The 112,678-nt window shown below is 40.6% G+C and overlaps 1 protein-coding gene and 1 long non-coding RNA gene across 15 annotated transcripts; one reads left to right on the forward strand and one right to left on the reverse strand.

The window, feature by feature from the left end:
• Positions 1 to 3,274: 3,274 nt before the first annotated feature.
• Positions 3,275 to 77,477, reverse strand: dock10 (dedicator of cytokinesis 10). Of its 14 annotated transcripts, none has more exons than XM_037775061.1 (57): positions 77,017 to 77,477; positions 44,582 to 44,701; positions 39,871 to 39,960; positions 38,724 to 38,806; positions 36,801 to 36,873; positions 36,378 to 36,512; positions 35,650 to 35,784; positions 34,124 to 34,310; positions 33,127 to 33,215; positions 31,923 to 32,006; positions 31,527 to 31,685; positions 31,149 to 31,397; positions 30,937 to 31,059; positions 30,348 to 30,430; positions 30,112 to 30,234; positions 29,617 to 29,696; positions 29,289 to 29,476; positions 29,086 to 29,151; positions 28,857 to 28,949; positions 28,588 to 28,711; positions 28,365 to 28,486; positions 28,087 to 28,170; positions 26,034 to 26,126; positions 25,705 to 25,823; positions 25,394 to 25,463; positions 23,529 to 23,642; positions 23,236 to 23,307; positions 22,942 to 23,088; positions 21,977 to 22,060; positions 21,780 to 21,888; positions 21,615 to 21,647; positions 21,204 to 21,382; positions 19,780 to 19,896; positions 18,935 to 19,061; positions 18,667 to 18,788; positions 17,667 to 17,781; positions 16,750 to 16,816; positions 16,303 to 16,350; positions 13,130 to 13,231; positions 12,523 to 12,635; positions 12,318 to 12,433; positions 11,155 to 11,292; positions 10,874 to 11,056; positions 10,671 to 10,781; positions 10,336 to 10,551; positions 10,174 to 10,231; positions 9,412 to 9,513; positions 8,333 to 8,439; positions 8,021 to 8,143; positions 7,824 to 7,937; positions 6,478 to 6,624; positions 6,137 to 6,347; positions 5,834 to 6,024; positions 5,653 to 5,753; positions 4,620 to 4,758; positions 4,355 to 4,427; positions 3,275 to 4,182 (listed from the first exon to the last, which is right to left on the reverse strand). In XM_037775061.1, exons 1-57 carry the CDS (start codon positions 77,122 to 77,124, stop codon positions 4,124 to 4,126), a joined length of 6,618 nt encoding a protein of 2,205 aa, XP_037630989.1. In that variant the 5' UTR covers positions 77,125 to 77,477; the 3' UTR covers positions 3,275 to 4,123. The 14 variants fall into 14 exon arrangements, with proteins under 14 accessions (XP_037630989.1, XP_037630988.1, XP_037630984.1 ...); XM_037775060.1 differs by having other exon boundaries at positions 44,576 to 44,701; XM_037775056.1 differs by lacking the exon at positions 77,017 to 77,477 and adding an exon at positions 54,204 to 54,636.
• LOC119491255 lies at positions 23,666 to 39,077 on the forward strand. The gene is made up of 3 exons (XR_005207571.1): positions 23,666 to 24,260; positions 30,088 to 30,090; positions 39,066 to 39,077. It is a non-coding gene; the product is annotated as an uncharacterized LOC119491255 (long non-coding RNA).
• Positions 77,478 to 112,678: the final 35,201 nt, after the last annotated feature.

Consider the following 112,678-nt stretch of genomic DNA (forward strand, 5'->3'; position numbering starts at 1 on the left):
TGGGATTGTTTGTGGTCAGGTGCTGCAGTGGACCCATTATGAATAGAGCAGACAGTCTCTGAACGCACCTGTAGCTGGTCTGACTCCAACATGAGAAGAGGAGCCCACATACTTTAAAATAATATCAATTAAATCTGAAATATTGCCAGAAGAGCCACCAGGTAGCAGGTTTGAGACTTTTTGTGACCTGGACTGAGTGTTGCTGGCTCACAGCAACCTGACCCCGCCAGAGTCTAGGCCACTGGGAGGGAGACAGTCTGTAGAGGAGAGAAACCCAATCGGCCCCCTCTTTCTGGTTCACAAAATAGGCCTCAGAGAGGGAGGGAGGGAGGGAGGCGAGAGAGGAGAGGAGAATTACTGATCGGCTGGAAGGAAAGGAGTTTGTGAAGAAGAGGTAGGAGGTCAGTGAAACTCAATCTGCTGCACCTCAGGTGTGCGACCACAGAGGGGAGAGTGAAGAGACAGACACATAGAAATGTGTCAGCTGTCTTGTCAGGCAGAGATAAAAACAGACGAGTGAGACATTTTTACGACCGGCTGCATGTTCAGGGCCACTTAACCTCTTTTTATGCACAGCAGCCCGACCCCCAGGCTTAGCATCAATAAATAAACAACCACTCTGCTGCTCGCTCTCTGCATGGTCAGTAATTATACCCAACTATTGGAAAAAACGGACACCAGACCCCATGGAAAAGTGCTCTCTGTCAGTCATTTCACTTTCAATGAAACCTCAACCACAAAATGTATATGTGGTGCCTTCTCACAATACATTTTATCATAACGTTTCTTTCTACTTTCAAATACTCAGACTGGAAGATGCCTATTTGATGAAAGATGACATCTATAAATCAACACTTTACTGTAACTCGTTAATGCTGCAGCACTGTCTTTAAGTATGAAGTGACTTATGGATACCCCAGTAACAAGCTGCTTTACCCTGGACCCACAGATGTTACACTTTGCAATTACAGAAAGGCAAACAGACCATAACACTGCAGACAAAGCTCCAACACACTACACCAAGGGTCATTTAAGAACAGGCTAGCAGTGACACACAAAATACTGTATGTAATATATAGTGTCAAAAATATGGTTAGTTGAGTTATCATTATTTATATATATATATATATATATATATATATATTTATTTATTATTCTATTTAATTTTCTTTTTCTAAATTAATGTTTTCTTTTAAATTATGCAATTCTTTGGGTTAATAATATCCAATGTATAACTTTGATCACAAAAATATGGCTAATTTGCAAAAAATATCTGAATTATAATATGGTATATTAAAGTTTCATATTAAACCATACTTACAACAAAGTCTACCAGAGGGAAAATATACAACATTTTGCAAATAAGTTAATTAAGTGAATGAAAAGAAGCACAGATAGTTATTTTTTTCCTCCCTGCTATCAATTAAAACCAAAATCATTGTTTTTACAATTTCTTATCTCCAGATGGCATCTCAGCTGCTCACACACTACAGTAATATCCTGTTGTCAGTTATGGTTCTAGTGAAATACAGTCGACAATGAAGATGTGCAACACAAAGGAAACCAGAGCTCCAGGGTAAACGGAACAGAGACAGTCTGAAACAGAGAGACCAAAACAACAGACAGACACATAGCCGTGATGACGTGAGCCTCCCGGCTCCACCACATCAAAACAAACTGACTCACATTTGGATTCATTTGGGTGCTGAATTTGTTCTGACCCCCCTGACTTTGAAATAGAAATCAATGATCCAAAACAAAAGGATTGTTGCTTTTTCAAATTCATTTAAGGCAGGATTACTGTGCAGCAACAATAATCCTGCCTTTCCGAGTAGTTTCCACACTACATTTGTTTAGAAAACATATTTTTCGGTTGTTTGCCTCACACTAATTCTGGCTTCAGGACCCATCATTGTACCTTATACAGCATGCAGAGGTTATAACATTGGTTCATTTTAGTCTATATGATCATCTCTGGCAAATTTCCTACTTACTTAAGCCGGAAGTTTGTATTTCTCTAAAACAGTTATAATATTAGGTCACATAAATGGCTTCAGTTTAAAGTGCCTTCTATCAGTGCAGAAGCACAAAACAAAACAAAGTCAAACACATGACCAACACGCTGCCCTGTTAATGCACTTTATGATGTAATGTAGTTTGTCGTACCTATTGTTGCTGTCGTGATTCAATGTTGTTGTCTTGTTATGTGTTGGATGCTGCTCTTTGACCCTGTCTTGGCTAGGTCTAACTTGTAAAAGAGGTTTTAATCTCAATGTGACTTTCTAGTTAAATATAGGTTATATATTATAACCATCCACAACTTTACAAAATGCATGCACTTGTCTAACAATGAATATGCCTCGTGAACACAGCAGCACAGGCCCTGTGACATTGATGGTGTAGTGAGATGACATGACAGGTTGACATAAAACCAAATGCCTTTTTTTTCTTGTCAAAAAACAACCCTGACCTCTTTTATCTGGATGCTTTGATGCAGCAGAGCCTTTTCATCTTTTTTGGCACTGAGCTTTTTCAGCTACCGATGCATATAAAAAGTTACTTTAGTGACATTTACTCCTTGAAGAAAATGTGAAAACAGACAACACAGAGTACAACTGCAGGATGACTATATGAAAGGGGAACATTTACAGCTTCACACATGACAAATGGTGGTTCAACCTTTACTACCTCTATGTGTTAAAATTGGAAACAATATAATTGGTATCTGGAGCTGATGGATTTAAAGATTTACAAAGCCGCTGTCCATTATGTGATGTGCACCATGGACCAAGGCAAAAAGTGATTTTCTTCTTTGTTTCAGTGTGACTTTGCTATTTCACACATTCCCATCTGTTGTCCAGGTGAAGGACCTCACAATTATCTATAATTAGCTGCTGCTGCCTGGTCTCTGACTCAGTCAATAGACAGGATATGAGGGGCTGCTGTGCACAGCTGCAGCCAAGGCACTATTTCATTTTAGAAAGCTATTTTACCCCATTCAAAGCTGGATTTACAGACTGAGCAACATGAGATACAGTGAGAGGAAAGGTGCAATGTATGAAAGAGTAGAAGACACATGATTGTAGCAAAACTGAGACCAGGACAATGAATGAAGTGGAAAATGACTTAAGTATAATCCTGAATTTTGGACATTAACAAAATTTTATTTTAAATGTTATACATAAAACTTTAGTTTTTTGTTCCTTTTTTTTAAAATTCAGCTAAACAAATATTTATATATTGTATATTTTATAAAAAGAAAACATTTCAAACGTTTTTAAATATTAATATTTCTTATTTACAATTCAAAACAGTACAGGAAATAATAACAGTAACAATGCAATTTCAATCATAAAAATGTTACAAAACATATTTTTTTTTGTTTCCGTTTGAAAATCGGCAAGCTGATATTTCCAGAACGTTAGCGAGGGTACAAAGAAGCAATGTGGAGCTGCTCTACATTCAAACAGGAACGGAGGTGCGTTCAACTCTTCGGATGCTTCGTTAGTTTAAAAAAAACTGTAATCCAATTTTTTTTTCACATTAGTCATCTTACAAGATCTCGTGAGATACTTTTAACTGATATTCCAAGGGAAAAAAAATTGTAAAAACATCATCAAAATGCACCAGAGAGCTACAGTATATGTTATGTATATAGCTGAACGCACCTCGAGCTCAGTAAGGTCACTGTTCTCTAAAGGGACTGGGTTGTGGAGAGAAGGCTGTGTGCATGTGAACATATGCACTGTGTGTATTTGTTTGTGAGTGTGTCTGTCAGTATGTAAGCACGGCGGGGGGATCCATACGACACATGGATCGAGTCTCTAAAAACCAAAACAAACAGTAGCTAACAGTCCAGCTGAGCAGCCTGGCCTCTACTGCAGATAGTCAACGTTCAACGACAGGACTACAGACTATCACGACCACAGTCTACACACTTCTTCCCTTGTTTTCTCTACACTCACCGTCAGTCACAGTTCCACTAACCTGCTGCTCCTTGCAGCAGGAAACAACTACAGTCAGAAACAAGCAAAATGAGCCACTTTTTTTAGGCTCAAACTGGAACTCCAAAGCCATTTATGGGAAAAAAAATGTCCTCCCTGGCACAAAGGATTTCTTGAGTCTATTGGCCGTTCAGTAGGCGCTGTGTCGTTCCGTTCCTGGTTGTCTTGTGTGAGGAATCTGGACAAGAGCAAGAATAAAAAAAGCTTGCATTGGAACAGGAAAATTGAAAAGGAGATCTAGCATCGAGACTTCGGCTCTTGGATAGATTGGCTGACATATGGGAGAAACATGAAGCAAGTAGCGAGGTGACAAGATGTCTTTTATGAGGGAATATGACGACATGACATACCGGTCTTAGAAAGAGTGGATAGAAAGCTGTTAGAGAGAGATGAGGTACCGGCAGCAAGAACACGTTTTTGTAGCTGTAATGAGAGGAAAAGTTGGAAAAGATGTAGAGGAAGTAAAAACAGAAGCTGCTGTGACATGAAAATGCCTCATGAAAACAATGCATAGGAAGAGATGATGCTCATTATGCCATGCAAATGAATAGAAAATAAAATAAAATGTGGTATTAACATAAGTCTGGACACTCATTGGTCCGTTCATAGCGAGACCTGTTCATTCATGATGCCGGACAGCTCAGTCAGCATGTCCCGGTAGTGAGCTCTCATCTCCTCTTGGTACTCCAGCTGGTCCTCCTTGATCAGACGCTCATTCACATCCAAAGCCTGACCGCATGCTTCTGCAAACTGCCTGCAGGGGGCAAACACATGTTTCACTGATTATTAATCATGCCATTGAACCTGACCTTTAATGACCTGGGTGAGGATTTTTTTCCAAGAAACCTGTCAAAAACTATTTACATCATTTTCTTAATAATCATAAACAGGTTTGATGGGTGTTTTTTATACTTTGAAGAAGATTGTTACATTTATAAATCCTAGTGTGCAATAGGACCAAAAATCAAATAGGAACTGAACTTTATGAAAGTTTTCCTGTTTTTTATGAATGTTTTTTGTTTTACTTTTAACTATTTTTGACAAAGTTTGACTTACTGGAAGATTAGTCACTATTACACCCTTCACCTTGACCTTTAATCATCTGGGTAGAATCTTTATCTTAAACATTGTGAAAATGTATTAAGCTGTAACAATTATTGGTGTTGATTTGTGTTTATTCACAATTAAAATAGATTTAGCTCTAAAACAAGCATTTAAGACTATATAAATTGGGCATGATGGGTGTGAGCAATTAAACACTGGCATAATGTTGCTTTTTAATGATTCACAACTGCACTTTTGAACAAGATAACAGTTTTTCTGATTTGTTTCACTATTTCCTTTCCTTTAATTTCTTATTAGATTTAATTTTATTGAAATTTTGATTTCCTGGTTGCTTTTTAAAAAAAAACATTATTTGTATTCACATTGTGTGGTATGTTTTTATAAAATATGCTGTTTTATCAGCAGGGTTTCCGATGCAACTTGACCTAGGGAACTACAGATGTGTTGAACTGTATTTCCCATGTGCAATAACATGACATATAATAACATTTTTGAGTCTTGTTATAAGGTGTTGAATTTTATTATTGTTGTTCATAGACACTGTAATGCTAGGAAACAAACTGAACTGTGCATTGAATCCTACCTGAAGATCTCCTTGAGCAGTTTGACCTGGTTGTCGGGGTATTTCTTGGCATTCTTCTCCTCTAAAAATGCCCTGGCGTAGGCCATGGGCCCTGCATTCACCTGGAGAAGGGACGATCAGGTGAGACAAAACAAAGCACACAAATTCACCCAGAAATCTGTACTTTGGAGGGAATCCCCACCTTGACACTGACGCTGCCCTGCAGCTTCAGCTGCAGTCGGATCATGTCCACCTCCTCCATGTTGCACAGCTGGTTGAGCTCGGAGACTTTGCGCGACATCTCGTCGATGGCTACCTCAATCGGGTTCATTTCTGTGCTCTGCTGCTCCACCACCTGGATACGCTTCTTTAGGTACGGGAAGTTGGAAGTTGCTGAAGAGAGAGAAATAAAAAAAACACCAGTAAGACCAACTCTACGTTAAAGTTTCCTGTAAGGTGTTTTTTTTTTCTTCACTGTGGGGAAAAGTGGTGAACAAATACTTACTGGTCAATATAGTGCGTCTCTTGCACTGCTCCTCCACGTCTCCATGTTTCTTTCCAGACAGAGTGAACGGCGTCTCGAACACAAAGCGGTTGATGTTGTGATGTCTCTCGAAATCCGTCCTTTTGTCCTGTTGCTCTTTCTCGTCAAAGTAGGGCACCACGTACGTCACCTGAACGTAGGCGAACTTGGGGTCCAGGTCTTTATGATTTACCTGTTTTCAAAGAATGTTAAAATAAGAAATAGTGAAATTATGTCCACAAATTCACCAATAACTTCGAAGCAAATCATTCAGTTTTAATGTCTTAAAAAGTAACTTAAATAGGCCAAATTCTGTCACCTACCTTATTGGAGTCCTGGATCATCTTGACATTATCGGCTCCAAACTTGTCCGAGTAGAGTTTGAGTAATCTCTGGGAGATTTCCGACAGCCCCGTCAGCTTTGGCTCTTTGTAGATGAACTCTTTGCTTTCCTCCTCCTCAAAGAAACCCTACCAGAACACACACACACGCACATGCACACACTAATTAGCGAAGCCGATTACATGCATGTGTGGTAGTTTGTGTGTATGCAATGCAAGTTTAATATTTAGATGTTGCTTTTCCAAACTGTATCCATGTCAGTGTTATTATATGTTGCCCTCTGGTGGATTCTTGAGTCACTGGTTGTACACACAGGCCATAACACGTGTTAAGTTCCCTAAGCGTTAAGTTCTGGATGGGAGAGTTTGGAGGTCATATTCAAAGCAGCATTGGAGGCAAATGTCAAAAGGTGAATGAGGTAAGGTTTATTAAACAGTTATCTTCCTGTCCACTGTGGCTGTTTGACACCAGCTCTTCTTAATGTTTAGAGGGGAAACAACTTCATCATTGGAGATTACGGGAAGTAAAATGGACCACAGCAAGCTTGACACAAACCCTTCAAAAGTGTGAGGGCAGCAGATGTTAATCGTGGTAGAAGGAGGAGAAGAGAGGTAAAAGTGATTAGCACTGAGGAAAATGGAAAATCAAAGACATACACAACTTACCGCAATCTTGATATAGAATATAATAAAAAAAGGAAGAAAAGAGCAGACAGTGAAATTAAGGACACTGACTCAGTAAAATAAATCTGGTGTCGTTATCTTTCCGTGCCTCACTGATGAGACATTGCGTCTCTCTCCTCCTTTTATAACAATAGTGAGAAGATTTCATATTCTCATTATCGGCTTCTCAAATCCTTTCCTCACTTCAGCAGAGCTCTGAAATCCCTGCGTGGAAATATGATCCCCTCATTAGCAAATAGGAAACTGTGTCAAGGATCCAGGTTCTTAAAAAACAAGCCCGATCTGCTCAGCTTCTTCTTCACACAGACAAAGCCAGGGATCCAAAGATAATTCACCTGTTATATCAAATATGCTTTCACCATTTCAAAAGAATTAGTTCACCTAAAGTACAAGAAACATTTTCCGCAATTACCCTCGGTGGCATCTAGCAATGCAAATAGTTTTGTTTGTTTTGTTTTGCAGAGACACAGAGATCTTTTTTGTCTTCCTACTGGACCAGTACATTTATTTGTTTGGTATACAGAAACACTGAATACTAAATTCTGTCTGTCAAATCTGTTGCTCTGCTGCGGCATAAGCAATGTGCGTGTACATACGTTCCCATGTAAGAGTGTGCTGTCTGCAGTACTGAAGTGGTGGCTCACCTGTCCATAGAAAGCTACACGGTAGTAGCGACCGAAGAGCCGCTTCTCCGAGTTCACCACCTCAGTGACCTTCAGGTAGGAGCGATGGATGTCGTAGTACAGCTCTGACAGCCTCTGTGGTCACACACCAACACGCATGTAAGGTCAAACTGAGCTCAATATGCACACACACAAAGAGTGGAGGGGTTAACAGGTACCTTAAAATCCCTTCTCTTTTCAAAGACAGCAATCACAGGTTTGTTGATGTCAGCGATGAGCTCGTATCTCTCTGATTTCCACAGGTAGTCCACACACAGCTCCAGCTGCTCCACCAGAGTGTCCTACACACACACACACACAGCACAGCAAGAAGCATGTTAGAGAGAAAGACCGCAATGGGACATTAATAAACTGAACAGGGATCTTCTGAAACTTGCAATAATGGTTATGATCATGAAATGCTACTTTGTTTCATTTGTGAAGCTCTTGTTTACCACGCTGTTCAGTCAGAATCAAAGGCTAACACTGACCTCAGTATAGGGCGTGTCTTGTGTACCAGCGTCTTCCTTCATGGCTCCCTCCTCCTTGACGTTTGGGCTGATGCACATAAACGCTGCCCAGCCCATAGAGAACGACGCTGGGGTTTCAAACAAGTGAAAGTGACACATCAAGACAGGTTAGCAAGTAAAAAAAAGATATCAACTTACCCTACGGTTATGTTCAGCTTGTTAACATACAGACACACAAACATTCTTGTATCAAAATACAAGATGTAAGGCACGTCAGCATTCCTCACACGTCGTGCCATTTTTGCAGACTAAATCAAAAACGTGTTCAAATTGTGAGCGTGCTTCATATCAAACCTCAGTGACACTGAACATCTCATCCAGTGAGACTTGAGTGAAGGACAGTGAGGGTCAAACAGGGACAGTAAGTCAGTTAAGGGATAATGCCTGACGAGGTGTTTTTACTAGCAGGATTCAAAGTCAATAACTTTGCATACGGTTGAAAAACAGTAAATATAACTGACCGTATGTTTAACAACAAGACTAGCTATCTATCTAGCCATGTCATTGTCCCCAGATCAGTATCAAAAGTTTCACGAACAAATGAGAGGTCATGTGAACTGTCAGCCTATTGTTATACTCTGTTGTAAATAAGATTCAGATGTTTTTTTTGTAGCCAGCGCATTCATTTAGAACGGTGAACAGACAGTTTCACTGGAACTACTTAGTAGGTGTACATTATCAGGAATTAATGGACACCCTGCAGCCAATCAGAATCGAGTATTCACCCACACCATGGTATAATTAGTGATAACCTGACATGATCTCATATCGTTAAGGCAAGAACAGAGGTCATCAAAATATTTAACTGCAGAATATAATACACAGTAGAGAAACCTTATCCAACACCGGAGTGGTGAGGATTTGAACTGGCGACCTGACGACCTTCAATCCAAACCATGTCCACCTGTCAACACCGTCCACTCAGTTGTTTTAAACATGTCAGTGCACACCCACTCCCTCCCACACTCCCTCGTCTCTCCATCCATATTTTGTGAACTTCCAACCCCACCACCCAGCGGGCCCCAGGCGCACACACTCACTGTCTTGATCTCGGGAGGTAGTTAGTAAGGAGCTACAGTTAAAGACAGGGCTTTCTTCAGGGGACACACTGGACATCCTGGCCTTGTCAGCTCTCCAGTAGCCTGTTTGGTAGGAGGGGAGGAGGAGGAGGAGGAGGAGGACGAGGTTTACAAAATCCAACTTGCTTTTGCCTTTTATGCTCAAGGACAAAGCTCACGAATCAGCTGAGCTGCTTGCATGCTGTGCTAGCTATCAGCACACAGGCTCAGTGCATTAGAAAAGATGCCTGACAGCGAAAGATAGACACATGCTGCAGTCTGAATGAGGAAGCACACGTAAGAACAAAAAGCTTTGCAGATAGAGGGACATGCAGCACAGCGAAATGCGTAGACATCAATCTCTATTCCTACTAGAAGTCGTGAATGGGAAGGGTATCTGGATGCAAAGACAAATCTATACAACTAGTTGGCAATCCATCTTTATTCACCCATAAGTTCCTAATTAATCTCCCCCACACAAAGACACACTCCAGCGTGCTCACTTTCAAGCATACACATCAACCCCCATGATGAGATGAAGGACTGATGCCTGAAAGTTTAAGTAGTAATTTGCAGAGAGTTGCGACGACCATGTTAGCAGAGAGAAAGAGAGGTTGGCTGATTGACGGAAAGGTGGCTGTGATCGGACAATCCACATCTGCAAAGATGCACACCTTAGCAGCAATACGTGAACACACGCAAACCATGCTGCAAAGTCAAAAGCAGCAGCATTTGTGCACTGACCTCTCCTCTTCAGCGATTCAGCAATCAGGGCTGAGATGTGGATGTAGCACATGGCGGCCTGATGGGAAAGTTAAGACACATTACCATCAAATTTAATTCATACTTCATTTAAAAAAAAAAGAAAAAAAGGCATTTTTTTGAAGTTTCTGAAACATTTATAACCTCTGAGAGATCGCCGTTGCGGACGTGAACCTTAGCCATGCTCTCCAGCCAGGTGCACCGAAGCTCGGGGGTGCTGGCGTAGGAGTTGGCCAGACTGTACTGAAGATCCACCAGCATCTCTGGATCCTTCTCGTGCTCCTTCATTTGGGCTGTGGCCATCAGGACTGTCCGGATCCGTTTGGTCAGGTCCTTCACCTCAGCAGGGAATGGAGTGTTCTGCAGAAACAGTATTATGAACATTCATTATCTGAAGTACAAAAGTATAATTAACTACTACTATACATCCTACTCGATGATAATAAAGCTGTGATATATAACCTTAGAACCTGCTCTACCTTGAGTGGTGCATCTCCGTTGGCAAAGTTATTGATGATAGCCAGGGACTGCTGAAACCTCGAGCCTCCGATGCCAGCGTCTGCTATTAACTGGCTCACGGCCTTGATAACCTGAAATGGAAGGAGTAGTAAAGGGTGAGGACAATGTCATGAATCGACCAACCGTGATTCACAATACTAAAATGATATCTGGTCTCACTGACCTGCAGGTGCGAGCGGACTATTGACTTGCCCTTGGTGAACTCAAAGTTTTTTCTCATGAAGAAATACAGCAGGGCAGCTGCCTCCGTTTGGGTGGAGCTGGAGCGATGGTTACAGCACTTGAGGATCTCGTAGCACAGACAGCCACACAGGTCTGCCTTACCCTGGAAGAATGCATTGGGGAACTACATGTACAGAGAGAGATAAAGATGAAACCACACATGAAGAGAAACAATTTGAATCCTCACTTAGACATTGTATGTTTACATGGAGCTCGCTGGACCTTTTGTACAAAGAGCCTGAGTCCAGCGAAGATGTGCCGTAGAGTGGCAGTTGATTGGTTGATCTGAAAGAAGAGCAAGTAGGTGTCCAGCACCTTCTTCATCAGTACATTTTGTCCTTCGTCCAGCAACAGCTGCTTCTGTGTGGATGGATGAGAGAAGAAAAGCACATTTTACTGTCAAAGTTTCAACAGGCAGCTTTTTTTTTCTAAATGAAAGGCAGTTTTCTTCGCCACCAGGTGGCAGTAGAGTAGCACTGGCTTTTACAATGTGCAATAAATATGTGCTTGATTTATATTGCAATTAATTCTGGAGCCTACTCATCCACGAAAATTTTATTTGGACAAAAAAGTTTGTAGATTTTATTTTGTTCACCAGAATAATGGTGGCAGATATGACAATTAATTTTTTGTTTATGTTTTTGAAGAAACAGAAATAAAAATCTGATTTGAAAACTCCCTGTTCAGTTTTATAGTAACAAAAGCCAAAATGTAACATTATTATTTGATTTTTGACAAGGAGTGTATTACGGAGAAATAGAGCCAGAGGAATAGGAAATAAGTGTGATTATACAACCTTTAAAAATGGTGCAAAAGCCACACATTTAAACAGATTTGTACGCATTTACATGCAATTTTCAAATCCAAAAACTGAGCCCAGAGCTCAGATTTAACCTCATAATATTAATGAAACATTATTTTATAAGCATTTATACTGTCATTTTCAAGAAATATTTGTATTTAATTCATATTTATACTATAATTGCATTTATATTTAACACACTTAATAGATCCCACTTCTCAGCATTTTGTATTTACTTATTTGCACTGTGGTTATATGTTATATATTGTTTGTCTTTAATGCACACATTTTTACATATTTTCTTATAATCTCATTTCATAGTCTATCATTTACTTATATTTCTCTACATATATTGTGTTATATATTGTAGAATTATGTACAGAATTTTCATGTTACTTACTCCTTTATTTCTATTTTCTTACATTTCTTTATGTTTATATAAGAGCAACTGCAACGTCCCAATTTCCCCCCCCCCCCCCCGGGCTCAATAAAGTATTCTGATTTTGAGTGAAATAGATTCCCCTTAAGAAAAGAAAATAGATGACACACTAGTAAGTGAGTGATGTGAACTGCAGTTTCAGACCTTGTGATGGTGAACAAAGAGCTCCAGTACGTCCAGCACAGTGAGGGACACCTCTGTGGACAAGTTTGCCTCGATGTCTGTAGGACTCAGGGTGTCCCCATCCTGAATATTCCCATCTGGAAACACAATCAGATATGATTAACTCAAATCCATCTCAGTAACTTTACATTCATCTCAGCCAAAATGTGTGTGTGTGTTACAGTACCTGTCTCCATCATCTGCAGCAGCTTGGGGTTGGTGAGAGCATTCTTGCCCCTGATGATGGGCATGGTTTGGGAGCGAGCGTGCCGGTGACCTTCCCCTCCAGATGACGCCATCCTGGAGGCAACAGCAGGGATCAGCAGTTGGTGTCAATAACACATTTTATCTGATACTTGTTTAAATTACACTGCAGTAAATGTACTACTAAACCGTAGGTCAAACCTCTATATAGATTTTGCACATTTTTAGTAGGCAGGTAAATATAAATGGCGTCCATGTCCCGAGGACATGCTGTTATTGGGAGTCTATTAATAACACATGGGAGTACAGAGACAAATTACACCAAACACCGCGGGTATGAGGAGGGGCATGCTGAGAACACAGTTACAGTTACAGTACATGGAAACACACGGTGGTCACATCAATGATGAATATACACAGGACAAGAATGTATTTAACTAAAGTGTTGTTGTAGGTTGTATTCAAATAGTCTGGAGTTTCTTGCTATTGAACCAATCACCAGACATCTTTTAGCATTAAAAGAACAATGTCAGTAACCAAAGACTCTTTAAATAGTTTTACTCAGTGTTTTCCTGGTGGAGGGTGGTTACCATTGTGGGAAGAGGCTTGAGGACTGGGAGGGGTGGTTAGAGCCCTTCAGGGTGCCATTGGCCTGGGTGGACTGGGCCAGCTTTACTGCCGCTGCTAGCTTCCTGTTCACGAGCCAATCACATCAAAGCTAGCATTAGTTAGTTTAGTTGAGACCGTCATTGTTTAGTGTCCATCATTAGTCAGTTATATTACCTATAATGTGTGACATGCTAATAGTTGAGCATGCCTGCAATCAATAAAGAAAATGGACATTATAGTGTAAATGTAAACACTTTGCAATACTATATTAGTGACCATGTTGTATGTATTTTAGCAACTAGGTCACATTGTATTCCTGTAAGGCTGAAAGCATACAGGATCTCCAATTTGACCTTGGCGTGATGAGAGCGGCTAAAGTCAGAGAGAAAGATCATAAAGAGGGAGGTCAGCCAGATGGAAAGGTTAGTGGCGTAGCAGAGTCAATGGTTTTAGTTTGCCATTAGTACACTATCGTGTAAATGTTATATCAACTCTTGGGAGAGTGTTAGTGGAGAGTATAGAGGCTGGAGCACAGCGTTAACAGTGGACAGCGAGGAGACAAGGATGTGTAGATGTGATGAAACGAATAGACAGTTAAGCTGCGCCGCAAATCAGCTTAGTTGCAAACAGATGTTTAACGTATCATGTTCTCATGATGCTTAAATGAAGCTCGAATCGGCCAGTCTACACAGAGCACATGGTGCCTCGGCCATCCAAAAGAAAGAGGACACAACTACTGTGTAAGCCAATCAACGCAGCTGCCTCGGAGCTCATTATAAGCAGCAGGTGGAGTCCAGCCAGTCATGAAGCAGCAGGGCGTGGAGGGATAGAGGGCTACGAGGTCGACATGCAACATCAATGAGGCAAATGTTTTTACAGGATGTAAAGAGCAAAACAAAACTAACATGCATGAATAATACAGCATAATACAGAGAGGGTTACTTGATGCAACAGAACATCAATAAATGTGCAGTCACACTGACAGCTGCAGCATGCACAGAGGGGGAGGGGCACTGTGGTGGAGAGACTACAACAGCAAGGTCGAACATGGAGAAAACATAACAGTTCATCGTCATTGGTTTGTGTCATGTAGTGTATGTTGTGCGTGTGCATGAGTGTGTGTTTGTATCTTAGCTAAAGTCTAAAATGTGGCTTAAATAAAGGAAGTGAGGCTCCCTGCACAAACACAGACAGAAACAGGATAAATTAAAGGAATTTCTGAGATTAAACTGCAGCACTGGCTACCTTAAAGGCCCTGACAACCTATTTTCTCAATCAGCTTCTGAGTGTTGGAACCATACAAGAGCAACAGACTGTCTATAAAGATGGACGACATGACAGCTCCCCCAAAAGTGAAGCCAAAACATCTCAATCGCCCCCTGGTGGCTGGCTGCAGTATAGGTCATAAATCCCGCCCCCTCCATGTTAGCGGATGGGACATGGGCCAAACTAAAAAAATTAAAGTACACATCAAATAATTTTTTTTCACAAAGATGGTTTCTGTCATTTTAGGATGTTTTTATCACGCTGATGTTTGTTCAAGTGTTCATTTCTTCTGATAAGTTTGGTTTTAATTAGTTATTTGATGCTATAAAAAGGGGCTGAGACGTCATGATTGACAGCTGTGATTGACAGCTGCTCAAAGTAGTTGCGGCGCCGAAGGCTCGGGAATTGAACGAGAGAGGAGATGTAACTTTAACTTTCCATAACTGTCACAAGTCTGTGTAACAGAACATGATCATGAATGTAGTCTAGTTGTATCTTTCTAGCAAAACAGCTACCATGATGCTAACGTAGCAGCTAGGTGGATCACACTAGCAAACTGCGGCTCTGCTCGGCTCGTGATTGCCTCGGGCGGGTATCTGGACGGGACCTTGATACCAGCACCCTCCAGCACTACTGCACAGACTCTGGCTCCAAATGATGTCAAAATCTCATGATGGCCGCTCCCCTACACGGGATATTTTGGCTTCACTTTTGTACGGTGGGAGGAAGTGGAGCCATCTTTATGTACAGACTATGAACACACGACTTTCTTCAACATTTGGAACAGTTTTGGTTATTTGACATTATAGGTTTCTGTAAAACGGTGATGTCACATACTACATCCATGCACCAATCAGGATTTAGCAACATTTGAACCAAACTGATGACAGGTGTGGAGTTGTTTGCTTATGTTGCCAGGCTACTGTCAATGAAATTTGATAATACCTAAGGCTGTTTCTTTTTTCTGACTGGAAAGTTTTCAGCAGGGGCTTCAATGACTGATTGTAGCCGGATAGGCTGGCTGACTGACTGTCCTCCTATAGCTTGCTGGCTGGCTACACACTGCTAGTGTAATTCATCTCTCCTGAACTTCAATGGGTGCCCACACTGACTCAGCCAGGCATCAAAGAGCTAACAGAGAGAGAGACACTGAGACAGACACAGGCGTAAGACTGTGAATCCCCCCATGGCCTGGTATTACAGACGAATGTTAAGTAGCTAGAAGCCCCAGACGGGCTCGACTGCGTCTGAGAGCGCTAGCGAGGCTTCCAGCTATCTTTATTCTGTTAATGCCTCCACACACAGTAAAGCAGTGTGCTCTCCCAGCCTTTTGTTGGCTTACATCTCAGCATCTTATTGCTGAAAGGAAAAAGAGAGCTAATTTAATTAGCTGGGAGGAACCAGAAGATGGAGGAGTCTGGCGGTGCCAATGGCTCAGCTCCAGTAAGCGCACACACACACACACACACATGATAACAACCCCCATCCTGTGCTGGCCAACTACTACAGTACAATATCCAGCAGTGCTTTTCTCTCAACAAGCGAGATCCAGGAGTTCCCCCTCCCCCTCTCTTCCTCTTCTTCCCCCCCTTTACCTCTTCCCCTCTTGAAGCTCATCCCTGAGCGTGCACATGCATACAGAACACATATTAGTATTTCTGCCTGACTGTGTCTGATTCATTTATTTGTGTGTGTTCGCACCCATGTCTGTGTGTGCGTGGCGACATTGTGCATTTGTGTGTGTGTGTGTGCATGATTATATGTATTCTGCGGGTGGGGGTGTTACAACCTTTGGCTGCGGAATGTATGTTGAGTTAATAAGCTGTTTCCATATACGCAGCATTGTAATAAATGCATGTGGACCTGGCAGCGAGGAGCGTGCACTCACCTGGCTATGTGGCGTTTTCCGAGGAACCTGAAGTGCTGAAGACACAGCCTAAGGAAAGGGAAAAATGCAATAATATCTTGGGTGAAGGTTTGCTTGTTTTTATGTGTTTTGTAAGTTAAGAACACAGGACAAACGAAGTGCATGTGATCAAACTGAGTTGCAGCAGCAAAGTCTAGATGCTGACACAAACAGGAAACAGGCAGTTAATTAACTGCACTGTTCGGTGGAGAGGGAGCTCTCGTTGGAATTACAGTCTGTTTTTCTTCTCTCTCTCTCTCTCTCTCTTGCTGTGTCATTACTTTCATCTGTTCCCTTCTGGCTACATTATTCTCCTCTCATTCTCCTGTCCCCCATCCCCTGTCTGTTTCTCTCTGTGCACAGTATCACTAGTCAGCCTAAAAGGAGACGTGGTAATACTCATGCCATGAAAAAAAGAAGAGCACTTACTCCAGGATGTTAAAGAAGTCTGAGATCTCCTGGTGAATGGCCCGGTGCCAGTAGGACACCAGCACATCTGGAAACAGGAAGCAAAAGACATCATATCACATATCAAGGCATATTACCAGACAAGAGCCAAAGCAAATTTTCATAAAGTCAGTATTGTTATGCTGAAGTTGTATTGGAGTGATTGAAACAGGCAAGGGTCAAAAAGTTACTAATAAATCATGTTTTAAAGGTGCTAAATGCGAGATTGGGAGCATTTCTATTGCCTCCACATGGCTCTCAACATGGCGACAGCTAAGCTAGTGGCTTATAGCTAACAGTGCTAACAGTGAAATTAACGGCAACAGTGCTGACAGAGCTAACAGTGTTAACCTCGGGGGGGGGACAAGAGGGTGGGCGCTACGCTTCGGCAAGGGCGCCACTGGTTGGGACGGCGTTATTAGCTGTAACAGCCGTATGAGAGCAGTGCAGAGTGGTGGCTGTGAGCTAACCAGTGGGGCACGCTCACATGTAAGAACATGCACTAAAAGCAAGCACGGCCAGCCCGGCGATGTCAACAAAGCACGGAGAAGCTCGGATTACAACACACACAGAGGGAGAGCGACTTCATTCTCTGCTCAGGTAGATATTACTCCTTTATATCTTTACATAGTTGTTTGATGCTCTATTAATGCTCTGGATATCGAATAAAGCGCCTTTAAACTACAAAAAAAATGCAGATATATTGTGTTCGCTGTAATAGAATAATTCAATAAAGGGAAAAACAAAACTATTGTCTAAATCTTCTGGGCCTCAGTTGATCACATGTAGTATAATAGTAAATATAATAACCCATAACATAGCATTTACAAACACAATTCAACAAAGCTCTGGACTGGACTGTGTGAATCCTCTGTATACATGTTTGTATCATTTCTTACCCTCAGATATGGTTTTCATTATGTGCAAAAAGCACATGAGGAGACTGCGGGTCTCCGCCTGGTCCAGTTTGTCACAGCGAGAACCGTAGCCGATGAGGGACTGCGGCCGTGCAAACTGAGGAGAAACATCCAGAAGGAATACAGTCAGAGATATACTGTTAGTGTTGTGGACACTGAGGTCGTTTCCTCAGTGTTTTCTTATGCGAATATGTGGCTTTTAGCAACCTGGAGGGAAACTTGAGATATAATGGGTATTTTACAAGCTGATGTTGTATTTTCAGATTCAATTGTACAACTTTCAGGCCAACATGAATAAAGGTTTCAGCAGGTCCCTGCCAAAATTTTATTTTTATAGGATATGTGGAGACAGTTTGGAAACATAATTTATACCTTCATGTTCGGGAACTAAATTTACAGAGTATATGACCAGACAGTTCACTTTGTAAATGAAATACGAGAAATATAATTCTTTATTTTAATTAACTTTTTTGGTGTCTAGCCAGAATGATCTCAGGGTGGTGGTAGTGGGGGCTGCAGTATTTCTTCTTTTTAAGTATTATTTGGCCATTTCTTTGCCTTTATTACATAGATAGTATAAAGAAATGACAGGAAGTGAGGAGAGAGAGAGACGGGGGACAACGTACAACAAAGGTCCAAGACCAGCAGGACGCCCCAAGTTCAGCTTCTTTAGCTGATATTAGAGTAGTGTACTGAGTCCACTTGTTCACCATCAGTGGTCTAAAATAGAAGCCAATGGACGTTTGTTTTCTGCATACTCCTCTTTCAGAAATCCATATATAATGTAGACTTTATCATGAATGACTCACAACGAGGAAGATGCACAGTATATATCAAACACACACAATAAATGTATCTAAACGATTTAAGTTCTTTCGACAGATCTGCTTGCCACTCCTCTGTCAGAGTCAAAAATACAGACCATAAAGGGACGTGTCATAACACAGGAGGTGATGTCTGTTTGACTCTTCTCTTCTCTCACCTTCTCACATCCGTCCATCTTCTCACTGTTCCTGTCACTGTTGCTAGGGTTGGAGTCCACGCTGATCAGAGAACCCCGAGAGTCGGCCTGGTTACCCGTGGCAACTGCCAAAGATGAGAAGGCTGGTGGAGGGGGAGGGAGGGGAGGGGGGGGGGGGGGGGGGGGGGGGGGGGGGGGGGTGTCAGCATCAATGTCCTCATTCACACCTTTTTATACAGACACTGGAAATAGACAGACAGCTACATACAAGCATGTGATGCCCTTTTACCTGTGATGGAGTTCAGCACTTCTTTGGAAAAGGAGGCATCTACAGAGTTGCCATGGCGAGTAACAGGAATCACCCCTCCGACCCCTCCCGCCACTACTCCTCCTACACTGAGGTCGTCACGAGAGCCCTGGTGGGGGTGCAGACAGGGGAGAAGACACATTTAAACCATCTGAGTCTTATTCATTTATAATCCAGGCTATTATTTCTATAAATTATAAGAATTAGAATTGCAAAGATTTCAGACGCAACTTTATAACAGCATCCATGAAGGCAAGCAACACAAGTTTCATGCAGTTTTCTTACCAAAAAGATTAACTAATTAATATTTAACTGAAATAATCCAATTTACTTATTTCATAATGAAAGTAAACACTCAAAGTTTCACATTAAGTTATATAATATTAATGTTTTCATATAATCGTCTGTACTTCCAGCTCAACTTGCAGGATGATTCATGTACAGTATCCATGACAAATTTGTTTACAGTTTGGTGGAAATCAAATGGAAGAGGACAGACAGAGACAGAAAGGCAACATGTACAGTATCCAGCAATACTTTATGTAGTATTCCTGCAGTCACTATCTGTAAACCTATAAAATCTAAGGATGAGAGCCTCTGCTGCAAAGAATGGTAAAACATTTGTCCAGCTGAAGAAGAAGTAAAGTAAGCTGGTGTCAAATTGTGTTTAGAAGAATCTACATCCCTGAAATCATTGAGATTCAGCAGGTAACATGTTGTCATAACCTATGAAAATAAGACCAATGTTATGTACCTTCAAACACTGCAGTAATGTATGACATTGCACACAGCCAATCAATCATTTCATCTTTCATCTGGACTCTTACTTGGTCACTAGAAGTGAAGTAGATGGGGAAGAGGTCCCTGAGGAAGAATCGGGGCATGTTGTCCAGGATCAGGCCATACAGAGGCAGGTAGAGAGATGCAATTCTGGCCTGCTTTTCCTGGAAGGGCAGCCAATGAAAGGGGGTATCGCATTTAAAAGATTTGTGCATGTTGTTCTACATCCAGTGGCATCTAACTATAAAGCAAGGAATCACTGTCTGCCTGTGGGTTATATGCATATCTCAAGAACCATTCATTCGATCGACTTCACACTTAGCGAGTGTATTGCGGGGGACCCAAGGACGTGCAGTGTCGAATTTATTCTTAATATTAATAAACTTTGAATAAACAAGCACACAGACAGCACTTCGTACAGCAGCGGGGGCGGCGGGGCTTCAGGGCGCTCTGAACGGGCACGAGCCCCCGACAACGCTGCAAACAGCAATACCAGGAGGCTACCGGTAGCCGAGCAGTCAGCCCGTTCCGAATGGGCACGAGCTCCAAACGGCAGTGGCTCATTGATGGCAGTTGACTTTACAACCAAAAACTTCCCTGGAGTCGGATAGCCAACTGGAAGCAAAATCGGGAATCGGGAGTGGTGTGTCTTTCCGCCAAAAAACGTTACCGCCAGCAAAATACTGTACCTCGGCTACATAAATCCATGCTCTACATTAAAAATGGCAGTGATTATGTCAAAGCAGGCGACTAATACACCTATATGGAAATTACTTCCGCTAAGTGTATTTCACTAATGTTTCTGACCGTGACTAGCGGCGACTTGGGTGTGTGACGCAACTATGTCACGGCAGGTGTATTGCTCAGGACCGAAGGAAGCGCAGTGTCGAGTGTGAAGTTGTTTGGATGAGCGGTTCTTGAGAAAGATGCAAGCAGCAACATCACAGGCCAAGCATCCAGCCCGTTCTGAACAGGCATATGTTTTCAACGGGTACTACTCTAGTTATCTTGTAATACCCCAACAAATCAACATGCTGTTTTATGTAGAAAGCTAGAAATGATACATTTAATATGTTTTGCAAAGTCCTCTTACATCCTGGCAAAACTTATGATAAAAATCTCAACAGTCTATTACATAACATTTAATATGTCCTGCCAAGTGGCCTTTTATGAAACATGATTTTCCTTTTATTTGGCACACATTTGCTTTTTGTCTTGACTACAGCCCTGCTGTTGTGATGTGGTTGGCGGTATTTGGTTCTGTTTAACAGAGAGCAGATTACTGACTCCATCTGATCTGGACACCTCCCAGCATCCATTAGAACATCGTCTCTGCTGCTCGCAGCTGCTACGAACAATCCCATGTCAGTGTGTATGTGTGAGTCACACAAGAAGAATTTCTACTGTGAGCTTGTGACTCATTAGTTCATGCTTTTTAGTGTCCTCCCATGTAAACATGTGTTGTGGCTACCTTGGTGGCGTAGCGTGCATCCAGAGAGTGTTTAGCCATCAGAGTCTTCAGGGTGGCCAAGGCTAGGTGTCTCAGGTCCTGCTCGTCCTGGAGCGCCAGTCCCAGTTCCCGTAGCAACAAGCCGGTCAGGAAGTGCTTCCTGCAGAACTCTCCGGTCAGGTTGTACTCGGGCACGGACGCTGAGGAGAGAGCATAAAAGATTCACACTTTAAAGCTGAGCTGCACATGATTTAAATAATGCTTGTACCAATATTTACTTTCCATCAGGGAGTTAATTAATCCTTTTCTGAATAAAAATCTGGTTACAGTGAGCAAATAATGTGACAAGCCAGTTTCCCATGAATTTCATTATCATCATACCACTGTAGCACACACACACAACATTACAAAGGAATGAGTTAACATATTTACCATGAGTGCTTTGTGGCTCTGGGGATGAATGGTCTGATATGGACAAACAGTCAGAGGGAATGACAGGAAGAGAAAGAGAGAAAGACAGAGTGTTAATAGACAAATGAGAGTGAGAGCTACTCGATGTATGATAGTTACCACACTGAACTACAGGGTACGACTCACTCGGGCTCTTACCTGCGATGCGAGCTGAGGGTAACGGCAGGCTGAGAGGAATGTAGTGCTCGTGGTTGCACACCTCTCTCAAGAATTCAAATTTCCGCTCACACAAGACCTATCAGACACAAAAACAAGATATTATTGCATTGTGTATACGTGTCTAGTTGCACATGGAACCTGCATTTAATTCCAGTTATTGTTACCTTGCTGTCAGTAGCAGTGATCATGTTTATGTAGTTGCTAATCAGTTTGAATGTGAAGCCTCGGTCCATGAGAGTAAAGCAACGCTGCAGAGAGACAGACAGAGACATCAGCTAATAAAACAGTGAGAGACACATCGGTTTTGCAGACTGTTATTACAGTTTTAATACAGTTTACACACTTTATGTTAAACATTATACTTTAAATCCATGAGTCAACACATATTGCTCCCACCTTGACATAGATCCCAACAAATGTGGGACAAAGACTATGTTTGTGTGGGACAATGTGGGACACATTACCGTGGCTGAGAGGTAGTCTACAATTTTGATATAATGTCTATCTAACTTAAATAATAAACATTTCTATTCTGCCCCTTATCTTGTAACATCTCTATGCTTTGCCCAAATGCATCCATAGATTGGGACATCTCTTTTTGAGCCGCAAGTTTCTTGTGAGACTCACATGAACTGTGTCGCTTCATGTTGTATTCCTCCCTGTGTGAAATTGAAAAAAAAACTGGCAAATTTCCCAAAAAACTCTGAGAATTGCCTTCCACCATAATATAAATACTTATAAGTAGTTTCACAGTCTTTGTTGTAGCTGCTTTTCCTTTTCTTTGTGGTAGTTTCCATCATATTCCGCCTAAATCTGCATAGTTTCTGATTTTGCGGTGACTCCCAATTTTCTCCGTTGGGCATGGCGTAGTAAAGACGTTGAAATGTTAACCTGCACTTGACCCATGTGTGCGCAGTTTGACATCAAACACAGCCCTGTGATGACAGCCTTCCCTATTTTCTTCACAGCTATTGGATAAAAGCCAGATTTTAAAAAAGCGTCTGTCCTGCAGTGGTTTGACTTTTGAAAACTAAAGCCAATGAAAATGTGGGACATCATCTCAATATGTGGGACAAGGGATACAAATGCTGTGCAGTCCCTCGTAAAGTGGGACAAATGGTCATCCTACCTTGACAAAAGCTGCCACAGCTAAGTTGGCACAGCGCGTCTCTTCTGCCAGGTCTTTGTTTTTCCAGAAGATGTGTTCGGACACCGTCTCCACCAGCGTCTCCAAGCGGTTCAGGTAGGATGAGGGGAAACGCTGGGGCCTCGGAAGCTGTGGGGACACGGAGCCAGCATAACAGAATCATGCACTGTGTCCCAGGTCATATTATACAAATGCAAAGGAGCTATACTGAACCGAGAATAAGAAGAGGCTAAACAACTTGATGTATGGGAGACGAGTGGGAGTGTGCCTCCTTACCTTTACTTTGTCAGCGTCGACCAGATGTTGGGCCATGGATTTGACAATCAGCTCAAAGAAGAACCAGGAGAACTGAAATGAGGAGACGTCAAAGCAAGGTCAATCTCGCTCCAATATTTATCCGTCTAATCCAGCATGGAAACAGCGGATGCACACATGATTTTGTTTTAGAGTTTTGCACTGATTTACTTTCCTTTAGGACCTTAGAGGCATAAACAACAGTTTCCATAATTAAAAATAATAAGTTTATAGAATAAATAAACATAAGAGTGGAAATGAGGAGAGAGACAAACCTTCAGGACATTCCTGACAGCTGCTTGCTCATTGCTCTTCAGATCAAAGGTCATCCCCTTAGCCAGCTCCTCGTGAACTGTCCTGAAGCCGTGGGCCTCTGACTTAAACACAAACTACACACAGGGAGAAGGGAAAAGGAGTCGGTCAAAAGCTGAATACTAACAATTCTTTTCATTATCGATTCAACAGAGATCCCCGCCCAGATGCCAGGTGTGTTGCAGTTCATGTTCTTAACTAGAGCTGCAACGATTAGTCGATTAATTGATTGATAAATCCAGTGAAAGAAACTTGATTGGCAACTGTTTTGATAAACTTTAAAGTCACTTTTCAAGCAAAAATGCCCCAAAAATCTGATATTTCCTGGTTCTCAAATGAGAGAATTTGCTGCTTTTCTTTGTTTTACATTACAGTAAATTTCATATTTTGGGGTTTTGGACGGTTTGTAAAGACATTTAATGTCTGCTGGAGAATATTGTGATGAACATTTTTCACTGTTTTTGGATGTTTCATAGAGCAGAGGATTAACTGATTTATCGAGAAAGTATAGAGCAGATTTAGTGATAATGGAAATAATTAGAGCTGCAACGATTAATCGATTAGTCAGTAACTATTTTGATAATTGATTAATTGGTTTGAGTATTTTTCTAAGAAAAGAAAAATCAGAAATCCCTGATTCTAACTTCTTAAATGTGAATATATTCTGGTTTCTCTACTCCTCTAGGACAGTAAACGTACTGTCTTTATGTTGTGGACAAAACAAGACATTTTAGGACGTCATCTTGGGATTTAGGAAACACTGATCAACATTTTTCACCATTTACTGATATTTTATGGACCAAATCTGCCCAATCTGCTGATTATTTTCTTGATTAATTGATTCATCAATGGTCTATAAAATGTTTAAATGTGACCTACACAATTTCCTACAGCCCAAGGTGATGTCTTAACATGTTGTTTTGTGTGCGACCAACAAACCAAAACCCAAAACCATTCAGGTTATAATGGAAAGCAGCAAATCCTCACAATTGGGGAGCTGGAACTAGAGAATGTAAAGCTTAAACAACTAATGGATTACCAAAATACTTGTATCACAAATACATAGATGCATATGGACAAAAACACTTGAAAGAAAGGAAATCAAATATTTTCCGTTTGGACGTGTAAGGTTTGATTCATATTATATTCCTGCATACTACTCAATTCATGCTACAGTGAATTGAACCTCCTCTCTTTCCTCTCCTCATTGAACACACACACACACACACACACACACTCAGCAGTTTAAATTGGGCACCACTACTACTGAGTATCATGCCAATCTGTTACTATGGCAACCCTGGTTCCATTAGCCGTGCGGGTCCTCTCCTCTCTTCCCCTCCCATCGTTCGTCTTTGCCACTGCCTCTCCAGGCGCTGCAGTTTTCCTTCACTGTGGCCAACATGAAACAGGTCTTGTGGTTTCTCCTGCTCTCTTCTCTAATTCTCTCACTGATTTCGCCCCTTTCAACAAACGCGCCTTGTGTTTCTGATTGAGCCGGCTGAATGTCCCAGTTTGCCTCCTGCTCAATCACCCTTTCTTCTTCTCCTTCGTCTTCTCTCCCTACTTCTCTGTTTGTGTTTGCACAGTTTTCTGGGCACGCGGCCCTAGCCACACTCCTGCTGGCCCAAACACACACAAACATATACACATACAGCCTCAGAAATTAAATAGTCTGTGCAGAGATTCCCGTCCTTCGTGGAAAACAACAGCCTTCATAATTATCATATGATCACCCTGCATACAAACACACTCCATTCCAAGGATTTCTAACAGCACACCAAACACACACCATCGTATTGCTGGTTTACTGTATATGTTATTATACCTTGATATAGGAGTGCAGGTAGTGATCCAGGTTTTCTTCATGGCACTTTGCAACAATGTGGACCAGCACCCTGCAGACGCAGAGCAACAAAGAGTTTGAATTATTACAGCCTTTATCATTAAATAAAACATACATTTCCTCCTCATTCTTTCTCTTCAATAGCAGGACTTTTATGATACACGATTCATCAAACAATAAAACTGAGAGATGGTGTTTTAAACACTGCCCTCACTGTGTGCTTTACCACATCCACTGAGCCCCCACCCTGATGTCAACCCAGCTGTTGTGGACGTTGTAGTACTGCTGCCTACCTGGTGGTGGCGGTAGTGACATCGTCGTCGTCATTCTGAGTCAGGACCTTGAACAGCTGGTTGAAGAGCACTGGCAGGAATCGGATGATCACTGGGATCCTCTCCATACTGAGAAGACCCTGGAGGACGGTGGAAAAAAAAGGCGTAGGAGGAGGAAGAGGTGGAGAAGGGTGGAAATAAATAAGAAACCGTAAAAAAGGCAAAAAACTGTCTGGCATACAGTACAGTAGTGTTGCACTGATTAGACATGTGTTCAGCAGCCAAGGCTTGGGTTTTTGTCTCGGTCACATTAAATGAAAACTGAGGGGATTTAGTCCCTTTTCTCTGACCTTCAAGCAGTTCTGGAAGTCGGAGGTAGGAGGTAGCGAGAGGTCCAGCTCTCTCTTCTGGCACTGCTGGAAGAATCGGTTCAGGTGGGGGTCCTGGCACAGAGAGAAGAAACCATGAATCAGCACAAAGCATCTGCAATAACACTTAGTGGGCCGGTTCCTTTTAAAGTATCAGTTAATCCTAAAATGTGAACTTCAGCACCTCACTATGTCATTTTTCAGTTTCACTGTCTCAACCTTGTCACAAACAAGTGAAGTATTTTTAATAGTTTCAAAAAGGACATAAAATAACCACCAAGTTCATTGTGATGTTTTTTTTTTTTTTAAAGTTATTTTTTTGGGGGCATTTTTCCATTTTTATGACAGGACAGTGGATAGAGTCTTGAAAGGGGGGAGAGAGAGAGTGGATGCGGAAAGGGCCACAGGCCGGATTCGAACCCGGGCCACTGCAGTCAGGACCAAGCCTTAATACATGGACGCCTGCTCTACCAACTGAGCTAACCCAGGCCCCCATTGTGATGTTTTTTTAGGCTGATGATTGTACTATGGAGGCCAACACACTATAGAGTAAATTTTGTTGTTCTGTGTAGTTTAAAGGGTCCGTTTTACTGACTGTTGACAGTCGTTCTAAGAAGAGATTCATATCTATTGAATATCCATTGATATTTTTGAGAATCATCTTAAGACCTGTTTTCTCTTTATCTTTGTGACATGTTATTATGATACATGACTTCATATTCTATCTTACTTTTTAAATTGTCCTTTTTTAAATGTATTTATGCTATTCCTAACTTGTCTGTACAAGTAATTCTAAATGTCCTTTATAATCTACTTGATTTCAGTTGCCTTTTATAATTGCAAGTATTGCAAGTGAAACTAAGACAGGTTCTATCTGGACCCGTGACCAATTTCTGATACATTTCTGAGAATAAATAATAGGCTTAATCTTCAAGGAGCGTTGTGGACCGCGGGCATAGCTAATCCAGTTAATACGGCAATAGATTCACTCAATTGCGCCGATCGAATCGATGTTTGTTGTGCGTTGACAGCTCGCCTGACAGAACAACAGCATGAGAGAGATGACGGCATGAGAGCAATGCCCTGCTACTCTCTGGCTACAGACTGTGTCTGAGACTTGGATGGACTTACAGCTGTGAGTCAGCTTTCTCCGCTATGAACATTATTAAAACCAAGTACCAATGAGCATCTACACATGTGCATGAGAATGATGGCACTACCTCCATTTAAGCCAAGACTCAAACCACTGGGAGGGCAGTCACAGGCCCATTTCTCTCTCTAAGACAGGAAGTTGAACAAAAATGTAAAATAAAAAATAAAGTGAAAAGGGGCTGCTCAAAGCTCTCTTTGCATTTTTTTCTAAAAGAGGCACTTTTTAATAATTTAATTTAGAAGATTCTTTCTTGTTTTCTTTTACTTGAAATGTAGGCATAACTTAATTGTGCTAATACTAATTTTATTTATAGTAAAAGATATTTGTTTCCCATTCCAGTGCCATACAAGTTCAATGATGATGATATTTGATAGGCTAGGCAATAGGTAACGTAATCTAGATAGTATGAGATTCGGATCTTTACTGGGAGGAGATTCTAGTAACTGGACCTCTTTGAATTTGAATTGAATACCCCTGACTTTTACCATCCATTAATCCTCTAATTTGTTTAGGGACATCTAATGGTCATTTTATGTCCATTTTGCTATTCCACACAAGCAGACACCATTCATTTTAATTCTGCTGGAGAAAGCTGAGATCGAACAGCTACAAAAATGGCCAATTACCTAATTCTGGGATTAAGCGTTGAGTGTTTCTTTGAGGCTAAGACCTTGACAGTGCATGTCCTCATTCTGGCTCATTTTAACAAGGATGTAGTGGCTGAAACAATAGGTAGAAAGCCAGCAATCCATCGATTTTCTATACCACTTATCCTGTTCAGGTGCATGTGGGGCTGTAATCTATCATACCTTGGACACATCAAGTATCAGTAAGCCAGTAAAAACGAAAGAGAGACAGCAGAAACCCAGATGATGGTCTCACCTGAGTGTAAACTGTGGAGACGACGTTGGTGGACACTTTGAAGATAGCTTTTCCTCCATCGACCCATTTCACATCTGCTCCATTCTGCAAAATGGAGAAAGTGAGGATGCCACCGACCCATGTTCACTCTCTTCAAACACTCCCATTTATCACATGCTGCGATGATTAATACCCTTCTTCTCGCAGAAATTAATGTTTTTATTATTCATCACAATTTCTAATATTCATACACTCCTGTATCTGTCCTCCTCCTCTTCCCTTTCCTTCCTCCTTCTCACCTTGGTGTTGCTGGCCTCCTTGATGGCCAGGTATCCAGGCAGCAGGTTACAAGAGACGGGGACGCTGAACTCCTGGGATGACAGACGGCCTTCTTTGAGGAGAGGCAGCCAAGAATACCCCACTAAAAATACAAAACACAGAGTACTGAATGGTGGACAAGACCAACCACAAGATAACCCGCTGCATAATAAAAGTTTCACTCCAGATCGAGCACCAGCTCACCTGGTGTCTCCAGGGTTTCTTTCCTCTTAGCATTCGTCTTGGCGTTGATGTCACAGGTGACGTGGTAAAAGGAGAAAAGGAGGTGGTGCTTTTCATGAAGTTGAGTAGGAAGCTCAATCTTCACCTGGGGACACAACAGCATGTAGTGGGTTATATTATGGGATGCTGCAGATTGGTGAGGTATCTGTAAACATGTTCTTGACTGCTAAAGCTAAAGTCAATCCACTTCCAGGTTGTAATGATATGAAATGTGATGGTTCTTCAATTACCTCATCGTAGAAGTCGGGGCTCTGGGAGTGATGCAGGACTGTGGAGCAGGCTGCTGTGGTGAGGACTGGACCTCCCGGCTTGCCGTAGATGCACTGGAAAAACAGCAACCACAGAAAAAGGGGCAAAATAAAGTTAGTTTCTCATGACAGACAGCGTTTCACTGGAGAAAACGGAGCCGTATAAATGCCAGTAAATGTCCCATCAGCATGTTTTTGGATAGCGATCTACCTTTAAAGGTTTGGCAACTTCTTCGTCTGAGCTGCGGAACTCCACGTAGACGGAAAGGTTACGAGCCTGCGAACAAGAGGACCATTGTATCTAACCATTAAAACTGTGAATAATAAAAGTATATGAAGTATGTAAAAAACAAGAGGCGTGTTGTTTGTGATTTTTGGATCTAAGGCTACACTCAAATGATGCTTTTAAGTTACCTTGGCGAAGCTCTTCTGGCTGTCATATTTGAGGTGTTTAGGGTAGACGTAGATGTGGTTCCTGTAGACGCGGTGCGGCTGCGTGAACTTGGTGGTGTCCTGGACAAACTCCTCCACCTCCACAGTAGGCTGGTGTTTGCTCAGCTCTTCGAATGGCTTCACCGGTATACAGGAGGATGTCACACAGTCTGAAAGCACAGAAAAGAGAGAGTTTCAAACACATCGCAGAGTAGAGAAGTGGAGGGGAAGGAGGAGGCAGACAGACAGCAGAGTGAGAACATGAATTAACGTAGATTGAGGAGAGGTGTTGCCTAGAAAGCGGACATACTAGGATGCTCCAATGGAACGTGGTCGACTGCGATTTCCAGCGCCCCGGGAATAGTCTGCAGTTTGCTGGTCTTCTCAGCCCTGCACACACAAAAATTTGAATTAAGGCTACAGGTGAATTGGGTAAAAAATGTAACTAATAGATATCACCATGAAAGTTTCCCAGTAGATTACTTACATTAAGACAATTTGTATTACCAGTTTTCTGAGATTTTATGTTCAAATATACAAATGAAGCATTATCTAATGGTAACTTTTGTTGAATTTAGGAGAAATCTACAGATGCAAATAGATAAAGTGAAGTAAAATAAACACCTAAATGTGTGTTTTGGGTTTTTTCTTTATACTGGTCTGAAAGAAGACATGTTATGGAAGCAAAATAGCCCAAAATCTCCAAATTGATGTTTTTGCCTGGGGTGTCTCGCCTTAGATTGTCGTAAGAACTGTTTATCTTGCCTGGGATGCGCCTAAGTGAGTTACAGTAAGTATACTTTACCTCCTGTATTCAGATACCAGCTTAATCAAGTCATCTGTGGAAATCTTGTTGCTCTCCTGTTTGAAGAGAGGCGAGAATCGAGCCTCTCTGTCCAGTGCCCCGTGGTTGTCCTTAAACACTGACCTATAATACATCGAAAGAGACATACTGTTAAAGAGTAGATCCTGCGGAGAGAACATGGTAAGTATATTTGAAAATGTTTACAACAACCGAGCCTCCAACCGGGATGCACTGACCTGACGGACCAGGCAAACGGCATACGGTACTTTCCCAGTTTACTACAGAACTGTTTGTTGGATTTCATAATCTTCTGAACAATCTGTACGAGACACAAGCACAGAGAGAAGGACAGTTAGCAAGACACCGCAGCGGATCATTTTAAACACAATGGGGTGTGATCAGCCCTAAATTCTAGTTGACCTAGACAGAGTGACAGACTAAATCAGGAGGTTGTCTGATACAGGCAGCAGGTTGAATGTCTGGTGATTCACTTAGTCATTTAAACAAGGACCACATGGAGCACAGCCAGCAGGGAAGCCAGGAAATGTCTTGGATAGGATGTCGGAAAAAACCTCATTTCTAAACTATCTGGAGCGGACTGGCATTCAGCGATGAAGATAAACTCTGGCCTTACAGGAAAACCATTTTGTAAATGTCATGCATTTAAACTGTTTGAGTGGATTAAGCCATTTCCCGGAGAATAAACGCCCTAAACAGCATGTTTCATGAGCCATTTTTCCCAGCTTCCTTCAAGAGATTAGACAATATAAAAGGTTGAGCAAAGAGAGAAAGAGCAAAGCAATGATGAACAAATGACTTTCTGACCTTGCTGGAGTCTGTATTCTTGATATATGGTTCTGTCCCACAAGCAATATTTCCCATCAGCACCTTTTCCACTCTTGCCACCATCACTATGTCTGTGTGGGGGTTGGTGACTGAGAAAATGGCCTGCATGGAGAGCATTGGAAAGAGTCATTCTACATGTTAAATGCATTTCTCCTTCTATAAAACATACTGTAGGAGTAACATCTCTGTACCTGTTTGGGGAAGCATAGCCAGTGCTCCAGGTCCAGGCTGAGGCTACAGTCTCCTGGCTTCTTCTCAGCAGGAGAGCACAGGCCGTTTTCCTGACCTACGACCCCCGTCGCTGGACTGCCCGTCCCGTTACAGCAGCCTCCGAGCATCTGACGCACGGCCTCGTGGTTGAGGTCTATGTGAAAGTCTGCAGACACCTTCCTCCCTTCTCGTACGTCCAGCAGAGCCAGCGACACGAAGAAGGGTTCAATCTAGTGGAGCAGATTTAGCTCAGTCAGTCTCAGTTCCATTATTTATATATGCATTACCATTTATTTCAGTGAAATATGAATGCAAAAGTAATTTTTTTTAAGCATGTTTGACATGTTTCTAGTCCTCACATTAGTGACCGGCCCAGTTTCACTCTCGTTGATGCAGCCCTGCAGCATGAGGTTGAGTGATCGGCAATTTATCATGAACCTTCTGCCCAGTTTCTCCTCAAACGGACGCACTGGTGCGCTCTCAACTGACGAATGTTCAATCCGTGGGCTCCTCAGAACCTGTGGTTTGTGAAATATAGTTTGCTTTACTTTATTTTATTTTTACCAAGCTGGAATCATTGACGAGAATTACAAGAAATGTACTCGTGAGATCTGGTTAAAAACTGCAGCATTGTGACATTAACATCCGATTCATGTCATAAAGTACAACAATGCATGAAGTCAAAACATTATGTAAGTCATGTAAAGATAAAACACTGTATAAAATAGAAAAATACAAAAACAATGAACACATACAGGAGTATCCGGGTCCAGTGAGAACAGATTCAACCTCTCTTCTCTCCTGGCAGAGCGAATTCCTTCATCTGTCTCAGAGATATACTGTTGGGGAAGAGATGGTGAGAAAGACAGTCAAAGATACTTGATGCAAATAATAAATTGTGAATTATGATATCTCTCTATTATTTTTTCCTGTCTTTTGCTGACGCATTATTAAGTTTTTACCATTACCAACTGTTGATCAATAGAAAAAACACTTCATAATAACCATCATTAATAAATGGTAAATTCATAGTTAATTAAACTTTAGTTAATAGTTATTTTACTGTACAAACAATAACATGATAATTAATAAAGATTACTAATTATTAGTAATGCAATAGATTTATGTTATTTTAACAGTTTATTGTTGCACACATTATAACATTTTATATAATATATTATAAGTATTTGGTAAGGATTACCGAATGATTTTTAAACCAAAATCGTTTGCAAAACCATCACATAGATATTAACACTTTGTTAATGCTTAATAATTAGTTTGAAAACAGTTTATAAACATTATTTTGATGGCTATTATAAATTTGCAACTGATGATTATAATAACTTGTTAAATGGTTAAAAATACTTTGTAAAACATCTATAAACATTATGTAGATAGATAGTTAATACTTTGTCAATAGCTAATAATTGGTTATCGGTACTTCTATATATCTAATGTCTATAGATGTTTTACAAATAATGTATTAAAGGTTTAAAAATCATTTGGTAATTAGTAACAAATACTTAATATAGCATATAAAATGTTATAATGTGTGCAAAAATGAACTGTTAATAGTTTACTAATGTAATCGTCTCTTATCAGCTATGATACAATCTATAATTTATAAACTAATTATTACATATTACACAACCTAATGATAAAATAACATAAATTATAGCATTACTAATAATTAGTAAACATTAAAATACCTATTAACTGAATTATAATTAACTATCACTTTAACATTTATTAATGATGGTAGGAATGTGTATCGCTTGTGTGCCTCCTCATGCTAAATATCGCTCATTAGCGCCACCAATGGTCAAAACCTCCAAAGGGTACCTTTAAATAGACTCTGACAGCTGTGCTCTGCATGCATGTACAGTTATTAATAATAGTGGTAACTGCAGGCAGTAGCAGCAGAGGTATATTATTATTGTTTGAAAGAGAAGAGCTGACCTTTGCTAGCTCTGGATTGATGCCGTTCTCTGTAGTCGTATCTTCATTTTCCTGCAAACAGCAGTCAGTCAACGACAGGTCGAACACATCTGGAGGGAGAACAAACACAATCAGAGGGACTTCGGTTTATGAGTGACGACACTGAGTGGATGAGAATGTTTATCTAAGCGGTCCATTTTCCCCAAAAGGTTAAAGGCCATATATCATTTTCTAAAATAGGTTCAGCAGTACACTAAATACACACCAACCAGAGACAGCGGACATATATCCATCTCAGAATAAAATATGACTCCATTTGTGGTATTCACGGGTAATAAGGCAGGCGGGCTTCTGCAGAAATCTAACCGTCATGTGCCTGGAGCAATTCTTCCCAAAGGCCATGCAGAACAGAATGGCTCATTAATGGTAGGTCGCCGCACGCTCGCGGCCTGATTTAGAGGCACGCTAACAGACCGCAGAGCCATGACGGCGGAGGCGATTACATCATTCCACCACTTTTCACCGGGCCAAGTCTCAAAGCTCTCTGTCGGTGTGTGTTATGTTACAGGCCGTGGTCCCGTGCCCGAGCTCTCACAGAGCTGGCACATACGGTCGAGTTTTATGAATTATGATTCCATGTAACGTTTTTTAATAACAAGGTATGATGGGAGTCACTGGTTGGCCTCATTTCCTGTTAGTGATGTTATGGATTGACCCCTAACCTGGCTGAAATTCACAATTAAGGTGATGGCAAGACGGTGGATATTATTTAGTTATAGAGAGACGAAGGAGGAGGTTACATTTTTGCTGAGTATAAAATCTTCCTCTCTTTAGGGCGCCATGATTTATACATGTGATGGAATTATGCTAAAATTTCCAATCCTTAAATACCCCTTTCGCCACTAAATTACCATTTATGCTTCCATCCCCTTCGCTCGTTCCAACTATTTTTCAGTTCCCTCTCCCTACATCCATCGCTTTGTGTATTACTAAATACAAAAACAGAAACCGGTCTCACCCTGCCGATGGTCGGTGAGGTCCAGACTCTTGCGGTCAGGAGCCGGGCCGTCGTGAGGACTGATCTGCAAAATGCGGGTCAACGTGCTGATCCACTCCTCCATGTCCTGCTCGCTCTCCGCGGCCAGCACGAAGTACGTAACCTCGTTCATCTTCAGCTCAAAGGCGTGTTTCCTCAGGCGGTTATTCTGTAGGGGGACGAGTGGAAGGATGGATAGCTTAATGTGGTTACACAACAAAACCAAAGCTTGGTGCTGTTTTTGGAAAATGTGACTCTTTCTTTCTTCCACACGCATGTTTTTGAAGATACTGTCTGCTGAGTTATAAACGTAGCCTTGCTTAGCTTAGTGTAATGTCATCCATCCTACTGTAGCCTTACAGATAGATGGATTTATTTGACAATAATAAAGGTAAATACAAGACTGCATACACATACAATTAAACTGCCAAGGATACCACACATAAACACAATAAAATTAAAAGCCCATTTCCATTGCGGTCCTCCTAAGAGACAAGAAGCTGCAATTCCCAAAACCCACATACACTACATCCAGCAATTATTGTAAATTAAACTGAACAACTGTCTTTAAACAGCACGCAGAGACATAACAATGGCACCCATGAGGATGTCAGTCACTGTGTAAGTAAATATAAAGGTTAGAAGCTTGGAAGCAACACAATAACATCTTGACATGGGCTAGTAGTGTCATCATGTCGTACATTATCATTCTACGAGCCACATTTTACAGCCATTTAACGCCTCATAAAAGAGAATAAGTGCTCGGTTTAAGTTAAATGTCACTTCTTTTTACGCTATCTTGCTACTGAGTTTTGTTTATAGAGGGATGCTGTAATGAAGGTCATTGTGAATTCAGTAGATAAAATATTTGATGCAATGGAATTAAGTGTTTAGATGTATTTTCTTTGCAGCTTTTTGCATCCAGCACATTCTTGTTTTTATTTGGGAGGAAAGGGAGCCTGAAAAAGCCTCAATATCTTACTCTAAATACACAAGTCTTTATACCGTATGAACAATCTCGGAACCCATCGTCTATCGGTCTGACACCAGATAGGCCTCTGTGGGCAAGGGGCTATATTTATGGGGTTCTGATGTAGCCGACTAGCAACTTGAGACGCGAGACTGGATTTGGAGTTGAGAGATGACGTGTACGACCGAATTGTTTCATAAGTAGCTAGTTTACAAGCTAACTATAAAAAAAATAAAAAGCTAAATCATCTTCAGACAATAGCCAGTTTGTATTTCGGCCAATACGTTCCGCCTCTTTTGTTCTCCACACAGACTGGTCCACCAACTGCATTCAACCAAAGCCTGCCCAAACGTGATTGGTCAATACTTCTCGGATTACAAACAGAAACCAGAACGCTTCAAAATCTTGTCCCGTTGCCTACAGATTCTACATGTGAAAACAGAATCTGTTTATAGGGGTGATTAATATACACTATATATGATATACTGTAGTATATATTGTGTTGTGCTCTTACTTATATGAATGCTTTAAAACGCACCTGTACCACACCAGTGCACGAGTCAAGGAAGATGCACCCTTTGGGTTCCTTGGAGATCTTTTCATCTTTGTAGAAGTTCATGATGTAGGAGTTATCCGTCAACTGGGTGAGCTGGAAATATCTCCTCTTGAATGACTGTACAGATAGAAGATACATACCTTAAGATAAATACATTAATCTGGTTTAAGGACAAAGTCATATTAGGCAACTAACTAAACAAAGTGGGGTCTGGGGACCCCAAAGGGTTCCTTGAAGGGGTTCCAGGGGATCCCCAGCAAACTATAATAATCAATAAGTAACACAATGACAGAATGTATGACTATTTTGGTCATGGGTTTCATAAACTTTCTGTAATAAAACATCTAAAAGCAAAAAAACTGGGGACACAGCCGGGACAAAATCTTATCCGGGCGGTCCTGGTCTAAGTTGTGTCAGTTTAGCCTTAATGTGAAAAAGTTTGGGAACCACTGGTTTAGACGAAGTACTAAAAATTACACAAAAACATAAAAAGTGGTTGCGAAATATCTCTTAACCTACGAACAGTAATGTAGATGTTGATATATTGATACTACTTCACCCTTACAAACGCATCCTGGGTAAAAACATGTCATCAACAGGAGTCACAATTCAAGTTCAAACTACGTTTACCAGGTCAGACAGTGAGGTAAAACATTTCAGCTGGGAGACATCTGAGCATGAAAAGTGAGAGCATCACTTCATTTCCTCACCCGAACAGTGATGCTATTGTTGACGGTGCTGTTAAAGTTCCCCTTGTAGAGCCAGCCTGACCGAAACACACCGATTCCTCCTCCACTGCCACCACCTCCCCCTCCTCCTTTGGACGAGGACAGGGAGGTGGTATCCTGTAAAACACAAATACAGTTAGTTATAGATCCATTAGCTTTCCATTCATCCCTCTGACACGGAGGAGCAGATGATCAATAAAGAAAAGGCTCCAAGACTCATTCTATTTTAGGATGGTCATTTGTCAGTTCATAAACAATGTCCTACTGAACCTGTGATCCGCTAACTGCTCTTGCAAAGTACATTTTAACAGCTTTGAGGCAGCTGTAAACTAATTTAAACAGGATGTATGCAGCATGTAATGCATTCATTCTAAAAGCATTTGTCAGAAGATGGTCATTACTGACCTCGTCCTTGTCAATGTCCTCATGGTCAATCTCAAAAGAATGAGACGGCAGCTTCTCCGCTTTGTACAGTTTCCTATAAAGGAATAGGGAGAGAAAAAATGTGAAATATATTGATGGAAAGAGAAAATGATTTCAGGAGTTTAATCCACTCTATTTGAGTGGTGTAAATGATTGTGGGTGGCTGACTCGGCTTCATCGCTCTCTGTCAGGAGTCGACAATAGGTAGTCCTCGCTCCATCCCGCTCCACTGATTCCACAGGCTGACCTGTCTTTGTGTGCGAGCCACGGGATAATATGCCTTTGTGTGTGTGCTGTGAGCTGCAGACAGCTAGGCTGCAGTCTGTGAGGAGGGGAACACTGGAAACACCCTCTGCTAAAAGTCACCGTCGTAAAAATCTCTTAAGGGGACTATGTTTAGAAGATTTCTGGTGATTGCGGGCTGGCCACTGACAGAGGAATGCTAATATTGGCCTGCACAGATGAGAAACGCTCCAATCAATCACAGCGGTAACAACCACACATATACAGTAGCTGTAGATTCCCATTGTACTATGGTTTCCCTGGTGGATTTCACCTCAACTTGTGACTTATTACCCTTTATGGTTATCTCGTCAACCTTATAAATAAACAATATGACAGTGTTTGTGTTTAATTCCACAGCTGCAGAGACAACTCAAGTTGGTGTGATTGTGCTCTAACTTGCGTTTAAGCTGCGTTTTACTTTATAATCCACCCAGGATGTCAGATAAGAGGTCATGTGAACTGACTGAAAGAATACAGTGGCAACCCATGGGACAGAGGAGGGACATTCCTGTGGTTGAGCAATTTACTGCAGGGCTGCTCTGGGTCAGTCTCACTGGGACTGACAAAACTCAGTCTGATTTAAATAAATGACTGACTGACTGACTGACTGCCTGACTGACATTTAAAAAAGGGATCGAGGGAGCACTGAAAGCTAACATGTGTTAGAGGGGAATATCTTCCACTCTGACTTCTTTCTCACTCAACACCTGCGAACATCTTGTTCTTGTTAACGTCCTCCCACCTCGGTGTAACAAATTGTGGTTGTCCTTGATGTTAGGGGCTACTTCTGGGTCTCGTTGTTCATGAGAGAAGACAATCCAACATGACTTCAATCAAGTCAGGAAGTCAAACACATATGAATCCACATTTTTTTTAACCTTCCATATCATCAAATAACGTATAGACTAATACAACTGTACATGAGAAAATATGCTTCCCGATCTCCTGCCTACGCCGCGTTTGTTACTCTTTATACTTCCAGGTTCACAATCACGTGGATTACATACAAATTGATTTTGTGGAATTTATACGAATTATATTGCATTTACTTTTCGTAGGTATAGCTATGAACGGTGTATGAGAATCGTCTGTTTATGGCAGTTTATTAACATGAGAACCTAGGGCTACGTAGTGTTGTTATTCAGTAATAGTGCAGATTTTGAGTTTTAGTACCGACTCCAAAAAGGCGCTTTTTCAATACCTTACTATGAGAAATATAAACACTAACCATGCCTAAATAAAATTGTCTTAAATTCTAACCAAGAGCTATTTGATCAGTTCAGTAAGGAAACAAGCTTTTTGGACTTGACAATAAAAGAACCACAGTTTTTATAGACGCATTTCAGACCAAAAATGTGTTTGATACCCAGCTCTATAAGCACCAAATAGGGAAGTTGAGGTTAAAGAAATGGTTCAGACATTTTGTGAAAAGTGCGTATTCACTTTCTTGCCAAGAATCAGAGGAGAAGTTGATACCAATCTCAGATATGCAAGTGGTATCAATCTTCGCATCTAACTCTCCTCATGAAAGTGTATTTCCCAAAATGCTTCTCTATTCCTATAAATCCCATACAGCAGACACAGTAGAGCAGGTGACTGAGTAATGACCGAGTGTATTACCTGGGCAGCAGGCGGTAGTCTCCAGCGTAGTCGTCATACTTGAACTGGACCACATTTAGCTCAGAGTTGTAATACTTGCAGGCCTGGAGGAGAGGAGGGAGATTAAGTTGAATATGATTAAATATTAACTTTATAAAATGATGGCCTCTCTGGGAGACCTGGGGCGGCTGGGACGTCAGCAGACAATGAAGAAAGCTACACTACAGTGAAAGTACAGCAAGACATCGTCTCTCCTGAGGCCAGGTTACTGATGTGCAGGCTGGGATTCATTATTAGAGTATGTAAATTATAAAAAAGGAACTGAATTAAGACTCCAAGTCCCCAAGGAATCTGCAAATAAAGATATCTTTAAATCTTAATAGATCTCTTGTCTGTCTCAGGGGTTGAAATAGTAGGGTGCTCTCACTGTAAGTTCTCTCTCACACACACACACACGCACACACACACGTCACACACACACACACGTCACACACACACACACACACACACGTCACACACACACGCACACAGGCAGTTTCACATCCTCTCTTGCGTCTGCTCGTCGAACGCTGTGTTGCTGTTTTCTTTAATCCATTTGTTTAGAAAGATCTTGATCTTTTGTTAACAATGTCACAAATTATAAACAGACCAAACAGATTATCAGCAACAATATCAAACTCAGGCACGATAGCGCACACACACAAACACACGCACACACACACACACACACACAAAGAAAGTCAGACAGACACAAAGAAAGTCAGACATACACATTATTCTCCAGTGAGCTGTGATAGTACTGTCTGGGGAATTTCCGTCTACTCAGGGCTCAATTCAGATCGACCAGTGGAGAAATAATATCTGATAGACCGAGCCTACACACACACACACACACACACACACATAGATGGGTACATAAATACACATCAAGATATGCACACACACACACATCTAGTTTATTTTAGAGGCATGGTGAAATTGCTCCACCGGTATCAGGATGTCCTATATTAAGAACAGCATAAACTGCCAAAACTAACCACCACCCACCGAAACCTTTTTCATTCCAAACCACAGCGGCATCAGTTAAGTCCTGTAAACACGTCATACACGTGGGCAAACACACACACACACACACACACACACACACACACACATACACACTCCTTACCTGTCTGACCAGCAGACATTCAGCCTGTAGCTCTGCCCCCTCAGGAACAGTCGACTTGAGAGTCCGTCTCTCCTGAGGCACAGTGGACACCTGAAGGGATAAAAGGATTGCGTTAACATGACAAAAGATAATGTGTCATGGCTTGGTGAGCCACCTTGGCTGAAATATTAAAAAAAAAAACACCTCCACTAACATAAAAATAATAATCTTTAATGAGTTAAAACCACCAGGGAAAAAGAACAGAGGTGTAAATGTCATGTTTAGTAAGTGTGGGTGTTGTTCAGGCTGTCATCAACTAAATTAATCACAGGACAAGATGTGTGAGGATCTGGGTGGCTCAATAGAAAAAACATCCATCCATACTGTATATCTACTTTCTAAGCCAATTACGCTGTTCAGGGTCACAGGTAATAAAACTAGAATAACCGCCTCGTGGTTGTATGCCTCTGCCAACCAGTTGCAGTTTACATCCATGTCTAAAATGTCATCACTTCATTATTTCATCATATTAGACATTTGAGTGAAATTGTCATAGCTAGCATATGAATTCTTGAGTTATGGACAAAACATTTTTTTTTGTGAAGTCACAGTGACCTTTGACCATCAAAGTCCAATCAGTTGATCATTAAGTCCAAGTTAATGTTTGTGCCAGATGTAATACTCAAGGACGTAAGGTCACAGTGACCTTGACCTTTGACTACCAAAATCTGTTCATCCTTGAGTCCAAGTGGACATTTGTGCCAAATTTGAAAAAAATCCCTCCTGGTGTTCTAGAGATATTGTGTTTGCGTGGTCCTGATATAGCCGTCGCCGTCGCCGGCGCGGAGGCATAAAAATCATGGCTACCAAAAGTATTTCTCTATACACCACATACATTGTTTAACAATTAAACCATTGTTCTAAATGAAACACATTGTACAGATTGATGACAAAGAAAAAAAACGAATAAATAAGTGCGCTCCACCACCATCATCAAAACACCAAATGAAGGAACATCTCTTGGATGAATGGTGTTCATCCCAAGAATCTATAACAAGGAGCATTCAAGCTGTTCTTGAGGCTTGTGGTGGCCCAACACACCCATCTGCATATTACAGTATATTTGCACAACGCATATTTTACTTTCAATTTGCACAGCAGAGATATATCTTTAACTCTATGTTATTGTATTTTTCTATTATCTATTATTTATTATTCTTCCATCTAGTGTAAAGTAGTTGGTATGTACATTTATATAGAGATTTGTAAATACATTGTTTTTCGTACCTACCTCATGTCTTTTGTGAGTGATGCACGTTTTTTGTGATCTATATAAATTGCTGCTATAATACCTCAATTTCCCTTTGGGGGTCAATGAAGTCAATCTATCTATCTATTAAACTGCATTTTGTGTATCAACACAGTCACTAAGGTATCCTTACTGTTTGAAACAATGGATTTTGTACATACATTCATTGTCCCCACAGGTTGCATCCTAATCACTTTTATTAGGGCCCGAGCACGAAAGTGCCAGGACCCAACGGTGTCCTGGCACGAAGTGCAAGGAACCTATTGTATTTGTCGGTATTATTATTTTTCTGCTGCAAGAACGCGTTTTTGACGACCTTAGCCATCCCCAAAACTCACCAAAATTGGAACATGCGTCGGGAGTGGCGAAAATTGCAATGTTCTGTAGTGATTGGGAACGGGCGTCGCCAGCGGGCTCTATAGCGCCCCCTAACGCGTCGAAATCTAAAGTTGATCCGATATTCATGAAATTTGGTATGCATATCCCACTCATCATTTGAAACATATTCCTCATTGGATTTCATTAGCTCCGCCCACCCAGAAGTCGGCCATATTGGATTTCATGTCATTTTTAGCGTTTTATAGGCCGCGTACTTTAACGAACTCCTCCTACAGATTTGATCTGATCGACTTGAAATTTGGTCAGGACCATCTTAAGACCTTGAAGATGAAAAGTTATTAAAATGATGAGTGTTCACTTAACGACCAGACCGTAGCGTGGCGGCCATTTTGAGCCATTCGCCATGAAACAGGCAGTTATTGTAACTCAACTGTACATAGTCCGATCTGCCCCAAATCTCTCAGGTATGATGGTGGTCCAGTACTGATGACATGTATATGAAAAATTATACTCATAGCCCCGCCCCAAGACGTTAGCCCCGCCCCCTTTCATAACTCATGAACCGTTTGTCGTAGAGTCTTGCGGGAGGTCTCATATCACTCAGCAGAGAGTGCCTGTTTCATTGGTGAAAGTTATGCCCACCCCCTACACATTAGCCACGCCCCCTTTCATAACTCATGATCCGTTTGTAGTACAGTCTTGTGGGAGGTGTCATATCACTCAGCAGAGAGTGCCTGTTTCATTGGTGAAGGTTATGCCTGCCCCCTACACATTAGCCACGCCCCCCTTCTAACTCGCGAACCGCTTGTCGTAGAGCCTTGCAGCAGGCGTCGTGGCGCTCGTCAGAGTTTCGGCTTCACGGTGCCCGGCCGCGTCGGTCGGCGTCCCGCCAGCATCCCCGACGCGCAAGTAGGGGCGAGGGCCCGTTCATCGCTGCTTGCAGCTTTAATTTTACTTTTAATTTTGCATCTTGCGCCACCGGCAGGTCAAAAATTCACTTTGTCCAGAACTGTACTGTACTTCCGTTTATGTCTAAACACCCGCAAAACTACTGACATCAGCCTCAGCGGTACTTTGTGTTTATTTCTAATGAGCAAATGTTAGTATGCTAACACGCTAAACTAGGAAGATTGAACATGGTAAACATTATACCTGCATGTAAGCATCTGATGTTAGCATTTAGCTTGAAGCACTGCTGTGCTGTGTCTACGTGCAGCCTCGAGGGCATGCTAAAACATATCCAGAATATTGATGTAATATTTAATTCCTTCTTCTATTGTTTCTGGCCAGCTTTATGGCAGTGGAGATGAATAATTCAAGTCAAATCTCTATTTCCCTTCTAAGAACTGATTAGACCTACAACTCATAACCTATGAATCATGCAGATTTAATTATATAAAGTATGTTTTATGACCCATAAAACAGAAAATCAAAGTTCAATCTTTCAGGTCCACATTCATATCCAAGAAGAAATATTCAGTGATTCTGCAGAATAGGAATGAAAACAAGTCAAAGATCTGTGTGCGTGAACAGACAGACTTTGATTGATGCAACCCAATCAGCCGGCTGGAGCGCTGAGCTCACAAACCAACTGGCAAAGAAGCAGATCTAGTAAATGCCTTTTGTGCATTAGCAATACGCTGCCAAACCACTTTCAGTTACAATTATGGAAATTGACTGTAGGCTGCATCCTCGTGCACAGAGACACAGAGACAAAGAAAATCAGAGGAGATTGTGTTGTAGCCACACAGACAGAGCTGGGAACCAGCAGAGTCAGACATTAAAGTTACAACTCCACAAGCCAACGTTTCCCTTTACTACAAGCAGCCAATTAGGTCATCTTAATGTGCAGCGGATCTGCGTCTGCAGAAAGGCATAGGCACGGTAATGAAAGTACTAATGAACAAAGAGCTAAAGGGAGCCGGAGAGAATCATTTGTTGACTGTAATGAAAAGGCCGCAATGCTTAACATGCATAGTTAGTGTGAATAAGCGTTGCATTTTAAACAACAATGTGTCACTGTCAAATTAAGAACTGACGACTTTTACTGCGTTCGAAATCACTCCCCAGAACGCCTCATCTCCACACTGTTTTTGCTTCGTGTCTGTAAATCTGTGTAGTTTACGGATTACCTCGTGTTCAACGCAGGGAAATGCATCTCTTTACGGATGGATATAAATGACACCGCAGATATGGGAGAGAAGTTAATTTTGTCTGTTTATCCCCGTCCACTCTAGACGAGTCACATTTATACACTTGGAAAAAAGTGTATAAATAGAGCTGTATTTATCAATCAGTTATTAATTTACTTGTTAAAACAGTGCATACGGTCTGTCCGTAATGTGCCGCAAAAGTTAAATTTTTTTTCAACGTACTCGAGACAAATAACCAAAACAAAATGCAAGGAGGAGTTTCGCACATCGGAGATCACGGAGGTTCCCATAGGAATAAATGAACTTCTGGTTGCCTTTCATACATACTCATAGGCTGTGTTCCAAATCGCATACTTTTTCTTTTTAGTTTTAGTACATATGCAGCTGCCCTTACAATGTACGTACTGTTGCATGCAGCATGCATACAATTGGGACATACTACTTCGTCATAACATTGCGCCTTGAACTTTGACCCTCTTGCTCATATATCCGCTGTGCAGAAGATTGTGGGTCAGAATAGTCAGAAAAGCATGCTGGCTGACATCCTGGTAATTTTGGCATACTGCATTTGATAATTGTAATTTATATTGGGACATACTAAATCTTAATCTGACATACTAAATAGTATGGTGATATGAGTAGTGTAACACACAGAGAGCTATGTGGAAACAAGGCGTTATTATGTGGTGCACTATATTTACTGTCCACCAAGTGTCTGAATTCTGAGTGTGAAATACATGCACAATATAGTGCCTGCAATATGTGTTGCATTTCATAGATGCAAAAATGACTGTTGTGTGACTCTACGCCGGTCAACCAGGATTCACGTTTAAACCGAGAGCCTTCTTGTTCTGACTGCATTAACCACTGAACCATCAGGTTCCCACGTACACACACACACACACACACACACACATACACTTACACTTACAGAGAAATCATGGTCGGGGAACAGGAGCAGGTCTCTGAGAGGGTCTTCCTTCAACTCGTCCCCCAGTTCGGAGATGACAGTCTCATAGTCGAGAGGATCGATCAGCTTCGGCTTCTCCTGCTGCAAAACGGAAACACAGAGACGCTTGATCAGTATTCACTTGTTGTTGGGTATCAAACCTCAATACAAAACGAAAAGATACAATAAGATATGTTGCGATGCAATGCGATAAGTGTTAAAAAGTGTCTAGTGTTGAATGTTGGCATCAAGTGCTTGATCAAATTGATTTCCTGATGAGTAACATTTTCTAACTTTATATTCTATTGAGGAAAATGTCTTTATTTAACACTGATACAGCTAGCTCTTTGTCATATTTTTTTTTTTTTTTTAAAGGTGCAGTGTGTAGGATTTGGCGGCATCTCGCAGTGAGGTTGCAGACTGCAACCGACTGAAGCTTCTCCCGTGTGCCAATTGGTAGGAGAACTACGGTGGCCGACATGAAAACGCAAATGGCCCTATCTAGAGTCAGTGTTTGGTTTGTCCATTCTGGGCTACTGTAGAAACGTGGCGGCCAGCTCCGTGAAGAGGACCCGCTCCCTATGTAGATATAAACGGCTCGTTCTAAAGTAACGAAAACACAACGATTCATATTTTCAGGTGATTATACTCTAAAGAAAACATACTTATTAATAATATATTCCATTTCTGCCAATAGATCCCCCTAAATGTTACACACTGGTACTTTAAATTTGCTAAATAAAATCTGTTTACATTGCCCGAAGAAAATGTTTTGGCATCTGCACTGTAACGTATTGGCACCGATATTGAACTTGTAAAACTTATTTCTACTTCATATCTCATATCTATTACCAGATATTGTGAAATCAGAAAAAATACTCAGTGTGAATACAGTTGTGTTCATGAACTACACTATTCTTGGAGCATGCATATTTTATTAAAAGCAGTATCCATGACAGCTATAGTGACATTTCCTTTGTTTTGCCATGACATCATTAGGACCTAAAAGAAACGTAGAGGAAGTAGCGCTACGGTCGAAGTGAGACACACAACGCCTAAAATACACATGTGGAGTTGTTTTAAATGAACCGAGATTAAAAACAGAAGTAGATACAAGCTTCATTTAACCGGACACACGTCGACATGATACATCTGGATTTCCCAGTAAATGAGAACTTCAATAAGCAACCAGAACAACATAGACTAACACTGTATGACCTCAAAAAATGGAAACGCCTCATACAACAAGAGGCGCTTCTATGTGTGAAGGCCTGTTTTCACAACCCCATTTTACACGCTCAGTATATAAACCACAAAACAATCCATTACACTCTAACTTTCTCTTTTTAAAACTATGTTGAGATAGGGTTATGTAACAGATCAATGAGTCACACACACACAAAGCAACATTTTAAACATGTGTTTCACTCATAGAAAACTTCTGTCATTCAGAGAACAGCAACAGAGCAGCAACAGCAGCAAAGTGAGAGCTGGAGCAGGCTGTGGTGAGGTAGGCAGAGGAAGTAATGATCTCTGGTTTGGTTCACACGCATTGAGCGCAGACCGGGGCTTCTACCCACCACAGCTACCCTAACAGTCACAACAGGCCTCTTGGTGCACAACCAAGGAGAGAGGAAAGAATGTAACTCAACCCAAGGTGATCTATGTTTTAGTAAAGCCATCTGTCTAAGTACTACTGCCCTTACCACCCATACTGTTAATATTTACCCCCATGTAGTATTCAAAATCAGCATTATTTATACTCCAAAGTTAATGTAGAGTGTTGTTTTCTAGTTTTTTGTTCCATGTCAAACTTGTAAAGCTGTATTAAATACTGGCTTTTTCAATAATAAGAACATTGATTAATTGATTAGCCAAAAATGATTGTCAACAATCATAATAATTGATGAATCAATTAAATTAATTAGGCAAAAATGCTGCACATGCGCAGCATTTAGCTTCTCAAATGTTGCTTTTCCTGTTTCATATCACTGTAAATTAATCTAGGGTTGCACGATGATATCGGCATGTAATCGGCATCGGCCAGAACATTTCCTCTGATATTACAGCCCGATGAGATGACGCGTATGTGCATGTGACCGTTGACAAAGCCGGTGCAAAAACAAATATGTCAGCAGTGTGGAGGTACAGTATGTTCTGCAACTTGCGAAATAGGTCACATTTGCCCGGGTTGCCTATTTTCAAGACTGTCTACTCTCAGGTACAGCATCAACCAAGTCTGTTAAAAGTAGGATGAATTTTTCAGTTTTGTTTCAACATGTAGCCTAAAATAAAAATAAATATGGCACGTTTTACATGAAACCTAAGTGGAAGTAGTTTTCTTATTTTTACCCAGTGAACGTGTACATTTTGAAAAGCATTGTATTATATGTCTGCATCTGCTAGTGGGCCGTCACGATAACAGTTAAGGCATAGTAATATGTTAATTCCACTACAGGAGAGACTCGACGTTCTCTGCAATTAGGTGGAAAAAAAATATGTGTGTTAGTGCGTATATCGGCATCGGCCAAAATGAGTTGGAAAATATTGGCAAAAATTCACCATCATGCATCCCTAAATTAAACATCTTTCGGTCGGACAAAACAAGCCGTTTCAAGGTGTCAACTTGAGCTCTGAGAAATAGTGATAGGCATTTTTTTACTACTTTCTGACAAACAATTAATCAATGAATAAAAAAAAAATCCTCTACAGAATAATCAATAATGAAAATAGCCATTTGTTGAAGCCCTAATAACTAATGGGTAAACAAAATTTGCTTTTCTGAGCACCAATCACTAGCAAGTAAATAACATGAGATTCAAACAGAAAAATGACAGAGGAAAGCAAAAGGCAGGTGTTTAGGTCGGGCTTGAGGTTTTCGTATGCCGTGTCTCCACTCTGACGATGACCATGTGACGTCAGAGTTAATGTTTCAGAGAAAAGTCTGTGGCTTTCCCCTCACGAGCTGATGTCTGTCAGATACACTAATGTAGCATTAGCTCTGCCTATAGGTGTCATCATTTAATCTCCTCTATCTGACTCTTCCTGTCACAGAGCCTGGCTCAATGTAGTGTAACAAACCAACCTTCAACAGAGGAAGGAAATGAAGCACACAAATATCGTTAAACACATTATATATTACAGTATAATGGCCACAATGACTGTGGTCATTAAGGCTGTATAAATCACAACTATGACTATGATTCACAGCATATAAACACGTGTAAGTCACTGATAATAAACTGTAGCCATGTGATAGTCAACAAATAGCTGAGAGTTGTAAAATGCAGCGTGAAAGTGACGTTCAAATACATACAATACTCAGCCGGGCGAAATCCGATCGCACTCGTTTGCTCTTTATTTTCCTCCTGAAGGTGATTTTGCTCCTGAAGCTCATTGTGAGCAGAATCAAGTAGTAAGTGTGTAACAATATTACACACACAGAAAAAGCAGCAGAACGTCCAGAGAGAGAGAAACAAAAAGGTTAAAGCTAAATTAAAAGCGAACTAAGCAAAACGCATATCGAAGGCATGTGCTCTATCAGAAGGAGAACTAACACTGGGAGGGTTTTTGAGTTTGTGCACGTGGATGTAGAGGAAGTTGATGTTTGGTGTCCAACACACACATACACACACACACATGCAACCACACACGCCCGCTGAAAATCCCCTCCAAAACGAGAAACTAACCAGTCAGATGCTCCTGTTTCTATACATCATATGTCTTTCGATTTCTGACAATTCAGCAAGACACTATTATCTGTCCTGTTCAAATTAAGTGCTTACAGACATATATTTATTTACACTCCACATTACTAACCATACAAACAGACAACCCCTCTCTACAGTTAAACACTATCATGTACTCACACACACTCAAAGTCAAACTCTCAGCATCTTATCTTCCTCTGTCCAAATGTATCAATCACAAACAAACACACATACAGTATGAACTTACCAGCCTGCAAACCATCAACTTCCTGCTCTAAAGCTAACCTGTCCTGACACCATCTGCAAGACAGTGTATAGCTATATATAAAAAGACATGTACAAAATTAAAAACATACAGTGGTATTCACTGATGCTGGTTCCCATTTAAGTAAACGCACACAACACAAAATAAATACAAAATAACAATTGTATCTGTATTTGCCTATTTGCACCCACATACACCCACTTCCCCTAGATTAAACCTCATAGCAGAACAGAGATCTGTAGAAGAGGAAACAACTCATGATGATACAACAAAATGGTATACAGTACCTGCTGTTAACACATTACATAAGGTGCTGCCATGAGGCCTTTTGGGAGCACTAATGGATTACATGACGCAAGGAAATCAATGTACTGCATTATCCCACTTTAAAGGGTCAATTCACCCATATTCCAAAAGAAAACATTATATCACTTACGTTTTTTTTGTAATGGGGTGTCTGAATTGTGTGCCTCCAAACCGATGCAATGGAGGTGAATGGAATTTCATTTGTGGTGCTCACAGCATTGAAAACTAATAGTTAAAAAAATCAACACCAGCATCTCTTTCTAGAAACAGTGTCCTTGTTTCACTCTACAGATTACGCTGTCCACTGTTTTCATAAACTGTAGGGCCTATAGGAAGCAGTTCCCGTAGAGTAAAGTGTTTACAGCAACGTCTGTGGATTATCCATACTATATCGGACGCTGTGTCTGGAAAGACATTGAGCTGTGTATTGACAAGAATCTGGCAATACGATACGTATCATGATATAGAGGTTATGATTCAATGTATTGCAATGTATTGCAATACTGTATGCAAAGTGATATATTTCAAGAAAACTGTCAATGTATAAAGAACAAAACACCATATACTGTATATATATTTTTTTATGCAATCAGAACAGTGGGATCTGCACTGAGAGGGTGCATCTCTTAGCAACTGGGTTAATCTTTGCAAGTAAACTATTAATTAAAAATCGCTACAGTATCACAAAACACAATATTACGATATTCAATATTTTCTTACACCACTAAAAGACACATGAATGTAATGTAATCAATTGTTAATGCTGTGAGCACCATAAATAAAATCCTTTCATCTCAATTGTATTGAAAGGGAGGCGGAAATCTCAGGTACATATGTCAAAACTGAGCAAACTACAATAACCGCCATGCGGTTGTATGCTTCCGCCAACCAGTCAGGTTGCAGTTTACATCCATGTCTGTTCAAAATGGTATCACTTCATCATTTTATCCTATTAGACATTTCTGTGAGGTCACAGTAACCTTGACATTTAAACACGAAAATTGAATCGGTTCGTCCTTGAGTCCAAGTAGATGTCGCTCCAGGCGTTCCTAAGTTATCGCTTTCACGAGAATGGGACAGATATGAGGCAAGCGTGACCTTTGACCACCAAAATTGAATCAGTTAATCCTTGAGTTCACGTGAATGGGTGGGATGAACAGACGGGCGGACAACCTGAGAACATAATAAGAAACCCAGAACTATCTGCCTGGCTGGATGGATGCCACAAGAGCTAAATGAGTTGTTGTTTTTTATTCTTTGTGTGCATTGAGCCTTTAAAACATTTGTGATTAATTAGAAGAGGAAATGTAAAACTGTACAATGTGAATAAGGATAATCTTTTTAACACACAAATCTGCGGGTGCTCATTACTCTTCACACTCTCCTGTTAAGTGTAGTAGCGCATGCTATATGTTTTATTATCTGGAACTCACATGCGTTAATGGCAGTTGGTTTTGGCCAAGTGGTGTGACGTGACGGCCAATTTTGAGGTTTAAGTGCAAAAACTGTTTCACATGGAATGGAAGTTGCATGTGAAATGCAAAGGTCTGTCATCTGTTTCGCTTTTAGCCAGCATCTTGCTATTTATGAGACTTTGTGATTCATTAGAGGAAAACACTACATTTGGTCTCATGACTGCAACTCTGATGGTCATGAGAGAGAGAGTGGAACAACAACCTGCAAGTCTACCAGGGCGAGACATGTCCAAGTAAAACATTAATCATAATCTACTGTATGTTGTCCTTATTTAATAACTGTTAATAACTCTTTGATGTTTTGTATCTGAGACAGTGAATCATAATTACGCTCTTAGCGCTGCACTCCTTCAAACCCATTTAACGTCTGCAGCTCAACCTCCCTCCTCTTCTTTCCCTCCCTCCATCCGTCCTCTGCTCTGCAGCTGCCTCCATCCCTCCCTCTCCTCCCCTCCTCTCCTCTCTCGCTTCCTCATTTCATCAAACATCCTCAGCAGCGCACTCCTTTATTTCTTCTTCCTTTGATTCTCTCTGTCTCTTCCCTGATCCCTTGTTCTCAACCTATTAAACATCCCTTTTAACATCTCTCCTTCAGTCTCCTCTGTTTCTCTCCTGCCCTCCCTCTTAGCAGGGGTGAGATAGAGTGGGTGTTGATGTTGGTAAACTACAGCTGTGTGGAGGGCACAAATAGAGCACTAGACTGGTGGCTCACAGCGTGGCTTTCCTCCAGCATAACTGTGAACAAGAGAGTGAGACAGAGAGAGAGACGGAGGGCGGGGTGCTCTGAATTGGCCAGAAGATAAAATGAAGAGCAGAATAAATCAAAGTTGGGAGATGATTAAGACAAAGATGGAACGAAATCACGGGGTTGAACTCTTTGCACGTCACGCACACAAGCTGGTCTGCGTCATCCTCAAGCACAGATTTTAAGGGCTTATCATTCTGGTAAAGGAAAGATGTGAGGAAAGTGTGACAAAAACAGAGAGAGGGGGAGTCTGGAAGAAGAGAAAGAGTGTGAAAGATTGATAGGGAGTATGAGGGAGAGACGGAAGGGGGGAGATAGGGGAACAACTGGGACAGCAGAGAGGAGACGAAACCAGACAGAAGGCATCTGCTTTACGTCATTAGAGCAATGCAAGGTCTGGGGAGAGACACAGTGGGACTAATGGGGATTCATACTTCTAAAAGAAGTCGCTCCTCTGATGAAAAATGTGCTTTTGTAAGGCCAATTTGACGTGTTGAGTAGTGGTGAAGAGAGAATGAACCTTTTTTTTCTAACTTTCTTGCCTTCTTCCAAAACACACACCGCACAGTTTTTGTGGTGGCTGTCAACTTAACACGTCTATTTCAGTCCGTCCATTCAGCTGTGTGAAGGTTATTCTGCAAAAACCATAAGCAGCCCTCCGTCCGCAGTGAATGGACCAATAATTCCCCAAATCACACATATTGTCAACGACCAATTAACCAACCAGTAACACATTATCGAATGCCACTCAAGAGGTCAACACCACCGAGGAGGACTGACAGTGTCCAGAGAGAGACTGGAGGATTTGCATTCTTTCCCTGACCACAGTGTCAGTGACAGGGTGTCAAGCTTGTAGGGAGAGATGGAGGGAGGTAAAGGGGGTGTACTGCACATCTGACAGCTATAGGGGACAACGTCTTGTTTAGCATGTGCTAGACCCTTTGCTCTCCCCTAACATCCCTATACTTAGACTCATTAGAGAGCCCTTGATGGAAGCCATGGTTGCAAAAACCAGCCAAATTCCTTATATAAGTCTTTTTCAAAAGTTTTACCTTTTATCCTGACAGTTATGAACAAGACACAGACCAGTGGTAGGGGTGTAACAAAGTATCAATCCAGGATCATTGATACATGGTGAAAACATTGATACACATCGTTATCTTTAAGATACACCTTTATTTTGAAATTCCCATGGCACATCTGTGTCACCATTTCCGTCGAAACCCACCTCCTTCCTAAATATTCAAAAAGTGCTTAAACATGAGAAATGTGACACTTTATAGTGAGGTCTATTTTCATTATTTTTATTAAAAAGAATAGATTGTTTTTCATTTAAATGTCTGGAAGAACTTGCTCAGTTTAAAACTGAAAATATTGAACCGCTTTTGAATAAACCCTCTGTTGATCAAACAGTGTTGAAGAACTGAAAACCAATTTCCAAACGTTTCTATTGACCAAAGTAGATGATCGTGTGATCAGTTTCACGACCACAAATAAACCTTTCAAGAAGTTTCCTGACCATAATTAGTAGATGGCACATATGAGTTATGAACGACTTACTACTGGCAACTGGCAGTTCTAGCTCTTTTAGATCACAGCTTTCTAGTTGACACTACTGATCAATCAATTATTTGAACATCTTAAACAACAAATATAAATCTCAGTTTTAAATTAGTTTCATCTTCAAAATAGAAATTTAACAAGATCATCAAAGCTGCATTTGACCTTTGGAGTTCCCCAGGGTTCAATACTTGGGCCTTTACTTTTCTCCATCTGCATGATGCTGCTTGGTCATATTTTATGCAGATGACACAGGACTGTACTTCTTTGCTAGATATCCAGCAACTTGATTCCCTACATGATCATCTAATGCAATATATGTCACAAAACCTTTTGAAACTTGAAAAAAATCTGGCCTGGACACCTGTGTGAATCACACATCGGGCCGCTGTCTTCAAGCATGAAATGGTGCTGCAGGAACCGGCTGTCATTCCGAACAATGCCATCTTATTTTTTTTTTTTTTTAAAAGGTGACCAACATGACTGCATTTTGGAATAAAGTCTTTCAAGCCATTTTTAAGCCTGGAAAAGTGTAGAAACTTTGGCATTGTTTTAGTGCTGATGAATCTCTTACTCTGACATGGAAATATCTCGTGCTAAAAATGATCAGCAAAAGGCAAAGCTGGTGCACTAGTTTCTAGTGCAGCCTGGCCTGAATATATCAACACATGCTATTATACTTACAGTACAAGAATCAGCAGGCAAACATGACTTTGCAGTGTAAACTATTATCTGCCACACAGACCAGAAAAACAGACACCAGAAGGTTTATGGAGGGAAAGAAAGAAAGGGGAAACAGAAGGGGCGAGTGTAAAGATCCCACCCTGCCAAATCTATAACATTTTTTTCCACAAGGCTTACAGAAACCAGGGTCTTTCTGGGAATACAAAAATCTGGCCGACACTAGTGGATACAGATACCAAACAGATGTACCGACTGTACTGAAAAGTGAAAACATGCACTTTGAAGTAATTCATTCATCACTTCTTTCATCCAGTCATTCATTCACTCACTCTTATCCACCATTTTATTCATGGTTCTATTTGAATAGCTATTTTTATCATCTTCTCTGGTGACCATATGCCGAACAAGCAGAATTTTTCCCACAGAAACTAGATTCCTCAAGTCTGACCCCACCATCCCCCCCTCTTTATTCTCCTCCCTCCATTTCCGTCCTTCTGTCTCTCAGCTGTGAAGGGAAACCACCAGGCCTCAATCATCGATCATACATCAACCTCAGCAACAGAGAAAAAGAAAGTGGCTGTAAAAAAAGTTGACGAGATGTAGAGAAAACAAAACAGATTGCCAAAATTAAGAAAAGAAAGTTTATACACATGGTAAAAATAGCCTTTACCTTTTGGCTCAGAACATCCATCCATCATTGCAATTAAAATGCACAAAAATAAACACTCATGCAAATTCAAATATGACGCCACTGTGCACACAGTTACTCCATACCCACATGCTGTAGTCCCCTCTATACCTGCCAACACATGCATCAGGTGGAAAGTGAATGAGTTGGAGGTGCAGTAGTGTTGGTTACCATTACAATGATGGTCAGAGGTGAGCGGGTGGTGGTGTAACCCTCCAGGGTGGGAGTGGCAGCATCCAATGACATCTTGTCCTGTCGTGAACACATATGACCGCAGTCGGCCCCGCCCACTGAACGTAGGAGCAGTACCACGCTGGCCGAACAACCCATAATCCACTGCAGTTGACTCCTGGTCCAGCCTAATCCCGTCCAGCAGTGTATAGGCTTCACTTGAACTGAGGTTCCTTGTTAATCCCAAATCAACCTGAGCTCAAGTGTCTGCCCTGATGACACAGTCCAGTTCAGTCCAGTCCAGTCAGCCCCTGGTCCAGCCAGTGGTGCTGCCCCCCCCTGTCTCGTTTCAATTCAACCAGCTTTTCAAGTTTTCTGTTTCTTTCCTGCACTGCTCTACTCCCGTCTCCAGCTCCTAATGTTGCTGAGCTTACACACTGGCAGCCTTACATGGCTCTCTCTCTCTTTCCCTCTCTCTCTCTCTTCCTCTAACACACACACACACACTAACAGCAGCTGTGCACGGTCCAGCCCAGCCCAGCTCACCCAACAAATCACAGTCTGCAATAGCTGTCAGCTGACCAGAACCAGCTGCTGCATGCACGCATGCACACACATAATGTTTCTGATTTTCATTCTGCAGCAGCAGTCTCCCCTCAGCATTTTTCTCCCAATCACACCAGTCCTTTAAAGTCGCAGTTCTGCTGGCTGTGTTTGTGCATTTTGCGGTTTGTGCACTAAAGACAGCACGTAAAGCGCAGACACGCTGTCCCGCACTCTGATTTGGTCAAATAAACTGTAGCTTTTTTGAAAAAAAAGTGTGTTTTTGCACATGCATGTGTTTGCTACAGTAAATTCAGTTAATGTTCCAGAGTGGAGGTTGGCAGAGTGTGTGTGCAGCTCCAGGGAGAGTGTTGGGGAGTGGTGAGAGACGCTATTGAACGGAAAGTGGATGGAAAGTGGGGAGTGGGCGGCTTTACAGATGAAGCGTGTAGAGCTAACATGTGAAATTCCCGTGACTTTGGTTCAGCACAGACAGGCAACAGGACACTGGCTGGGCTTTTGGTTCAATCTAAAACAAGTATTTCAACTATAAAATTCCATTACATCAGTTCTGATGTCTCTAAATGCCGACGACAATCACTTTAACCACTCTAATTGTTCTCATGTCACCGTAACATCTGGTCTTGCTTTATTCTTCATGTTCCATTTTCACTGTGTGTGGCGAGATGGAAAGAAGAAATATGCATTCAGAGAACAAAATGGTTTCATGTGTTTTGCAGCAATTTGAAATTCTTCTCATTATAAAATCCCCCCTTTTATTCCTTGCCAGTTGTACTTGCAAAACTTGCAGAGGTTGTCCAAAACATAGATTTTTAGAAAACTATGGACCAGTTTTGTCACCCAAAGGCTTCTGAAGAGACGCTTTGAAGCCTGGATTTTGGTTAACTGTTCTTTGCCGTCTTTGTTAGTCACTGGAATTCAATGTAATTTGGTTAATGGGGGAGGAGGTGGAGCGAGACGAGGCCAACAAGCACAACAAACTGAATGTGACAACCAGTCAATCCATCAAACACTGCCCAAAGCATACTTCTCTTATAAGCCTTAATATTTCCTCTATGGGACAATGGTTGTCAAAATCACCACCAAGGCACATATAAGAGGAAGTGAAAATAACTAAAATAAAAATAAAACAATTTAATAATTCATTGACTGTATAAAAAGAGAGAAGTTAGAAGATTTTTCCTGTTAACTTCAACACAGAGTTTTCATGGAACCTACATCTAGAAACTATGTTGAGAATCTGCACCTCAATGCATGTAACACTTTGTCATTTTTTTATTTTTTATTGGTGCAATGTGACATAAAATAATCTCCAAAATTGAAAGCATGTACAATTTAAAAACTATACGGCTGTCAAAGTTAACACGATAATAACGCGTTAACGCAAATTCGTTTTAATGCCACTAATTTCTTTAATGCATTAACATAATCAATATTTTATATTATATATATATTATATATTTATATATATATAGTTCTATGGGTACCCACGAGTCTCCCCTTTACAGACATGCCCACTTTATGATAATCACATGCAGTTTGGGGCAAGTCATAGTCAAGTCAGCACACTGACACACTGACAGCTGTTGTTGCCTGTTGGGCTTGAGTTTGCCATGTTATGATTTGAGCATTTTTTATGCTAAATGCAGTACCTGTGAGGGTTTCTGGATAATATTTGTCATTGTTTTGTGTTGTTAATTGATTTACAATAATAAATATATACATATGTTTACATAAAGCAAGCATATTTGCCCACTCTCATGTTGATAAGAGTATTAAATACTTGACAAATCTCCATTTAAGGTACATTTTGAACAGATAAAAAAATTGATTAATTTGCGATTAATTACAATTAACTATGGACAATCATGTGATTAATCGTGATTATATATTTTAATCGACTGACCTAGACATAACATAATCTCCAAAATTGAAAGCATTAAGAAAATTGTACAATTTATTGGACTGGCTGAAAACCCATTGTCACAATGATAAAAACAGGGCTTTTTTCTTAGCTTATGATAAGTTCATGTTTTGGAGATATATGGCTTTCACATGACAGCGACGAGCCTGCATATACATGATGAGAGGTGACATAAACAATGATAGAAGAAACAGAACGAATATACATATTAAGTTAAACAAAAGAAACAGCTAATTACCCACACCTGGGGTCATCTGAGGGAAGGTTTTACATATTCTACTTATAATACAGATTTAGCCCGACTGTAATCATTGTTTTCAATGGCTGTCAGTAGACCTGTAATCAGGTGTCACATAATGTATAGGCATTAGGCAATGACATTTGCACACCCTCCGCTCCCTGCAGAGAGTAGGAGGTAACCATGGTGATGTTGTTAGGTCATGATTAAGGTCATTAGTGTCCACGTCAGTGTGACAGAGAATCCCACCCCCCACCCACATAAATGCTCATTATAATGCTTTACATAGCTAAATATAAACAGCGCAACACACACAGAAAGACACCGATAAGCATGTGCACAGTTGGAATTGCTACTTCTCTCCCACACAGTGTGCAAATATTAATGTGCCCCCCTGAGTAGGAGATGACAGTGCATAATGTCCAGTTCAAAGTAGAGAAACATTAACCGCACCCACCATCATCAGTCCCACCACCCCACCCAACGCCTCCAAAAACCATTACTTCTCACTAAAAGCTCTTCAGTGCAACATGCCTGATAGCAGCGGCTAAAACACACAGAAAAGATGGGCTTTGTTTGCATGCCAGGCCTCCACAATGGTCCTGTCATGCAAATGTGCCCACACAGACATGCCCCGTAGTCGCCAGCAAAGTCCCCATGTAACACTGCTACTGTAGCTTGGTAGTTGTGCTCTCATTCACTCTCTGTCTGCCTTCACATTCAGACTTCAAACACAGATTATATCACCATGCTTGGCTGTTGGGAGTACGTTTCCATCCAAATGTTCGTCAAGATGTAAACTGATCACTGAATGTTTCCATTATCTGACATGCAAACATTTGCAAGAGAGGATGACAAGATAAGATCGTTTAAAAAGCATGTTAAATGGTAGAATATACCTGATGTTGATGTGGCATTTATGATATTTTTTTTAAATTAAATTGTCTGTCTACACATATTATTAGGGGTGGGGGAAAAAAATCAATACGGCATAGTATTGCAATATTTCGCGTGGCAATATTGTATCAATACACGGACGTCAAGTATCAATCTTTTCTTATATAAACTATTAACTGCTTAATAATCAGTCGCTCAGCTCAGCTGCTATTCTGTCTTTCACAGGTTGTAGTGGGCTCAGTCTTTAAACTACAGTGAAGATACTCGTATCATATGAAACTAGAAAACCGAAGAAATCGATTGATACCAAACATGTCACATTAGTTTTTCGGGAAGAACTTAAGAGATAAATAACGCCCCAAAGTTACGCTACATTTTGGTGAGAAAAAACTGGCCACTTTCAAAGGTGTCCCTTGACCTTTGACCTTAAGATATGTGAATGAAACCTGTATCTTATTAGATGAAACAGATGTTGACAAACTGCATAATTTGCAGTTGGAAAAAATAATATATTGCAATAATTCTTATCACAATACTCAATGGCAAGGTTTAGTAGTTTTACTCCCACATTTCACGCACAAATGCAAAACAAATGTGCATTTAGGAGTAAAGGAAACATACTGATATTTGATTAAGAGAGGTGCAGTCTGTTGGTTTAAGTGTATTATGTCATAAGATCAGTCGTGAGTACACCACAATCATGCTGTGAGTCTTTCACCGTTGATGTTATATGTTGTACTGTAGCCATCAATTAAATCTAAATTCTCTGCACTTCTCCCATTAATAAAACAGTGCCGTCTTTACGCAGAGCCAGCGCAGGGGGTTAATTGAGGAAAGCCACAATAGTTACATTCCTCTCTGCATTTTGTAATTGATTCACTTCACCTCAAGGAAAAGGCAAGGGGAATTTAAAGCAAAACACCCGAGGCAACTCTCAGCGAATGAGGTGGCGAGTGTTGAATAAGTGATGAGGCCGTCGCACTTCCATGGAAGGGGAAGGAGGAAACCGACACGCCCTCTTTGTGGTTGGAGACACAGACATGGAGATGGTAAAAGCATCTCAGCTCCCAGGACACCTGTCCTTTAGTTAGAGTCGGTTAGCAGAATAAATAAATCACACAATGAAATGGGAGAACAAACCTCTACAAGGATAGTCTCACATCCCCGGACAAAACCACAAACATCCGTACCACCATGCATATAATGAGACGGAATAATCTGCTCTTTAGTTCTTCATTTATTCCTCTGTCACTCCCTAGTTCTTCTCAATTCATCATCTGTAACTCAAATATCCAATTTCTGAACTCCCTTGGACGCATAATAAGTGCCAAACACTATCTTTGGTAGTGCTTTATTTCATGGGTCATTTATTTTCCAAATAATTTCCTATAAAGCAACAGATATGTAAGTGTTATTTCGCAGACGTTCCCTGGAAAGTACAGTGTAAAATGATGCTATTTGTTTGAGGAAATGGAGAAATTGCTCAATTGGTAAGTACCTGCTATTTTGACTATGACATCAGGGGAAAGAATAAGGAAATGATATAGAAGTTACAAAGATAACAAAAGAGCACAGTTGAGTTTTTAAGAAGCTGTAAATTTCCAGATATATTTCTGAGAAAAAACGTTTTAATGATTTGAAAAAGCTTACCCTAGATCTATTTGGTCACATTAATAAATAGGCTATAGATTAATGATTGAAAGTATATTATTGACCATATTTGTTCCTGTAATTTCCAACAAGTATTTCAATCATATACTTACTTTATGTAAAAGTAACAATACCATAATACCATAATAATATAAAAATACTCCATTTCACTTGACTCAAAGTAGTCGTTATTCTTACACATATATTGACGTGTAAGCAGCATTTCCATGTTAGCTGGTCGAGGAGGAGCTACTTTGGTAATTTACAACAACGCAACATATTTTATAAGCTAATCATTGCTAATCATTTATTTTATATTTAAGTTTAATTTTAAAGAGCAAAACATGAAGAGAGACTTTATAGTTTTGCATTGCTTTATAGCATTGCTTTTTTTTTCTTACAGATTTAAAGACCGTAGCAGTTACTTACCAATTTTACCAGTTAAATATGTTTGCGGTTTTTCCAAATTATATAATAGGAAACATCCCAGAAAAAAAAAACTGTTACATATCACCTCCTTTCTATGATATTATTAAGAATCATATATGGACCAGTACAATAAAGCGTTTGAATATAAAGCTATTGTTTGGACCTACAGTATGCCTGAGTATGTGTCCTCCTTGTGTGACCGAGCCTAAGCGGTGTGTAAGTCTGAACCTCTGTAAAGGATGACATCATTGGGGTGTATATGGCGGTGTGCTGCCATCATTTATAGAGTTAATGTTTTCCAGCTGTGCGGCCTCAGCCTCTGTAATCCTTCTGTTTCTCTGCTGAACAACACTGATTGTGACAAAGTGGCGGTTATGTACACTAGATCTGCAGGAGTTTAATGCGTCCGTGTGCGTTCTGCATACACGTGTAGGTTAACTATTTAGACAAAAGACAAACACAAGCCGTTTTACTGACTTCAAATGCCTCTAGCCAACTGGGCCGAGTAGGAAACCACACGCTGCACACTGCCTTGTAAGCAGTCAGCTCTGCTATAGTTAGGTTCCCTGTAGCGCTGGAGGCTGACTCATGGCAGCGGCGTTTGATGTGGTGCACAGCTCCACTGAGTTTACTTGGGAAAACACTCTCCTGTTCCCATGGTGACCACAACAGGAAGGATGCTGTCACTCATGGGGTGCTGGGTTCTCAGCAAACTACGGTTTGGCCCCTGGCAGTCACAGAGCAGCAAGAGGGACACGGGGTCAACCTCCTTCTGGCTGCAGCTACCCCCCTATTCTCACTCAGGGTTTCTCTCTGACGGGCTGCAGAGATGGAGAAAGTTCTCTGACTGGAGTAAAAAAAAAAGGGAAAAGTACTGAGCAGAAGAAGGAAAATACAGTCAGGAGGAACAAACTTTCAGATGAAGTTAATCTGGGCTCATTTTCTTAGGAACTTTACTGCTTTTTTACGTTTTGATCTGAATTTGTTGGGTCGAATGAACTTCATCAAATGACCAGTATGTTTCTCCAATTGCTCAGAAGACTTGAATTTGCAGCTTAAGATGCCTCTATGCATTTGCAGTGATTATTGCTTCTTACTCTCCAGCGTTGCCAGTCAAGGTAATATTGTCTCGATATCATCCTGATGTGCTGTTCTCAGTAAAACCTCAGCTTGCGGATGCAACACTCTTGCACAAACAGGAAGACAGACTGAGGTCTAAACTGAGCATCAGGTATAAATCCATCCTGCATGATTCAAGATAAAATAACAATCTTGCAAAGAAGTGATTCGAGGAAATCAATAAAAAAATCCTATATTAGTACTGTACCTGTAGCTGTAATTTGTCAGGTGTTTTTGTGGTCAGAGTCATTTTCATGGCCTTAAGTGCTTCATCATATTGTATTTTGTGATGTTGATTAAGGTGGTTGTATACATTTATGGCGTCACCCTGCTGTGCTGCGGCTGTGGCAAAAATAGTGCTTGGAAAGTAGGCTATGTTCTTTTAACTGCCATACTTGTATCTGAAAAAGGTTTCACAGAGCGAGAGATGTGAGACTTTTTTTCCCGTTCAAACACAACACTTCTGTTTGAACTGGAGGGGTTTTCTCGATTCTGACTCATTTTGGTCTTGATTTTGTTGCTCCTCCAGAGCTTTTGCTTTCACCGTGTCACTCTTCTGTCTTTCTCTGCCACACATTTGTTTTTGTTTCTGTCTCCTCTGCCGGTGCCTGCCTGTCACATGATGCAAAGTTGTCTTGTTAATAATGGAGGAAATTAGAAGCACTTGATGCAACGGATCGCACTTCTAAGGCAAACACTACAGAAATATTTTCCTGTGAGAATGCAATTGCAAATATGATTCAAAACCAAGATGTATTTGTGCAACCTTACTGTAACGAGACCATGTTGTGAACCTAACGACTATCTGGCTCTTAAGCTCTTTCCCTGAAGGTGTTAACAGGAAGAGCAGAGTTCAGAGCCACAGCACACTGCCAATGCCATCTAGTGCTGAGAACTGGACACAGCAGGCTGAGTGGAGGATGAGAGGGTTGCAAGTCTCCACACCTCAGTGTAGCAGTTGCCCTCGCTGCCACGTCTTTAATGAGTGACCTCCAGGAGGCGCTCTGTGCCAAAGATACTATCTGGTCCTCTGGCAGCTGGCTTGTTTAGAAAAGGAAGCTATTAAAATGTCTTTAACTGAGAACTAAAGTCCCGAGGCAGGAGGGATGTTGGGGGAGGGAGCGAGAGAGGGGAGATGGGGAGGAGAGGGGAAGTTGGTGAGTAGCAACTGCCGGGAAGGGGGGGGGGCATTGTTAAAAATTTCCATTCGTTCTCCTTAGACTCACCTCCGTCTTAAAAACCCACCCCCAAACAACAATCAACCTCACCTTTTTTCCTGTCCATCCATCTTACCTACCCTCCAAAGAACTCTTTTCTTCACAGTATTTCTACTTTTTCCAACATTTCAGTGGAAAATGCAGATACACACACACACGCACACACACACACACACACACGCACACACGCACACACGCACACACATACACACAGGTTCATCTGTGCATATCTTTATAATAACAATCAGGCAGCATAATAGGTCAAATAGAGCCTGTAACCGCTTTAAATGGTACGTAATCAAGAGAAGAGAAATTGGAAGCAGGGCTGTGTAATTGGTAAGAATCTGGCGATACGATAGGTATCATGATGCAGAGGTTACGATTCAATATATTGTGATACTGTAAGAAAGGTGATATATTGTGATTCTTTTTTATATCGAGGAGGGAAACTGTCAAGTATAAAGAATGCACTGCTATATCATAGTAAAAAAAAGTTACTTTTGAATGCAATCAGAACAGTGGGATCTGCATCTGCATCTATCACAGTCCCTGTAACATCCAACATCATAGCTCTATTTTGCGAGGGCACAGACACTGAGAGGATGCATCTCTTTGCAAATAAAATAAAGTTTTGACTGAGTTAATCTTTGCATGTAAACTATTACAGTGGAAACCGCTTATTATAGTGATCACGTCTGTCTGGGTCAAATTGATCACTATAAGCAGTTTCCACTTTAATTAAAAATCGATGCAGTGTTTTTAAGAGTCGATACCGTATCACAAAACATAATATCGCGATACTCTATATTTTCGATATTTTCTTACGCCACTTTCTTACTCCCGGAGGTCTCTCAGACCTTGGACTGGACTGGGGTCAGAGGTCAGAGGTTAGAGGTCAGGCTGACAGGTCAGAGGTCAGCAAGTGGATGAACATGTTTTCTATGTATTTACACCACGGGAGTTTGTTTATTGCATAACTCATGAACTCATATGAAATATAAGTGTGACACTGTACATGTCAGAAATGGGTTTACATTCAACATCAGGGGATTTCCAGAACTGTTTCGCCGAGGTGGTAACCACCCAGATGTTGATACATCTCGTCTTGTGGTCAAGTTAATTAGTAGATTAATAGTCATTCTCATTAAATGCATACCATCTGCTCCTTTTCCCTAAATGTTATATTTTATTTTATAAAAGTAGAGTTTGATATGATATATGATATGATATTATTGGAGGTGGTCCTTGTTTCAGGTGAGGTGACAAACATCTAATATAAAACAATGTGAGACACATGCTAGACTTCTACATTGTGATGTTGCAAGTATGTTATTGTTCCTTGATGTACTCTGTGGAACACTTTAGCTTGAACTTAATGGCGGTAATAACAATAAAACTACAGTTTATACCTGTCTACCTGCCTGTTTCGTTTTCCCATTGGCATTCATAAAGAATGTGGCCAGTGAGAAAGCAGAAGCACTGGCATTATTTAGCATCCATTCAGCAGCAAAAGTAGCAGAAACACACACAGCTACTGTACTGTCACAGAGCTGGTGCCTCATTAATTCACTCTCCCACGTGGCATCTCTCCATATCTCCCTGCTGTTTCCTCCCCCCCTCCTCCCGTCCCGACTCGGGCCTCAGCAGTCAAGCAGAGACGGCTGAGGTCACCGGCTTCTTATGCGCTCTGCAATAAATATTTGCAGATAATACCCATCCTTCATGAGGCAGTAAAGCTTTTTTTGGTTTGTGCGGTAACAGGGGTATACTATTAAAATTGGATTCAGTGCTTTTATGTTGTTGTTGTAAAGTCAGCTCATGCTACGGGGGAGCTTTAAGGTAATAGCAGCAAGCAGAGTTTTTTGTGATTTTTCCATCCAAGAGAGAGAACATTAATTATAAAGAAGAAAGAAAAAGGCCCTTTTTCCGATATTAATCTGTTCATCAAAACCTGATATTACTGGAAAGAGCGCTGCAGCGACATAATAAATACCACCGCAGCACAGTAGTCATGATTTCTCTCTCGGTGCTGCCAATGTCTGTTGTTTCTCTGTGATCTTATCTGGGCCGTATACGCAGCTGTAAGGCCTCTCCTGTTTCCTGTCCAGGTAAGAACCAATGAGACAGTCCATGTACTCCTTCACGCTGGCCAAGTCAAACTATGAAATACTCTCCGCTACGTCCACTGTATGTCTGACGAAGCCTCTGACACTCAGAAACTGTAACTATTCCTCATGCAATTATCCTTAATGATTGATGTTTCCTGTAACTCTGTTCGCTTGAAAAATGTGTCCTCACTCTGAACCTGCCATATTCATCCTAAACCAGGCCCAAGTCAATATTTACTTTAATGCAGACATGCCAGAAACACATGCCAGCACAATGGATGCTATGGTTATATATCTACTTTAGTTATGAACAGTGAAACATAAATCATAAGACTTTATGCCAGCCCCCAATCTACACCCTCGCAGTGAAGAAAAAGACCACCAGAATGCCTAGTTTGCAATAAATCATTCAGTCGTGACGCCTACATGTGACACCCTCACAAAGCCTACATGTGACCTCTGGGTAACCTCCATACCGGCGCTAACTATCTACCAGACGCCCACTCAGCACAGCTCCTTCTCCCTAAGGTCCCAGCTTAGACAGAGGACGCAGCTGTTCTGAACACTTTTCCTCATGCGTTTTCATATCTATTATCCTCCCTTACCTTTCACCCTCCCCCCCCCCCCCCCCCCAAATTTCTCACAGACTCAAAATCACTCTTCTGTCTCCATCTATGGCCGGTGATTTTTATTCCTCCCGTATTTCTTTTGCAGATCCCCTTTCAGCTCTTTGGCTGACATTTGAGGCACACAGATTTGATGTATGCACACAAAGAAAGATACATAGTCAGTCAGACATAGGCATACAGTGAGCTGGCGCAGACCCATAGAAAGACTCCCACCACTCTAACATGAGCATCCACAAGCATGACAGACAATCATGGATATCGTTTCTTCACCTCAACTCCCGTCACCTATTGAGCGTTATGGCTCGGGGTTGTGTTTCCTGTGGGATATACTGCATGTCAGATATACACACTATCTGTGTCAGTCAGGGGGAATAGAAATGAGTGGAACTGTAATCTTTGCATCATCTTTGACTCCTGCCACCATATACCCTCAAGAGTCCTGATAACTTTAACTAAAGTTAAGACTGGACCTAAAATAAAATCTGATTTACTTAGAAAACAATAAATACAACAGTAATTGTTGTTTGTATATCAGTGCATGTATTTCCTTTCTCATGTTGACTCACTAGTACCCCCCTACTAGATTAATGGCGAATTAGTTGAGCTGGTCTCAACGTGCAAATACTTTGGAGCTGAAATTGATGACCACTTAAGATTCAATGAATGCGCACACATGGATTAAATCTTGAAACTACAACAGAGGCTGTTCTTTCTTAGGAAATCGAATCACTTCAGAGTAGACTGGCGTATCCTCCAGATGTTCTACAAATCTGTCTCGCAGAGTGCTCTGTCCTTAGGCCTGATCTGCACTTTCGGAAATATGCGTGTTCAAGATCGTGCCAAACTGCAGCGCGTGTTCAAGACTGCGAGTAGGATCATCGGGGTTGATCAGGTGGTTTGCAGCACAGCTGTAAAAGGATCTTATTCTTAAAAAGGCTGATCAGATCCTCAATGATCCTACCTTTCCTCTCCAACCTTAAACTCTGAGGGAGTAGCAGGTCAAGCAGCAAAATCCTGCAGCAGAAAATCAGAACAACAATACAATCATTTGTGCCAATGCAACAATTAGACTACTATATGTGAGATAGATGTGCACCTATTAGGTTTGAGTATTTACTTGTTTTGATTGTGTATACTGTATTTTTAGATTGTATAATGTATATGATGTATATTTTATATTGCCAGTATTGTTCAAGTTCAAGTTCAAGACTTTTATTATTCTTATGTCCCCCAATTGTTTTTTGCCACAGTAGCAAACAACAACAACAACAACAACAACAACAACAACAACAACAACAACATCTCATCACAATAAGACAATATACACATACTGTACATTCCCACATACTAAAACACTGAAAAAAGGTGAAACCTTGAAGTACCAAAAATATTATAAGAGTTACAATATTACTAATGACAAGAACAGAAGAACAGAAGAACAGAAGAACAGAAGAACAGAAGAACAGGCCATGGGTGGATGTGCAGTGAAATGGCCGAGGGTATGAAAGAGAAATTATATCGGTGAGTTTTGACTAATGGTTGTCTGAGACGGGGACCAGAGAGCAGAAACTTAAATTCTGAATGCAGCGGGTGGGTACTGTCTGAAATTATGGATTGTACTTTATTTATCAGCTGTTTGTTGTACAGTTCAGAAAGACATTTCTGCTGAGTGCCGATGACTTTGCTGCTGATTTCTATCACCCTTGTTAATGATTTTTTCTGTTTGAGGTTGAGGGATGCATACCAGCAAAAACTGTACCGGATATGTGTGTATGTGTTTGTTAGTGCACATACCGTTTAAACACATGTATGACCACATGACTTCCCCTTGTGGGATAGTACATTTTTACCTGAACCTGAACTTCTGTTTGCGCTGTTTTATTACAGTACGACCAGTTTAAAAAATAGGTTGACATTTTGGGGAATACTCTCATTCACTTTCTTGCCGAAATTAGATAAAAAGATTGATACCACTTTCACGTCTGTACGCTGAATATGAAGCTACAGCTTAACTTAGTTTAGTTCAACTGAATGTAAAGACTGGAAAGTACAGGTCGGTAACAGATTCCTAACATTGGTAATTTGATGAATCCAGTTTATTGTCCAGCCCTTAGATAAGTAGTGTCAAAAAGAAGTCACAATTTTTAATCCTTCCATATCTTGAAACTAGAGGCTTTTTTAAACCAGTTATCTTCTGCTATGACCAGTTATGCCAGCTATGTCTTCTTGTGTGCTGCTACTCCAGACAACACATTATCTGTAAGTGAAAACTATCTATTCTATTTCTAACAAGGGGCCGAGGCTCTGCAGACATAATCATGTGTGTGTACTTCTATCTTTGTGTGTATATATGTGTGGATGGATGTGGGTAACTGGAGTGGGTGCTGCTGGTGGTGAAATATTAATAATGGCTGCTTGTGTCTGTCTCTTTCGGTTTTACTTTCTGACACCAGCAGGGCCAAGAGGACAGACACGGTCAGACGGGATTATCAGCGGGTCAGCCGGGTTGATCAAAGCCGGCGGGGAACAGTTAGACAGGCAGAGGAGAAAGGGACAAAAAGATCTTAAAAGGATTCAACCATGTAACAAAAACAGGTTTAAGATTTATAGACTTTGAGGACGACTCGTACAAATGGTGGACACGTTTTCTTTACATCCTCTGTCACTTTCCTGTCCAGCCAGTGTGGTGTAGACAGTTAATGAGGGAAAGTCCACATCACGTATGACTACCACACAGTGTGTACGTGTGTGTGTATGTGTGTGCGGATACAACAGGGCAAGGGCAGCAGGGCATGGGGGTCGGACGGTAATGGCAGTAGCATATTCAGTCCTCCTACTGTGGAATGCAGAGTGAGGGAGAGACACAACACAGCAATTCACTCGCAGAGAGTCGCTGAACTATTCTTAGTCCAGTATGTGAAGTGGACCCCCCCCCCCCTCCTCCCCTCCTCGCTCCTTCCCTAGGGGGCCGTGAAAAGAGTCTGGATGGACGAGTTGATGTCTATTAAGGTACGACGGGGCAGGATGGTGAAGCTGGATGGAGAGCTTTTAGAGAAAGAGTGAGAGGATAAAAGTTAAGCTCCAGTGAGGCAAAGCCCGGTCAGTGAAGTCTGAATGGAGCAGTTCACTGGCTGTGAAGCCTCTCCAAAGAGCCTATTGTAAACGTACATTGGCACAATGCATGGCGCCCCGGGGACCTCTCTCTCTCTCTTTCTCTCTCTCTCCTCCTCTCATGTGACCTCTCACAAACACTTGCATAAAAGACAGACTTTCTCAATCTATCCACTTTTCCAACCTAGACTAAACAGACTTTTTGCCTTCTACAGTTCAACACTGACAGAGTGACACTACGATGTATTTCAGGGGGGGGGAAAAATGAATTTCCTGTGCTCACACCCAGCACACACACACACACACACACTAGTGAGATCACTGCACCGCCTCACGCAGAGTTCAAACAGTGGGGGGATTCAGAAAGAGACAGTGTCACTAGTGACAGGCTCAGATTTTTTCCCCCCCTGTGCTCTCGTCTCTTTGCTTTTATTTCTCTGTCCTTTCTGAATGAGTCATTGAGAAGATGGGGGGACAGACACACACCAAGGCCTGGCAGTGCACGGTCCTACTGTTATCGGGCAAACACGGCCGAGTCGTCTGCAGCTCAGTCATAACAAATGTCAAAGAGCTATTCATCTCCTCTAATCCCTTTCTCTATTCTCCTGTCTGCATGTATATATATATACACACACACACACCGGTGACACTAGAAGCATTCACTCAACATGACAAGGAGTGAGAACTGAGTGTAATCCAGCTGATTTGGAGAAAGAATGAGGGAGTAGAAAGGAAGTTCAGGCAATTAGGGAATCCGTGTAGAAATGTAAAAGGCAAAGAAGAAGAAGAGAAAAAAACAGAGAGGGAGCGGAGCAGAAGGTAAGAAGTGAAATATAAGAGGGGGAATAGAGGGGGAGACGAGGTGAGGTGAGGGGAGGAAGAGAATAAGTACGTGTCACCCTGCTGATGAAAACTCTAAAGTGATATGAACACACATTTAGGATGCACCGCATGACGAAGGCGCCCTGAAGAACTGCACAGTATGGCTTCCCAGAAGAGGGTGTTGTACGCTGAGTTGTTCAGAGGCACAACATGTATGGCGTTGTGAGAGAGCGAGCATGACATCCTGTCCCACATTGCACAAACACAATCTAGGAGGTGCCACTCTCACATCGCGGGTTTGACACATACAGAGTATAAGATATGTATGACATACACCCAAACATGAGACGGAGAGGGGAAACCCAACACAAGGTGTGATTTATCACACTTTTCGGTCAAGAAACAGTGGACCCAAGAGGTGACACAGATGCAAAATAAATTAAATTAATTTAAGATGAAGAACAGCTGCAGGAATGAGTCCTAAAACCTGTAAATGAGTTCGCATTTTAGCACTTCGTCTGGAAGTTGATGGGTTTTTTGAATGGGTTTTTAGTTAGATACTTGAAATAAAGTCTGTGGTTAACAAAAGCTTCAGAGATTTCAAGTTTTTAAGTTTTGTTCTATGACATAAAATACATCAATAAATACCCCACTTGTGAATTTTTACACTTTTATATGTCTTAAAAAAGGTGGTTGCTAACGAGTGGCTAAATGAGACTACTAAACGTCACCACGCTGACTCGCCCACCTTTACACCCTCGTTGTTTATACTCACGCTCATGCGACCGTAGTGTAGTTCGTTTATAGCCTAACGTTAGCTTTTTACTTCTGGCGATTGTATTTCCCCCTACAAATCATAAAAGTAATGTTTATTTGTGAATATTATCTTGCTGAAAAAAACATGCAAGTATAATAAACGTTTGTTTGCCACAGAGCTTATTTTCTGCAATAATCCAAAACCCAATGGAAAAATCCCATTGGCTTTTTGTCGAGGGAACCGATGGGATGCTGACTACCTGGTTGGCCTACAAAAATACGTCATCCCTGGAGAACTCTATTACTTCAGTATTTTGCTTTTCATGGTGTGTGTCTGCTGAGCATGACTAATGTCATACAGTGCCATGTATGAGAGCTAATTTAGCAACAGTATGATGAGCGTTTCCCCTGGGAAATCATTTAGCATCATCCATCATGTTTTGTGATCAATTTCTCTAATAGATAATGGCCTAAAACAGTAGCCACACTCATTCAAACTAGAGCATTTGTTGTGTGAAACAGCATCTCCGACTTACATTTATATTCAATTTGATGTTTTATGATGTTAGCGGTCATAAAACCCTGATAATCGTTCTGCAACGTGCTACTTTAATGGTTCCATTGCAATGTTTTGTTCAGTCTTATTTATGTGGTTATACAATCAGACTGTGGTTTGATTTCCAAAACCTCAACTTATGTAAGAGAATAACTGTATTGGCAGGCCTCTGTTGATTTGTGAAGCAGCTTCATATGCAACTCTATGGAAATAAAGACAGCAGCGCAGCATTTGTGTTTTCTGTCCTGCAGTGCTGAGAAACCAACTTTCTTCAAAAACTGGAACACTTACATATGAATATCCACGGGGACCTCAGAGCGTGCAAACTTGTGAATATAGCACAAAGATACTCACAATTGCATGGACACTCGAACATGATAATGCTAATGAGACACCCTGAAATGTCCGAGAACCATACATAAAAACTGCACGTAGCGCTGCAATTGGACAACAGCCTGCTAAATGTGTGATTTAGACACACAAAGTCCCGAACAGGACAAGTTATCTGCAGTAGAGCTTCAGTGTAAACTCCTCTGGGAGATGAGACAGATCTACCAAATCTCTCTCTTCCTCTTCTCACCCTTCCTCCCTCATTTTCTTCTTGGTTTCCCCCTCTTTACGATCTAGACTGGTGATGTCTGACCCAATTATGAGCTTGATTCTGGCTCCAGCTCCACTCCTCCTGTCCCCGTCCTACCTTGTCCTGTCCAAATGTAATAAGATGCATGTGAAAGACATGCCAGTGCAGATCTACTGTTCGCACTTGTCATTGTGCGAGCTAAAGATTAAAAAAAACAAAACACATGAGGTGATAAAAGACGGTATGGGTGTTCAGAAAGCAGTTGAAGTGGGCGGGTTACAGATACAAAAAAATAAGAATAAGTGTAAAATAAGCAGCTATGCAAACCAGCAAAATGAATTGATGAAAAACTTGCGAGCACTGGGAGCAATAGATGAGATGAAATAAGATATACTGGAACGGGAAAAAGTAGAGATATGCGAGGAGTGCTTCCTGTTAGAATTCCATCCTAATTGACCTTTCTCTGTTGCCGTGGTAACAGAGGCACGGCTGTGGGAGAGAGTAGGCTAATCACTGGTAATCTAACTGGTTTCTTTCTCTCCTCGGGGACAATTGATTTGCAGCATTATTAGTTTGACTGACTCGCATGAGACGGCCATATTAGTTGGTGTTACACGCTGCCAGCGACTGATTAACGCGACACTGACAACTCTCTTCTTGAACCGCAGCAGCAGCGCACTTTGGTCATCAAATCAACATTAAAAACCACAACGACACAGATCTAAACTAGCTGCAAACCCATATGCGTGCTGCAAAATTTTTCCACAGCTGAAATAATTTTTCAGAAAAACCACAAGCACCACACACACACACACACACACACACACACACACACAGCATATTAGGCTACTATACATAGAGGCAGGTCAGCAGTCATGCACGATACATCCAAGGCAGACGACATGATGTGTCACGAGGAGAGAGCGGAGTCAGACTGACAGCAAACACTACATACACCGACAGCACATCGCTGTAGCACACTGTAGACGTGCCCCCCACTAACAAATGGCTGCTCCACGCCGTCTGACACACATTTCAGCTCCAGACAGACAGGCATGCCCAGTGGTGGTATTTTACTAGAAGAACAGAAACATTACAAACAGAACATGACCAGTATATGCCCAGAAGACAGAGAAATTAAGGCTGATGTGCATACGGATTAACAGAATGCAGAGAAGATTAAACTAATGTAATGAGACAAGCCAAAAACAGTCGCGTTCCCAGAGAGGAGAAGAAAGGAGACCCTATGCCATTAAATCTACTGAAATATCCATCTTCCTTCCTTTCTTCCCCATTGTGTAAATTGAGATGAGTGAAAAATAATAAAGACAGGGCAGGTCAATGAAATATGGAAACACCATTTTTCAATATTTTCAAGCTCTTGGGTCATAAACCGTGGCAAAATACAGGAAGGAAAAGCACTTGAACTTGAACCCTCTTTGCGTATGTTGCAGTGTGAGTGTGTGATTTCACGCTTTAGTGTTAAGGCCAAAGAACACACACTGAGAGCATGCACATGAGCACGGAGGTGAACCGCATCGGTAAAGGCCCACCAGACCAAAGCTTTTTTGCATGTTTAAGCCCATTAACTCTAAGTCACATATATTTTGCATCACTGTCAGACAGTTTCCAAAGCACTACGTGCGTTTTCAGGCAGTTCTAAAAGCAGAAGAGACATTGCTGACAGAATTATCATGGTAAATGGACTTGCATTTATATAGCGCTTTTCTAGTCTTCCGACCACTCAAAGCGCTTTACAATACATGCATTCACCCATTCACATACACATTCATACACTGATGGCAGAGGCTGCAGTACAAGGTGCCAACCTGCCCATCAGGATCTAATCTAAATACTCATTCACACGCCGATGGCACAGTTCGGGAGAAATTTGGGGTTAAATATGTTGCTCAAGGACACTGCCGGGGATCGAATCATCGACCCTCCTATTGGTGGACAACCTGCTCTACCGCCGAGCCACAGCCGCCCCATATTACACATTATTGTTAGAATGATCTAACTATCTAACTAACAGAATCATCAAAATTTAATTTAATTTAAGTTTTTGGTGCTGAGGTAAGATAAATACACCACTATGATCTCAGTGATAGTTTTCTGGGGCCTTCAAGGCAGCCATTGGTGCCTGTGTGGTGCTGAAATACTAATTTGAGTGGTCATTTAGTTGATCGACATAAGATTTATCAACAATATTTTGATCATTTATTATTTTTCAAAATTAATTTATCAAGCAAAAGTAACAGATTTACTCATTCACATCTCAAATGTGAGAATATACACAGGGAACTTGTGATGCGGCATTTTCACAATTTTCCTTATGTAGACTTGACTCGGGCTGCCACTAACGATTATTTTCATTGTCGATTAGTCTATTGATTATTTTCTTGATAATCGATTAGTTGTTTGGTCTATATTTTGTTTCCAAAATCTCAAGATGACATCCACAAATTTCGTGTTTTTTCCACAACTCAAAGATATTCAGTTTACTGTCACAGGGGAGTAAAGAAACCTGAAATTATTCACATTTAAGAAGCTGGAATCAGAGAATTTGTACTTATTTTTTCCTTACAAAAATGACTGTTGATTATCAAAATAGTTGGCGATTAATGTAATAGTTGACAACTAATCGAATAATTGATGAATCGTTGCAGCTCTAGACTTGACAGTAATCAATATACTCTATATGGAGTTTTTTAATCAAGTAATTTACATCCTAATCAACAGATGATTAATCGATAATGAAGATAATTGTTAGTTGCAGCATGATGTGAAAAATATAAAGTAGAGACTTGAAACAGTCAGCAGTTTTCAGCAGGAGCAATGTAAAAAAAATCATACAGTGAGTTAAAAAGCTAAATCAGGACAGAACACTGGTATAAAGATTACATTGGAACATTCCCAATAAATGCCAGGAGCCCGGGGTTGGGTACCAAAAATAGTCAATACGTGATCAGGCGTGAAGCTAGTACCATAAGGGCACCGAGGACGCCAAGCAAGATGTGGCATTATCAGGTGCCAAAGGAAAGACACGACAACACCAAACATTAGGACACCCTGTGGAGAATGCATGCGTATGGCCTCGAGCAATGAGCGAGTTGTGACTTTCGACAAGCAACCCTTTGCTACTGGGCAAATAAACTCTGAGCTACGGTGGGATGCCAGGGTGGGTATGTTGGCCCCGATCTCTGGCTGTGTGGCTAGTGTGGCTGGCATCCTCCAGGCATGGCATGACATGTGGTTCATCCCAGCAGGCAGCCAGAGTCACAACAAGAAGAATGGCACTTGTGTCTGCTACTGCTATGCTGCTCACTTTTGCTGAGAGTCATAACAAACCCTCTCGCTCTCTGGTGCCAATAATCAGCGGTAATGGGTCTGAAATACAGCGTCGTTAATGTGATTTAAATCCTGCACTTCAGGCGTGTTTTGATACAAATCCTGCTTCATTATGTAATATATTTAACATATGTTGGATATGTAATGTCTTTGTAATTTGTTGTCCGGCAGCTCAGAGCCAGACAGAGGCCAGAAAAAAGATGTAATGGAAACGATCTCATGGTCAGTGAAGCAACAAACTCAACCACCGTTACATCCTTCATTCTTGTATCTATCTACCCTTCCACGCTCCATGCATATTTGGGGATGGGTGGGCTGACCACTATGAGAAAACAGTGAAGTAGTCAGAAAGAAGTGATTGCTTTCACAGAGCACTTCATCAGAGGAAAATGCGGCATGCACCAGGGGGATTTACCAGGTATCATGTATACTATAAACTCACAAATTCAGAAACTGATCTAACCTGACTGAGGACCCATGCAGAGCAATGGAAACGGTAAGAAACAGAGGAAAACTGTGTCAGAAGCAACTAGAAGAATCTGAAACAGTGAAGGCATGGAGAGATGGGGGGTAAAGTCAGAGGTTGGGAGGGTGACGTTAAGTCAATGAGGAAAAAATTGGCTATTATGACGAGAGAGAGGGGGTCAGACAGAGAAAGAGGCTCATGCTTCATTGAATGTTATGCCATAGGGCCTGATTCTGCTGACCTGGTTTCTTTCACCAACAAAGGCCGTGCATTAACACTCACAAAAAAAGGTCCACACACATGCACACACAACGCCTATGGACATTTACACACCCACTTAACCTAAACCCGTGCACACACGAGCAGGTATTATACCGACACACTTACGCACACATGGTTACTCCTCTAACCAGCTCTTTCTCTCCACATTCCTGCATCCTATATCGGTACATAGAATGACTTCAGGTCATTATTTATGGCTTTTTTCATAATTAAGACATTGCTTTTTGAATATACAGAAAGGAACAGAAACTAACCAGTCAGTCTTTCGCACTGGAGGATGACGAGGACAAAAAAAAAAAACAGGTGTCTTTGCATATACTGATGTAGATCAAAGTATTAGTCATGGTTTCCATTTCCATTTGATCTTTACAAAAAACAATTTGTTCATGAATTGGTTAGGTGTTCTGGTAAATTCTGCATATAGTGTGGGCGATTTGACAATATGTACGCGTGGGAGAATATAAACTGCAAATTCTCATATACTCTTTACACTCTGATATGTATACTTTTGAGGCCATTGTGCCCAATGCTGCACATCAACTAGTGTTAATTATTAATGGCAACACACATTATGCCTACTGCAGGTTTTAATGTCTTATAATTGCCATAACTGCTTATGTTTAATACTGTACAACATGGTGATAATGAAGGGACACCAGGCAACTCAAGTGCCTCTTGTTTCCGGCTGAGACACTATTCTCATCAATCTCTGTATATCTCTCACTTCCTTTTCTTTTAAATAGTCACTTCTTTGCTTGAAAACCACAGCCTCAAATGTGTGACTTCAGCTGCACTGCTATTAGGCAAGGCAGTGATGCTCAGTGTGTTATTTCTGCAGTGCAACATGTGTGACCTAAATGACACCAACACAAGGTGACTCACCAGTCAATTTCTACATCCAGTTAAGGGAATCAATAAACACTGTTCTGTTGTACTCCATTTGGTGACATGACAGATTGCATACTGTCAGTAAACCTGTACTCATAAGGGCTAATGCTTTTCTGTTTTATACAGCTGTGTCAGAGAGGTATAACATCTGGCTGCTCGTGGAAAATTTCTACTTTTCATTCATTCATTCAATTCTTTTCCATTTTAATCACGTCGTCATGCCGTGTGCACCCCCCATTACTATTAGATTTCTCTCTCTTTATTCCAATCAATTCTCACTGTGTGCTCTGTTACGCATGTTGTCCCACTGACACACTAACACCAGAGTGAAGAGGATGTAGAGTAGCAGCAAAGCGACTGGAGTGGAGTGACCTTTCTTTCTATGCTAATCTCTACAGCATGGACACACACACACACACACACACATGCAAAACGTAAGGTAGAGGATTTGCCCTCTGCCAGATGAATCAAAAGGACATAATCAAAGCACAAATCCTTCTCCTTGTGTGTGCATTTGTGTGGCTGTTTTTTTTTTCCTGCACTATACCCCCTCCTCCTCCCATCGTATGTGTCAATCAGAAGCTCTTATTATAAGGCGTGACACACCCACTGGAGCAAACATTTTTACAAATCTCGACATTAATATAGTAGAATTAGTCGTAAATCAAAGCCTTGGTGGTCGAAATTCATCTCCCTCCCTTCCTTCCTTCCTTCCTCCATGTTTCTGTGCACCGCTGGGCAGATGCAAACCGCTGCCTTGTGTGTGTCATGCCGCATCCCACTATCCTACTACTGCATTTCATTCACTCCAGCACAGCCAGCCACACTGAAATAAACTCCAACCCACACAGGGGGGATACGATAGGCTCTACCACTTTATAGCCACATTACCAAGCCAATAACAAGCGGGTTCTTTTTCCAATAGTGGAAAGAAAATGTGGCGATTCCTGCCCCTCACTGAGCAGTAACCATTTATTGAATTGTTCTGCAGGATCAATAGGCAGAGGCTTTGCTGCAAAAGAAAGATGCTCCATGAATGCCAATGTCAGATCTGCTGTACGGTGCAGCGGTGCGGTTACAGATGGAGAGGCTAATTCCAGATGTTAAAGCTCAGAGCACCATAAAAAAAGCTTCAGGCCCACAGGTGGTGATGCGTTTTTTTTTTCTCCACTATACCACCACCATGTTTTTACCCATTCATACTACGGGGGTCTATCTCTACTCACCGTCACTGCGGAGTGTCTGACTGCGTTGCACGCCGTCTGCCGAATCTCCGCCGCGGTGCCCGGTTTCAGCAGGTTCTTGGTGAATCTCCGGGTCGATTCGGCTGCCATCTCCTCATCTGAGCCCGGGTTAAATAATATCTGCTGCAGACCTGGCTCTCGCTCCTCCTAACATGAGCCTGTGTTGTTTACCCATGCACACACACACACCGTCAGTCAGTCAGTCTGTCAGTCCACACACACGCAGAGAGAGAGGATGCCTGCGTTCTGGAATTGATGTAAAATGCAACAGTGTATCAAAAGCAGCACTTCCGGTCATGACTTTCGAATTAAAACATCTTTGGCGAATCCGAACCTCGAGATGGATGCTTGACTGAGAGTGTTGCTTTTATTTTGAAGGCTAAAGAATCAACTGTAGTTGGCCAACTTCACACATGTGAAAATAAACAATTTTCACTGCTGCAACTGAATTTTAACTTCCATTATAAGCCCATTTACATTTTAATACATAGGCCATTAACATACATATTTTAGGTAAGCTTTTCTTTTTTTTTTTTTTTTTTTAATATAGCCTGCTAAAATCTATTTATATCATGTTTATAGCTTATTTTGTATATTGTATATTGATAGAATTTTAAAAAAAATTGTATTCTTATTTTATTCTAACATTTTTATCTATTCTTATTATACTGCTTACTTGCACCAACAATAAACAATTTTCACTGCTGCAACTGAGTTTTAACTTCCATTAAAGCCCATTTACATTTTAATACATAGTCCATTAACAAACATATTTTAGGTAGTTTTTTTTTATATATATAGCCTGCTAAAAGTGAACCCAGTAATATTTGCACTATCTGTTTATATCATATTTTTTTTTTATAGTTTATTTTGTATATTGTATATTGGTAGAATTTCTATTTTTTTTTTCAATTCTTATTTTATTCTAACGTTTTTGACTTTCGAATTAAAACATTTTAGGATGCTTGACTGAGAGTGTTGATTTTATTTTGAAGGCTAAAAGAATCAACTGTAGTTGGCCAATTTCACATGTGAAAAATTAAAAAAAATTCACTGCTGCAACTGAATTTTAACTTCCATTATAAGCCCATTTACATTTTAATACATAGGCATTTTAATACATAGGCCATTAACATATATATATATATATATATATATATATATACTGTATATATATATATATATATATTTACTTATTTGCACCAACAAAACCAAAGCGAATTCCTAGTGTATATCTCTTACACCTGGCAATAAACACAATTCTGATTCTGATTCTGATATATCTGCAGCCTAGCCATTCAGCATTCAGCAGAGACCTACCAGTCTAAACTGCTAACATTGATTTGACCAGTGATATTTTTGAGCCTATATACTGTATACATCCTGCATCTCAAGGGGAGCTCTGAAATGTCAAGTGCTTATCAGCAGTCCAGTCACGACCAAAGGAAGGATGGAGCAGCATTTACAGTAGACGTTATTATGTGGGAGACACACACATGCCAACAGCGACACGTGGCGGTAGGAGGTGGTTAAGACATGTTGAAATGGACTACATCATCTGAGTTACTTTCAGGATTCAGCCCTTTATTGTCATTGTGTAGTACAACGAAATTAGATTGTGACAATCCCATAGGTGCTAATGAAAAATACGATAAAAAAAGAGATAGTGCAATATAAATATAAAAAAATATAAAAGATAATACAATATAAAATGTAAAAATACAATATGTATATTGATGAGATGACAGTTTCACCAGATTATTGCACAAAGTGTCCGTCAGATAATTATATAATTATTGCACAGAGTGATCAGCATGTTATTGCACATATCTGTAACAGTAGATTTACAATTATAATTATAATTATAATATTTTAAAGAGAGGTGAGCTGCTGTAATACAGAGAAGTCGACGACATATGGCAGGAATAGTGGAATTTATCTATCTAAATTCAAATTCAAATTCAAATAGGCTTTATTGGCATGAATGTTCAGGTTACATTATTGCCAAAGCTAAATTACATATTAATGAATAATTACATTTCACAAAACATAATCACAAAATAATCACAATCACAATATACCAATACATTTTAAATATACATTCTTTTACAGATGTAGTCAATCAGAAACATGTATTATATGGCAACAGTTGACATATTTTGCAGCTAATATTACACATTGATTTTTCTCTTGTATTTTCTGAGGATCGGGGAGATGGATGAACTCAAGATATATGTTATTTATTTTTTCAAAGAAAACATCTCTCACATCCTTATATTTTTCACAGCACAGTAAGAAGTGATATTCTGTCTCCACCTCTCTTCTATCTATCTATCTACAACTTTGCTATGAAGATGCTGCTCAAACAGATGCTGGTTTTACAGTTGTTTGGGTCGGTCTTTCATTGAGATCAACTAAAAGGAGGATTAATAATCAAATTACCTTCCTATTAAACCTGAACACACTAGCTACTTATCTCCACACAAACAGTTAAAAAAACAACAGCAAAACAGTACTCTGCCACCCTCTTGTGTGTATAAGCAGTACTGCAGTAGGCTAGGTGAGTAGTCTGAGGTTGTGTGGGCCGTTCATACACAAATCACAAAAAATAATAAGATATAATAATGATTGTCATAAGCACAATAAAAATAAAATAATAATAATAATAATAATAATTAGAATAATTAAAATAATTAGAATTATAATAATAATGAATGTAATTAATCTGATGAAGATAATTTTGGATTCATTTGCTGGGGTTGCATGGTCCATTCACACACAAATCACAAAATAAAATAAAATAAAATAAAATAAAATAAAATAAAATTAAATTAAATTAAATTAAATTAAAAAATAAAATAAAAATAATAATAAAATAAAATAAAGTAAAGTAAAGTAAAATAAAATAAAATGAAATGAAATGTAATGAAATTAAATAAAATGAATTAAAATAAAATAAAATAAAATAAAATAAAATAAAATAAGTAGGACTTTTTGTGGTGCTTAGTGAACATTTAAATATTACAAAAATGAGAAAACTCAGCAGCATCATGTCTCTACAGGGACAACGTCATTACTCGGTATCCAAATATCCCGAAACAATCTATACTGAACATTTTAATAATAAAAAAATGTCTAATCACTTTGTTTGCCATTCCTTCCTCGTTTGAATAATTTCCTCAAACGAGTGAAACAGCGCCCCCTCTGGGATGTAACGACTGGCCGTGTGGTCAAAGATGGTATTGCACTATGTTGCAGTCGAGATAAGTCCACTAAAAGTCTGCTGGAAGTCAGGTGAAGTTGATTTTTTTTTTTTTTTTTTAGCTAGGTAGTCAGTCGCAGTTAGTTAGCTAGCAATGATGGGAAGAGGAGACGAGTGCTGTCAACAAACAAGCCAACAACCTTCACTGCAACAAGTGCAGTTTGACATAATATGCCACCAAGAAGGTAGACTGGACTTCAGCGAGAAATAGGTAAGTCAAATACACCAACTGTCTGTCTCTCTGTGTCTCTTTGCTAGCTGGTTAAATCAACTAAAGATGGTGTTTGACCCAAAGGTGGTGGGTGACCTCAGGCCTGTGGTTATCAAAAATACACCTAGTATCACACAGGTCTGTTCATACAGGTATTTAGGGGCCCACATCTAGGTACATCAAGGTACATGTTGGAAACATCTGCTCCAAACTTCAACAGCGTATGCACCTTTTACGCAGACTCAGGTTCTATGGAGTGGAGCAGAAGATCATGTTACCTATCTACTGGGCTGTCTTGGAAAGTATCATAAGATATGGCATCTCGGCCTGGTACGGTAACCTGACTGTGCAGTTAAGGTCACAGATTTCTCGCCTGGTACAGACTGCCATGAAGATTATGGGGGTCAAAAACCACCCTACCCTCCAGATGCTTTATGGGAAGTCTGTCATCAGACAGGCACAGAAAATTGTGTCAGACCCAACTCACATCCTACATCAGGAGTACCAACTTTGACCTAATATGTTTAGACAGTGCAATATGTTAAATAGGGACAGTGCAATATGTTAAATAGGTTAAATAGGGACAGTGCAATATGTTGCATCTGTGTAATATTGGGCTATTGTCTGTGCAATATGGGCAAGACGGTAGATGGTGCAGTGCACTACCTGGGTGCAATACCTGCCATAGTGTGTGTGATAATATGTGCCATTATGTACGTGGACTGTGTATGTGTTGAAACATCTGTTTCTGTGGAACTGTTTCCCTGTCTTGTGTGGAATCGTTTAGTATTGTTGTTGATGTTGTTTTAATTTAGTGTTTGTAACTGCAGTTGGACAGAGTCCAGGAAAAATACTAAATAAAAGTATATCTTATCTTATCTGATCTTATCTTATAGTATGATGATACAGTCAGCAGGGAAAGTGCCTGCAGGGCTTTGAATAACTTTCTCCCATTAAACGTTAGCGTTTATTGGTTGTTTAGTCACCTGTCAGGTCTGCTAGTCGCTTGTGAGAAGTTTTAATTCTTGTTTAAGCTGTGCTATATAATGTGAGTCATCGGCTTTAATAATGGTAGGCTGTTTTTGAATGCCATCTGTACCTGTATCAGTGTAGAAGCTTTTGTTATGTGTTATATAGATTTGTATGCTAAATAAAGTGTGTAAGTCATGTATCTATGATATGTGCATTGCTCTTTTTAATGTGATTATCACCCTGCAGTTTACTGATTGCATGTTATGTGGTTTGTTCACCACAATGGTAAAATAACACTCTTACTTTGTACTTTATTTCTTTCGATGCTACCACTGCTAAAATGAGCAGTTTCAAAGTTGATGTAACTGGCCCCTCTAAAAGATCAGCTGGCCCCAGTCTGGCCCCAGTCTGGCCCCTGTTGTTTTCAGTACAGGATGGGCTCCTTGGGCATATGTGCCTAAAAGGACACCCTTGTCTTGCCAACTTATGTAGCTCCACTGTGACACTGTCATGATTTGCGAGGGTGGGTGCACCCTCGCAAATCATGACAGTGTCGTGCAGTGATGTTCTTCATTGACTGAACCCTATGACTCTGCAACAATACATGTTAACACTACTGAATAACAGTAGGGGTGTAATGATATCAGCAAATATTGTATCATTGTCTAAAGAATCAATATAATATTGTATCGTGATGAAACTTGTGATTTACACCCTTAATTAACAGTCACAGACCCCTTTGGGCCACATATTTATCTTATCTATAGGAAGATACATAATGGTTTTGAGTAGATAATCATGTATTTGAAGGTCTGAATGTGAGGTCAAAGTCCATGGAAAATATTCACTCAGTTGCCAGTTTAATAGAAACATTAGGTAAATCCTACCTTTGTGAAGGTTTTAATGGATATATGTAGGCTGTATGTAGAGATGTGTTGATTCAACATTGGTTCAATAACTTGGCCACCCTGTTTATATAAATAAGGATAGACAAAAAAATACATCTCAGTATAAAGTATAGAATACAATTCAACAGCGCCACAAGCTGCAGCTTCCAAAATGACCATAACGTTGATTCAACACCTCTCTAAAACAAGAAAAATTGAACATTATAACCTTCATGAAAGTAAGATTTATAGCAATTTTGTTGTATTAGACTGAATTAATTTTTAGTACAGGTTCAACTAATAAACTGGCAACTGAGTGTACAATTGTTATACCAAATTTGACCTCTAGGTGGCAGTAACACATCAGGTATTACCTAAGATGAGCCTGTGCGTCTGAGCAGAACAAACCATCGATGAACCATGTATGATATGTGATGTATAACATAAATAAATATTAAATCTTCCAGTGAGTTCACAATGAAGGCTTTGGGAACATACTACCTTCTCTTATCATATTAATGAATCCATCTTGGATAGATAAAAATAATCTGTATCCAAATCAGTTAAATACATACACACACACTCACTGGCCACTTTAGGTAGACTTTCCACTTCTGTAATCTAAGTGTAGTGCGTGTAATTCAAAACACAGACAGCGTTGCCTGGTTCAATTGCTGTTGTGACCTTTAACATGGCTTGATCAATGGTGCTGGACACCTCAGCTCCAGGAAGTGTAACTTTAACCTTTACTTTTGATTTTGTGGCATATTTTGTGTTATCTGTCTCATGCTGTTTGCCTGAAAATATTTTTATTTTATGTCTATCATGGCCAGGGCAGTTTGAGTTTGCAGAGACTGCTGCAACTTCAACAGAAGTAATAAAACGGCCTAACATGCCTGGCCAGATCATAAAAGTATTTCTATGGTCCAAATATCTGAAACAAGTAACGCACCAAGTTATATCATCATCATTCGGTTAAAACGATTTTAAACACCATGTTTATCAAAGAGGTTGTGAATCCATAACTGTAAATCCATTAACAACAGGAGGACCCGTATTCATGACTTGACAGTCCAAATCGATTGATTCCTAGACAGATTAATGAATGCTACTTACAGAACTGGCTGCTGTTGTTCTTTGTAGACTTTGATAGGGTACCAATTGAGCCGTGTTTGAATATCACCATCAGAACCCTGCATACTAGCCTATCCTCCACGGCGAGCTCATGTAATCATAGCTCCAGTAACATGATAGCGACTGTAGACTAAATGGTCTCCAAGTCTTGATCTATGATAAAGGGGCCACAAGAATTCTGCAGGAATTGTATGAAACTACCTTGTAAGCATGGATCAAGTTCCTGGGAAATATTTCTCACCCTGTGTTGAATCTAGGGCTGCCCCCTCTTAGTCGATTAGTCTACTAATTGGTTCTTTTGGTCTCGTCAACTTAAGATTTCTTTAATTAGACGTTTTTTTATGCTTTTTCCATGCTGAATGACTTATTTCCAAGAAACTTCTGAGCACATCTCTGGTAAACACAAGATTTAAAGTGGTGCTTTTGTGTGATTCTTTGTGGAGAAACTCAGGCTACGTTCCAAATTGCATACTTTTTCTTTTTACTTTTAGTAAATACTGCAGCTGCCCTTACAAAGTAGGCACTGTTGCATGCCGTATGCATTCGAGTGGGACATACTACTTCATCATAACATTGCACCTTGAACTTTGACCCTCTTGCTCATATATCCGCTGTGCAGAGGATTGTGGGTCAGAATAGCCAGAAAAGCATGCTGGCTTGCATACTGCAAAATGCGACCACATGTGGTAGGACATCATGGTATTTTTGGCATACTGCATTTGACATACTATGTATTGGGACATACTAAGGTTTTGTCGGAAATCAGATACTATGTACTGCATACTCAATAGGTGTACTATCGTTCAACATACTTTTGTGTTAATAAACAGTAGTATGTATCTTTTCGGACGCACTGAGCAGTAATTTACGTCGTCACTTACTGAGAGCTTCCTAGCTGGTTGGAGACGTGTAACCATGGTAACCTGTACCAACCTCATGTGACCAAAACGACGGTTTGTGAGAAACAAATTCGGAATTCATTTAAAATATATATTACGTCTAGCAAAGTGAAATCTTATACTTACAGTTGAATGTTATTGATGCTACAGAGCTGTCTGTCAACGTCCGTTATGAACATTGTCATCCGTACCGCATTGCATTGTGGGATAATCATGCTGCCGTAGTGTCCAGCGTTGCATACTGTAATATTTCACTGGAAATAGTATGCAATTTACGCACTATTGGTTTCAAACTAAGGTTTCAGACATACTAATAAATCTCACATACTCTTTTAGCGTTCTAAATACCATGTTATTATGGAATTTCAGACGCAACCTAAATCTTTTTCTGGCATATTAAATAGTATGGTAGTCTGGGTGTTGGAATGCACAGTCAGTCTCACAGATCCGTCTATAAATCAACTAATCGATTAGTCGACAAAATCGTATGAGTGTTACTGTAGTTGACAAAGAATTTCTTTGGTTTAGGACAGCCAACTCTTACATTTTAAGACATGAATCTGTCATCTCTGTGATGCATAACCATAACCTAACCTAACCTAACCTCTAACAACAAGGGGAAACAGCATGGATGCTCATGAGCGGTGCAGAAGGATAACCTCTGCCAAAAGAGGCTGAGAATGCCTTCCAGTAACTCCAAAGTTGTCTTACGTGATATGACTTCTTAGCTGGCTAGCTAACCACTGGTATATCCAGTGGGTTTTATTCAGAGTTGGAAGGTTGTGTGAAGCTTCACTGTGAGGATGGGACCTCTGAAGTGCCATGTGGGGTTACTGGGGCTAAGCTAGCTGTTCACACTCAGTGAAGCTCCAACGATAGGCTGGCGGCCTTCCTTTTCTATTTCGACACTGTTTTAAAGCGTGTGGGTGTGACGGCCTTGGACGGAGCTTGCCTGTGTAACAGATAATCAGTAAATTTGTGATTATTGTTTCCAGGTGTAAAACATAATGAGTGATTTGCACATTGAACTTGCCCAACATTGCTGCTCTGCGGTTCAAATCAGTCTCCCTACTACAACGTGCAACTAATAAAGTGGCCACAGAATGTAGAAATAGTATTTGGACGCATGACAAAGTCTTGTGCGGTCTGACAGAGATCTAGGCTCACCTCGGAGCTGCAGACAGAGGCAGCCAGATGGGGAGGGGGGATTTATAAGAGGGGATAGAGGCAAAAGAGCAGAACTGAAGAAGACAAGTAAAGTAGTCAAGAAATAAGTGCTGGTGTACTCATAAATGATAAATTAATCTCATAATGCGTCAGCCAGACAGTTATGAATGCACTGCGAGTTCTACCCCAATCCCAGTCCTGCATGGCTGACAGTAAAGGTTAACCGAGAGGTGAAAGTGAAATGCAGGCTATGGAAAAGAGAAAATAGAGCAGCCAAGACAGAAAAAAGGGAGTGAAGAGGGTTGGTGAAATGCTGGATCTCTTCTGGCAGGAGTTGGACATAGTGCAGCTTTAGGCAGCCTATTTTTCTTGTCAAGTCCTCAGATTCAATAACAAGATAGCACTCTCCAGCGTCCACAGGTTCCTCAAGTCAAGACTATCTTGAGGACAGAGGAAGGAAAAAAGAGCATTTGAAACCTTTCGGGAGAGCAGCAGGATCACATTTCTGCAGGCCAGGCTTTGCCCGAGTGTCTAATTCTAATTTCCTCTTTCACAAGCTAACACAAAGGGAGTGTGTGTCCATCTGCAACAGGGTCTCCCAATGGGAAAGAGAAGAATGGTGTGAGTAGGTCTGATACTTGCATGTGTTGCCGCTGAGTGTGTGGGAGATTCTTTAAGAGATGTGGATATGATGTGTAGGAGAGTTAGTGACTTGACTTGTGTAAGATTGAGAGAGTATGGGAAATGAGAGCTTTTGCCAGTAGAGGACAAGCTGATGGTGGATATACAACCACAGAGAGAGACTTAGATGGAGGGAGAAGTGCAGTGATATTAAAAAGTAGGTGGAGAAGCAAAAATGGATGTAAATGAAAACAAATAACATATGGACATTTGAGGGTTTTGAACATATGGGCCTCCAACTGTGGATGACAAGTGAATGTCAAGGGGAGGAAATCCCCCGTATAGCTGAAGTTACATTTTTTTATTCTAAACACGTCAGGCAGTTAAGTCTTGAGCAACCCTTTTCCAAAGGTAAAAACAGAGCACAAAAGCTGTAATCTGTGATGCCTTCAAGAGGCAAAGCTTTAACGACAAACTTAATGTTTTGTTATCAATTCAAATTAACTTTTTCCATTGTGCTGCTCACATATGCACCGTGAATTGTTCCTTTATCTGACAAACTGATACTTTATAGCTCCAGCATTTGTGTCTTCATCCTGGAGGCAACATTAAACTTGAGGTTTGAAAGAGTCTTGTTCACAAACTGATTAAATATCACTGCTTTTTTCATAATTTTGTAAAGTAGCCATCAAATGTAAATGCAGTAATCAGTAAGTTGATATGGGTGATGTGTTTGTCGGAGATGAATCAGCTCATAAAGAGCTTGCTGTAATGCCACACAGTAATACATTTGCATTGCAGAATTCCTTATAAACCTCAGTTGTTAAAGACAAACAGAAGCAGTCTGCACATTTACTCAGTATATTTACACATACACCTGTGTGAAGAAGTACATGCACCTCTAGCAAGTTAAGGGCTGCAAATATTTATTTTGTTTATTATTATTTATAAATATTTATTTAAAATGCAATACTTTTTTGGTAATATCCGAAACATGTCCATAGCACTGAGTATATTGATTACCAAAAGTTCTCACTGAATGCCTGGTCATATTCTCACTCTTCTTAGCTTATTCTTTGATCAGATAGTTCCTGATTTAAATCCTAATTTTGCTGAAATTAGACTGTATTTCTTTGTATTTAAAATTTGAGAAATTGTGCTCAGTTTTGTCGAAAAAATTCTCACAGCAAGGCTTTTAAACAAATGCTGTTTTAATAGAGGTACCTAAACTCAAGTATTACCTTACTTTTATTATCAGTTTATCTGCCATTTAGTTTCTCAACTAACTGATTATTGTTAGTGAGAAAATAGTGAGAAATGCCCATTGCAATTTCTTAAAGCCGAAGGTATCGTCATCAAGTTGTCTGTTTTGTCCTACCAACCAGAAGTCCAAAACAATTTACTATCACATAAGATGAAGAAAAGTCGCAAATCCTCACGTTTGAGAAGTAGGAATGTTTGGCATTTTTGCTTAAAATATAATGATTAATTGATTATTTAATCAATCAACTAATTGATGAATTGACTAATCGTTTCACCTGTACTGTAATGATAAATATAAGATCAGACGTAGGTGAATCCTGACAATTGACACCTAGTGGATGCCATGTATTTTGCCATGTACATTGATTCTATGTAAATGTGTGTGCTCAGGCTGTTCTCATACACTAACTCCGTAGCTATACCTACGAAAAGTAATGCACTGTAATTCATATATATCCCACAAAATCAATTTGTACTGTACCACGTAATCGTGAACTAGGAAGTATAAAGAGCGACAAACGCTGAGTAGGGAGGAGTTCGGGGTGGATGGGTGGGTCAAAAAACACCAGACTTTTGCCCAGGAGACCAGTGTTCGTACCTCGTGTGAAACCAGAATTCAACGTTGATTTATTTGTCACATAACGTCCGAACTTAAGTTACGCCACTTCTGGAATTATTTTAACCCAAACCACAATATTTTCCTAAACCTAAGTAGTTTTGTTGACTAAGTTGTTTCCCGTGAAGATGGAAGTTTATTTTGAAAAGACTGTATGCATGTAACAAGCGGAAATTGACCCGTGTGGCTGGACATTCGTAGGAAAACGCACGAAAAATGAGGAATAATTTTTTGTAAGATATCATACAAACCGTTGTGTGAGGATACATTGGAGTGCTTACTGTACTTGCGTTGGTAAATATGTACATCTCACACTATGCTCACCACAGTTTCTGCCACAGGGCAAGACTTTAGCATGCTTTCATGACTTTTTTATCTTTGTGTTTCTTCTTTTTCTGTCTACACACTGGAGTTTTACAAAGTCAACCAGATTCCAACGCAGACTCCCAGATACTAGATGACGTGCCCTTCTCTATTCGTTTTGTACTCTTACTTTCTGGCTTTTCTTTGTGTTCTTTAATAAATGAATAGTGTTCATCCTCTCTTATCCACTCTTTCATTCACTTACACTATGTGTGTGTTTGCGGGCGTGTATGTGTGTGCGTGCGTGTGTGTGTGTGTTAGAGAAGAGTGTCTGGTGCCTGGGGTGAAATCAGGCAGATAAAAGGCAGTGATGAGGTCTGGATCGTCAGCATCCTGACAGCTGTAGATTAAATTAAAGAACTTCTGACAAATCAAACAGATTTCTCTCTCTATCGCTCCCTCTCTTTCTCTCCATCTCTCTCTCCCTCTTCACCCCTAGAGCCCTCATCAGGCAAGCTGGTTGCGGAACTTGAAACAAAATGGATTTCATCTTTAAGGGCTTGGGCAGGCTTTGAAACAGCACCAGCTGCCGGGCCTGCTTGTCTCTCTTTCTTTCTCTTTTGGACTCGTTGGCGTGCCTTTTTTTTTACAGATACTTCAACAAACTTGAGCCATATTGTGACAGATAACGGTAGAACATCAGTACTTCAAACCCTGACAGTAATTGAGAGATGAAACGGACACATTTTCCAGGTTCTGAGAGGCCCACTCCGAACGGCACATCAAAAGCTCCCACTCGGGATTCCAGGGAATGGCAGAGAGCGGCGCTCTGCTCCCACTGGATCTAAATGCCGCCGTAATAAGATGTTAGTACTTTCTAATGTGGTCTATTGGCAGTTAAACCCACTCTGATATGAAAATACAAGTCAAATAGGCCCACTGCTGATCCTAGTGAAGCACACACATACACACACTCACACACACACACACACAGACGCTCAAAAAATAGCATGAAAATGTGTCTGTCATTGAAATATTGCCCCCTAATGTGTGACCCTCATGTGACTGCCAGTTTAACATTACACAGATTTATAATGGAAGCCTAATTCAGACACATGCTGCCCCACAAAGGGAGTAACTGACATCTGTGTCACTTTTTTTTTTTTAATTTAAATTACTGCCTGAGTGCCATGTTATCAGTTGACTGTAGCCTTTATATAATCACAGTTTGACATGTTTTTCCATGAATATCCGCTAGTGAAATGCATTCAAAAATAATAAATGGATTGCTTATGTCATACAGTACACATCTGGACCAATAATGACTATCTGAATTTCTTTTTAGCGCTTGTCTGATAATACAGATGTAAAGCAGAGAAAAAGGGCTAAAATGTGCCTCACACAGTATAAGGGCTGCAACTAATGATTATATTTAATATTGATTAATGTGACGATTATATTCTGGATTAATCGTTTCATCATTTTGTTTAAGAACTGACAAATTATTATTATTTTCATTGTCAATTAATCTGTCGATCATTTTCTCGATTGATCGATTAGCTGTTTGGTCTATAAAATGTCAGAAAATAGTGAAACAAATGTCGATCAATGTATCCCAAAGCCCAAGATGACGTCCTCAAATGTCTTTTTTTTTGTCCACAACTCAAAGATATTCAGTTTACTGTCATAGAAGAGTAAAGAAATCAAAAAATATTCACATTTAAGAAGCTGGAATCAGAAAATTTTGCCTTTTTTTTCTTTAAAAATGACACAACCCAATTAATCGATTATCAAAATAGTTGCTGATTAATTTAATAGTTGACAACTAATCAATTAATCGTTGTAGCTCTAGAAAAAAAAGCAAATCCTCACAATTGAGAAGCTGTGGCATTTTTACTCGAAAAAATATTGAATTGATTACTTGATTATCAAAATGGTTGCTGATTAATTTTGTCGATCAACTTATCGATCGAAATTGTTTCAGATCTACACAGCAAACTACATGTAAGGTGGAAGGATAAAGTAAGTCTAGAGAATCATAACTTGAAAAAAAAATAATAACGTTTCCTGAATTGTTTTCTTAGTTTGATAAATTGGTATAAAATTCATTGTTTCCTTCTCATTTCTCTCTGGTTTCTTCAGACAGGCGGAGGAGTTTGCTTATGAGGGATACACCCTAAAAGTGCTGTTAGACAATCTCTAGTACACACAGGACAGCTTCAAGAACCTTTTCAGTCACTAGAGAGCAGTATTGGGCAGCGATGAGAGGGGAGATATGCCAATCGTGTGTATGTGTGTGTTAGAGAGAGAGAGCGGAAGATAGAGGATGTGAAAGAGTGTGTGGACTCAAAGCTTCAGCAGCTGGCCAAACAGACTGAGCAGGGGTTCAGGCAGGATCTGTGTGCGTGTGTGTGTGTATATATGTGTGTGTGTGTGTGTGGGAGAGAGAGAGAGAAAGAGAAAGAAAGAGAGGGAGTGGTGCAGACTGCTGAAGAGAGGCCTTCTTCTTACCCGACTCCTCGGCCCTGCTGCTCAAACCAACAGAATTAATAGGCTCGTTTGCCAAGAAAAACACTCTAATCAGTGGGTTTCCTCTCATTAAAAGTTAATTAGTTTGACACGAGTTTCCTGCAGAAGAAAGTATTGGCCACTTAGAACTCATTAGAGCCAAAGGAAAACATCACGCTGAGGAAAGCTGGAGGAGAGGAGAGAAAGGAGGAATGGGGCACACACACACATTCATACACTGTAACGTACAGTACACACTGAAAGACTCACGCTAGCTGGCACATCTACACATGTGTGCATTACTTTGTTACTCCAAAATGTTGGTGACATATGTAAACATGCATGCCAGCACACATATACATCAGTTACATGCACATGTGCACACACGTAGATATACAATACTGTAACCTCATCATAATATTTGAGATTGTATGATCCCCAAAACAAAAGGAGACTCTGAGTTAACACTTTCAACCCTATAGGGCTGACCCAAATGCTTCAAAGCTTCGGCCATTGCCATGGTAATGAACCTACAAATCAGTATTTGAATACTTTTTTTTTTTTTATATATATATATATATATAAGTATGTAATAATAAAGTATAAATCCCAAAATAGCCCATGAAATAAGGTAAAAATGGTATTGGGGACAGCCCTACAACCCTGTAAGAGCAAGACTGTGTTTTTCTGTTTATTGTTAATGGCAGGTCCTGAAATATATATATATACTGTATAATGTAATTCTATTGAAATACTAATACCAAACAACAGTAAGTTAGTAACACCTTCAGCAGCTAATATTAATTGTAACAAACTCTTGCAGAGTCTACTGACAGTGACAGTGAAGTGGTACACTGAAATATGGAAGGAGCGGTTCAGGACAAATATGAAAATAATGCAATTCATGGTACTATTAAAGTTATATTAGGTTTTATTATATATTTATTCTAGGGCTATCAATCGATTAAAATATTTAATCGTGATTAATCACATGGTTGTCCATAGTTAATTGCAATTAATTGCAAATCATCAACTAATTTACCTTAAAAAGAGATTTGTCAAGTATATAATACTCTTATTAGTGTGTGGAGTGGGCAAATATGCTTGCTTTATGCAAATGTATGTATACATTTATTATTGGAAATTAATTAACAACACAAAATAATGATAAATATTGTCCAGAAACCCTCAGAGGTACTACATTTAGCATAAAAAATATGCTCAAGTCATAACATGTCAAACTGCAGCCCAACAGGCAACAACAGCTGTCAGTGTGTCAGTGTGCTGACTTTACTATGAATTGCCCAAAACTGCATGTGATTATCATAAAGTGGGCATGTCTGTAAAGGGGAGACTCGTGGGTACCCATAGAACCCATTTTCATTCACTTATCTTGAAGTCAGAGGTCAAGGGACACCTTTGAAAATGGCCATGACAGTTTTTCCTCGCCAAAATTTAGCGCAAGTTTTGAGTGTTATTGAACCTGCTTATGACCTGTTATTGAAACTGAGCCCGGTACAACCTCCGGAAGATTGTTTGCGTTAATGCGCTAAATCAATTAGTGGCTTTAAACTAATTCGTGTTAATGCGTTATTATAGCGTCAACTTTGACAGCCCTAATTTTTCCCAACCAAATGTTGGAAACACCTGACGATAATGATAGATCAGGTAGCATCATCACTAGATGATGGATTGATGACTTTTTCATCCTCATACTGCCAGGTAGTTAACATAATGACCTCTGGAGGTCCTCTAAGCCAGTCCTTCCCAAAGACTTGGTTGGAACCCACAGGTTGGTCGCAGGAGATTTTATTAGGGTCGCCAAATAAATTTGCAGTATTTCTTCCATTGTCTTTTATTAAAGATTTATATCTGCAGTACACCTTTGAGCCACATGAGGGAGCCTGAATGTTCGTATTGTTCTGATAATTGTAGCCTACTTCTAACATTGAATCTAACATGAAAGGCTAGCGTACATTCTGTTTGCTTTACTGATGAGAAGAAGAAAAATGAGAGCCTGTTAACTCAGCCTAAATGCAGTAATTTAGTCTCATTTATAACATATTTAACATGTGTGTATGTTTTTAATGACATACATAAAAGGAATTGTGATTTATCAAACCTATATCTCTTCAAAATGGCTGGTTTACCTATTCTAGATAGTATAAGGTGATGTGAAAATAGCAGTAAAAGTGGTCAGGAACGTTCATTTACGCACAAATTTTCTCTTCTCACAATTTATAGACGAGGCCTGTATTGTGAATTGGGTCATGACGGTTTGTCATTTTTAACAAGTAGGTCCCCAGAACATTTTTTTAGGGATACACTGCTCTATTTTTTTACAGCATCTACTTTCTGAGTAAATATCTTCACAGTTGGCAATACACTCATCAAGTATGCCGATTGATGAAACAGCAAAAAAACTCCACATTGACTGAGATGTTACTTCAAAATCTCTTGAGATTTTATGTCTAAGTTGTGTGTTAAGTACTCCAACAAAGTGGTAAGGACACTATAGACATTTTAGTCTTTTCTTGTTTTGTCTTGTTTGCCTGAAAGATCTTTTCTTCGATAGTTCAAAGGTTCACATCATCATAAAATACTGGGCTACTCATGCCCGTGTGCCTGAAGATTATGTTGGAAAGTACCCAACCACTAATATAAAAATAATATATTTTTTTTAACAAAGACAGATTTTGAACATATTTGAATGTTTAATATGTTCAAAGCATGTAAAAACAAGCAACATTTCACAAAAAAAGGGTGAATGCTTGACTTTTTTCTCAAAATTTAGACAAAAAAACCCCAATTAAATGCAATTTGAAAGACCTTTGCTCCACAATACAATCTTGTGCTTCCTTTACTTTGCCATACTGTATCTGTTTTATACTGTAACACCAAAGCAGGTGTGGATAGCTTCTCAGCACTCACTTCAATATTTCATTCAACACATTTGCTAGAGGAAATTACAAGACTCACATTAGTGGCAAAGAGGACAGATGTCATAACAGACCTGAGAGAGGGTGGAAAGGAAAGAAAAAGTGTAGGTATGTGTTTGCTATCAAAAAGTTAAAAAAAAGACCACATGTACCGGTTTAGTGGAGGGAATTATTATCAAAAGCACATCAGGTGGATCCCAGATTCTGCCACCCCACACTGTTAAATAGCGTTACACACACACTCAGAGAAACATACTCTCCCAACCCTCCCCCATTTCCTTCTTCGCTCCATCTCTCCAGTCTCACTGATCTGTCCAGTCTGCTCAGACTTCCTCTTCTTAATGAATCATGAAGTTTGACTTTTACTCCTTAATAAGCGGTGTTTTGCAGAGAGCGGCTGGAAAGCCCAGAGTTTGTTTTCCTTTAATTAGCCAGGCAGGTTCCCTGGGCACGGGGCTGAGCGAGTGAGAAGGGGCCTGGGCCCATGGAGCAGCATCAGACGAGGAAACGCTGAGAGGCAGCCCGCGCTGCCAGGTGGCCGTAAGACGAATGGGCGTGGGCACAGACTGAGACGGGGCAGGAAACATAGAGGCATGGTGCTGCGAACTGAAGTACAATGATAGGAAATGTCCTGGAGAAAACACACCAGCCAGTGGTGAAAGAAGGCTGGAAAGAAGGAGGGAAAGAAAGACGAGGAGTGAGGAAGGGAGTGAAACGGTGGACAAAGACGAAAGAAAGGCGTCAGAAAGGAAAGAATGTTAAGATGGAGAAAGAGAAACAGGACCAAAGGTAGAGAAATAAGAACCTTGTGTAGAAGTTTGAGGTACTTATACTTTACTTAGTCTCATTTTATGCTGCTTTATTCTTCTACTACATTACATTTCAGGAGGAAAAATGTACTTCTTACTTAATCACATTTATCAAACAGCTTTAGTTATTAGTTAGGAGATTAGAGGCCCGGTCACACCAGCTTTTAAAACTGTGAAATCTTGGGGCGCCCTGGTAGCTCATCTGGGAGCAGGCGCCCCATGTACTAAGGCTGAGTCCTTACCGCAGCGGTCCTGCTGCATATCATCCCCTCACTTTCCTCCTTTCCTGTCATTCTTCAGCTATACTAACAAAGGCAAGAAGAGTCCCCCAAAAACTTAAAAAAATTAAATCTTACAGCAAATCAGTGGATTATTAATGTCGAATTTAACTCTGGTGAACTTTGACATGTGTACATGCTCCGTAACAGTGCTGACCTTTGAGGGAGCATGGAGCCAGAGGGTCAAAAATGAAGGAAGCTATCACAGATTAACCTGTGTTGCACCATCCTCCTCTGACTGAGTAGAAACTGCTCCACAAAAGAGGAACGGTTTATGATTAATGGTCATATGAGGTAGAGGAGTTGATGGGAGATGTTTAAACGATGAATCGCTTTGCTGAATTCAGTTTAGTTTAAAGGCTCTTAGTCACTGACGGTGTAGTTTGTTCCCTTTTTTCTAAGCTAAGCAGTACAGTAACAGTAAGTGAACGTATCACTGCTCATAATGCCGCAGTGCAATTCTTCAGTTCAGCGTTCTAATCAGTTTGTTGCCGGTTCAAGCTCTTATACTTAGTTCAGTACGAAACTAGGCCTTTACAAACACTGTTTATAAGATGAATAGCTCATCAGACTTGCGACAGTAATCGCAATTTGATTATTTCTGTGGCTTTTGAAGTCTTTTAATAAGCTTCTAATCACAAAGTAATGCTCTTTGTATCACAGCTTAGTTGACAGCGATGCTTTCAGTCACCAGTGAGGGGGGTTCTGTGCTAAAGGGTCATTATACATGCGGGGAATACCTCTAGTTGATGCTAGAAATACATCTTTTGAATTAACTATCTGAATTTATTGTACCGGCAGCAACCAAGCTCACAAACTTGCAACCTAACAGTTAGCAAGATTGCTAGTTTATCCAGCTGTGACATTGAAATGCTGCTTACGTGTTAATGCATCGGTAATCCTAAAATATGATTTAATACTCTAAAGGGTCCATTCTGTGTAATGAGTACTTTTTACTTTTGGTTAGGGCTGACCTGAATGCTTCGAAGCTTCAACCATTGCCTTGGTAAACAACCTCCAAATCAGTATTTGAATGCTTTTGGGGGTTTTTTGTTCGTTTTTTTATGCAAGTTTGTAATGTGTGCGTGTGCACAGTAGAAAGACAAACAGGTGAACATGTCAGCCTGCTGTGCCGCACCGCGAAGCTTCGAACACCTGAGATTATTTCTCACCGAAGCTTCGATGCCCAAAAAATGGTATTCGGGAGAGTCCAATTCTAGGTATGTTTTGTTGATATTACTTTTGTACTTTTACTTATTTGTATGTTTATATAAGTGTCAACATACGGAGCACAATGTGACAAAGATCAGCATGATGTTAGAAACCTTTTCTGGAGTGTTTCTGGTGTTAAACAATGAAATGGCTTTAGCAATTTGAATTGTTGCAACTGAATACACACCAGAGGAAAATAGTGTGTTGTTTATTCCAGGCTCCTAGCTATTTGTTATACTTAAGTATTGCTGTAATCAATTCCCTCAGAGCATCATTATTATTTTGACTGCATGTCTCATTGTGTGTGTGTGTGTGTATGTGGTGTGTGTGTGTGTGTGTGTGTGTGTTTACACCGTGGAGCTGTGCGATCACAGGTATTAGACTCTCATCAGAGTGAACCTTTGTAGAGTCAATATCAGAGGCTTCACCTCAGAGCCTGACCTTTCCAGCCTGTCCCCTCTCTAAAAGACCCCCCACACCACCCCTTCCCATGCACGCACACACACACACTCAGACACACACACACACCCCTACGCCCCCACGATCAATCTTCCCCCCGTTCACTACGACAGCAAAGCACAAAGCCAATCACATCGACACGGCTGGGATGCCACACTCACCCTCTGACGAAATGTCACTAGAGAGGCTATGTCAGGAGACCTCGGGCCTGTTAAGCGTCTGAGTGTGTGTGTGTGTGTGTGTGTGTGTGTGTGTGTGTGTGTGTGTGTGTGTGTGTGTGTGTGGGTGAGAGAGACTTCTGGTCGCAGATGAATAGAGGAGTATATATGGATCGTGTATTTATGTGTGTAGTTGCAGCAAGAAAGTTAAGTTCTGCGATTCACTTACACTCTGACCCTTTAACACATTTAGCAACAGACGACGGATTAACCTTATTACCAGCTGGTATTTCAGCAACTTTTGTATTACGACGCAGCAGAGTTGAGCTTTGTTTATTGAGATCACCCTAGAGGCTATGAAGATAATGGCATCACACGTCACACTTCAATAAAAGGGCAGCAGTTGATAGGTTGGTTAGGAGACGGCCAACTAACAGTCACACAACACAATAAAGCTATAATATACTTTCATTAATTCATCAGGAAATCAATTTACATCCCGCAGACTCGGGTCTTACCCTGAATGATTATGCTTCACATGCACTAATTAAACAATGACTGATAATTTTTCTCCCACAGTATATTACAAAAAAAGGACCCTGGCCAATCAAATGCATGATGGAGCCTGGCCAATGCTGTGTACTGTATACTATCGCCTTACCTGGGTTACATTGTGTTTCCGTGTGAAGTGGGATGCCAAGATGAGGCTTCAGAGCCCATCTGAGTCTCACGTCCTACAGACAGCCGTCTGCGTTCTCCTGCCAAGCTCACCTGGACTGCTTCACCTGTGTTGATGACCCAGTGGTGCAGTGCAGCTCTGTATGTGTAGAGCTGTTGGCTGAATCAAAGAAAAGTGGTGTGCAACACTGGTGTGTAAGAAAAAGGTTAGCGAGGTGCAGGACATACACTCGCAGTATGAGAGAAGCTCTACGGTGCCAAATGGTGGTTCTTTGGCGAGCTTTTGGTGCGACGCTGACGCCTCTTTCTAGTAGTGATGTATAGCGTAATCACTACAGAGTACTGTCACACATCAGAATGGGTCTTTGTTGTTAGTATATGGTGACACTTGTGACCCAACATAAAAACAGGTGCACTTTATGTTGTTGATTTCATAGACCATCTTTAGACCTTTTAAAATGGTAAGATTGTAATGTGTACTGCCATAAATGCATTATTTTACTGAAAATGTAAATATGGGATAATTATTTTGATAATAAGTAAAGTCAAATCAATTTCATTAATATAGCCGTAAAATATATATATAGAAAATATATACAAATTAAAAAAAAAAATACAAATTTGCCTCGTAGGGCTTTATCATCTGTACAACGAATGACACGTCTTATCCCTCGATTCAGATAAGGAAAAACTTCACAAAGAGCTCTTTAACCAAGTAGAGCCACAGAGGAGGGATCATAAATATACAGTAAAGCAGACCATAACATTTGTTAAGTTACAATAAGAATATGGATCAGAGCGGACGTTGAGCTACTTCCAACTGTCGCCAAGCACTCTGAGGACCTGGAGGACCCATTTTCTGATGGATAGTACTTCTAAATTCAAGTGAACAAACGCTCAATTTGTTTGATTAGTGTTGAGAAAATAAAACTAAAGTCATAGAGTGCAAGCCTCCCAATAATGGTCACATGATAAGCCCCTAAATCATTATAGGACTATGAAGAACGGTTTATGTTTGTGATCAATGTCATGTAGGCCTTTTTCACAGCAGACATTTTGACTCGTCATAGCAGAAAAAGCACAGGTGTTCCTTTTTAACATTAACCAACAAGGCTCGTTCCAAGTGTCCCAGTAAGCCATGACAGTGTGACAGTGAGCCAGTATGCACAATACCAGCACCTTGAAACTGAAGCAGCTAAATGGAATTCAACCATCATTTATATCACGGTGTGAAGTGAGCTATTGCTTTTATAAAACAGTCATCAAGTATGGCAATATGAAGATTACAGACACATTCCAATTTATATAGTTTTTTATTAATAGATAATAATGTTGACAATAAAAAAGGCCCTCCTGCCTGCACACACCGACGCGGTTTGCTAGAACGGTGGTTGCTATGGAACGTATACTAGCAGCTAGCATATTTTTTTTTTTTTCATTACAGCCTGGCATTATATTGATTTAATTATTTGTCTCTTTATTGAAATTATTGTATGTTGCTATTTATCGTGCAACCACTGAAAACTGTCTAGCGTCAGTAGGATGACTTTGATAACTTGTACTTGGCATACCTTTTTTGTTATACTGGAGGTGTGTTGTTGCTTGGCGTGGCGAGGATGATGCTCCACTTTTCTCCCCAAGTTTCGGTTGCCAATCCACTTACGGCCATAATCTCTCTCAGGTCAAGACCTGCATCAGTTAGTTTCTGAATCGGGTGCTGCGGAGGCCGTGGTTAGTGTGTTTTTGCTGTGTTCCTGCTTGCTTGCATATTCTGGGCAAAATTGTGGAACCTCGTCTTTACGGATTTTTTCTGGAGATGGGCACTGCTTAATCCAGTCCTCTAGAGAAGTTAACCTCAACTGTTTATATTTTGTAGAGGGTTTTGGGAGCTAACTTTATTACTATGTATCTTCCGTGTCGGCAGAAGTGATTCCCCCGTGACTCTGTCGTTAAGCAACCCTGACACGTTTGACAGCGTTTTTTTCTCAGAAGCAGTGTGATACTGAAAGTGTAAAGGAATTAGACGTCATAGCAGTGGTATGTGGATCAGATTGCTTGATTTGAGCTACCGTTTTTATAATTTATTATTTACACCTGTGCTTTTCTCCTACTATGATATGACAAAATGTATTTTTGTTTGTTTTTCATTTGTGGAATGCTGGTGATACATGGCAATAAACAGATTGATGCAATCAATACTTTGATATTCCAATGCAATTTACCTAACAGCTATTAAAATGCATCAGTTGCAAAGTTGGCTTTTTTAACGCAGCCACAAGATTCTGGAAGACATCAAATGTATTTCTACACTTAAAGTAACTTGTGCATGTTTGTCCTAATGACCCCACTGAAAAAATCCCCAAAACTCAAACCACAGACTTCCTCTTTCAGTCTTTTTTGTTGCAGATAAGGGGTCCACTAATGCAATATTTTCCATGCATTTCTCTATTTTTTTTGTCTGTAGTCTGTATTTTATTTTTATGTATCTTTTTAGTAAACACAGACCGAATTATAACAACTAATAACACAAATTTAAAAAAGTGCCTGTGTCTATCGTTCTTTAATGTGAAGAAAATATTGTTAAAGTAATCCGTATAAAGAGAGCTGCACTCACAATTGGTTTGGTTGAGAATAGCTCTGAGGACTATGGGATCAATTCTGGCTGGCAGCACCTACATTTCAGACATCAGAAACATTTGCATTGTTTGATTGTGGATAAACCAAGTTTAGACATAAGAGTATTAGCCCTGAGGTTCGCCCTGTGCTTTGTGTTTTTTTAAATATATATTTATTTGTTTAGGGCAAAATGGGGTTATATTTAGAGAGATTGATATTCTCTATTTACAGAATGAATTATATTAACCAAACAAGAGGTCACCGGCTCTGGCTAGCATGTTGGGGCTAAGGGAGTGTCTGGAGTTGAACAATATCAGCGTAACCTCTGCTTTAACCCCACATATGAGCACTATTGATTCATTCACTTTGAAGAGGTCCTTGAAATTGTTTCGATGAGGAACTATTGTGGCAGTCTATTGAGGCATCCAAGGCACCAGTCCAAATGAGAATGTCTCCAAGCTGGAGACAGATAGACAGACAAAATCACAAAGGCTGTGAAAAAAAAGACAGACAGACACAGACAAAAAAAAGGGGGAGAAAAAGAGTAAAAGAGCTATAAAAAAAAAACAGCGAACTCCTTGTTTCAGAAACAATGACTTTCCTGCCGATAGAAAGCGATGCCTGAGCTGTTGCAATATCCATGTCTCTGACAGAACTCAGGGCGTATCAGGCTTATTGCATTACCTGAAAAAAAGGGAAAGGGTAGAAATAATCAAAAATGCATCAGAAATAATGCACTTTTCAGACTCTATCCATCATTGTTTCGGCACCCTCGATCCTTTACGAGAAGTGAGTGAGCGGAGGGAGGGGGGCGAGGCGCTTGCTCCCGCTCCCACAGCCAAAGAGGAGGATGGGTAATTAAATTGCGTGTCGCTCTCTAAGAACTAAAATGAATGAAATAGATGAATGCTATTGCATTATGCCACAATCGTGACCTGCAGAAAACTAATGGCAGAATAATAGTTTTAGGTACTGGCTCTATTTCTCTGATGCAGACAGCCACTTGAGTGAATATGCAACTGTACTCGCAGTCAAAATGGTTTGTCCTCCACCTCGACTATGTAATGTCTGTCTGTCTGCAGTCTCTTGTCTGTGGGCCTGTTTGTGTGTATGCTTATTTCTTTCACAGCTCTATCCATACACCCACCTTTTCTCTCTCTCTCTCAAGCTGTCACGCTCAGATCAACCTATTTGCCAGGCCAACGCGGAGTCCAAAGTGGCTGAACTGATGTAGTTTTTTGTTTCTGAAGCAAGCAGCCAAACCAGCGGTCTTTTTCTCTATTCAACATGCCTCCCAGAGACGGGGGCCTTGCTTTGTAGTTTGTTGACTGTAAAGAGCTGGGAAAATTGTCCTGAAATCCTGAGCAAAAAGGAGTGTAAATAAAAGATCAAACCAGGCCCGTGAGCAGAACCAGCGGCCGGGTACTCAGTGCAATAACTCACCACGCGTCACCACGTATTAGCTTGACGCGTTCAGCCGGGGTGGAGAGAAGTAGCCAGGAGCTTTTTTCCAGCCGCTCTGTAGTACTGTACAATCACCTGAGGAGATACAGCTTATTTCGCTGTAAAGAAACACAGCCTATTGAAGCTTTGAAGTCTTATAAGTTGCCCGTCGTGAATACGCAAAGATTAAAGTCTTTCGAATTAAAGTCTGCTCACATTACGAAGGTGTTTTCTGTTTGAAGCAGGAAAAGGGAGGGAAGTCTTTAAATTAGTTTTTATTTATTAGCTGCAACAAAATGTGTTTCAATGATGCACGTTACACGGCTGAAAGTGTTGCACTGGTATTGATCCGTGATTGTTTAAACTGCAAAATACAGGGGAGTTTTATTGTACAAAACATGTCTGATACTTTGCACAAGATGAATTTGCCGTCCTCATGTGGCGCCTGGCCAGAAGATGGCAGCACCCAGCTATGCTTTGGCCTCCTCTGATCTCTATTGTGTCCACCGCTCTGTTCATAGATGTGCTGCGTCCAATGATGGATAGAGATGTTTCGTGGCTGCACTCGCTACAGAGTGTAGGTCACTGGGCTGATTGGGGGCCTGGTCCTCTGCCGCTGCTCTCTACATTTAAACACACTGAACCAGTTAACCGCGGCATTCCTGGATCGGCCCACGAATCAACAGCTGATCAACAGAATCACTCATGACACATCCTGGCAGTGAATGCTAAACATAACTTAACAAATAGCTGTCTGGGGAAATGAATGAGAAGATGCCAGCCGTCTCCGAATACGCAAGTAGACAAATATACACAAACCTTTTTAAATGACTGCTCAAACTTCGCAATAGCCTTGAAGTAAAAGTTGTTGTCCTATTGTTAGATATAGACAGCCGAGGTTTATTTCTGTGTTTGTATATGCTGGAGGGGGTTGTAGCTCTGCTCCTGTTGGCCCTGTTATTTGATTTCCTCTTTTACAAAGGCCACAGTCAGAGCTCATGTCAAAAGAATGCATGCAATAACAAAACAAGCTTGACTGATAAATACCCTCTTTTCAGTGTGTGTGTGTGTGTGTGTGTCTTCAGGGCTGCGCTGTTAGTGATCTTCCTAGAGTGCGTCTGACAGAAACAGTCTTACACACAAAAAACCAAAGCAGCTTGAGACTCTTCCAACCCTCTAATGATGTTTAATGATACCTATCAGTGATGGAATACACACACACACACTAACACACACTCGCACCCTTCAAACCCCTCCAGGAGCAGCAGCACCTTGCCGACTGTGGAATTACAGGCAGGCGATAATCAGGTCAGCCCGCAGGTCCTCGGGGATTTGAGGTGTTCATAAACATTCCTGCTGCTCTTTTGTGTTACTTCCTGCGGTAAAACAGCAAGGCGCTCCAGTCGAGCCGACACAGGCTAGCTAGCTCGTCGGCTCGCCCCTGGGTGCACCATCCCCGTCTCTATGTGGAGGTAGACACACACACACACACACACACACACACACCTTCTCTGGGATATTAAAACACACTCAGGCTTCATGTAGACATATCATCAGAATATTAACCACCTTATTAGCATAAAAAACCCTCCCAGTCATCTACATCTGATTTGACATTTGGCATTTAAATCAGTACCTCGACTTAAAATAATATCTAACAGCATTATACATTTCTTTTAAAGACTGAACAAATGTGTGTGTGCATGTGTGTGTGTATGTGCGATATTACTTGAGGTTGCTACTCAGCGCCAACTACCTCCTCCTCCATGTACGAACCTTCTACAAACAAAGACCAAAAGAACACAAAGGCGTGGGTTCAGTGCATGCCTTTTTGTTTTTTTTGTTTTTTTTTCAAGGATGTCAGCCTCTGCTTTTCAAAGATTTGACTCCTGCTCTGCAGTCAAACAAAAACCTTTTGGTAAATTGATTAGGCTCTCCAAACTTTTCAGGTTTTTGATGCAACTCAATGCGAAAAAAAGTTCAATATTCCACTCGCTCGCACCGAAAAGTTCACAAACACGTCTTTTTGGCTCCTTTTTTCTCCCGTCGGTGACCCGGGGCCTTCTGATGGAGCAGGTGCAGAGGGGGGCTGTTGACTTTTTCTACTGGGGTCTTTTTTACTGTTGAGGAAAATATGAGATGCTTGTGTGACAGCTCCGGCTGTATGTTTTATCACAAGCTCAGTTTTAACTTTTCAAAACTTGTTGCAGTCGTACATTCAGCATCATTTCTGGCAGGTGATGAGGACGCTTTTTGCAGAAATGAATCATGCGAGTGAGATCAGTGAAAGTAAGATGTTTATTCTCGGTTTTTGGTTTTATAGTTTTTCTCCGGTCCTGTGCAGCCCATTTCAGTCCAGCTCTCGTTGCTTCATATTTTACTTCACTGACTTTTGTTGTTTCTACTTTCATTCAACCCGCCTTGACTCCTGCTTCAGTCAGGGGGGCGTTATCAGTGAAGAAATCAATATTTCTGGATCGGATATCGGTGACAATGGGGCCTATTTATACACTTAAATTCTATGTTTATATACTATATGCATTATATACTGTAATTTTAATTCCTGTTTAAGTTTTGACCAATTTGTTAATGCATTAAAAAGCTTTACACCTGAATTGTAATTTCTGTACATTTTTTAAAAATGTTGCCAAGTTGTTGGTGTACGATTTATTATTTCAATAATACATAACAATTCAGTAAATTTAAATGTATGTATTTATTTGTTACATTTTGTTTTGCAAAGTTAAGAAAGCAATGTTTAAGGCAAGCCTGATGTTGCCTTAAACGTAAAAGAATGATCAGTCACTTCCACACATGAAGCATACAACTTATTAATTGAACACTGGTATTGGATTGGTACTCGGTATCGGCCCAGGTATCGCTATCGGTATCGGGACTGAAAAAGTTGGACCGGTGCATCCCTATCTGTAATAACCAAACTCTACCTTGGTAGTAAGAATAACCCCAACATGGGCCAAGAAATACAAAGCAGGGTAGTGAGATTAGGGTGGATTTTCCCTTTAACACAACTATATTTCCCACTTCACTCTAATTTCCTCATTCTTCGTGTCCTTTGTCCAACCTGTTTTCTTCGCCCTGGTTGACCTGTCCTTCCCCACAAACAGGCCAACTCAGATCCAAATACTGTCCAGACCTTGAGAGCGGCTCGGCTCTTGGTCTCAGCCCTCCTCAGTGTCAACATGTCTCCAGCAGAGCTATGTAAACAGCTCAGCCACAGCACAGGGCCCACTGTCAGAGCCTGATTACCCCAAAACAGCCCCCAATCAAATGGAAATATGAAATAAATCACAAGTGACTAGCTCTGCTCAGAGGGTTGGCATGGCTTCGCTGTTGTGGCCGATTCTGAGGGTCAGGTTTAATGCATCAAAACAAACAAGTCAGAACAGCTTTGTTTGTTGTGCGCACCAGACTACACAAGAAATATTTTGTCTTTTGCCGTTTTGATGAATAATGCGGAGAATACATTTACTTTACTTATGCAAAAGTAGCAATACCACAATGTACAAATACTCCATTACAGGTAGAAGTCCTGCATTCAAAGTTTACAGCATTAATGTAATAAAAGTATCAGCACTCATTATGCAAATATTATATTATTATATCTTATATTATTGTATTATTATTACAGTTGGATTACTAAAGTGATGGCTTTAATTAGAGCTGGAATGATGCATCGATTAATCAGTTTGAATAATTTTTTAAGAAAAAAATGTATTCCAGCTTCTTAAATGTGAATATCTTCTGGTTTCTTTACTCCCCTATGACAGTAAACTGAATATCTTTGAGTTGTGGACAAAACAAGACATTTGAGGACGTCATCTTGGGCTTTGGGAAACACTGATTAACATTTTTTCACCATTTTCTGACATTTTATAGACCAAACAACTAATTGATTAATCGAGAAAATAATCGATTAATCGACAATGAAAATAGTTGTTAGTTGCAGCCCTAGCTTTAATGTTGTAGCTGGTTGAGGTGTAATAGAATTATTTTATATACTGTTGGGCACCTAAATGTACTATGTAGCAATGCATCTTATTTTATACGGTCACAGTAGGTTTCAAATATTAATCTGCAAATTAAGTAACTATAGGTGTCAAATAGAGAAAACATTGTTTGCCCCTGAAATGAAGTGAAATCAAGGTTTTACTGAAGTAGCACAAAATCTAAATATTCAAGTACTACCTCAGAAAGAAGAAAAAAAGAAAATTTGTTTTCCATCATACTGAAGAGGAAATTAAAAAGCAGAAAGAAACAAAGACAACGGAAAAAAAGGAAAGAAAAAAAGAGGAAAAGGATGAACAAAAGTCCGTGCGAAAGTACAAAACAATGGGCCAAATGAGTAGGATTAGGGCCTAAATCTGATACAGCCTACTGTGTGTGTGGGACTGGGGCAGCGGTTGTGGTGTTAACATGATGCTGTAAGTGTGATAGCCCTGTAATAGCATGTCATTAAACTGTTATGGTTACACAGCTCACTGGAACAGAACAGTGGGTGTATAACCTTGAACAAGGCAAGGCTCTTCAAGCTCCAGCCCAGCAACAATCTATAGGGCAGAGGGGAGTGTGTGTGTGCGTGTGTGTGCGCCTCATCACAGCGCCCAGTCTGATTTGTGTATTCATCATTACAGTTTAAATAAGCACAGGGTCCTTGTGCCACTTTTCAAGTATTTGATCAAAATCCAATATATCTAAGTTAAGCAGAGCTACGGCCCGCTACCCAAAGAAAATACACTGACGCACCGTGTCTCAGCTTCAAGCTTTTACGCAGAAGTTAAAGCACGAGAGAGAGAGAGAGAGAGAGAGGGAGAGAGATGTTGGCGATTGCAGGAAGGGGAATTTCTGATTTGCCCGTCGTTTTTGTGGGTTATTTTCTTGCTGTAGCTGAATGTTTACTGCCATGACTCAAACCGCATTTATTATTTTACCTCAAATGACCACTGAAAACATGAAGACATGCACAAATTGTTGACTGAAACTAGTATGTATAACAAAAGTCTAGCATCCTGATTTGAAGAGTGTTTATAGAGCATGACCTTGCAGGCCTCGTTCTCATCTCGGTCCAAATGTGGTTACACCTCTTTTCCTCTGTGCCAGCGTCTGTCTCTTTCTGACTATTTCTCCCCTCGCCACAGCTGGGTTACAAACCCTTAAAAAAAACATCTAAATTAAAAATCTCTGTCCTGACCGATGTTATTACAATCTTTAACATGCCAGTAAACATTGATGAAGGCGAGCAGTAATGTGACCTGCATGTGGATTTGTGCAGCCCCGTGCAGGCCGGCTAGCTGCCGGGTGGGTCGGTTGATGGTGCCGGGAGACTGGGCCGTTGTCAGCCTCAACACTGGCCCTCTGATCTCTCTCTCTTACTCTCTCCCTCTCTCTCCTCTGCTAACAAGGCCTTTCATTTCCTTTCTGGAAAATCTGTTCTTCATAATATCACACACACAGAGCTGGAGTGGGAAAGTGGGAAGACGCCAAGGAGATGCAGAGGGAGTAAAAATTTAGGAAATTTTCCAGACAAAAAGACTTGATTCTTACCATATTTCCATTCCATGTGGACGTGGCTGGCTTCCAATGATGAGCACTGGCTGTGTGTGTTGGTCAAAGATATAATTGAAGGTTCACTCTGGCTGTTGATGGAGCGATGCTAAATGGTACAGGCAAAGATGGGATTATACATACAGAAGCTGCAGGGTATGGATGAGCTTTGTGCTACACCACCAGAACCTCAACACATAGACCAAAGACGAACGAATGCCTGAGACATCATGTTCTTAAATAGAAACTCGGCAGGATCATGTGGTAAAACTGACAATACTATCCATTATCATCAGAGTACTGTGGTATTTTATGAAAAGTTGGGTCTTAAAATTCTCCCCAGGGCAGTGAAAAGGTTAGAGCCAACGCAGATTTTTGCCGTCTGTTGTGTAAGTGAATACAGTTAAATTGCAACAAGTCTCCATACCGAAATTACAAAACAGTTATTTTGTCAGACTGTTGGTAAAGTGATTAATTAAAGTGAGTTGAGGCAACTAAAAGTACTTGATTAGAGGGATAGTTTGGAGTTTTTGAAGTGGAGTTGTGTGAGGTACTTATTCGTAGTAAATAATGGTGGTCGGTCAGCTAAACAATGTACTGCTGTGGACGGGGGCATCAACAAAATGTATTTTAGCCACCTAAAAAAGTCAGTTTAAGTGTATGTTATATTTAGAATACTAGTTTAGTGCCTGTTCAAAACATGCCTGTTCAGAACGGGCTGAATGCTTGGCCTGTGGTGTTGCTGCTAATATAAACACCTCAACACTCAACACTGCGCTTCTTTGGGTTCTGAATATGACACCTGCCATGACATAGTTGCGTCTGACACCCAACTCGTGACTACTACTATAGTCAGAAACACCAAATGCATCATCAAATGCATGCAAACATCAAATGCATTACTATTCATTAAACTATCCAGCATCATAATAGAATTGACAGCTCCACCTTGAACAGACATTAAGTAAATTTAAGTACATTGTGCTGATACTGCCTCTCTTTCACTCTTCACTTGAAGTAAACATTTGAATGCAGGACTTTTACTGTGTGCTATTAATCATTTTACTATTAATAGTTAATAGTTTTACTCCAGAAAAAAAGTATGCCTACTTCTTCTACCACTGCCAATGCCAACATTCCCAGTTAGAGAGGGTGAAAAATTAAGCTAGACAGCGTTTGCCCTCGGGGCCCCCAAATCTCTAAATCCGCCCCTGATAAACACATCCAGGTCGCTGCTAATCACGATCAGAAACATTGGTGAAATACACTTAGTGGAGGTAATTTCCATAGCTGCTGCTGAAAATAATGCTATGAGAGCAGTGAGAGTCAATCACAACATTAAAGTTAATGCGTTAAAACCAAAACAATGAGCTGAAAGATGCTAAAGCGCCACATAGAGCTGAGAGGAACTGCAGAGTCAGGTGATAACACCTCTCACATTACACATAGTCATTTGATCCATTGTTATTATAAGGATATTGATTAGTGCAGCTTTAAGACCTTTGTGAAACAACCCGGGCTGGTGAACTGCATGCCTGGTTGGCTTGTTTGGTTCTTTAGGGAGGAAAAATTCTCATGGAGAGAACGTATCCGCTGAAAGAAGGAGGCAGGATTAACGATAAGATGAATGACAAGCTTGGTGATGGCAGGAGGCAGCAGTAAGTCAGTATAGAGACCAGCATTCAGCTTGACCCTCACTGATCTCTGCTGTCTATAGCACTCAGAGCCAAAGAAAGCTGATTCACTTTCAAAAAACACATCACTTGTCAAAAGGAGCTGTCAGACACTAAGGTAGGAAGGCACTTCAATTAGAAGATACAAAAGTAAGGCCCTTATCCTGGATGTGACGTTTCTGTTGATCTGGCATTTTTCTTCAAAAAGAGCACAGAGACAAGAGAGGCTGAAAGAGAAAATAAAAAATAAACGAGGAAGAGGAAAGAGAGACAGATAAGGGGGAACGTAGAGAGCTAAGGAAATGGGTTAAAAGAACATACGCAACCATTTTTTTTTTGCATGTTTAAACTCTTGTTTTAAACCATTATCCACAACCCCCATACTGTAGTCTGCAAACCATTACTTATTAACAAAGCAAACCATAAGCTTTTGGATTGATTTCCTACCATGTACAGTAGGCAGCCATATGTTTCACTTCATGCCAGTAGAGTCAAAATGTCAACTTTCAAAGACTTAAAATCTACTTAAAATAGGTGATCCATCCCAGTGAATCTACATGATACTGGCATTTCAAAATTATAGCATCATCACATGGTAATGTGGGTGTTCAAACATCTAAGATCAGGGAGTTGGCACTGCCTTTACGAGCTACAGTACGTTTTTAGATAGTCAAACCTGTGATTAAACATGCATGCTGTAAAATGGATGATATGAAGATGATTGGTTCTTGCTTTAAAATTGATTCAAAATTACTAAAATCTCAGAAGTTGAGTTTCCCACAGGGAACAATTTTCAAGAGAGAGTAGTGTACTACGATAACATATAGTAAGTTTGACCAAAATTAAAGGTGCTCTATATGATACCCAGATCATTCATCTAGCAGCAAACAACTATTTGCTATGTAAAGATGTAGAGGAGTAATGTCTACCACAGCAGAGATTAAAGTCGCTCTCCCTCTGTGTGTGTTGTAATCAGAGCTTCTCCTCGCTTTGTTGATATTGTACAGGCCGGTCACACATGCTTTCAGTGCATGTTCATGCATGTGAGCATGCCCCAGTAGCTAGCTTACGGCCGCCGCTCCGCACTGCTCTCATACGGCGGTTACAGCTAATAAGGCTGTCCCGACCGACTGCACCGTTGCGGAAGCGTAGCACCCACCCTCCGGTCCCAGCAGCAAAGCTATGCTTCCAACATTTTGGACTGAAAGCAACTACTGGAAGCCAGTAAAACGTCTGCCTAAAAAGTTCTGTACAAATGTAAAACAAAATTATTTCAGTTTTTACAGTCCAAAATACGGCGGTTTTGTAAAAAGAAATGAATTTCGTCTCTTTGCTTCTATACTCTTTGACTACAAGCTGCTGGCTCAGCTGTCGCCATGTGGAGAGCCATGTGGAGGCAATAGCAACGCTCCCGATCTCACATTTAGCTCCTCTAAGTGTTCATTGTGAAGAATTAAGTTTCAGGTGTGCAACTTGATTTCTGAAGTAAACTGAAAACAATGGCTGTACAGAAAGTAGTGACTCAAAGTAAAAACATGAAAAATGGTCATAAGTTTATATACATATACTGTACATGATTTGTAGCTACAGGGCTTCCGACTTCTTATGCACATCCTCTGTATTATGTTATCTCCAAACATCCTCCTTACTTTGACTCTTCCTTTCACCTTCTTGCATTTCCCTTACTCCTTTCCTTTCCTTTTCCTCTCTTCTCCTCTCCTCTCCTCTCCTCTCCTCTCCTCTCCTCTCCTCTCTTCTCCTCTCCTCTCCTCTCCTCTCCTCTCCTCTTCCCTCCCTTGAGTTCAGTGTGTTGAGAGCACAACAGTAGAATTTGTTTTGCTGCCTCTCATCAGATTAGTGTTGATTTTCCTGCCGCCAAGCCGCAGTTCAGCAGAGTGGATGAACTTCTTTAACTGTTTATCAGAGGCGCATTTACACTGCACCGCTCAGCGGCCCCGCGGTTTGTTACATGCCATTTACTATGAAATAAAAATCGATGGATGCTGAAATGTGATTTTATGGCCCGCCGTTATTGAGACCAATGATGATTTCCTGCTTAACAGGATATGGAATGTCAGTCCCACCGGTGTGCTTTTTTCAACAGCGGGAAGCGGTCTTATAAAGAGCTGGTGTAGTAACAGTAGTTTTTAAAATTTGTTGGGATAACTCCGCTTGACATTTGTATCCAGGAAGTCTTTCAATAGTGCAAAAGTTTTTCGGTCTCGTGGCGGTTGTCTGGATCGATAGGCAGCAAGTCGAAGTTCAGTATCAAATCATAATATCTGTTGTTGCAGCTTGAATCAAACATCCTGTGGTGACTGTGCTGCGCTCATAACTCCCCTTACACTCTGTCATTTACCAAACTACAAGGGATTCTGGGCTGCCCACAATAAAAACAGTAGTTAAGTTGAAGCCTCTCCACTCGAGAGGAGTTGTGCGCCAGACAATGATGACACAGTGTCCTGTCAGAGCAGTAATGACTGAGATTTACACTCTATTATTAGAGCTGGGCCCCTTTGAGCTGCCCTCGGAGACCCCTTCCTCTCTCATCCACATCCAGCAAGAGAGGCAGAGCGCAGATCACAGCTATTGCACCGAATCACCGACCACAGGATAGCATGCTGATAAGAGGTAAAATTATACCGTTTGCACAAGTGCGTGTGCGTCACTGTGACTGTGTTTTCATCGCTCCAGTACTTTTGAGAAGCACAGATTAAAACGCTAGATTACAAGATGTAATTCTGTATCACTGCTTCTCATAAATGTGAGTGTGCAGAAATAGCAGCAGACAAGGTGACCCAGTCTGCATGTTAACCCCATAAACTGCTGTTTAACGATCATAATAACACTCTTAAGAGATCAGTAACAGGACAAGAGGAAGTAAAGAGGAGTGAAGAAACAGGGTTTAGTCAGCACAATGCATGTTCCAACACCGTCATTTATTCTACTCCTTCTCATGACTCATCGGTGTCTGCGCTCGACATGCAAATACTCACCAGGTTACCTTCTGATCACCACACACCTAAAATAATACTGGCGAGCAGTAAGAGGCTAGATAAGGTCAGGGGCTTGAGGTCCGTGCTAAATATAGTTTTTCTAGACTTACAAGTGTGTCCTTTCTTTTTTTTTTTTTTCTTCTTGCGCCCCCTCTGCAGGTCTGCTGTTCAGACTGCTGCGGTAATTACACATGATACCACATAGGTGATAAGCATCAGGAGCACCGGGAGCTCCAGGACAGGGTTGTGCAGCTGTAAGGCCTCTGCATGTCTCACTTGCATTAATAATTTCTTTGTTTTTGATTCATCTTTACGTGATTGCAGAATCTCTTTTCCAGTAGAGAAAGCATAAATCTGTGTCGGATGTTTCACAGTCCCCAGACCCTCTCTAGTGAGGTCATATGCCACCCTAAAGACTGATACAGAACACGGAAAACACAAAGATGAAGATGTCCTCACTAGGGCCATGGGAAAAAGTTGAATCATACACTTCTAGGGACTTTTACTTTGGAAAATATCTAAATGAGTACAGTAAGAATGTTTGATTTTTAGCACGTATGTAGTCAGAGATGTGCTGAAGTCAAATACATCAGTCACTTTCAGGCATTAGTTATTGAATTTTTGTTATTTCCGTATGTATTTTGTTTATACAATTCCTTTTGTCTTATTTTGAAAACCGGACGTAGTCACACGTGCATACTTCCTCTAACTTCGCGAAGTCCGTCACTCGCTCTGCCGTCAGCTTCGTTCTCTTTATAAATCCATGGTCAGCTCCATCGGGGCCGTTTGAATGCATTTAACATAAATGTCAGTATATGGGTGCTCTACAGTTGTAGCGTCGGCTGATTTGACCACGGAGATGCGAGTGATAGCTGGCTTGACTGCACGTTACCGCAATACGATAATGTTTCCAGTCCGTGACAGAGTTAGCATGCAGCTTTAGCCATGATGTCAAGCTCTGCTTTTCCTGGCAATGTG

This window comes from Sebastes umbrosus, chromosome 7, assembly GCF_015220745.1.
Source record: "Sebastes umbrosus isolate fSebUmb1 chromosome 7, fSebUmb1.pri, whole genome shotgun sequence".
NCBI classification, from domain to species: Eukaryota; Metazoa; Chordata; class Actinopteri; order Perciformes; family Sebastidae; genus Sebastes; species Sebastes umbrosus.

Coding starts and splice junctions, on each gene's coding strand:
- dock10 (XM_037775055.1), bottom strand. CDS start 54,362: ATGGGTTGTTCGGCCAGCGTGGTACTGCTCCTACGTTCAGTGGGCGGG. Junction 28,950..29,085: donor AAGTTGCCAAACCTTTAAAG/GTAGATCGCTAT, acceptor CTGTTTTTCCAG/TGCATCTACGGCAAGCCGGG. Junction 12,434..12,522: donor GCTGCAGATGATGGAGACAG/GTACTGTAACAC, acceptor TTGTGTTTCCAG/ATGGGAATATTCAGGATGGG.